Genomic DNA, 144,179 nt, shown 5'->3' with positions numbered 1-144,179 from the left:
TCGCTTCCCTTATCGGAGCGGCAGAGCCGGCTGGTTTGCGGTGCGAGCCGCTCCGCGCCGCTGGAAAAACCGGAACCGGGACAACGCGGAGACCGCAGCCGCCTCCAGCAGTCACTGCAGAGTTCGCCGGCCACCCGCTGTGCACTCGCGGCCGACCGCGCTCACTTCAGAGCCCCACCGAGAATACTGATTGGTTTTAACTGCGCAGCGTCGAGACAGGTCATCCGCTGTCCTCCGTTAGCGCTCACACACCTTACTTTACATGTGCGCCCAAGTACTGTCGTTGAAGTGTTGTTCCTATCAATGGAGTCATACACTCAGGCGACAAAACTCATGAGATAGCGATGTGCACACACACGGATGGCTGTATTATCGCATACACAAGGTGTAGAAGAGTGGTGCATAGGAGGAGCTGTCATTTAATAGGTTCCACAACGAAACATTGTCTCGAAATTTGGTACAAAATCCTAAGAAATTCTGGTCGTATGTAAAGTACACAAGTTTAGGCGATCTCTGTAATAGTGAAGTTAACAAGAGTACAACCACGAGATTTGCAGTAGAAAGCACGAGATAAGAAGATAGAGCTCGCGACTTTCACCACCCCTATCACATTTCTCTCCTTCAAGAGCTGCATGGAAACGATTATGAGAATCGTGCTAACTCCTGTACATGGGCATTAAGACAAGACAGTCTAGATGTAACATGTATCATCTTTAGTCGTGAAGCTACATTTACCAATCATGGCCAGGTAAACCGCCAAAAAATGCACCATTGGTCTGTCGACAGTCTCCCTTGGCTTCGTCAGGCGGAACGTCAGTGTCCATGGAATGTAAACAAGTGGTGCGGGATATGAACCATCTGTTCATAGGCTCGTGTTTCACTTGCGGATCGCTGAGTGTCCACAGGCTTAAATCTATCTCCTAACGGACCATCTTCCTCGGATGCTAGAAGACTTTCCTCTGCAGACTAGGACGAACTTGTGGTACCAACATTATTGGTTCCAGCCCATCGAGCACGAAGCACTGCAGTACGTCTTCACGAATTGTTTCCAAATCGTTGGATTCGACGCAGAGGACCTGTACTTTGGCCGGCCCGTTACACAGGTTTGACGACTGTAGACTTTTTTCTATGGGCAAAGCTGAAAGACGCTGTCTATGAGGGTTGGAACTTAAATAGTGGCAACTATTTATTCACAACCGATACAAAATAGCTACTTGTTTGCACCTGTTACTACCCTTCAAAGTAGTTACGAGGGTTGTGTAGAATCCGTTGCCAGCGATTTAGAAGGCGTAGTATACCGTTAGCAGAGCCTGTTCTGTTGATGCTGCGAATGGAGCGGTCTGCTGCCTGTCGAATCTCTGGAACAGTTCTGAAGCGAATGCCACGAAGTGGTTCCTTCATCTTTGCAATCAAATCAGAGTCACAAGGACTTAAGTGCGGGGAGTATGGTGGATGGTACAGTACTTCCCAATCCCATTGACCGAACAGAGCACCCACAGCTTAGGCTGTATGTGCCCGCGCGTTGTCCTGCAAAATGATGAGTGGGTTGCGCAGAAAGTGTCGCCGCTTCTTTCGCAAAGCAGGTAGCAGGTGATGCTCAAAAAACGAACAGTAATACTGTGCGTTGACTGTCAGCCGTGGAGAAACGTAATGTATTAGGATAACATCATAAGAGTCGTACACGAGAATCACCATACTGGGGCTCTGACTCATTTTCGATTTTCGCGGCGACCCATAATGACGGCATTCGTTGGATTGGTGTTTCTGTTTTGGCTTCGTGGCATTCGCTTCAAAACTGTTTCAGACATTTGATAGGTAGTAGACCGCTCCATAGGTACCATCAACAGAACAGGCTCTGCTGACGGTATACTACGCGTTCACATCGCTGGCAACAGGTTCTACACAGCGCTGGTGACTACTTTGAAGAACAGTTACAGGTGCAAACATGTAACTCTTTTGTATCGGTTGTGAATAAATAGTTGCCAAGTGGCTATTTAACCCTCTAACGGTAAGGTTGGGGTTGGATCCGACCCCAGCGAGTCTGTTTTGTTTATAACGCCCCACTCCCTTTTCTGAGAGCGTTGTGGTTCCACATACCCTACCAGCCAGTCGTCCCGAGAACGCCGAGGAGGCCACGTCAGTCTGGTGAGTGACCTGCAGCTACCCTCTCTATCCGAAACCTACATTACCCGCGCTCGGGTTGGATCCGACCCCACCTTACTGTTTACGTCATAGTTACTAGTTTCTGTTGTGGGGAGGATTCAACCCCATATTGATGTTTATATTACATCTAAGTTTTGTTTTCTCTTCTAGTATCTTACTAAAATGGCGAATCAATTCCTTAGAACTCATGAGGAGATATACAACGAGTTTCTCCGACAGGAGGCTGAGTCAGAGGATGGCGACAATATCGATGCAGAAAGCTGTTCAGAAACCACCTATTACATTATGTGTACAAAGACATTTATTATTGAGAACTTTATATTTCGAAACTGCTGACACTATAATTATTTTCTACAAGTAGTAAGAGATGTTTCTCATTTAGTTCCTATCTTCAGAATTTCTAAGTCATTCAAGTTCGTAGTTAATGACTGAATCTATTGATTTTTACTATGTTTTCAATAATTTTATAGAGAACATTTCTATTAAGGTATTTTTTTGTAATCAAGTTCCTATTTTTTCCAAAGTACTTTATATTATAACTTATTGACTATAAAAATAAAAAACTTGTTATAACAAATATTATATGTGTTTAATTGATAATAAAACTTTTTCCTATTATTCATTTTTTATTTTACCCCGAAAAATCGATATTTGGAGGGTGGGGGTCTAATCCAACCACACCTTACCATTTAAGTCAGGAAAGTTCACCTTACCGTCAGAGGGTTAAGTTCCAACCATCGTCTAAGGACAAAAAAATGCGTGTGAAATCTTATGGGACAAAACTGCTAAGATCATCAGTCCCTAAGCTTACACACTATTTAACTTAAATTATCCTAAGGACAAAGACACACACCCATGCCCGAAGGAGGACTCGAACCTCCGCCGGGACCAGCCACACAGTCCATGACTGCAGCGCCCTGAGACCGCTTTTTTTTCTCATTTTGTTCGCTTTTGTTCGTTGCATCTGCTCGGGGCGGACGTCGTAAGACATCCATTTAAGTTCGTTGATGATCGATTAACTCAGTTTTCTTTTATTACAGAGGACACGTAACCCTCTGACCGAACACGCTGAGTTCCGCGCCGGCTCAAACATTACCAAATTGCTCTCGTTGTTCATATTACATTTAAAAAAGACTCATGTTATCAGGCCGCTAATGAAATGGGAACTAGGGTTCGGCTAATCCCGCGCGGCTTGTAAGGACATACCAACTGCACTTGATATGCAACGACGCATTACTGCAGCCTGCTCGGACATATCCGCGTAAGTGTTAGCACGTGAACACCGGTCGTACAATACCAGACTGGAAGCCTGTGATGGTCAATTGTCTCGTTACTGGTCAGAATCCACATAGCTAAAGTATGTAATTGTGTTGTCGTTTAGCGTGCGCTACCGCAAGTACCGTACAAGTCCCTACGTGTGAACTTTTCAAAATATGATCTCTAACAACTCGCTCTAGAATCCTGCAAGAAACACCACTGACATTCTAATTTGCCCTACTTTTAGTTTATTAATGTCAATGGGCATTGCTCCATTTAAAAAAGTGTACGTTACGACAAAAAATGTATGTTATTCGAGTCTGTTGATTCGCTAAAATACGAGTCCCTGTCAGGAAGTTTAAGTACGAGCGCCTGTCTACCAAGCCATTCTGTGAAAACTGCACGTCAATAGAACTTTCTATTCATCTACATCTACATCTACATGATTACTCTGCAATTCACATTTAAGTGCTTGGCAGAGGGTTCATCGAACCACAATCATGCCGGCCGCGGTAGTCTCGCGGTTCTAGGCGCTCAGTCCGGAACCGCGCGACTGCTACGGTCGCAGGTTCGAATCCTGCCTCGGGCATGGATGTGTGTGATGTCCTTAGGTTAGTTAGGTTTAAGTAGTTCTAAGTTCTAGGGGACTGATGACCACAGATGTTTAGTCCCATAGTGCTCAGAGTCAGTCAACCACAATCATACTATCTCTCTACCATTCCAGCGCGCGGGAAGAACGAACACCTAAACCTTTCTGTTCGAGCTCTGCTTTCTCTTATTTTATTTTGATGATCATTCCTACCTATGTAGGTTGGGCTCAACAAAATATTTTCGCATTCGGAAGAGAAAGTTGGTGACTGAAATTTCGTAAATAGATCTCGCCGAGACGAAAAACGTCTTTGCATTAATGACTACCATCCCAACTCGCGTCTCATACCTGCCACACTCTCTCCCCTATTACGTGATAATAAAAAACGAGCTGCCCTTTTTTCCACCCTTTCGATGTCCTCCGTCAATCCCACCTGGTAAGGATCCCACACCGCGCAGCATATTCTAACAGAGGACGAACGAGTGTAGTGTAAGCTGTCTCTTTAGTGGACTTGTTGCATCTTCTAAGCATCCTGCCAATGAAACGCAAGCTTTGGCTCGCCTTCCCCACAATATTGTCTATGTGGTTCGTAATTTTAACACCCAGGTACTTAGTTGAATTGACAGCCTTGAGAATTGTACTATTTATCGAGTAATCGAATTCCAACGGATTTCTTTTGGAACTCATGTGGATCACCTCACACTTTTCGTTATTTAGCGTCAACTGCCACCTGCCACGCCATACAGGAATCTTTTCTAAATCGCTTTGCAAATGATACTGGTCTTTTCGGATGACCTTACTAGACGGTAAATTACAGCATCATCTGCGAACAACCTAAGAGAACTGCTCAGATTGTCACCCAGGTCATTTATATAGATCAGCAACAGCAGAGGTCCCAGGACGCTTGCCTGGGGAACACCTGATATCACTTCAGTTTTACTCGATATTTGGTGTGCAAGTTCTATGTGATTCACATGTATTGTAGGTCTTGAAGACGGTTATAATAGACCGAAATTAATTACCATGGCTTGAAAACTATGGTCTGTAAATGAAGCAGATTTAAAACAACCGTCCCTGGACCACTATTTTGAGTTTTGGCGCGGCTACGCCGCAGCTCCAGAAATTGTGGTACATACTGCATATACTTTTTGCTAGTATTACAGAACAAATAATTTTATACATACATAGGGCGAGGGAAGCACGACGTCACACCCGTGCTCCTCCCGTCCTCGTCGCCGCAGAACATTCGCCTCCCACGTGCTGATAATCCACTCACCTGCAACACAAAAGCCTCTGGTGAATCGACAGTTGAGATGCGATCACACCCAGACATCATTTTTAATCTCGCCTCTGAAAGCAGCATGTAGCACGGGCACTGGACCGATGCCTGCGAATGGCGACCCCTTAAGCGCGGAGTCACGACGGAACCTGCTGTAGCAATCAGTCACGTCCGCGTACGCGCGTCCTTTACCCCCGTCGATGCGGCACATGTGCGCCTGCGCATCGGAAGACAAAGCCGCGGCGCGTTCGCTGGAAGGAAAAAGACGGCCCGACTGCCGTTCCGAGGAACGGCGCCGAAAAACAGGTTAATGTATCACTCGCGGACGGTGCCAAGAACCCAGCCGATGGCGTCCGCGGTGTTTCTTCACTACGCGCTTCCCGAAATCCACCTGAGACTCGAGACGTGATAAATTTCGACGTGCCTAGGAGGCGGCTCGCAAATCTTAAAGACATAAATTTCGCAGTGGTTTCCTCGCAACTTGACGACAGCAAACGTGGCCGTGAGCGCAGCCGCCCCTCTGCCTTGAAGAAACTCTGAGCATTACTTGCGCTCATAACCAGGTTTATGTCTGCGTTTTTGTTTCCTTTCTGCCACGATATTTATCTCCTAGCCTATTCTCTAATTCAGTGGAATACAGTTTATTAACTTAGCGTTTCCCAGCGATACACGCAATAATGATACTAGTAGGATATTACTGATCAATTAAGTGGTGTTACTTAAATTTTATTACGGTTTGGTGATGTAGTCAAAGATAGTACGGGCTCTGGTAGCTATCTCGTTTTATTGGACTGCATAAAAAAAATCTTGTTCTTCACTTTAGCAATTAGGCTAAAAACACGTCCTGTATTCACTCCAGACAAATTTTTCTGTGTCTGCCAACGCTTTTACGTGCTCAGGATTTTATTACTTGTTTTCACAAATTCATCGTTACTCACTGTTTCATTATGTTTCCACTTCTACAAACTTTATGGTTTTCCCTCTTTTGTTGATCACATTTCCAGTGTCATCCAAACGTCATTATTCCTTCTGCAGGCTCTCGAGGTTGACTTTATTCTCTGCTTTCTTATTCATCCAATGTCCCCCCTAATATCATGTTTCGATACTGAAGTATTTGTTACTTCAAAGACATGAATTTCATCTCTGTAGTTGCTTTTTGTATACGTTTCATGAATCTGAGGCGTACAGTGCCAAATATCTGATTTGACGTAATTCGTTGATTTCGTATTTACAGCTCAACTCACAGCCTAAGGTGCTAATGTAACACCTGTTCCGTAAGTGGTTCATTGACAACCATTTGGGAACGTACTAGATAGTTTCTGCGCACGTCATAAATTTCAATTTATTCTTTGTTATTTTTGATTTGGGAATACTACATATTTATTTTTATCACTGTATAGAATATTGTAGGTCAGCTTGAAGTAACACTTAGCTATATGTAGTCAACTTAGCAATTATATATTTTTTCCTTTGTTCTGCTGTAACCGTATCCCCAGAACTGTCTCTTTCTGCTATTGCTGTGAATATTTGTATGGACGTTTGTATGTATGTACACATATACGTCTGTATATTCCAGCGTACCTCTGGGACGCCTGGGATAATTTCAACCAAATCACGTGCGTATCTGACGCACCATCGGTACGACTGTGAATAGGGTAACGAGAAAAAACGGCATACGGATGACATTACTATAGAATCCACAGTTTTTGAGGTTGTTGTTGTTGTTGTGGTCTTCAGTCCTGAGACTGGTTTGATGCAGCTCTCCACGCTACTCTATCCTGTGCAAGCTTCTTCATCTCCCAGTACGTACTGCAGCCCACATCCCTCTGAATCTGCTTAGTGTATTCATCTCTTGGTCTCCCTCTACGATTTTTACCCTCCACGCTGCCCTCCAATACTAAATTGGTGATCCCTTGATGCCTCAGAACATGTCCTACCAACCGATACCTTCTTCTAGTCAAGTTGTGCCACAAACTCCTCTTCTCCTCAATCGTATTCAGTACCTCCTCATTAGTTACGTGATCTACCCATCTAATCTTCAGCATTCTTCTGTAGCACCACATTTCGAAAGCTTCTATTCTCTTCTTGTGCAAACTAGTTATCGTCCATGTTTCACTTCTATACATGGCTACACTCCATACATATAAAGCTGCATACCCGGGGAAAAATTACGGCCGTAGTTTCCCCTTGCTTTCAGCCGTTCGCAATACCAGCACAGCAAGACCGTTTTGGTTAGTGTTACAAGGCCAGATCAGTCAATCATCCAGACTGTTGCTCCTGCAACTACTGAAAAGGCTGCTGCCCCTATTCAGGAACCATAAGTTTGTCTGGCCTGTCAGCAGATATCCCTCTGTTGTGGTTGCACCTACGGTACGGCTATCTGTATCGCTGAGGCACGCAAGCCACCCCACCAACGGCAAGGTCTATGGTTCAGGGGGGTATTTGTGATTATTAGTGACAGTTCTGAGAACATTTAACAAGAGGGGGTGACATGAAAAGCATAACTCTGGATGGAATACATGGTAACAACTTAAAATGTGAGCCAGACTGCGAAAGCAACCGCTCATCGGCACCAATGACATTAAGCACCGGACCACATCCGTAGGCCTTACTCAACCTTTAATAGTTATTCATGCTATGCACTATTATTTCTGGGCACTACTACCAGAGGTTCTGTTTACAGGGTACGCATATCTGAAATATCTGGACTGACATCACTGCATCGCCACTGATGCCACCCACATTATTCTTTTCATTTCTTTTCAGTACAGCAAAATTAATTTCATAACTCTGTAACGCTGGAAGTAATTTTAACCAAACTTGGTACAAATGTGACTTAATATCTGGAAAATCTGCAAAACGAGGATAATGGAATGTAGTCGAATTAATTCGGGTGATGCTGAGGGAATTAGATTAGGAAATGAGACACTTAAAGTAGTAAAGGAGTTTTGCTACTTGGGGAGCAAAATAGCTGATGGTGGTCGAAGTAGAGAGGATGTAAAATGTAGACTGGCAATGGCAAAGAAAGCGTTTCTGAAGAAGAGAAATTTGTTAACGTCGAGTATAGATTTAAGTGTCAGGAAGTCGTTTCTGAAAGTATTTGTATGGAGTGTACCCATGTATGGAAGTGAAACATGGACGATAAATAGTTTGGACAAGAAGAGAATAGAAGCTTTCGAAATGTGGTGATACAGAAGAATGCTGAACATTAGATGGGTAGACCACATAACTAATGAGGAGGTATTGAATAGAATTGGGGAGAAGAGGAGTTTGTGGCACAACTTGACTAGAAGAAGGGATCGGTTGGTAGGACATGTTCTGAGGCATCAAGGGATCACCAAATTAGTGGTGGTGGTGGTGGTGGTGGTTAGTGTTTAACGTCCCGTCGACAACGAGGTCATTAGAGACGGAGCGCAAGCTCGGGTTAGGGAAGGATTGGGAAGGAAATCGGCCGTGCCCTTTCAAAGGAACCACCCCGGCATTTGCCTGAAACGATTTAGGGAAATCACGGAAAACCTAAATCAGGATGGCCGGAGACGGGATTGAACCGTCGTCCTCCCGAATGCGAGTCCAGTGTGCTAACCACTGCGCCACCTCGCTCAGTCAACTTAGTACTGGAGGGCAGCGTGGAGGGTAAAAATCGTAAAGGGAGACCAAGAGATGAATCCACTAAGCAGATTCAGAAGGATGTAGGCTGCAGTAGGTACTGGGAGATGAAGAAGCTTGCACAGGATAGAGTAGCATGGAGAGCTGCATCAAGCCAGTCTCAGGACTGAAGACCACAACAACAACAACGTCTGGAAAATAAATTAGTATGGGACTATGGCATCCTGTACGTTCCCTGGAAAGGGGATTTGAGGATTAAAGCATAGCACTGGAGACCATGGAGGAATTACAACGAAGTATAGTGCATACATAGCTTACATTCTTAGAAAAAACGTCAATTTGTGTTGGTATATTACGAGTTTCTCCAGAAAGTCAATATTTCTTTCATTGTTTTCTTTATGCAGGAAAGTGCAGGCTTCCAAACGCACTAAAATTTCAGTACAAACGGAAGAATGAAGTTAAAAAATCTATTTATGTCCCACATCTACAGATGGCTATCGTAACACATCCAAAATGCACATTTTTGGAGAGGGTAATAACAAAATTAACTACAATATTGGTGAAAAAGAGCAGACATTACCAATTAATTGCCTAAAACACAATATCAAACTTAAGGTAAACCAACTCAACAGATAAATTCTGCCAGCAGCAGTTCAGGCAGATTACTTCTCACTGCTATTGTAGTAACAATGAGCTATAGCCAAAACTCTTCAATTCTTAACTAAAATTAACTCCACTGAATACATCATTGCCTTGCAGCTGCAAATCCGAACAAGCTACGGAAAATCCTTAGCAAATCCGATTTTATCCTCTAGAACACAATAATATATGTCATTTCTGTTTGATAGAGTTCTGCTGCTTCTCTTACTGACAAAAGACAAAGGCATTCAAAGATTTTATGCGCCGTTATAGTGTAGGAATTCTGTTTAGTGCTCGTCATGTTAAACAGCTATGAGCTAAAGTTACTGTAAAAAGATGCAAATTGCTATTGCCAACACATACTAAATATTCACATCCATCTGCTAGCTCCGTATTGGAAAGTACCTTGTTTAGGATCCACCTGTATATTTTTTGCCATAATTGTTTGGAAATCCCTGCGTAAAAAAAAATGTCAAGGAATTTGAATTTGCAGTGGAAGCCGCCTACTTGGTGGGAAAGTAACCGCCCAATGTGAATTAATTTCATTCACTACTAATTTTTGCTCAGGCCTAGCTATTCTCCCAACAAGATCTCGATGACACGTGCGTTCTTCAACACCTCGTACGCCAATCGAGAGAATATAATAAGACATGTGGTGACAACATCCAAACAAGCTATTCGTTAAGAGATTTATTTCAGATGCCCAATGGATAATGGCTCTAGGATTCAACTTAATATTTGATGTGCATACAGCCAGTACGGAATACGTGAATTCTTTTCATCAAACATGATTGCAAAGAGATAGTCTTTAACTAAGACACACCTGTAGGGCTGATGGCTGAAAATCTATTTTACACAAAGCGAAAGCCACTAAAATTTTAGTAAAATGGATAGATAGAACGCAAAGCGCAGATAATGAGAACACGGGATCTATTTGCAATTAATCTATCTCATCTTTACACTTCAAACATTATCAAACACCTCAAGGTATAATGGTCATTCTCCCAAGACAAAGCACGACTCACTAAACTCCGACAAATCGCGTTAATTGCATTATCAGACCGAGAAACTCCTCTAAGTTAAATGTAAACACAAAATGGCACAATTTAAGACAATGCTTTGTCCATGAAATCAGAGCAAACTAGAAAACTGCATCTGTAACTTACCGACCCAAATTAACTGTGGTGAACTATTGTTCCGAAGCAAGCCTCTAGCTTGCAGTAGAGGAAGGAAAATGGGACCTGCTGTCAAATTCTGTACCTGGGCTCAGTGGAATTGTGCATCCACCCTGTGTGAGTGACCAGCGTCTCTGGTTCCACCTCAAACGGTCGAAAGATTAGGTTGTACTACCAGCCTACGACTGAACGAAATTCTTTGAATATGTTGGTGTGTATTTCGAACCTCACGTATCCTCCAAGCTACACTTGTGCCTCTCTCCTCCACCTCCCCCCCCCCTCTCTCTCTCTCTCTCTCTCTCTCTCTCTCTCTCTCTCTCTCTCTCTCTCTCTCACACACACACACACACACACACACACACACACACACACACCTTTACCTGAATTATGCTGCAACAAAGCGACAAAATTGTGAAAAAAACGGAAATATACTAGTCGCTGTCAACAAGTTAAGACAGAATCTGTTCTCGACTTTTATCAAAGCTGGCCTCATGGGCCCTTTCAGCACGAGCAGCTTCAGATATACGTACATAAATTAAATTTTGATGATCACATGCTCAAAGACTTCCACAACCGCATTTAGTTCGTCGATTTCTTTGAACTGAATGGAACGTTCCGTAAATCGTTAGATAAGAGTCATGGAGGCAGAGTATGTGGGTATTTCGTCCTCTAAAAGATGTCCGCATTATCTAAAGATTTATGTTAAGAAAACACTTTGTGCGCCAGGAGGTAAATTGATAGAGGTGGAGATAAATGCATCGTCGAGATTTTTGGAGGGCTGGGTGAAAGGCTGGCATGCAGTATGTACACCTACGAGAGCAGGTGGTTTAAGTGACCTGACAGTTTCCGTGATACACTGTATAACAGCAGAGAGAGGACGGACCGCTGAGGCACGCCCCAGGGGAAGAGGAGTCGGTAGTTGGTATTGTTTCAGACAAGCCTACTCGGTACTGTGATATAGTGCCAAGAAATTTAGTGGATGCCTATGACTGCTGTCTCACGCCGTTCATTCTACAAGTTACTTCATTCCAGTCATCCATACACTAGATGCTGCCATCGAAAGTAGTGTCTATTGAATTTAGCATGAATTTTCTAGGATTATGCATGGTAAGGTCACATTTATTTAAAAATTTCAGAATTAGCGGACTGAGAGGTACTATAATGGACGGAAATAGTTCTTGTGTTCTGCTTAACTGCTGTATGATATCAGTTTGCTGGTTTACATATCATTAACATTCGAAAAAAACGTGGTTGCCGTTACTTCATCACAATTACTATAATGATTATCTCGAATATTCGGTAAAGATGGCTAGGAAATTACCCACGATTAAATCTCATCCGAATTACGGAATTTATAAACATTTTTTGCCTTAACTGTAGAGAACTAGGTCTTCGATGGAATTTTTGGCTGTATTGCCCTTAACATTTCTCTTTATTGCGTATCGATGGTTGATATTCGTCTTCCCACTGTCCCCCTGTTCTTCTATACAACGTGTCCTTCATATCTAAAGTGGTAATAGGATGTTATTAAACGTGCAGTTTTGAGCGGCGGTCTTCCCTAAGTCATCGAGTATTTCATTACATCTTGTGTTAGCGTACCCCTTGAACCAAATAAAACTTACTTTCTTCCCGAGATCTTCATTTTCCTTGGAGTCATTCATAATGTCCATTACTTGTAGATTCTCTTCTTGAAAAGGGCTTCTGTCTAAATTACTATCTTCGAACAAGCTTCTACAATCTGTTAAAATAAAAATGTTTCTTGAAGTAAGGTTCTGAAAGTAATGTAAAGCTCCAAGTACAGGCATGGCTTTTGCCGAAAAACTACAGCTTTCACCTTTTATCACTATGAACCACAACCGCAATGTAGTTCTATCGCCTCTACGATGTAAAGGTGGCCAGAAACAGCCTTAGAAGCTTGTAGGAGTGTTCAGGGAAGGTTTTATTGAGAAATAATTATTCAGATAAAAATTCGATACATTTCGCCCTTTCCGAGTTCTTTAGGATTGAAGTTAGGCAATCAGATCGTCACGCACAAATTTAAGGTAGCCTGCTGGGGACGGTGTCACCAAAGGTGTTCTTTGTTCGCTTTTCACAAACCGAAGATACGTAGGTTTTGTTCACGTAGCTTAAATCTATCACTTCCAAGAAAGGCACATTTTAACTAATAATGAGCATCTGAACAAATGGTTATTGACTGACGCACAGATGTCTGCTTGAACTTCTGCGCACAATCAACTGATTAGCTAAGCCAAATGCTAAATAACTCGCGAACGGCGCAGCGTATCTGCTTTTCTTCTTAACAATTATTTCTCAGCACCACCTCCCCTGCAATGTCCTTTCAAGCTATACGACGACACAGTATGGTAAGCTTAGATTATAATTAATTATTTGTGCATGTTATTGATTTTTAGTACTATAAATGTAATATAAAAAACTACAAAGTCTTAGCTATGTATTTTTTGGTTGTATGAGCGGAGATCGAGGAAGAGCTGACAGCTGTCCTTCGGTCAGAAAGGAAACTCCACGTCACAAGATAAAATCTTCCCTAGTCGATGGCCGTATATCGTGAGAACAGGACCCAGACTGCGATTTTTATCTGCTATTATTGTGTTAATCATGAAAAAAAAAATATAAATTCTCATTCAACAAACAGTTATGGCTAAGCCACGCTTTCTTTGCGTACATGTCATGATTTTGGCGCATATTGTATTCTGTGCACAACAACAAATCAGCTGGGAGCTATTATTTGCAACTGAAACATGTCCGTATGACGATTTTTCCCGAAAACATCTAAGCGTAATTAACTTTAAATTTGTTTACTGGAGACGTATTTCAATGAAGTGACGCTAAAAGTAGAAACGACACCACACTGGAATTATTTATTTATTCGTAGTTCTACGACATCACGACGTTTCAGATTTATTACAGGTTACTTCATCTTTTCTTAAAGGAAGTAGGGATAAGATAACCATCATTGAAAAAGTACAATACTTAATATTTTGAAAAGTGATCAAATCATCTTAAAAGAAAGTTTGATTTTAATTGAAAATAATTGTATCTATATAAACAGAGAGTAACGCAAAAAGCTGCACGGCCACTGATGTACAGTCGTGGACAAAACGAGCGAGGCCCCTCGCCTTTTCGTTATGCTGATCTGCACAGCTTTAAAGTCTGCTACACAGCATAACAGGCAAGGCGACGAAGTGCTACCAACATACTATGCACAGACGTGAAATTGACGAACTATCCAAACTTTGTCAGACTGCTTTCAATCACGTGTAAGACTATATTAATGCTGATTAGTGTGTTAACCACAACACCTAAATATAAGATATAAATGAAAGAAGAAACACTAATTAGTATGAACTGTACTAATAAAAATGAATTTCAGTTTATAGAGATAACGTGACGGTTTTAGTAAGACAAAGTACCCCAGATCGTTGCGAATTAGCAAAATATTATACGCATTCGGCCGCGAAATGCTCTGTGTCAACTTTCAGACCAGTCATACTGGATTACCGTTGCTGACCCACCATGAAAGTGTGCAAATTTAGCAATGCGTGAAGATTCATAACGAAATTCCGTTAACAATCATTAAGTGCCACACTTAAGTCAATTCAATTATTGACAGAAGCGGAAAAAGTAGGCAGTAATAAGTATGAAATTGTACGAGAGTTTCATATCGACATCCACAGGGCGCCGATACAGAATAAAGGCAGCAACAAAACGTATTGGGGGCGCGAGAATTTGTTAAAATTGCTTTCCTGATAGTCTATCTGCCTCCATCGAGATTAGAACCGAAAACAAACCAGACCTCCCTTGCAATAGCAAACACCTTTCACTACGCTAGCAGACAACCCAGGCAAACAGCCCTCTATTATTACCCCAGACATGAGTAAGCCGACAATTTCGCAATGAAAATGGCAAAATTATCTGCAGTTTCTGTTGCATACAGCTTTCTGGACTCAAAAATTGTCTCCCTTTAGGTCACCGCTTATATGACAATCATTCGGGATGTTTATCGAAATAAGAGAAAACTGTTATTAGCGAGAAAAATTAGGAGGATAATTTTGCACCACCCCAGAAAATAAACGGCGACGTAGCTGCCAAACGTATTCTACAATGTTTCGAATTCTCCATTAGACCTGTCACAGCCAGAAAACGTTCATTAGCCGAAGTGTTCCTTAAGGTGGCTAGCAATGGGAATGCTCGCACATCTAAAACGCGGTGGCATTAATAGTGGGATCTGAATTACCACGTGTATAGGCAAATGGATTTTATTTGCATTCCTGTAAACGTGATTTGGATCGAAAGCGTAGCTACGATTAATTTGCTGATGTATCGACTGCAAATGGCACATTTAGAATAAAGAGTAGGGGGTCTTATTTATGCGGCCCTCGTCTTCAGTAACTGTGATAGCTATTTTCGTTGTTAGGATTTCGTCGCGTAAATCGGTAAAAATGGAACCTTACTAGTCTCACTTTCTTGACCGTCTATCTGTCTACCCAACCCTTAAAACCCGTTTACCTCGAGTACGGGTGGACATAATAAGCAGAAATGTATCACACTTCCTGCGGTATACGGTCCCTTGGTGGTGTAAAAAAGTGAGCTATGTCAACGCAATCTAAAGATACGGCCGTTTATGTAAAGAAAATTTACGCGAAAGGTCAAAAAATTGCTCTAAGAACTATGCGACCAAACTGCTTAGGTCATCAGTCCCCTAGATCTAGAACTACTTAAACCTACCTAACACACATCCATGCCCGGGGAAGGATTCGAACTGACGGCGCAAGGAGCCGCGCAGTCCGCGATATGACGTCGTTGAGCGCACGGCTAACCCGCGCCAGCAAGCTGTTAATATCATCTGATGTTGCTAACAAGTTATTCACTTCTGGTGAATGATTTTCTGCGCAGTTCGTTTAAGAAAGAATAACTAAAATATATTTGATATTACGGAAGAGGAAGGACGCCTAATTCATTTCCCTTGTCTTCATTCGCGGTGTTAGATTCGCAATCTGAGCATACGTGCTATCCATAACCACACTTTAGATCCAAGTCATAGTCACAGATATGCGAATACAACACATTGGCTTATACATGAGGTATTTCGTTTCCCACGAAGTGGTGGCAGACGATGCTGTGGCGTCTTCGAAGCGCGAGTTTCTCCAGTGCTAGCTATCTCAGCACATCAGCTGAGCGAACATGCATAGTATGTTGGCAGCACTTCGTCGCCTTGCCTGTTATGCTGTGTAGCAGACTTTAAAGCTGTGCGGATCAGCATAACGAAAAGGCGAGGGGTCTCGCTCGTATTGTCCACGACTGTACATCATGAGACTGGAATAGGCCTATGTTAATACTGAAGTCTGACAGTGTCAGGAAGTTCATGTATGATAGTACTACGGTTTTCTGGAACGATCGGTGTCGTAAGCTTTGCGAGGTAGGCTAAACAAGTCCTACAGGTGAGCAAACATTTGCATACTAGTTGAGTTTAACCCATTACTGTAGAATCGTGTCATGAAAAGAACATTAAGTTACATAGTGCTTTCCGTAAGAACACTCAAATGAATAAAGACATATCGTGGCAGGGAGTTACTGATATCCGGCAGTTCTCCCGTGTTTTTATGGAACAATAAAGACATACGTTATCAACGACAAACAGCACATTTCACTAACACTGGTAAGCCAAAACATTATGACCATTGACTATCACGACGTTGGATGTCATCTGGTGGCGTTGCCGGCATATGACTCGGAAAGAAAAGTGTGTAAGCGGAGAACACACGGACGGGGCATCACCATAGCGAAGATGTGGACTGCAAATGGGAAAATCCACTGAGATAAGCGACTCTGACAAAGCACAGATTATTATTACGCAGAGGCTGTGAATGAGTATCTCGAAAACTGTGAAGCTGGTCGAATGTTCCCGCGCTACAGTCGTGAGCATCTACGGAAAGAGGTAGAAGGACAGTGAAACTACCACTAGGCTAAAATGGTGGTTCAAATGGCTCTGAGCACTATGGGACTTAACATCTATGGTCATCAGTCCCCTAGAACTTAGAACTACTTAAACCTAACTAACCTAAGGACATCACACAACACCCAGCCATCACGAGGCAGAGAAAATCCCTGACCCCGCCGGGAATCGAACCCGGGAACCCGAGCGTGGGAAGCGAGAACGCTACCGCACGACCACGAGAAGCGGGCTACCACTAGGCGTCAAATGGTTGGACGTCCACGACTCTTCGCAGAACGAGGTGTTCGGAGGCTTGTCTGGTCTGTAAAGTAGGATAGATGGTGATCTGTGGCATTTTTGCCGAAAGAGCACGATGCTGGCGCACGGACAACCTTTTTTGAGCACACTGTTCATCGTACATTGCTGAATACGGACCTCCTCGGCAGAATGTATCGGCTCTTCAGGTGAACCACATTTTTTGCTACACTGCGTCAATGGTCGTCTCCAAGAAACGCCGCCACCGAGGTGAACGGCGGCTCGAAACGTGCAGCGCGTCACAGACGCAGGCCGGTGGGGCAGTATTATGCTATGGGAGACATCCTCCTGCGCTTGCATGCGACCTGTGGTAGTCATTGAAGACACGCTGACACCTGCGAACCACTTGCATCCCTTCATGCTTGATATCTTCCCCGACGGTGATGTCATCTTTCAGCACCATAATTGTCCGTGTCTCGGAACCAGAACCGTGCTACAGCGGTTTGAGGAGCGTTATAGTGGACTCAAATCGATATATCGGTGACCAAATTCGCCTGATGCATGGAACCCATCTGAGCCGTTATCGGGCGGAATCACCGCGTCCGCAGATCAGCGGCCCCCTTATTTACGCGAATTACATGATCTGTGCGCAGACATTTAATTCCAAAACCTATCAACAAGCTGTCGGATTCCCGACACACTGGATCAGTGACGTATTTTGTTCCAAGACGGACAAATAAGGCATTCAGCAGGTGGCCATAATGTTTTGGATCATCAGTGTATAGGATCACTTTCGTATCGAGCATACTACTCGAAGAAAAGCCGAAGTTGATGAAAACTGGTTAAAAACGCACCACTCAGTTACGTTTGTTAACACTAGGTCTATTAAACTCCTTAAAGTATACATCAATTATTTAAACACTGTCGTTACTTCAGGTAAGACAAACTGTAATGTAATTATTTAGGCTTACACACAGTACAAAAGCAAAAATACGTAAGACGTTTCTAGTTACGCTTGCATTGAGACATGTTCCTTTCATGCCTTCATGCCGTCTGCTGTATGAAAACTTACAACCAAACATGAATAGCCAGCCATTGTAGCCGAGCGGTTCTAGGCGCTTCAGTCTGGAATCGCGCTGCTGCTTCGGTCGCAGGTTCTAATCCTGTGTTGGGCTTGGATGTGTGTGATGTCCTTAGGTTTAAGTAGTTCTAAGTTTACGGGACTGATGACCTCAGCTGTTAAGACCCATAGCGCTTCGAGCCATTTGAACCAACCACGAAGCAGGCATTGAGCATTATGTCAAAACTCTAAAGGTAATGTAGTAAGATCAGTGTATCCCCATTTCCTACGACTGTTTTAGCATTAAATAAACAGCTATTTACATGTCCTTTGCGCTCTTCGCCGTATCGCGATGCTAAAGTGACTCCAGTATTGCCAATCTTGTAATGCATATCTCTGGTTACTATGGCTACAGACAATCAACTGTGCCAACATTACAGAGATCTTATTGTAATTTGTTGCTAGATGAAATTGTTTTGTACCCCTGTTCTCAACTAATTTTAAGAAACAATAGACCAACCTGTAAATCAAACGTAGGTGAAAGACGGGAAAGAGTATGCACTTAGTATTTAACTGCGCGTATCTAGTATATGATAAGGTTAAAGCAAATCTTTCTTTCAACAAATTATTCCTGATTTATTTAGAAACAACGTATACCAGTTACAGCTGCCTAACTTTTAACACTAACCTTAAACGTCAACATTTGTAAGATACTGCTCGTTCGTCCCTTTAGCCGCATCTTCTCGTAAAAGTATGCGACATGTAGGCAAAGAGTATGCACTAACATAAATCACAAGAAAATTCACCATGTCCTTCATAACCTGTGCATTCTTCATGCCACCACTGGGGGCAATTATCGCACTTAATGAATTTTTCCGTGACAGGACTCTTGTAGACTTTACCAAACCGCGGGCAGTTCAAAACACCAGCTCCGTCCTTGAATTTGGACCTGGTTGTTTCTAAAGGCGATAGGGCGGATAATTCCATCGTAGCCATAGAGATTCTACGTTGCTCGTTATTGGTATTTTGTGTCTTATTGGGTTTTGTCTGGTTTAGCTTTTTTTTTTTTCTAAGAACGCATTTTTGTACGGACGCCCAGAGACATCATTTGTCACAAAGGTCCAGTATTTGTCCGTGGGCTCATGTTGAACTACTTTGCCTTCTTCAGCTGGAAATTCGGCCCTCTCGGTGATTTCTGATGGAGAAAAGTCTTCTGCTGTGAAGACATCCGAATTGAAGGGGAGTATTCCAGTTGACTCGAAGGATTTCTCAGCTGTCTGGATTGCGGCTATAATAGAATATGCAGGTCGAAACAAAGCACTCACATTGTTTGCCTAGTGGGTCTTACTGGATTAGTAACCGTTACAAACAAAGAGGGAAATGATTGGGTTTAAGAGTACGTACATAGTCTTTCCCACTATCTTATACAACGTACTCTTAACGATACACCACACAGATAAAAAAAGAAAACAAAAAAAAAAACATCACAAATGGCAGTCATTGCTTGGTTCCTCTGTTTGTCGTGGCATGGTTCGTTCGTCACAGAACTGTGATTTTTTTAGGCAAATTTTATTTTCTCGTGCATATCTAGATAGTACTTACTTCTTACGATGTACAACTTTAAATTTCATAATTTGTAACAGAAATTTATATTTACGTGCGATAACCTAAAAAGCTGGCGGAGCTCTTCAAGAGTATGTGTGATAGCGTGGCTATAGAAGCAACAGCTGAATGTAGTTTTCCGTCGTCGGCCAGTACTGCCAATGTAGAGAAAATGCCACTGCGAACTCTTACCCAACCTTACCCTGGTTCGGACAAAAAGTGTTGAGCCGTGCGCGGCTCGTGTTCGTGCAGTTTCTTGCTTGACAGATTCTCTTTACGGAAATGTCGCCTCGTTCCTTATTAGATTTACTGGCGTCCCTAAGTTGCTGGCTTGCCTGCCCGTGAGTGGCAGCAGCAGCGCGTGTCGACAAGAGCACTGTCGTATTATCTTTGAAGCGACCGCTAGTATTTCCGGCTTGTCGTGTGTCGGGAGTTCAGTTGGAACGGAGCGCCAGTGAGTTGCGGACAGCCAGTACTCGCCGACCGCTCGGGACGGAAGGAGGCTGGAGCGGGAACGACCGTTGGTTGGTCGTTCTGTCGCTCCTCTCATCGGCCGACGTGTATTTGGCCCTTTGACCGTTTCTGGGCCTCGTCAGTTCGTCATCTTGCCCGACGTGGGTCCATTCCTTCCTTGTACAGAGATGTCGGGTGGCCAATGGGCAAGTGTTCCCTCTGCATTGTTGGGTCTGAGCGAGTGTGCCCGGGTCGCCGTGTCTCCGAGTTCCGAACGGACCATCAAGGGAGTCGAGATGGAGATGCAGTAAGCTCCGGACTGCCATGACTCGCCTGAGCGTTCCTGACACACATAACTTTGGACGACCTTGGTTGGTCGTTCGGTCGCTCCTCTCATGGGACGACGTGTACTGTGTCGCCGACCGCTTATGGAAACACTGTGTGTGTCCAATTGTGAGTTCTCCTTGTTGTTCCACAGTGATTGGTTTTAGGTTTGGCGGAGTTCTTGGTGCAAGTGTTTACGTGGAACTGTGTGTAGCTTCCGTAATTTGCTCTGAGCAGTTACGAATGCTGTCTGCGTACTGGAGTAGGCAGTCGGTCGGTTGGGACAGAGCAGCGAGCGCGTGTTTCCTCGCCATGTTGATGCTGTCCGGCACGGCGTGTAGTTCGACACCCTTTGGTGATTGTTTATATTTTTGAGTGGTTATTGTGCCTTGGCTGATTAGATTAGATTAATACTTGTTCCATAGATCATCAATACGACACTTCGTAATGATGTGGAACGTGTCAGGTTAATAAAAGATGTCTGTACAAGATATTACATTACACAAAATATTGCATGATACTAATGTTTAAGTTGTTTTTTTCTTCCCTTAATTTACATCTAAAAATTCAGCCAATGAGTAGGAGTTGTTATCTAGAAACTCTTTTAATTTATTTTTAAATGTTAGTTGCCTATCTGTCAGGCTTTTGATGCTGTTTGGTAGGTGACCAAAGACTTTTGTGGCAGCATAATTTACCCCTTTCTGTGCCAAACTCAGATTTAACCCTGCATAGTGAAGATCATGCTTTCTCCTGGTGTTATACTTATGCACACTGCTATTACTTTTGAACTGGGTTGGATTATTAACAACAAATTTCATAAGTGAATATATATACTGTGAGGTTACTGTGAGGATCCCTAGATCTTTAAATAGATGCCTGCAGGACGACCGCGGGTGGCCTCCAGCAATTATTCTGATTACACGTTTTTCAGCAATGAATACTTTTCTACTCAACGATGAATTACCCCAGAATATGACGCCATACGAAAGCAGCGAATGAAAGTAGGCACGGTTCAAATGGCTCTGAGCACTATGGGACTTAACGTCTGAGGTCATCAGTCCCCTAGAACTTAGAACTACTTAAACCTAACTAACCTAAGGACATCACGCACATCCATGCCCGAGGCAGGATTCGAACCTGCGACCGTAGCGGTATGAAAGTAGGCATAGTAAGCTAATTTACTGAGATTCTTATCACCAAAATTTGCAATAACCCTAATAGCATACGTAGCTGAACTCAGACGTCTCAGCAGACCATCAATGTGTTGCTTCCAGTTTAACCTCTCATCAATGGACACACCTAAAAGTTTTGAAAATTCTACCTTAGCTACAGACTTCTGTTCAAAGTCTATATTTATTGCTGGAGTTGTGCCATTTACTGTACGGAACTGTATATACTGTGTTTTATCAAAATTTAACGAGAGTCCGTTTGCTGAGAACCATTTAATAATTTTGTGAAAAACATCATTTACAATTACATCCCTTAGTTCTTGGTTTTTGGATGTTATTACTATAATTGTATCATCAGCAAAAAGAACTAACTTTGCATCTTCATCAATGTGGAATGGGGTGTATATCAAGAACAGTTAAGGACCTAAGACCGAACCCTGTGGGACCCTGTACTTGATAGCCCCCAGTTTTAGGAATCAGCTGTTGTTTTAACATTACATGAACCACTCATTTCAACTAAACGCCAAGCTTGAAGACGTAGTGCAGCTGGTATCTTCGTCCTCACGGATTTTTCCGTTGTCGTTCTGTTTGTCAGGCAGAAGGGAATTGATTAGGTTGTTGGTCGGTCCCCTAGCCGGCCCTGGGTCTTGTTTCCATCCGATTACTTAGTATTACGCTTGGCTGCCTGCCTCACCTAAACTTATGATAGAGTTACCTCCTCCAGTCGACCCTTGGAGCACTTCTCAGCACCACTGTTCTGTAGTTTTAGAATGTGATTTTCTTTTAGTCTCAAGTACTGTGCGAGGACTTCAGCTGTCTATTAATTTAAAAAAATGGTTCAAATGGCTCTGAGCACTATGCGACTTAACATCTGAGGTCATCAGTCCCCTAGAACTTAGAACTACTTAAACCTAACTAACCTAAGGACATCACACACACCCATGCCCGAGGCAGGATTCGAACCTGCGATCGTAGCGGTCGCGCGGTTCCAGACTGAAGCACCTAGAACCGCTCGGCCACACCGGCCGGCTCTATTAATGTACTTTGTTTCAAAGTTAAGATAAGGCCTTCAGCCGTCTTAAATTAAAACTTTGAAGATTCTTGCTTAAACTATTATTTTAAATAAAGGGGGATTTTGCTCATTGGAAATCCTTAAGCCTTGAGTTGTTCTATGTTCAGCATGTGGCTTTCAGCAGAGCTTTATGTTAAATATTTTTAGGATAAGGCCTTCAGCCGTCTTAAATTAAAATTTGATAATTCACTTGTTTAAAACATTTTAAAATTTTCTTCTCTATCTGAAATTCTTGTTATCCAGGCCTTAAGCCGTCAGTTCTTCTATGTCCAGTGTGTGGCCTTCAGCCGAGTATTTGTGTAAATTTTTTTTATGTAACTAATGCCTTCAGCCGTGTGTATTCCTTAAGGAAATTTTAATAGCTTGTGTTCGGGCCTTCAGGTGTATTGTTTTTGAATCCTTTTAAGGTGGGTAGGACGTCAAACGGGCCGACTTGGAGCAGGAGAGGCACCACAGGACACTTTAATTTCCACTGTCTATATTTTTACAAATAAATTCATAAAACTTTGTCAACATGACCAGGCAGGATTCAGAATTCACATTCATAGCAGTGGAAGTTCGAAAACATAACGAAATGATTTTTTTTACATGTGAAATTTCATCATTTTTTTCGCTTACTAATGGCAGCATTTGTTGCTATAGGTACACTTTTCTTCATAAGTAAGAGAGATTCTTCTATGAATTTTGCACAGCATACAAACCATACTTAAAGGTGTATGAACCTCTAGAGTTTTCCAAATCTATTAAAAACTGTGGTAAAAATTGAGGTAATTAAGTATAAAATTTGTGTTTTTTTCTGAACGTGAAGTTTAAAATATAACAGTTCATTCGTTTTTTCATAAATTAAATATAGAGTTTCATACACTTGTGAGTATGGTATGTACTCTGCGCAAAATTCATTGAAGAATCTCTGTAACTTATGAAGAAAAGTGTACCTATAGCAACAAATTCAGCCATTAGTAAGTGAAAAAATGATGAAATTTCACACGTAAAAAAAATTATTTTGTTATGTTTTCGAACTTCCACTGCAATGAGTGTGAATCCCGAATCTTTCCTGCTCATGCTGTCAAAGTTTTATGAATTTATTTGTAAAAGTATAGACACTGGAAATTAAAATGTCCTGTGATGCCTCTCCTGCTACAAGTCGGCGTGTTTGACGTCCTACCCCCCTTAAGGTCATTTGTGATTAAGTGTTTTTTAGCAAAATAAAGTTTGTGTGTTTTGTGCAACTAACAGTAACTGATCTTGGCCCCCTTTCCACAACCATATCCTGATCGGCTCTGTCCTGCTAACCCAGATTTCAAGTGACGTACGCTCCATTAACAGTGAAGCTATTATAAATTTGTACCTTGGAAGCTAATTCAGCAAGAGACACAGTTAAGCTTGCACTAAATACAGGGATCGTAACACTTTAACCTGGAAGTGAAATCAGTTCCTTGTAACCTGCGCTTGGACGCTTGATCGCGCTATCTATTCTGCCAACACCAGTGATTTTGGCGCCCTGATGGGAGTTGGACTACTTGTCTCAGGCTGGTGCTTCCAAGAGCTATACCCTCTCCCGCCAACCAGACGACGCCAGATACCGGTATTGAAGGCGGCGCCTACGCGCCATCAGACTGCTGAAGTTGTCTGGTTAGGAGTTAGGACGGTGGGGCAGGGAGCAGTTGAGGCAGAGTTTCAGGGCCCACGGCACGGCGTCTCCACCTTGTGGGAATCACGGCCGCGGTTCATTCTGGGGGCGACCGGCCGTTAATTGCAGCGGGAGCGGACAGCCGCGTCGCCGGCGGAATTAATTAAAACGGAGCTACGCCTCGGCGAGGGGTTGTGGGGGCGGCGGGGGTGGTCGGTGTGGCCGGCCCTCGGAGCTTAATGAGGCGGCGCAGGCACCGCCAGCGCCGCACGCACGCACGTCGCGTGCTTACCACGCACGGCCGCGGTACGGCCCGAGGCTGTCCATCAGCCAGCACAACACCGCCAACGACCCGGAATAGAGATGAGCAGTTCTCTTAGGTTGTTCGCAGATGATGCTGTAATTTACCGTCTAGTAAGGTCATCCGAAGACCAGTATCAGTTGCAAAGCTATTTAGAAAAGATTGCTGTATGGTTTGGCAGGTGGCAGTTGACGCTAAATAACAAAAAGTGTGAGGTGATCCACATGAGTTCCAAAAGAAATCCGTTGGAATTCGATTACTCGATAAATAGTACAATTCTCAAGGCTGTCAATTCAACTAAGTACCTGGTTGTTAAAATTACGAACAACTCCAGTTGGAAAGACCACATAGATAATATTGTGGGGAAGGCGAGCCAAAGGTTGCGTTTCATTGGCAGGACACTTAGAAGATGCAACAAGTCCACTAAAGAGACAGCTTCTTACACTACACTCGTTCGTCCTGCGCGGTGTGGGATCCTTACCAGGTGGGATTGACGGAGGACATCGAAAGGGTGCAAAAAAGGGCAGCTCGTTTTGTATTATCACGTAATAGGGGAGAGAGTGTGGCAGATACGATGCGCGAGTTGGGATGGAAGTCATTAAAGCGAAGACGTTTTTCGTCGCGGCGAGATCTACTTACGAAATTTCAGACACCAACTTTCTCTTCCGAATGCGAAAATATTTTGTTGAGCCCAACCTACATAGGTAGGAATGATCATCAAAATAAAATAAGAGAAATCAGAGCTCGAACAGAAAGGTTTAGGTGTTCGTTTTTCCCGCGCGCTGTTCGGGAGTGGAATGGTAGGGAGATAGTATGATTGTGGTTAAATGCATTAAATGTGAATTGCAGAGTAATCATGTAGATGTAGATGTAGACTTACCATAAACGCGCTGGAAGGATTCCTCGGATGGATATATCTAAAACTAATTGTCTCTTAGAGACCTCTCTTTCATTGTCTACTAAATACTGAAAATTGAGTATGTGTTAGATGACCATCAGTTTGGTTTCAGGAAATGTAAAGACACCAGAGAGGCAGTCCTAAACTTGCGCTTGGCAATGGAAGCGACACAAGAAAAATCGAAACACATAGACAGAATTTTTCAGGTTAGGCAACGTAAAATGGTACTAGATGTTCGAAATTCCCAGGAAAACAGGTGTAAGCTATGGAAAACGGCGGGCAATTTACAATATCTACAAGGACAAAGGTACAGTGTATGACGGGTAATATACAATACTCATAAGAACCAAGAGCGAACAGTAAGAATGGAAGACCAAGACCTAAATGGTCGGATTTAAAATGGTGAAGGATTTTTGTCTTCGTTCCCTACTGTTTACTCTGGATATTGAATAAGTAATTCTGAGAATAAAAAGTAGGCCCTGGACTGAGATTAAACTCTAGGGCGAAAGAACATCAACAATAATATTCGCTGATGACATTCTTATCTTCAATGAGATTGATGACGAATTACAGAATATATTGTACTAAATACACTATTGCCATTAAAACTGCTACACCAAGAAGAAATACAGATGTTAAACGGGTATTCGTTGGACAAATATACACTCCTGGAATTGTAAAAAAGAACACATTGACACCGGTGTGACAGACCCACCATACTTGCTCCGGACACTGCGAGAGGGCTGTACAAGCAATGATCACACGCACGGCACAGCGGACACACCAGGAACCGCGGTGTTGGCCGTCGAATGGCGCTAGCTGCGCAGCATTTGTGCACCTCCGCCGTCAGTGTCAGCCAGTTTGCCGTGGCATACGGAGCTCCATCGCAGTCTTTAACACTGGTAGCATGCCGCGACAGCGTGGACGTGAACCGTATGTGCAGTTGACGGACTTTGAGCGAGGGCGTATAGTGGGCATGCGGGAGGCCGGGTGGACGTACCGCCGAATTGCTCAACACGTGGGGCGTGAGGTCTCCACAGTACATCGATGTAGTCGCCAGTGGTCGGCGGAAGGTGCACGTGCCCGTCGACCTGGGACCGGACCGCAGCGACGCACGGATGCACGCCAAGACCGTAGGATCCTACGCAGTGCCGTAGGGGACCGCACCGCCACTTCTCAGCAAATTAGGGGCACTGTTGCTCCTGGGGTATCGGCGAGGACCATTCGCAACCGTCTCCATGAAGCTGGGCTACGGTCCCGCACACCGTTAGGCCGTCTTCCGTCTTCCGCTCACGCCCCAACATCGTGCAGCCCGCCTCCAGTGGTGTCGCGACAGGCGTGAATGGAGGGACGAATGGAGACGTGTCGTCTTCAGCGATGAGAGTCGCTTCTGCCTTGGTGCCAATGATGGTCGTATGCGTGTTTGGCGCCGTGCAGGTGAGCGCCACAATCAGGACTGCATACGACCGAGGCACACAGGGCCAACACCCGGCATCATGGTGTGGGGAGCGATCTCCTACACTGGCCGTACACCACTGGTGGTCGTCGAGGGGACACTGAATAGTGCACGGTACATCCAAACCGTCATCGAACCCATCGTTCTACCATTCCTAGACCGGCAAGGGAACTTGCTGTTCCAACAGGACAGTGCACGTCCGCATGTATCCCGTGCCACCCAACGTGCTCTAGAAGGTGTAAGTCAACTACCCTGGCCAGCAAGATCTCCGGATCTGTCCCCCATTGAGCATGTTTGGGACTGGATGAAGCGTCGTCTCACGCAGTCTGCACGTCCAGCACGAACGCTGGTCCAACTGAGGCGCCAGGTGGAAATGGCATGGCAAGCCGTTCCACAGGACTACATCCAGCATCTCTACGATCGTCTCCATGGGAGAATAGCAGCCTGCATTGTTGCGAAAGGTGGATATACACTGTACTAGTGCCGACATTGTGCATGCTCTGTTGCCTGTGTCTATGTGCCTGTGGTTCTGTCAGTGTGATCATGTGATGTATCTGACCCCAGGAATGTGTCAATAAAGTTTCCCCTTCCTGGGACAATGAATTCACGGTGTTCTTATTTCAATTTCCAGGAGTGTATTATACTAGAACTAACATGTGATTACAATTTCACGCAATGTGCGTGCATAGATCCTGAGATATCAGTGCCCAGAACTACCACCTCTGGCCGTAATAACGGCCTTGATAGGCCTAGGCATTGAGTCAAACAGAGCTTGGATGGCGTGTACTGGTACAGTTGCCCATGCAGCTTCAACTCGATACCACAGTTCATCAAGAGTAGTGACTGGCGTATTGTGACGAGCCAGTTGCTCGGCCACCATTGACCAGACGTATTCAATTGGTGAGAGATCTGGAGAATGTGCTGGCCAGGGCAGCAGTCGAACATTTTCTGTATCCAGAAAGGCCCGTGAAGGACCTGCAACATGCGGTCGTGCATTATCCTGCTGAAATGTAGGGTTTCGCAGGGATCGAATGAAGGGTAGAAAAATGGCTCAGAGCGCTATAGACTTAACTTCTGAGGTCATAAGTCCCCTAGAACTTAGAACTACTTAAACCTAACCAACCTAAGGACATCACATACATCCAAGCCCGAGGCAAGATTCGAACCTGCGACCGTAGCGGTCGCTCGGTTTCAGACTGTAGCGCCTAGAACCGCTCGGCCACAACGGCCGGCTAATGAAGGGTAGAACCACGGGTCGTAACACATCTGAAATGTAACGTCCACTGTTCAAAGTGTCGTCATTGCGAACAAGAGCTGACCGAGACGTGTAATCAATGGCACCCCATACCGTCACGCCGGATGATACGCCAGTATGGCGATGACGAATACAGCTTCCAATGTGCGTTCACCAAGATGTCGCCAAACACGGATGCGACCACCATGATACTGTAAACAGAACCTGGATTCATCCGAAAAATGAAGTTTTGCCATTCGTGCACCCAGGTTGTCCCCATCTGTTGACTCAGGGATCGAGAATTGGCTGCACGATCCGTTACAGCCATGCGGATAAGATGCCTGTCATCTCGACTGCTAGTGATACGAGGCCGTTGGGATCCAGCACGGCGTTCCGTATTACCCTCCTGAACCTATCGATTCCATATTCTGCTAACAGTCATTGGATCTCGACCAACGCAAGCAGCAATGTCGCGATACGATAAACCGCAATCGCGATAGGCTACAATCCGACCTTTATCATAGTCAGAAACGTGATGGTACGCACTTCTCCTCCTTACACGAGGCATCACAACAACGTTTCACCAGGCAACGCCGGTCAACTGCTGTTTGTGTATGAGAAATCGGTTGGAAACTTTCCTCATTTCAGCACGTTGAAAATGTCGCCACCGGCTTCAACCTTGCGTGAATGCTCTGAAAAGCTAATCATTTGCATATCTTAGCATCTTCTTCCTGTCGGTTAAATTTCATGTCTGTAGCACGTCATCTTCGTAGTGTAGCAATTTTAATGGCCAGTAGTGTACAATAAACAATCTGCTGACTACAGAATATGGACTGAGATAAATGAGCAGAAAGACAAAAGTAATAAGCAGTAGGTGGTCAGGGGGACGTCATGTTGTCACGACGATGTTAAGCCGAAAATTTCCTGTGTCGAGATGATGATCCTTACGTTCTACTCTATTTTACTTTGGACTACCGACTTCTTGACCTTTAAATATTTTATCACCATTAGACAAGGAATATTGGGTCATTTATTGATTATAGTTTGGATAAATTTTGAAATAAACATGTAACCCTGAAGATGACGCTCTAACGCCGAGAAACTAGTTGAATCATAAATATTTATCATACAGCTGAACCGATCTTATTAACCATGGTACGATTCTACACCTGTGCATGTTCACAATACAAAATTTGCTCCAATGGTATTAGCGACAAACTTAACGTCAAGATTAGGGACCACAAAGTAGACGAAGTGAAAGAATTCTGCTACCTCGAATGCAAAACAGCGTTACGTCGGACGAAGCAAGTAGGACACGAAAGCAGACTTGCACAGCAAAAGAGAGGATTCCTGACCAAAAGAAGTCCACACGTATCAAACATTGGCCTCAATTTGGAGAAAAAATTCTTGAAAACTTATATGTGGAGAACAGCACTGTTTGCAGTACTGGACTGCGGGAATATCGGGAGAGAAGGGGATCGAGGCGTTTGAGTTGTAGTGATATAAAGCAGAAGGATGTTGAAAATTATGCAAGATAAGGAGGTTCTACAATGAATCGTTGAGGAGAGGAACATGAGGCAAACATTGACAAGAAGAAGACACAGGTGTATTAAGACATCAGGGGATAACTTCCACGACATTCAGCGGAGCTGCGGAGACTAAAAACTGAAGGGGAACACAGATTGGAATACTTCAAACAAATACCTGAAGACGTTGGGTGAAGGTGGTACGCTGAGGGGAAGAGATTCCCGAAGAAGAGGAATTTGTGGTGCGCCGCATCAAACCAGTCTAAAGGTAGATTAAAAGTATCCACATCAACAGCTATCACGTGTATCCTAAGCTCACACTGATCAAAAGCAGCACTTTATTCGGCCTATGGGTGTAAATCGCTTTTACAATTAATCCTGATTTCATGTTGTATGGGTGTAAAGGGCTTTTGCAGTTATTCTTGATTTAATTTTCTTACGTAAACCAAACACACATCGCACAGTTTTTCCGTGGACGATCTTGCGATTACCAACAATAATATTTTACGGCAGGTTGAGCCGACTTTTGGTGAGATATGCAGCTTAAATTTACAGTTGCAACATGAAGACTGATATTTTTGCTACTGTTAAAGGCAAGTGCTTATCTACGAGATTCTCGAATGGTTTACAAAACACTGAAATTGGACAGCTAACAGGCTACTTTTAGTACTGTCCATCGAAAAGTAAATAGAAGCAATAGCAATAAAAGATAAGGACACATCCATTAGCCTTCAGTTATTGAATTTGAACCTTGTAATTGTAGCAACAGTGCGTGGAATGTGAATACATTTTCCAATGCGATAACAGAAGATACGGCATTTGAACAAAAATAATAAGACAGTCGCCGTAACTGTGAAGGGGTTACTAAACACGTGATTAGCTGAGTAGCAATACAAAATATCTTACCTTTGATAAGTCTAAGCAATAAAGTCAAAACATCTTTAATCACTCCCTATTTTTATAATAAAACTAAATATGTATGAAACACTTACGGGCATAAGCACAATGGCAAGTTCCTTCTATATTTTTGCTGATGAAATGCAAACGCGATAAAACAGTTCTTAATACTCACTGAATTTTTTAAATAAAAATGAAACCAGTGGATTTTGTGCGCCGACTTGTAACTGCGAATGAGACGTGAACCGTAGCGTCTTGGTTGGATACTGATAATCCTACATCACAGAAAGTGAAATCGGTTTTTTCACCCGTCAAGTTTAGTCATAGTTTACTGAGTGTAGAGGTGACTGTTCTTATTGACTGCCTCGAAAAGGATTAAAGATGTACCACTCAAATCTGCAACAGAAAAAGCTCAGGTGGGAAACATTTTAAGCAAGACGTGTCATATCTTCTAGAAACTTGCTTCAGAAATTCCAAAAACCCGTTGTCAGTGCAGATTACGTTGCACCTCCCTGGGTAATGCTCCATTGCACACCGCGAAGATTAAACTACAGTAAGAAGAGCTAACACAGAGACTTTACTGTAGAGCTGAACACTCACATAGAATGAAATGAAATATTACACAGAGAGTGATTGTTGTGGCAATTCATTAAGTACTGTCAGTCTACAATCTTTGAGATGAAATAGTATGACAATATGAGCGCTGTCAATTCCGGTCCAACAAGGAGCGAAAGTCGCTTCGCTTCGAGGATATTAAAACTGCAGAACATTGAAGACCCAAGCAACAGACATCAAATTCGCATGATTAGCGTTCGACGGAACTGGTCAAAGAAGGTAGTAGTAAAGACACGTACATTCTGTACAAACTGGATGGTTACAATTAAAGAGCAGCTACTCACAGAGGGTCAGTAAGGACTGCAAATATCGTATGGGAGCAAAACTTGGTGTGCGATGCAGAATCATTAACACTGGAAAAAAATTAGTTCCAGTTTTGGCCACCAGGTGGAAATCTGGCACTACGATTGCAAGAAAGTCGTACAGAAATGTTTCTACACTAAACTGATTAGGGACTGGACGTGGGCAGAAAAGGCCAAACAGGTGAGTCCCGATCTGACACAAATTTTCATTGTCGTCCTTTCATTATAAATCTGGCGGTTGTCAAAATTCTCAACTGCTAATACATTTAATATATAAGATATTTTGTGTTATTCGAGCGCTGTTCAAGTTTATTAGGACCTCTTTCGTTTATAATAGTGAGTAAGTGAGTAGCCTTTACTTGTGTGTGTGTGTTATCGTAAATAAGAACCTGGGAATTGTTAAGTGACAACCTAAATGTGTCACTAAGCTCAAAGCCACATCACTTACATGGAACTGAAAAGAATCCAGTATGTGTGAAAACCGATCTTATTCGTAAGCAAGTAAATAAGCAAACCAATAATTTCAGATCCAGTAGACTTAGTCAGTCCGAACTGTTTGAAAAAAATGTAACTGCTAAAAAAAATGAAGCAACTGTACTGTCGTCCTGTACTAGAATGTAACCTGAAACACACAAATTTCTGAACTGACACATGACCCTGGTAAAATAAAGAAACTGTGTAAGTAGGCTGTTTATGTTTTCTTATTGGCAACGTTACGTAGCGCTCTGTATGAAAATCACTGGCTGTGCTGTGTGCAGTCTGTGGCTAGTTTGCATTGTTGTCTGCCATTGTAGTGTTGGGCAGCGGCAGCTGGATGTTAACAGCGCGTAGCGTTGCGCAGTTGGAGGTGAGCCGCCAGCAGTGGTGGATGTGGGGAGAGAAATGGCGGAGTTTTGAAATTTGTAAGACTGGATGTCATGAACTGCTATATATATTATGACTTTTGAACACTATTAAGGTAAATATATTGTTTGTTCTCTATCAAAATCTTTCATTTGCTAACTATGCCTACCAGTAGTTAGTACCTTTAGTAGTTTGAATCTTTTATTTAGCTGGCAGTAGTGGCGCTCGCTGTATTGCTGCAGCTTGAGTAACGAAGATTTTTGGTGAGGTAAGTGATTTGTGAAAGGTATAGGTTAATGTTAGTCAGGGCCATTCTTTTGTAGGGATTTTTGAAAGTCAGATTGCGTTGCGCTAAAAATATTGTGTGTCAGTTAAAGCATAGTCTTGTATAATTCTTCAAAAAGGGGACGTTTCAACTGGCAGAACGTACATTGCGCAAAGAAAACGAAACAGTCACGTATTATGAATCTCGTGTGCAAAATTAAGTACTGGCAGAAACTGCAAAACAGAAAGAGTGCGCAACAGCTAAAAATATACTGCTAAAACCTTACTACGGTTGGTCGAGGGAAACTGGGTTCATAATCTTGACACAGAGTGCCAATGCAACACATGACTCAATCTGTAAGTTCTGAAATTGCAGATAGAAAGGAGCTAAAATAATTGTAGAGTCTAATATGAAAATTCGTTTAATCTAATAACTTCCATGGTACAGTAAATTAACACAGAAGATCCGTCAATAGAATAAGTATCAAAAACTCTACTGTGACGAGGGTAGAGTGAACCAACAATACAAGTCTGTAAAAATAAAAATAAACTTCTTACCTCATCAAATAATAACTTGTTCTTCATTTCAAAACCTTTTTTATGATCGTATGCTGTGAAATATTGTTCCATCATTCCTCGTAGTGATTCTGCAACTCGCATGGTTCCACAAGTCCATCCATGCATTACACTGTTGTTGTTGTTGTTGTGGTCTTCAGTCCTGAGACTGGTTTGATGCAGCTCTCCATGCTACTCTATCCTGTGCAAGCTTATTCATCTCCGAATAACTACTGCAACCTACATCCTTCTGAATCTGCTTAGTGTATTCATCTCTTGGCCTGCCTCTACGATTTTTACCCTCCACGCTGTCCTCCAGTACTAAATTGGTGATCCCTTGATGCCTCAGAACATGTCCTACCAACCGATCCCTTCTTATAGTCAAGTTGTGCCACAAACTCCTCTTCTCCCCAATTTTATTCAATACCTCCTCATTAGTTATGTGATCTACCCATCTAATCTTCAGCATTCTTCTGTAGCACCACATTTCGAAAGCTTCTATTCTCTTCTTGTCCATACTAGTTATCGTCCATGTTTCACTCCCATACATGGCTACACTCCATACAAATACTTTCAGAAACGACCTCCTGACAGTTAAATCAATACTCGATGTTAACAACTTTCTCTTCTTCCGAAACGCTTTCCTTGCCATTGCCAGTCTACATTTTATATCCTCTCTACTCCGACCATCATCAGTTATTTTGCTCCCCAATTAGCATAACTCCTTTACTACTTTAAGTGTCTCCTTTCCTAATCCAACTCCCTCAGCATCACCCGACTTAATTCGACTAAATTCCATTATCCTCGTTTTGCTTTTGTTCAAATGGCTCTGAGCACTATGGGACTTAACTTCTGAGGTCATCAGTCCCCTAGAACTTAGAACTACTTAAACCTAACTAACCTAAGGACATCACACACGCCCATGCCCGAGGCCGGATTCAAACCTGCGACCATAGCGGTCGCGCGGCTCCAGACTGTAGTGCCTAGAACCGCTCAGCCACCCAGGTCGGCTTTGCTTTTGTTGAACATACAATACATTACACTGTATACTCAACGAATCCCGCCTGCTGCACACCGCAGCTATCCACTACCGACTGTCAAAGATTGTACCACTCCACAGTGCTGCCATCGCAGACACAACTGTTTCTCTGACCACAGTTCTTCAAATATATCATTTTCCTTTACAACTATTACCACATCCAATAACATCAACAAAAATTAGCCATATTACAAATGTTTTCTAACTTGTTAGACTGGTAATTTTGTGGTAAATAATGTGGTGACGAAAATATTTAGCCCCACTTCCGTACAACCCCCAGACCCGAACTCCACTCCACCCAAACACCACTTTACGATCGTATGCACACGATAAGTAAATTTTCTTATTTGATATCCCTTCTGTTGTGTAGTTTGACCACGGAACGGTGCTGTCCCACGTTACTTGCCTTAACCTGCCTTCACTCGTACACAGGAATTACGTACGCACAGGGTAATTACGGCGGCGACATGGCAGCGGACATGGCGGGTCCCGGAGAGCGATGTGGTCCGCCCCCCCCTGGAGGTGGGGCGCGCGCGGGCTGCGAACCGCGGCCCTCTCCTCATGCATACCCATGGCGGCGCCGCCGTCGCTTCTTGCCGGCCGGCCCGCCTTCCTGGAAGCGCGGCGTCGCGCTCCTTCCAGAACGAGACAGCAATTTACGACTCGTCGGAGGAACAAAGCCTCCCAATACGGCAGGTGGCCGCCGTTCTTACCGACCCGTGTCACTCCGGAGAGCCTCTTTAGGGTACCCACCGCGTCACCGGATGAAGAGCGCCTTGCAGTTAATTGGCGACTGTCGGACTAGGAGGCGCCGCTCAGTAATAAAGGCCAGAGGGTTAGAAACGGTCGCAAGAAGGCACAGATAATAATATCTCCATATTGACACAGGTACAAATTCCGCTTCTCAGACCTTCAGAAATAATTTTGCCTTTTGTGTTTTGAGGCAACCCTTGACTGTAGTTGTAATTCTTCACCGTCATTAAAACGTTAAAAATCAACTGATTTCATTAGGTTTAAGAGATGTGGATGTTCACTGGGTGCATGAAACCGGAAAGATGGAGAAATTTTAGGAAAGTTCGACATAGATCTTCTAAATGCTGAAGACCAATTTCTGTTGTGTGATTAAACATCAAAATTAAGTAACTTTTTACACCTGGGATTCACAGTCATGTAGAACTTTATAAAAGACATCATATTTACGGCAGTGACTGTAAAACTTTTTTTTTTCATGATTGCAATTTCGGTTCAAAAATGGTTCAAATGGCTCTGAGCACTATGGGACTTATCTTCTGAGGCCATCAGTCCCGTAGAACTTAGAACTACTTAAACCTAACTAATCTAAGGACATCACACATATCCATGCCCGAGGCAGGACTCGAACCTGCGACCGTAGCAATCGCGCACTTCCAGACTATAGCGCCTAGAACCGCTCGGCCATCCTGGCCGGCTGCAATTTCGGCCTTAGGCCATTATCAAGTGCAGATTTATGTGGCTTTAAGCCATGACATATAGATACGTGTGCTCGCGATATGTAACAGCGTCACGAATGTATTAATTAGTAATGACAACGACGTATAAACGTGTCAGCTCATTTTATGTTGACATGGCTTAAAGCCACAAAAATCTGCACTTGATAATGGCCTAAGCCCGAAATAGCAATCGTGAAATAAAGAAAGTGTTACAGTCAATGCCGTAAATATGATGTCTTGTATAAAAATTAAAGTTATTTTCTCTATTATCAGTCCTCAGAATGATACGGTTTAATGTAAAGAAAGCTTCTGATATTAAGTTTTTTTATTGCCTTGGCTGCATGTATGCAAGCTGGATTACTAGTTTTGACACGAATAAGCTGCCACCTGAAGATGGCAGATTAGTCCTGTCGAAACTAGTAATGCAGTCAAGTCAATAAAAACAAAAAGCTTTTCACCAGAAGCTTTCTTTACTCTGAATTAATCGATTACTGTTCAGCCGACAATGTCAGGTTTTTAAGTTTTACGTATTAATATTTTCGGCCAATTTGCTATTCCTACTGCTTGTTGCGATGTGGACAGAGCATCACATGAGGAATTTCAGGACACAGCGATCCACTTACCATTTCGAAGGCACATGGCTGACGACACAGCTACATGAAAACCGCTCCATACGTTACGTCTACGTGTGCCATGACTCCGGTAAAGACTTGTCGACACAGCATTTCGATAATCTTCGGTACATGCCATCACCGCCACCACCAAGCAGACAAGTTGTCATACGCACCCATCCAGCCACGAGATATGTCCGAGTCGTCCCTTCACCGCCCCTTTATCCTCCACCCACGCAGCATCCGCTGGGACCGCGCGGGATTAGCCGAACGGTCTTGGGTGCTGCAGTCATGGACAGTGCGGCTAGTCCCGTCGGAGGTTCGAGTCCTCCCTCGGGCATGACTGTGTGTGTTTGTCCTTAGGATAATTTAGGTTAAGTAGTGTGTAAGCTTTGGGACTGATGACCTTAGCAGTTAAGTCCCATAAGATTTCACACACATTTTTTATCATCTACATCCGATAAATTGAATCTTCTTATCGCCTATGGTGTGTATCCTCCCAAGCTTGCAAGAAAGCCGTGCTAGCTTTAGCTCGCTGCGGTCGCTACCACCACAGCCACCACTCAGCACCTCGTTGACCCACTCTCCCCCGGCAGCGTGTGTCTTCTTGAGGGTAGAGGGCCCCTGCGCCCACCAGACGATGCCGCATACTGCTCTACCTTGATGGAAAACAAAGACTTTTCATGAGCTACAACGATCTCACTGTGACCATCTTCATAGTTGGTCCGCCGCGCTGCTTCCCGGGCGGGAATGCGTGCTCGTCCCCGGCACGAATCCGCCCGGCGGATTAATGGCGAGGTCCGGTGTGCCGATCAAACTGTGGATGGTTACTAAAGCGGTTTTCCATGTACGTCGGCGAATGCGGGCTGGTTCCCCTTATTCCGCCTCAGTTACACTGCGTCGGCAATTGCTGCCCAAACACCGTTTCCACGTACGCGTAGACCATAATTATTACACTCGTCTTGTACGAGACGTTCCTGGGGGGGGGGGGGGGGGGGGTCCATTGGGGGCAGAACCGCAGAATAACCCTGGGTTCGATGTGGGGAGGCGGTTGGGTGAGTAAACTGCTGTGGCCTGTTGTGGGGCTGTGGATCACTGAGGGCTACAGCAAGACGAAACTTCTCCGTCGTTTCTAGATCCCCGGTTTAATACATACATACATACATACGTACATACATACATCCTCATACTTAATGTTTGCCCTGTTAGCCCTGGGTGAGAAAGCAACGCCGCCATTCTCACAGACCAGAAGAACGGCTTTCCAGTCCTCCGTAGCGCCCGTATCTTGGTTGTGCAATTTTGCAGCCCAGCAGTGATTTTTTTTAATTTTTTATTTCAGTTTATTGGCCTTCAGGTCGTGTCCATTCAGTCACCTCAGCGATACGAACGTAAGGAATGCACAACACCCAGCCCCGAAGGCAGCAGTAAATCTCCGACGCCGCCGACAATCGAACCAGGATCCCTTCAGTTAGCAATCTGCCGCACTGATCGCGCAGCTACCGAGGTGGACAAACAGTGTAGTTTGACTACGGCATATTAGAGACGCTATTGTCTCGTGTTAAAAGGTTCGTCGTCACTCGTTTAGCCCTGTCCTCACTCACTGTTACTGGAAGCAAACACTGGGGTCGTCACATGTCCAACGGAACAGATGCGAGGAGAGTCTAGATTACAGGAAATTGTTACCACGCGAAAATTGCGTTGTTATGTACGAAGGATGCCGAAGGAAATTTGCCGAAAATGGCTGTCGTATGCAATCAGACGGAAGAAGAAACATTACGTGGAGCGCAACTGAGCGGCGGCACTCTACTCGGGGACAGCCGCTACGAATTGTTGTGCGTTTCACCGCAGTATTTCGCCTGCTAGGGGGAAGATGAAGTGGTGACGAAAGGTTCCGGACCGACAAACTTTGTGCCCGTGTCCTCGATAAATTTCAAATTTTTCTAAGTGTCTAAAGCAATGAGGGCTTGTGAAACTGTTGATGCAAATCTCATTATTAAGCTCAGCGCTGACCTTGACTTTTACGCTACGTGCCGATATCGGGTTTCAAATGGTTCAAATGGCTCTGAGCACTATGGGACGTAACATCTATGGTCATCAGTCCCCTAGAACTCAGAACTACTTAAACCTAACTAACCTAAGGACATCACACAACACTCAGTCATCACGAGGCAGAGAAAATCCCTGACCCCGCTGGGAATCGAACCCGGCAACCCGGGCGTGGGAAGCGCGAACGCACGACCACGAGCTGCGGAGTATCGGGTTTCACCATCACTCATCTATCAGACGGCATAAATGTTACACCACAGTATAGACGCACCATCACAATCAACTAGACTCAAACAAATACGACCAAGAGAGAACTATCACGCAAGGCTGGCAAATGGGCCGTTGTGAGCGAAAGAAAAAATGTTTTCCGACTACGCAGTTGAACCTAGCCCTCGGGCACTCCCCGCCAACAATGCGGCTCTTCCCTCCTTTCAAAATGTTCCCATCTGAAGTTATGAATAGTACAGACAGTTCCAGCCCCTCTTTCGGTGATTATAGTGGATTAAAATTATTTTATTTCTTACTTTTTCGAGATAAAAGGCGCTGATCTGTCTCGAAAGTGCTTCACTGTACATTTCAGACGTTACTGACATTGCCAGTAATTCAGCAAAGAAACGCGTTTCTTTTTTTTTTTTTTTTTTGCCTCAGACACACTATAGCGTCTCTATATAAGTCGTTTCATTGACTTTCATCGTTCATCTCCACTTATGCAATTCTTAACAGCATTTCTTATGTGCTGGCGCTCATATAAATTCAAACGGAGAGAAGAATGATCAGCTGGGAGATATACCTGGCAGCCATAGTGATATTTATTACTAAACTACAACATACGAAATCTACACTCCTGGAAATTGAAATAAGAACACCGTGAATTCATTGTCCCAGGAAGGGGAAACTTTATTGACACATTCCTGGGGTCAGATACATCACATGATCACACTGACAGAACCACAGGCACATAGACACAGGCAACAGAGCATGCACAATGTCGGCACTAGTACAGTGTATATCCACCTTTCGCAGCAATGCAGGCTGCTATTCTCCCATGGAGACGATCGTAGAGATGCTGGATGTAGTCCTGTGGAACGGCTTGCCATGCCATTTCCACCTGGCGCCTCAGTTGGACCAGCGTTCGTGCTGGACGTGCAGACCGCGTGAGACGACACTTCATCCAGTCCCAAACATGCTCAATGGGGGACAGGTCCGGAGATCTTGCTGGCCAGGGTAGTTGACTTACACCTTCTAGAGCACGTTGGGTGGCACGGGATACATGCGGACGTGCATTGTCCTGTTGGAACAGCAAGTTCCCTTGCCGGTCTAGGAATGGTAGAACGATGGGTTCGATGACGGTTTGGATGTACCGTGCACTATTCAGTGTCCCCTCGACGATCACCAGCGGTGTACGGCCAGTGAAGGAGATCGCTCCCCACAGCATGATGCCGGGTGTTGGCCCTGTGTGCCTCGGTCGTATGCAGTCCTGATTGTGGCGCTCACCTGCACGGCGCCAAACACGCATACGACCATCATTGGCACCAAGGCAGAAGCGACTGTCATCGCTGAAGACGACACGTCTCCATTCGTCCCTCCATTCACGCCTGTCGCGACACCACTGGAGGCGGGCTGCACGATGTTGGGGCGTGAGCGGAAGACGGCCTAACGGTGTGCGGGACCGTAGCCCAGCTTCATGGAGACGGTTGCGAATGGTCCTCGCCGATACCCCAGGAGCAACAGTGTCCCTAATTTGCTGGGAAGTGGCGGTGCGGTCCCCTACGGCACTGCGTAGGATCCTACGGTCTTGGCGTGCATCCGTGCGTCGCTGCGGTCCAGTCCCAGGTCGATGGGCACGTGCACCTTCCGCCGACCACTGGCGACAACATCGATGTACTGTGGAGATCTCACGCCCCACGTGTTGAGCAATTCGGCGGTACGTCCACCCGGCCTCCCGCATGCCCACTATACGCCCTCGCTCAAAGTCCGTCAGCTGCACATACGGTTCACGTCCACGCTGTCGCGGCATGCTACCAGTGTTAAAGACTGCGATGGAGCTCCGTATGCCACGGCAAACTGGCTGACACTGACGGCGGCGGTGCACAAACGCTGCGCAGCTAGCGCCATTCGACGGCCAACACCGCGGTTCCTGGTGTGTCCGCTGTGCCGTGCGTGTGATCATTGCTTGTACAGCCCTCTCGCAGTGTCCGGAGCAAGTATGGTGGGTCTGACACACCGGTGTCAATGTGTTCTTTTTTCCATTTCCAGGAGTGTATTTCGTATCTAAATTAATTCAGAGCCAACGCACTAAACAAGCACTTCGTCCAACAGGTTTAATACGGAACACACACGATGCTCAACTGAACTACGGTGCAGGCAGGTTGTCAACTCCGGGCGCTAGGCAGGTGCAGCGTTGTGAGTCGCCAGTGTTGCCCAATCGACCGCTCTGACTTTATTCACCGAACTTTATTGTCAGAGGTTGTAGATTCGTATTGGTATCCCGTCAGGTCAAGGGGCCTTTCCTCTGAAACTTTACAGAAGCTCTCCTGCGAACCTGCAGAACTGTAAAGTTTGGAAGGTAGGAGACGAGGTACTGGCAGAAGTAAAGCTGTGAGGACGGGGCGTGAGTCGTGCTTGGGTAGCTCAGACGGTAGCGCACTTGCCCGCGGAAGGCAAAGGTCCCGAGTTCGAGTCTCGGTCCGGCACACAGTTTTAATCTGTCAGGAAGTTTCATATCAGCGCACACTCCGCTGCAGAGTGAAAATCTCATTCTGGCCTTTCCTCTGCTGAGCGACTTGAGCTGTCTTTCTGTCCCGTGGTCATGTTTGTTTCTGGACATGTACATCTCAGGGAGTCTGCGAGGTTCGAGCACCAGCTGAACATCATGAGGAGGTCAGTAATGCTAGAGAGTTTTGTCTCGGAGCCGCTGCATGAAGTCGCGGCGGTGCTTCGCTGCTCGGCTACTGTGGGCAGCCACGGCGGCGGCGCTCCCCGGCGGTATTGAGACGTTTTTGGTGGCGGCGAGGCGAGCAGAAAGAAGGGCAGCCCAGCCGCGTCCGTCACGCAGCCGCTCAACCGAGGAGGCCGGACGCAGCGGTCGCTCCGAAAAACAGTGGCGGTGGCGGACACAGCGCTTCGTGAAGCGGCATTCGCAGGCCACCAGTACTGTCCAGCACTTCAGAATGCCTGAAGCTACTCGGTTGGCGTTGCCTTGCCAAACACGTCGTTATGGTAGACTCGGCAGCTGAGTGTCTTTAGGGCACACTGCAGTTGTCCTACGGATGGTCCTACATCTGCACAGGCAAATATCGATTTGGCTCCCTTATCCGGATCAAAAATTTGAAACACAATACGGTTAATACGAAACATGCAGAAACATTTTCTTATTATTCCTACTACGTCCTTACAATACCGGCTGATTCAATTGCCCCTTCCTACGGGTTTTATGCAACCCACAACGCCTTCAAATACCATGCCCCTATTTTCATATTCTCTCGCTCGATACGCGCAGACAGTCTTACAGGTAAAATGAACAGGATCTCTTAGTAGGAAATATAATGTAGCTAGAGGTCGTAATTTTCGAATTATTCAAGAAAAACAGACAAAACGGACCTTCAAATGCGTCTTTCTTGAATTATTCGGGCCGCGCGGGATTAGCCGAGCGGTCTAGGGCGCTGCAGTCATGGACTGTGCGGCTGGTCCCGCCGGAGCTTCGAGTCCTCCCTCGGGCATGGGTGTGTGTGTTTGTCCTTAGGATAATTTAGATCAATTAGTGTGTAAGCTTAGGGACTGATGACAGCAGTTCAGTCCCATAAGATTTCACACACATTTGAACATTTGAATTTTGAATTATTCGGAAATCGTGTCACCCAGCGAAAACGTATCCAAGTTAAAATTGAACTACATTACATTTCCTAGAAAAATTTCCTATTTTTTTCTGTTTATGTGCAGTGAGCGAAAGGATAACCAAATCTGGCGCAAGAATTTTGAAAGCGTTTCGGGTTGCATAAAACCTAGAGGTAGGGGCAGCTGAATCACCTTATATACCATGTGGTGTTAGGAATTGTTCCTGGCCAAGGTACAATAAGGACAAATCCACATGTCGAAGTGATAATGATGTACGGAACAATGAAGCGAGCCAAACGTCCCAGACTCGAACCCCAGCCCATCACAAATTTTAATCTGGCAGAAAGTTTCAAATGAATGCACACTCCGCTGCACAGTGAAATATCATTCTCGAAACAATCCCATACCCCGCTGTCATGCAATTTCTCTGCAGTATCCTTTATCCAAGGAGTGCTGGTCCCGTAATGTACGCATGACATCTCCGATGTCTGGAGGGCAGAATAGTTGTACTGGCGGAAGTAAAGCTGTGAGAGCGGTTCCTTGGTCGTCCTTGGATAGCTCAACTGGTATAGCACTTCCATACTAAAGGCAAAGGTCCCAGGTTCGAGTCCCCGTCCAGCGCACAGTTTCAATCTGCAGGAGTGAAAATTCATTCTGAAGATTTTGGTTTAACTTCATACCGAAAAGAAACACAACACAGGCTCAAATACTTGTTCGAGGGAGAATATCGGCAGTGTTCCTTTCAAAGGGAACCTGAACAAAATCAGCTTTAAGTGTTTCAGGACAAAAATAGTCCCGGTTGCGAAATTATTTAATGTCACCCTTTTGAGGCATCATCAGATTGTGTAGCTGGATGCGTGATTCACTATAATTGATTCAGAGATACCACAATATATCTGAACCTTAAAGTCCGAAGAGAGATTTGAATCCCGCTCCTCCAAAACGCCAATTCACTGCCTTACTCACTCTACCACCTCGTTCTGTTGTAGTGTCCAGACTTCGGATCGTGATAATAAAGCGAATAAAAGAAGAAATTATCCTTCAAACGTTCTCGGCCGCCAACACTTCTCAGCAGACAATCATAAACATTGAATCTTTCTTGAGACTGGAACACGGAATGTTGCCTTTTACGGACAATGTTTTTACCAGCTGAGCTATCCAGGCACACTCAGTACCCGCCCTCACAGGTCCTCCTTCTCCAGTACCTCATATCCTGCCTTACAGAATCCAGAGATGTGTTCCCGCATATCACGCGCCACTAGCACTCCTGGAAGAGAAGATTCTGCAGAGTGGAAGATTCAACAGTCTATGACCATGCCATTACTCCGCAGAATCTTTCTTGAATATGTGGTAACCCGGCACAGTAAGCATGAGAACTTCTCAGAAGTTTGATATATAGGAAACATCTAATGGCGGAGGCACGGGTGTGAGCGTAGATCATTGTCCGCCAGAGGCAAAGTTCCTGCTTCGACACTCGGTCTGGCTCACAGTACCAGTCTTCCAAGAAGTTTCAAAACAGCGTAAACTCCACTGTAGGGCGAAAAGCTAATTCTGAAAACCATTAACGTAGTTCAAGAGTTACACTGCTCAACAGAAATTATGTTAACCCTTGCATCACTTCGCTGATTTAGTACGAACAATTACTGCCCACGTTAGGCGGGTAATTAGAACACTTTTATGACGAAACAGCCTGGTACCGTGCGCGTCTGGTACGAGAACTGTCACGATACGAAATTACCCGTCCATCTCACTTACGAAATGATGCTGTCTCAGCGACTTAGAGGGCTACAGCCGCTCCTATCGTGTTAACAACGGTAGCTGCTCCATCCCTATGGGTCGAAGTGGCACAATGACTGTGACACTGGGATTCTGTTTAGTATGAATGATATTCAGATCCCTTTCAAAATCTTGGATTAGATACTGATGATGTCTGTAAATAAATGATGATACATGCACAGGTCGTTGTGATCTTCAACGCTTCCCCGACACATTAACAGTTTTCCGGTAGTGTGTCGTACTGGTGGACCCAGGGTTTGGTTCTCGGGGGTTCACAGCTTATGTCTCCTCTCTCCAACCCGCAGCCGCAAAAGTCATTAACGTGCCACAAATGCCTATGATTTTAATAATAAGTACAATAAAATATATAAGATATTTTATTATAATAATATCAAAAATTTGTTCACATCAGTTCTTAATATATCGCTTTAACATAACATCCAAGACACGGCATTTAGCCGAAAATTGGGGTGTAAACTAGCTCGCGTCCGTAGTGGAATGCTACACGTGCACTCCGGGTATCGCTAAATGAGCTAGAACAAATCAGCAGCCAGTCCAAATACTAGATTTCCTGGCAACAAACAAGCAGACAAATCAAAATCAAAAAGTCTTAGAAATAAACCTTTTCAGGACTAATTGATTAAAAGGCTTGGCCCTATCAGTCCGAGTGCGCCATTTAAATATGGAAGACATTAGTCGAGCTAAAAGCGAGTACCTACCTATACTCCTTGCAGATAATGATATTGCCGTAGTTCTAACCAGGAAAAACAAGCTCCAACTATGGATGATCTGCGTTAAAAACGTAGGATCCATGGCTACGATCTTGTGGGTGCTTCATATCACCGTGTTTACGATGTTGCCACCTATGTAAGGAGCAATATCGAGTATGCTAGCTTATTTCAAAAATACAGAAAATGAGATGCATTACGTCTCGGTAAAAACGGAGCAGATCATTATAAATAATATTTACAAGCCACCAAAATAAAATGTTCGAATGTGTGTGAAATCTTACGGGACTTAACTGCTAAGGTCGTCAGTCCCTAAGCTTACATACTATTTAACCTAAATTATCCTATGGACAAACACACACACCCATGCCCGAGGGAGGACTCGGACCTCCGCCGGGACCAGCCACACAGTCCATGACTGCAGCTCCCTAGACCGCTCGGCTAATCCCGCACTACAATCCACCAAATGTGCCGTGACCACTGGACGTTCTGCCGATTACTGCCCACCTATGGATTTATGCTGTAGATTTTAATAGTCATCACGGTCACTGCAACTGCCCACGTGACAATGAGTGTGGTAATGCGCTCAACTACTGGGCCGAAAATGAAAATCGATATTTAGTTTATGACTCCAAGGATGTGTGAACTTTCAGATCCGCCGCTCGGCGAAGAGATTACGACCTGGATCTCTGCTTTGTGTCCCGGGACTGCAGAGAGCACCCAGCGCCTGTATCCAGTGGAGTCATACCTAACTTCCCACACAGCCAACACAAGCCAGTAATCCTCCATACGGGGCTCTCTGTAGCAATAGAGGGGCCTGTACCGCGGCCCAGATGGAATTTCCGTAGGGTTGATTGGCGGAGTTTGCCGACCATCTAGATGAATACTTCTGTTTTATTCCACCAGAACCTTCAAAACTACCCTCGAGTTGTTGGGGGTTGTTCTCACTGCTGCTAATAAGTTTATCCCTCTTGGATACAGAAAGGAATATATGCCAGTGTAGAATGAATATTGCAAATAACTTTATGAATAATGTAGCGGAACTGGCGACAGCGAAATCGCAGACGACCAAAGCCTTGACGCTGCTAGAAGAATACGACGGTGAGAGATGGTAGGAAATGTAAACTTCAGGCATTTAAGTAGAAATGCATTGACCCTTTTGCGTAGGCTCTACGGAGTCTCCAGTAAACCAGGTCAGCAGCCTCGTATTTCAGGTAACCAAATAGCTGGTCGTATAGCTCAAACATCTAAATCACCCCCTGACACACTCCCAAAATAAAACGAATCCAATTTCCTTTCATCATTCGCAATGACCATTTACTCTGACTGAATTGGATGAGGCCTTGTAACAAACTAAACATGGTAAAGTACCTGGGCTGGATAATATATACCCGGAATTTCTGATAAACATGGGTAATGGTGGAAAACAATTGCTGGTCGGCTTGTTTCTCAACATCCTAGATAATGACTCATTGCCCAAAGAGCTATAAAGAACGAAAACAGTTGAAATTTTGAAACCAGGCAAACCAGCTGACTACCGTCAAAGTTTCAGACCAAACTCTTGGAGAGGCTCATTTATAAAAAAATTTGCGGCTTCGTTATGCAACATATCCCTGGAGAGCAAGCACATTTCAGGCCACAGAGAAGATTCTGTGGCCAAGTACTGGCCCTAACGACTTTCATAGAGGCTGGTTTACAAGAAAATGGGAAGACATCTGTTGCGTTCGTGGACCTAATCGCGGCATATGACACAGTCTGGAGAGAAGGGATGATACACAAATTGCTCAAAACAATTTGTTGCCGAAAAACTTTAACTCTCATCAAGACCATGGTAAACAATTGATATTCCCGGGTTTACTTGGGAGAAAATGTGAGCAAGGAGAGGAAATCAAGTAATGGTCTACCACAAGGCTCCGTTTTAGCCCCTCTGTTAGCCAACCTATTTATCTCCGATCTCCCCAACATCAGATCAACAAAATTCTGCTACACGGACGATAACGCTCTTGCTTGTCGAACCAAAGATCTCTGACAAGCGGTGACAATTCTCATAGAAGATCTAGCAGCTATGAGCTCCTATTTTAGAAAGTGGCAACTTAAACTAAGTACAAGTAAAACAGAAACATGAATATTCCACCTGAACAACAAACAAGCTAACGCAGTACTGAGAGTAATACTTAACTGAGACACTCTTTGCCATTACAAGTGCCGGACAGTGTGGCCGTGCGGTTCTAGGCGCTTCAGTCTGGAACCGCGTGACCGTTACGGTCGCAGGTTCGAATCCTGCCTCGGGCATGGATGTGTGTGATGTCCTTAGGCTAGTTAGGTTTAAGTAGTTCTAAGTTCTAGGGGACTGATGACCACAGAAGTTAAGTCTCATAGTGCTCAGAGCCATTTGAACCATTTTTTTGCCATTACAAGTACCCAAAGTACCTTGGTGTCACGCTTGACGTCACCCTTTAGAATAGAACACATCTTGAAAATTGCGCTGCCAAGATAAAAACTCTTAAAAATATTATTCAAAAATTGTGTGGCATGACATGGGGATGTTCAGCAGATTCCTTGCGCACATCATCCATTTTTTTAGTCTTCTCAGTCGAGTATTGCCCCCGTGTGTAGCTAAACAGTTGCCACACGAACTTGATCGACATCCCGTCGAACCACGCTATGCGGTTTGTAACTTGGACAATCCGACCAACGCCCATTTATTGGCTTCCTCTGCTGAGCAACGTCTATCCACCCGCAATTCGTCGAAGCGAGGCCTTACTTAGGGAATACCGCAAGCTACAGGAGAGCCTGGAATTACTCATCCAGAAAAACATACCAAGTCTGCGACGTAATAAGATACCGTTCAAGAAACCCACCATTATGGCAAACAGACAGCTAGATGCCAATAATATCGGGGCGAGAGACCTGTGGGATCAGAACTGTCAGCTTATTGAAAATCTTTAACAGCGTGAGTGGTTGCGAAAGCATAACTGTGATACCGCTGACACAGAACTCGACAGGAAACTATGGGTCAAATTGAACAGAGCTCGCACTGGTCATGGACGATGATCGGGCTCTCTTTACAAATGGGGTGCTACAGAGTCTCTGGTTTGTGACTGTGGGGCTCCGAATCAGACAACCAAGCACAGTAGAGATGTATGTCCCTTGCGTTCCTACCAGGAGAGTTGGAGCGATCTCATGAAAGCTGATGATACAGCTTTTATGTGGATTACGAACTTGGATACAGACATTTAGTTAGTTTTATATCTAGTTTTGTCTTTCTGTATTCTTGTTGTTTACGTATAGTAACTTTGTAAACTTTGTTTTTAAACTGCATGTGAGCCATACGAGCAAATAAAAAATAATCCGAAAATTTGAGAAGAATATGTGTCACGAGTTCAAAATGGTGGTTCAAATGGCTCTGAGCACTATGGGACTTAACATCTGAGGTCATCAGTCCCCTATGTCACGAGTTAATTTAAGAACTATAATAGTAACAAACTTTCACGATTTTAATACAAAAATGAAGTGTGCAGTCACTATTACTAGTACTGACTTTGCAGTAAGATTGGCGAACACAGATCTGGAAAGTATGGATACTTAAGCTTGTAGAAGGTGGGAATTCTGTTTCTTTCATTCGTTTCTGTCAACTTTCGAGAAGTGTTTTCGTTATTTTATTTTCTTAGTAGAGAGTCTTTTCATTTCGTCTTCCTTTAACTGATTTTCTGTTGTTTGGCGGTTCAGCCAGTGAACTTACGAACCGTGTCGGATTTGTCGTTGATAACAGGTAATGTCTGCTTGAGAATGTGCGCCTTTACCTTGGTAGAATGTTGCTGGTCGCATCGTAATTCCATCCACTTATCGAGGCCCTCACCTAAGCAACTGAAAAGCATCATGTGTCAAGTATACCTTGTAATTTACATAATACCTTGACATTATCGATACTCTTAGCTCCTACGCAACTTTACTCTCTGAAAGTTAGCTGTGAAATTTGGAAATTGTCTTACATGGTGATTGAGGTAATTTGCTAAAATATTTCCTGAACCGCGTAAGATATGGTAATTCTGTTTTCAAACAGATGAACTGTGAAAAAATCACAACTAAATGACTTGCAATCTCTTTTCAAAGGTGTATAAATTACAAAGTGATTGGTACGAAATTCAGTTTTTCAAACAGTACTACAGAACTTACCGTTACTGGTGTGGGAGTTCTAAACGAGACGAATTCAACGGCCTTTCACTCTTCAAAATCAGATTATAGTTTCGAAGAAGCTATAGTATTTATGACTTTGGCTAAGATTTGTCTGATTTCGACATGTAACCGACTGCTGTCTTACGTGGAAGTTGGTGTTGCACGGAGCTGGCGTGTCAGGTTGGTAAAGCGCTCCAAACTTTTAAATAATTAAGTATCGCTAGTTCGTGTTGCCACACGGTGACATTTTCAAGGCGTTTGAGTGCGTAGACAACGCTATTCTCTAAGAAAAACTCAAGTGTTATGGAAGCGCCTGGTGCGTCGTTTGCTATCGAAGACTGCTTAAACATTTTCCGGCCACTGCGTCATGCATTGCCGTAGAAATTACACAAAATTTTCACAAGGCAGCTGTTCGACATCTTCAGGTACCACTTCAGTCTTTAATGTCGTCAAATACAAGGTGTTAAACTTTCTACTTCTGTCTTCGGTAGTTAATACCACGAAGATTGAGACGCAACACTTACATGGTGGGATGATGGTTACATCACCCTCGCTGCCAGTATCTTACGCACAAGCCGCATTTCCCGTGCATGTGGTCATAATGTGAACTTGAGAAAAAAAATCTTCGATTTGGTTGAGATATTTACAGGTCCTTCCCCTGTGAAGATACTATACTGTATTCTAAGCTGTCGGAAAAACCTCTAATGAACGACACAATACTTGCAACTTTGTTTAACTGTGATGTGCTCGGGATCATAAATTCAAATGTGCTGACCCGATCTATTTACTAGGATTCTTGCACATACTGTCTCCGCCGGTTGCGTTTGTACTGTTCGTATTTTTCTCTACTGTTTATTGTTGTGCGTTGTTAATTCAGTGGCTGATTTTATTTCCTACGACTACATTGTTTTTTTCTGTAAACGAAGCTAATTTATTTAATAGTCATTTTTGATCATTATCAGGCACCGATCATCTTGACACACAGATTGCTCTTTTCACTGACAGGGTACGAGATGGTTGTTAGTAGTAAAATATGAGATGATGACATGTCTTTGGCTTCCGAAAACTTTCAAGGCGCATCCACATTGTCGCCTTGGAGGTAAAATTGTTACTTATGGAACACACTAAGTTATTCGATGGGGTAGATGCATTCCTAGGAAACAGAACTCAGGGCGTCTTCTTCATCGTTTATAGCTGGGTAAATGCAATATCCACTAAGAAACTTGCTTGCAAAACATCCACAAGATCCTGAAAAGGGGATACATTAGTGCTTCATAAATCGGAAAGGTAGGTCAGGAGTCAGGACCCTCAACAATATACAGAGGGGCCAAAAAAAAAAATGTATCCACTGTTTAAAAGTGCATAACTTGCAAACTAATTGACGGAGTTGTCTCCTTTTTGGTGAAAGTGTAGCTTAAAGTCCAACTTAAAGATATCACTGTAGGTGTTCGAAATGGTCACCATTAACATCCACACACAAGCGATGCCGCCGAACTGCAGCACGAACTACCGATTGCAACGTGTTCAGTTGGATATTTGCACGTGAATGTACGATGGATTCTCGAAGTTCATCTAATGTGCGTGGCTTTTGTCGATAAATGACGTCATTTAGTGTTCCGCACATGTAAAAGTCAAGAGTAGTTAGGTCTGGGGAACGTGGTGGATACTCCACCGCACCTCTGCGGCCTGTCCATCTTCCTGGTAGATTTTCGTCGAGATACGCCCTAACACGATTTTGGTAATGGGCTGGGGCACCATCTTGTTGAAAGTAAACTCTTCCGTCTCCATACAAGACTCGGATGGCAGGTAAAATGGATGTCTGAAACTTCTGAAGGTACACCTCACCGGTAACTGTGCCGTCACAGAAGAATGGCCCAATCAAGCCCCGGTAAGACAACCCACACCACACATTTACTCCTGGCAAATTCACGGCTTTGTCTACATGGACGTTCGGATTTTCGGTTCCCCAGTAGATGCAGTTGTGGCGATTTACTGCACTATTGAGTTTGAACTGTGCCTCGTCAGACCACAAAATCGTCTCTGCAAACTCTTCATCGTTGCGCACCATGTTAGTAAACCACTCGCAATACTCCATTCTACGATCTGGGTCGTCCTCGTTCATTGCGTGTAACAATCGTGGGATGTAGCACTTCCACTTTGCTGTCTTCAAAATTCGCCGAACGCTTGAGGGACTCACTCCAGTTTCACGGGCACACTGTCTCACACACTTCTGTGGTGAGGGAGTGAATTGTTACTGTTACTCTCGAGGAGAATCGATAGGACGAAAGCCGGCATGGCTCAGATCCATCTAAGAATGTACGTAGCTCAAGTGTTTGGGATCCGCATCAAACAGGACCAAAAGAGACTTGGGCTTAAGAAAAGACGGACAGCACGAATAGTTATAAGTTTGTTTGGCCCATGAGAGAGTTGCAGAGAAACCTTAACAGACATACACTAACGAAATTTTTTATGTTATAAAACAGTCCCATCCGCATAACGATGTTTTGTTTATTTACTAGTTAGCAGTTTCGATCACTGTTCTGGTCTTCTACATCTACATTTACATCTGCATTTACACTGCGCAAGCCACCCAACGGTGCGTGGCGGAGGGCACTTTACGTGCCACTGTCATTACCTCCCTTTCCTGTTCCAGTCGCGTACGGTTCGCGGGAAGAACGACTGCCAGAAAGCCTCCGTGCGCGCTCGAATCTCTCTAATTTTACATTCGTGATCTCCTCGAGAGGTATAAGTAGGGAGAAGCAATATATTCGATACCTCATCCAGAAACGCACCCTCTCGAAACCTGGACAGCAAGCTACACCGCGATCCAGAGCGCCTCTCTTGAAGAGTCTGCCACTTGAGTTTGCTAAACATCTCCGTAACGCTATCACGCTAACCAAATAACCCTGTGACGAAACGCGCCGCTCTTCTTTGAATCTTCTCTATCTTCTCTGTCAACCCGACCTGGTACGGATCCCACACTGATGAGCAATACTCAAGTATAGGTCGAACGAGTGTTCTGTAAGCCACTCCCTTTGTTGATGGACTACATTTTCTAAGGACTCTCCCAACGATTATCAACCTGGCACCCGCCTTACCAACAATTAATTTTATGTGATCATTGCACATCAAATCGTTCCGCACGCATACTCCCAGATATTTTACAGAAGTAATTGCTACCAGTGTTTGTTCCGCTATCATATAATCATACAATAAAGGATCCTTCTTTCTATGTATTCGCAGACCGCTTACTCTGTGAAGAGAGTAACATGAATGTGCTTAGAGGAATGTAAACTACAAACACAAAAATATGCATAGCACATCAACAGACACGTAAAAGAAAGACAGCTCCACCCATGGGAGTCTGCTGAAGGTGGGTAGGAGTAGGCGCCTCTCTAGGAGACACATAATCACTGCTGCATGACATGCAATTTACATCCCTTAGATAGCTACAACCACCATTTCCATCATTAGATCATTATTAGCCAAAGAAAGTAAAACACGTTAAATAAAGTCTAAATACAGTTATTTTTGTACAATATTTACGTGCAGACCATAGGTATATCGAAAATACAAGCCGGCCGCTGTGACAGAGCGGTTCTAGATGCTTCAGTCAGGAACCGCGCTGCTGCTACGGTCGCAGGTTCGAATCCTGCCTCGGGCATGGGTGTGTGTGATGTCCTTACGTTAGTTAGGTTTAAGTAGTTCTAAGTCTAGGGGACTGATGACCTCAGATGTCTCATAGTGCTTAGAGCCATTTGAACCATTTTTTTGAAAATACAATCATAAACTTCATCGAAGCATAATATAAAACTTAAAACTGATTAAAATGAAAGAAAACAAGCTATTAACATATAAGGATATACTTGGTACGTAACAACCATGAGGTAAAAAATTTTAGTGAGGACGAAACCAGTAACCATGGCAACGTTCTGAAGATGGATGTGTTACGACTGAACATCAACGATACTTCAGTGTTGGCTTGCTCTTTGTCTCGCCAGTAATGAAGGTACCATCGTCAAGATCGACATGTTACTACTACCGATCAGAAAACAAAGTAGTTGTTGTACACTGAAAATTATTTTTGTCACAATTATATCCAATATTTGGCCTTTAACTACTGAAAGGAGTTACAAGCAAACAATACTAAGGTATAAAGCATTTGTATTCTTCCATAGCGACTAATGCACAACGCATGTCAGGTAAAAATAGCGAGAAAATATTATCTACGAGGGGCGTTCAGAAAGTAAGCTCCGATCGGTCGCAAAATGGAAACGACTATGAAAATCCGATAAAGCTTTGCACAGATGTGTTGGGTAGTGTCTCTAGTATAACCCCAGTTAGCATCACGTCGCTCTTCTCATTTCTGAGCTCGCAGTGAGTGCGTAAAGATGTCTAGAAAATAGTGTCTGCCGCCAAGTACGAGGGACTGGTGAGAAATTTCGCCTGAAGCTATGCAGCTAACATTACATAACTGTCGTGCTGTTTCGTCTTCACGACAATTCTCAGCCGCATTCTGCAGGGGCAATGAAGATGCTCCTGCATCGTTTTCAAATGGAAATGTTAGATTACCCACAATACAGTCCGCAATTGTCTCCCCCTGAGTTTCATCTCTGGTCACATGAACCGCTGTCTTTGAAGACAACATTTTGACACAGACAACGAGGTGTAGGCCAGCGTGGAGAATTGGCGGAAAGCACTGGCGGCTGCCTTCTATGATGAGGCTATTGAAAAGTTGGTACAACGCTATGACAAAAGTCTAAGTCAGAACGGCGACTACGTAGAGAAGTAGCTGAAAGGTGTAGCTAATTGTTACAAGTAAAGCATTTCTGATGTTCACTGTGGTTTCAATTTGGCAATCAATCGGAGCTTACTTTCTGAACAGGCCTCGTATAATCATGGTAATCGTATGAAGATCGGTATGTTATTATATTACGTACAATATTAGATGTGAGGCATTAATTATCCGCATAATTTACAATTGTATGTAAAACATTAAAGAACCTCAATGGAATAATACAAAAATAAATTGAAATATACGTTTGACATTAACATCAAACGTCCACAACGGGAACTTAAACATATGACCAGAAAGATGCATCACCGACACTATAGTAATGTTTTAAACATAACTGTAAACTCTGGAGATAATTAATGTCTCACATACAATGTTGTACATAATATTAACGATAGGAACTTGTCGACCTTCATACGATTTCCATGATAACAAGTAATATTTTCTCGTTATCCACCCATACCTGACATATGCTATGCATTTGTTCCTACAGAGGGGCACTGCTGTTTTATATCTTAATGTTGTTCGCTTGTAACTGTTTTCAGTGGTTAAAGGCCACATCGGTTTCAGGTGTGGTAGAAATAATTTCCAACATATAAAAACCATTTGTTTTCTGATCGGTGGAAGTAAGATATCGATCTCAGTGATAGTACCTTGATTACTGGTGAGCCAAAGACTGTAAGTCAGTACTGGCGTATCTCTGATGTGTAGTCATAATACATCGATCTTCAGAACATTACCTTGATTACTAGTGGCGCCCCTGCTAAACATCTTTGCCTCGAGGTTGTTACACACAGGACCCTTATGGGCACCAAGCGTATTCTTACACGTTAATAGCTTATTTTCTTTCTTTTTACTCAATTTCAAGTTTTATACTATGGTCTGATCAAGCTTATTTCTATTTTCGATACACCTATGGTCCGGACGTAAATTTTATACACAAATAATTGTATCTAGCCTTTATTTAACGTGTTTTACGGCCATTGACTGACAATGATGTAACGTAGGAGACGGTGGGTGGAGCTTCCGCTATTTAAGCGATGCAAACTGCATGTCATGCAGCATTGGTTATATGCCTCCTAGAGTGGCACCTGTTCCTCGTCGGCTTCAGCAACTCCCATAGGTATCGCCGTCATTCTTTTACGTATTTATTTATGCGCTATGTTTATTTTTGTGCTTGCAGTTTACATTCCCCTAAGTACACTCATGTTACTCTCTTCACAGAGTAAGAGGTTCAATGAAGTCCAGAACAGTGGTCGAAATCGGTGATCAACAAATAAACAAACACTTTAAGAGTTTTGGAATGTCTTATTACATAAAAATTTTATCATAAAGTCCGACTTTCGAGTAGATCCAAGAAATAATGTTTCAAAAAACTTTATCTCACGAAAAGCTACTTGCAAACTTTAAAGAACTAGGTTCAAGTGAGGAATCCTGGATTACACTACGCTCCAGCAGAGATCGCAAACACACGACTGGACTAAATGCAACGCGCAAAGAGGCGTTTTAGTAGTCATTCATAGCGTGCTCAGTTCATGAATGGAACGGGAAGTGGTACGACACGATGTACCCTCTATTATGCACTTCACAGTAGCTTTCGGAGTGTAGATGTTGTTGGAGATGTAGATAAAATTATACTGGAGGTTCAAAATGGTTCAAGTGGCTCTGAGCACTATGGGACTCAACTTCTGAGGTCATCAGTCCCCTAGACTTAGAACTACTTAAACCTAACTAACCTAAGGACATCACACACATCCATGCCCGAGGCAGGATTCGAACCTGCGACCGTAGCGGTCGCATGGTATACTGGAGGTATTCCACTTGTGTGTGGTATGAGGGTTCTCCACATGACTGTGTGTGTAATTGCAAGTGTGTGTGTGTGTGTGGGGGGGGGGGCGTGTCTGACCGAATCTTGATGTTATTCATTCGCCTGGGGCCCTCTTCGGTAGTAGGATTAACAAAAGAAGTGGAGTGGTACTGAAAATAGTTAAGCTAGAAAGCACGAGAGCGTCTCAGAAAAGCTCAACATAAACTCGCAGGAGAAGCTGCTTGAAAAAAATTTCTGCATCACAGAGTAATTTGCTCTTCTAAGGTGAAGAGAGACGTTTCAAGATAAGCCAGGAAACACGTACTGGGTCTTTCATTTCACCATAATTTTGTCTTATATGGAGGCGAACCGACACTCGTTCTTCTCGCGTACTATCTCCAATGAAGTACGAAAGAGAGAGTTAAAGTTCCATCAGACTTACGCGTTGGCTTATCCAATATAAATTTGAATATAGGCGTAGAAGTGTATTAGTCGACGAGGGTGAGAGAGGACTGAACACAGCACTCGAGCGATATTCCAGTACAGTCGCCTTCTGGTTACCAATCGTTGTTTCTGGAAGATGAATAGAGCTTACTGTACGATGTACTCTGGCAGTCAGTGTGATTTTTTTCTGGCACTTGCGCCTTTTGAAGGCAATAACCTCTTCAATTGTTCTTTACTGCCACTGCCTATCGCCTTACTTTTGAGTTTGGAGGAGTGTTTCCACGTTCACTTCAGCTGCAGGCTGGTGAGTTGGCAAACAGATGGCGAACGCAGCTGCTCCAGCGGTGGAGGATATACGCGCCTAAGGAGGTGGGGGCGTCACGAACGGCCGTCTCCTCGGCGACAGGAGGCGGTTTATGAGAAGCGAATGACAGCCGAGTATCCGGCCATCAGCATTCCGCCTACCGCACTGCCAATATCCCTGCCGGAACATCTTGAGCGCCGCGCAACGCCTGCGACGCAACTTTGGACGGCCCATTAATTTGGCATGCCGTCAACGGCGAGGCCGTTTGCATACTAAGTCGGCGACGTAATTAGCGTCGCTCATAACTGCCGGACGCAACTGTTTTAAACGAGGCATTCTCCGACACAAGTTGGAGTAAATATGCAAGATTACCAGAAAATATGAACGCCTCGCTTCGAAGCAGGTTCAAATGTCGTTAAAGAGATTCTGATACTCTAGAGGCGAGGGAAATTGGAAATCAAGAAAATCTTCGTGTACGAAAATGTAGGCTCAGAAATGATTCTGCTTTAATGCTCGATTAGAGGCGAAGCAAATTTTTTAGGAAAGAAGAAAGGTAATTTACAATTATACGACCTTATCGGAATCGTAATCGCTATTGAAGGCGCATAGCTTAATAAAAATGGATGTAAATGGGAATCTGTAGTCTAACGGAACCATATCACCATTCGAATGGCCGGCCAATGTGGCCGAGCGGTTCTAGGCGCTTCAGTCTGGAACCGCGCGACCGCTACGGTCGCAGGTTCGAATCCTGCCTCGGTCATGAATGTCTGTGATGTCCTTAGGTTTAAATAGTTCTAAGTTCTAGGGGACTGATGACCTCAGATGTTAAGTTCCACAGTGCTCAGAGCCATTTGAACCATTCGAATATTTGTAGGGGAAAAATGGACCAAAACACTTGTATCATTGCCTTTTCAAGACTATTTTCCTCAGTAAAAGTTTTCTTTGTATCCCTATGCTTAACACCTCATAACTGTTCCTTATCCTGCTAGATGACACTAGATGGTGTGCCTAATGAAGCTCTCTACACATTCCCTTAGATTCTTATACTTTATTGCTGCTCTAAGAAGTAAACTATACTATAATTTCATTGAGCCGTATCTTCTTAATCTTAAAGGGAAGCCAAAGCTCTGGCGTTAAGAACTCCAATGCAGAATATTATCGATGTTGATGGTTGTGGTACCACTGAGAGGGGTCAGGAGATCACCTTAGACTTTACTGTATTTGTGCCCTTGTTTTTTATCTCGTAGCAAGCCTCGGAGCCGGCCGCGGTGGCCGAGCGGTTCTAGGCGCTTCAGTCCGGAACCACGCGACTACTACGGTCGCAGATTCGAATCCTGCCTCGGGCATGGATGTGTGTGATGTCCTTAGGTTAGTTAGGTTTAGGTAGTTCTAAGTTCTAGGGGACTGATGACCTCAGATGTTAAGTCCCATAGTGCTCAGAGCCATTTGAACCATTTTTCAACCAAGCCTCGGAATTTTATTTTTTCTTTGAGGTATAGTGTGGATGTGACATACATCAATAATCAAATTGCTTTGAAAGGAACATCTAAGGAGTGAGCCTCAGTTTCTCTAGGCGGGTTGCACTTACCAGATCGTTATGATGCTAGTGACAGTGAAAAAGCGTGCTACCACTGTCAGGGCGAGACGTAGAGGGGCGCAACTGCTGAAGATTAAACTATGTATCAACATATCTCCTCTTTGAAATAAAATCGACAGGTAACGGAATGTGTATTACCATCCTTTTATGGTATTTAAAAGATTAATAAGTAACTGAACTATTACACCATTAGGACGGAAAAATCAGACACTTTTTGGCCACGTAACATTCCACATGTAGTGAGAAACTTCTGTTGCTGTCTTTCTCATTTTAATGTTTGGGTAGGTAATCATTTTATTGGAATGGAGATTTTTTAGGAAATAGAACAGGGTGAACAGGGGGCAATACAACACTGCATTTCCATTCGTTAAACTATCATCAGTAACAGGGACAAGAACGAGCTGTATGATGGATTGTCTATCACGAGTTACTCCCTCATCGAGGGCAGGCCGTGCCTGAAACTTGTTCAATGTAGCTTCGCCAAGTGTACGATAGTACAAACAATCCTTTGAGTGGAAAAAATCTAAAAAAGACGGTTGTGTTATAAACCCGTCGGAATAGCGCAGGTGCCGATAATGGAAGGTATTACGACTGAAGTCTCAAGTATTAAAATAGAGGTAGTCTGTATATTTACAGAATTTTATTATAGCATTATCCGGTGAGAAAATGTGAGATCACATAATAAACAACTTAGAAATAAATATGTAATTTTAAAAACTATGGTAAATCGGTAGCAAAACAGTGGAATGACGAAGATGTTCAGATATGAGGCAAGTGTGTGACAGTATTGCGAGCATACCGACAAATGAGAGAAGAGAATTGCTTTTGAGATTCTTACATATCACCTAATTTCATTGCATTTTGACATTTGTATTATTCAAGAATACTACAATGGCTACACGCCAAGACGTATTCCGTCATCATGTTAAAAAAAAAATAGAGACACCTTAAATCGTTTCGTGCTATCAACTTATTCTCATTAGTAACTTCTTCTAGACTAATCCTGAAATCTCCACTACTGGCCACAAAAATTCCAAGACCATAACGGTGGCATGCAACAAATGTCATAATGGTATAAAATGTACTGCATTACTGGATATGCAAATGACTAGTAGTGCAGAGCAACGAAACGAAGTAGATAGGGATACCGCCATCTACATTTATATACATGGACAGATTACACAACGGCTTTCTTATTCAGAAAATGCCTTTCAGTTTCTCGGATAAGAAGGAACTCGACAGCAGCAGAATCGTGGTCTGTCAGGATTTTGGTACTCGTGTTGGTTGGATTCCATGGCTTCCATCTGGCCGGCCGCGATGGACGAGCGGTTCCAGCCGCTTCAGTCCGCAGCCACGCGGCTGCTACGATCGCAGGTTCGAATCCTGCCTCGGGCATGGATGTGTGTGATGTCCTTAGGTTAGTTAGGTTTAAGTAGCTCTAAGTCTAGGAGACTGATGACTTCAGATGTTAAGTACCATAGTGCTCAGAGCCATTTGAACCATTTTGACTTCCATGCGAATCCGGAATCGATGAGTTCAGGACGGCAGTACTCAACGCCAAGCAGATCTCAACGGTCCCACGTGCTTCTTGACGAAGGAAAGGGGGCTGTTTTGCAGCAAGACAAGTATCCCCAGTGACCGTGAAACGACGTCTGGAGCACCACTGTCAGCACAGTGACCACTGTCGTGACGTCCCCTGACAGACAGTGGTGCGTCCAAGGACAACACTGGGCACAGGAGTGCAACCCTGTTCGTCACCACCCCTCCCAGAGGAGTCCTGGTTCTGCCTACAACATCATGATCGATGCGTCCACGTTTGAAGGTTCCGAAGAAAACCAAATGGCCTGATTGTCTTCGTTCTACAGGACTAGCACTTCATGTCATGATATGAGGTACAAGTTACACATCTGGTGTGTTAAGGCTGGTGGCAGTGCGTTATATTCCGTTGACATTATCTTTCAGCAAGATAACGAAAGGTCACATGTTTCCCGAGCTCTCTTGCCCTACCTGGTGCAGAGGGTGTTCGACTATTGCCCTGGTCAGCACGTTCTGCTGATCCCCCATTCACTTAAAACACGTGGCCACGGGTCGCCAAGAGACTGGCGCATCACCAGTCGGCAGCCACTGTGACTGATGAACTCTCACGCAGGGCTGAAGCTGCATTGAAGGACGTAACCATACCTGTCACCCAAGTTCAGATCGACTCCATCCCCAGCCGGTCAGAGCTACTGTTGCTCTTAGAGCTGGTAACTCTGTACGCTAAATCTGGCGTTACACCACCAAATCACTTAGAAATTTAGTCATGTTTATTTACTGGATCCCATCTATATATCCGAATAGTTATCATCACTGACTTCCTGTACCTCCTCAGATTTTTCCGTGGTAGGCAGGTCTACAACGGGGTCCACTCAGCCTCGAAAGGCCATATGGAGCGCTGCTTGAATAAAGAACCAGTAGCACCAGTAGGATTAATCTGCTGGCAATAAAAGCTGGAGAGTTGAGCCAGGTGACTAAGGTCACATGTTCTAAGGTCACAGATCGGTCCATTTACTGCCTTGTCTGGAGAAGTCGCCCAGTCGGAATAGGCCTAAGACCCAGTCTGTGAGTGGTGTTTATATTTATTCTTCTTACAGCGCTGCGCTCGCTCAAGAAGTAAAGTTTAGTCGTTTGATATCCTTCCTGGTCTGGCACTTTGATTGGTCAGCAGTGTGACTTTATGATTGTACACATTAGGCTAAAATAGACGTTTTGATGGCCAGGAACAAATAATTCCGGTGTAATTTGGCTTTCGGAAAGGTAAAGGCACCAGAGAGGCAATTGTGACGTTGTGCTTGGTAACGGACGCAAGACTGAAGAGAGATCAACATACGTTCCTAGGATTTGTCTCCCTAGAAAAAGTGTTTGACACGTAAAAGATGTCGGTATTTCGAGAAAAATAGGTGTAAGTTGTAGGGGAAGACGACTAACATACAGTATGTATAAGAACCGAGAGCGAACAATAGTAGTGGAACACCAAGATCAAAATGCTTCGATTAAAAAGGGTGTAAGACGAGAATTTAGTCTTTGCGCCTCCTGTTACATCCGCACGTCTACGAAGCAAGGACGAAAATATAATAAAGGTTCACGAGTGGGATTAAAATTCAGGGTGAAAGAATATCGACGATGAGATTCATTGATGACATTGCTATCCTTAGTGAAAGTGAAGAAAAATTACAGGATTTATTGAATGGAATGAACAGTATTATGAGTATGGAATATGGACTGAGAGTAAATCGAAGAAAGACGAAAGTATAGCTGAGAAGAGGACAGTGACAAACTTAACATCAGGATTGGGAATCGCGAAGTACATGAAGTTAAGGAATTCTGCTGCCAAGTCTGCACAATAACCCATGTTGGACGGAGCAAGGAGGCCATAAAAGGTAGACTAGAACTGGAAAAAAGGGCATTCCTGGCCAAGAGAAGTATACTAGTATGAAACACAGGTCTTAATCTGTGGAAGAAATTTCTGAGAATGTACGTTTGGACCACAGAATTGGATGGTAGTGAAACACGGACCATGGGGAAACCGCAACACAAAAGAATCAAAACCTTTGAGATATAGTGATAGAGACGAATGCTGAAAATTAGGTGGACTGTTAAGGTAAGGAGTGAGGTGGTTCTGCACAGAATCGGGGATGAAAGGAACATGTGGAAAACACTGATAACAAGAAGAGACAGGACATAGGACATCTGTTAAAACATGACGAAATAACGTCCATGGTACTAGAGGGAGCTGTAGACTGCAAAAACTGTAGAGAGTAAAATGTGGTTCCAGAATGAGATTTTCACTCTGCAGCGGAGTGTGCGTTGATATGAAACTTCCTGGCAGATTGAAACTGTGTGCTGGATCGAGACTCAAACTCGGGCCCTTTACCTTTCGCGGGCAAGTGCTCTACCAACTGAGCTACCCAAGCACGACCCACGCCCCGTCCTCAAAGATTTACTTCTGCCAGTATCTCGTCACCTACCTTCCAAACTTTACAGAAGCTCTCCTGCGAACCTTGCAGAAATAGCACTCCTGAAAGAAAGGATATTGCGGAGATATGGCTTAGCCACAGTCTGGGGGATGTTTGAAGAATTTTTTTAATGCTGTTTTTTGGTATCTTTCCTGGCCGTGTCCTTTAATTAGCTACCTGTGTGGCCTTATACACATACGTATTAGACAGAAACAGACGTTATGAAGGCCAGGGGCAAATAACTATGGTAATATTAATCGAATGTGCACGTGTAGTTTGCAGGTGAATATACGTTAAATTTAGTGTTTTGTTTATGTATTTTGTAATATTTGTAATGTTTGTGAATTATCTAAAGTTTTGTATTTATTTTTATGTTTCATGCACGGAGAGGGCGGCGCAACGAACGGAGACAGCATCTTCACTGCCGGGATCAGAGAGAAAATTGCTGGCTACTATACATCGCGGGTCGACAGCCAAAGAGCAACAGAAGATCCTGGAACCGAGTTGTTGCGTCGTGCTTCTAAAAACTGACAAAATAAGAATTTGTAATGTTTCTACAACAATGACGTCATAGAAAGTTTAATCATGTTGTAAATGTTCAGTCCTATCTTGTCAAGGCTCAGGTTCACGTCTATATGTAGCATATATGAAGATAATAAACTAGTGTATGCTACAAAAGTTTAAATACGTGTTCCGAGAATTTATTTATGAAGAATTATGTTTAGGACGAAGTATTACTGATTTATTTGACAAGATTATTAATTTTGACAACGTTCATCGCGAGTTTGAGTCTTAAAAGTTTATTCAATGTGGTTCTAATATTTGTTAAATCAAATAACTTGCATTAATATAATTTCTGAGAAGAAACAAACGACATCTAAATTAAAAAAAGTTTGCGCAAACCAATTGGACTGAGTGACGTAATACTGAAACGGTACAGTAGTTTCCGCTCTATAAGCAGCAGGTTTCGCTGCTCGCTCGCACCGGGAAATAGAAACAGAGGCGGCTCCGCAGCCAATTTTATTGCACGACGCGGCCGGCCGCGGGTGCAACAGAACCCATGTGGACGGGTGGAAAGAAATGAGTCAGGCTTCATAATACGTATTTATATGTGTCGTGTATTACGCATTTCTTGTACGTGGATGTGAATCTGCACATGAACTTTCCTAATCCTCCTCACACCTTTCCGTAAAGCGTGGCCAAATATTTGTTGGGAAGTAGTTCTGTAGTATCGTAGTGCCAACCTTACTCCTGGCTAGGGGATCAGAGAGACAGCACAGGCAGGTAAAAGTCAAAGACTTTCCAGTGTCACAAGATTTGGGGTGGAGAGGTTGGTCACGGCCAAGTGGTTCGACCACCCCCTCTACCGGGGCGCAGGAAGACCTCTGGGTGCCCGCCATATTTTAGGAAGGTTACAGAAGACGGGTAAGTGAGCAGACGTGCCCTCAGTGCGTCTGTCTCAATGTTCACGCATGGAAGGGAGGTATTTTAATATTTGTACTAATTCTTTTATTTCCAGCTTCGGATTGTGTAAGGAAATGAATGATCTCGTTAATTTAGGAAATTTGACCCCCTGTGTTAATGTATCTGGTCCCCAGTTGGCCTGTTATCCTCCTCACGTAGTGGATGTCCTATGTAAGATATTGGGAGGCTTCCGTGGTATACATTTGGCCAACGCAATTCCGTCTTGCCCGTAGAAATGTGCGTGCATACCCGAGCTATAAGATGTAAAATTGTAATATCTGTAAACTGAAACAATTGCTGCTATCACTGTAATGTCGAGTGATAATGTTCAAAATAAATAGGTAATCAACTGTCACCAATCTTTAACATTCCTTAAAAATCACAAAGAAGTCAATTTAAAGGAATTTATTTAAAACAACAGCTATAGAATGCAGGGACCCACACACCAGCGTGTGAGCCCTCCAGCCCCTTGCCTAGTATCGTACAGAAAGGACACGCTCTCTAGGTAGCGCTCTCAAGCTCCTCCCCCCATTTATCCGTTGCGCAGTTTTCATTCACGGCTTGATCGCAACAACTTTCATCTGGCGTCACTAGCAGGTATGACGGTAAACTTTTAATACAACTCAAATAATGATGTTTTAATTACAGTTTCGTTCGAGAACCATTCACAGACAACTTTAAAAAGAATTTAAATAATTTTGAAGTGTTTTGTAACTGACGTAGGTGACGAAGTCTGCACATGGTCATATGTCAAAAGAAAACTTACGTCGTTACACTACACACGGTGTCTGAGTGAATGCAAAACGCCAGTAACAGCCAGTAGCGCCGGTTGCCGCCAGCGGTCTGCAGAGGGGGGAGCGCGCGACACCGGCGGGGGAGCAGGTGGGTGGAGTTCGGCAGCCACGAGGGGCCGCCATGAGGCTCGATCTAATATGCGGCGCTGCCGCCTGAGTCAACAGCTGAAGAGCGCTCGCCGCTGTGCTGACTGGGCGGCACCGGGCTGCCACTCTGACCCCGACAGCCGGTGTCCTCGTCCCCTCCCTGCCGTCTGTCTACTGCCGGGGCGCATAGCCTTCACGCACTTCCTCTGAAGAGCTGAAAAAAAACCTATGGGCAGACGCATGTCGGTTCTCAGTAACCAGGCAAATGAGTTTCACGACTTTCTCGTCGGGCCTAGCGGTCTAGCACTATAGCGTGTAGAATGAGATTTTCACTCTGCAGTGGAGTGTGCGCTGATATGAAACTTCCTGGTAGATCGAAACTGCGTGCCGGACCGAGACTCGAACTCGGGACCTTTGCCCTTCGCCGGTAAGTGCTGTACTAACTCAGCTACCCAAGCACGACTCACGCCCCGTCCTCACAGCTTTACTTCTGCCAGTAGCTCGTCTCCTACCTTCTACTACCGTCTCCTACCTTCATACCTGCGCACGCTCCGCTGCAGAGTGAAAATCTCATTCTGGAAACATCCCCCAAGGGTGTGGCTAAGCCATGTCTCCGCAATATCCTTTCTTCCAGGAGTGCTCGTTCTGCGAGGTTCGCAGGAGAGCTTCTGTGATGTTTGGAAGGTAGGAGACGAGATACTGGCAGAAGTACAGCTGTGAAGACGGGGCGTGAGTCGTGCTTGGGTAGCTCAGTTGGTAGAGCACTTGCCCGCGAAGGGCAAAGGTCCCGAGTTCTAGTATCGGTCCGGCACACACTTTTAATCTGCCAGGAAATTTCATTATAGTGTGTACCTAGAAACCGAAAAGTCGCGGGATCGAATCCCAGTTGGACCAAGGAAACTAGCCTTTACGGAGTCACTAGGAACGACATGTGGTCAGTCTTCCACGCTACACTGTAGATCCGCTTTCCCTGGTTTGATAACTGAGGTAGATAAGGGACACACAGATCGTCGAAGAGGCGTCCAGTCGAATGAATTGCACTGATCCATTGAGCAACACAAAATATTAGCTTCTCTACATCAAAGGGGTTTACATAATTCTTGAAACGGTTCATTTTTTCCTTACAGTATTTAAAAAATTAGATTTTTTGTCCTCCATTTTTTGTCCTCCTTAGTCTGCAGGTAGGTAGTGTCCTTCGTCCAGTGCAACGAACTGCTCCTGCGTCGATTCAGTAGGACAACATTAGGAGGAAGGAAACAAAAAAAGGCCGTGCGGTTAAAGGCGCTGCAGTCTGGAACCACAAGACCGCTACGGTCGCAGGTTCGAATCCTGCCTCGGGCATGGATGTTTGTGATGTCCTTAGGTTAGTTAGGTTTAACTAGTTCTAAGTTCTAGGGGACTAATGACCTCAGCAGTTGAGTCCCATAGTGCTCAGAACCATTTGAACCATTTTTGAAACAAAAAAAAAATGTCTCAAATGGCTCTGAGCACTATGGGACTCAACTTCTGAGGTCATCAGCCCCTAGAACTTAGAACTACTTAAACCTAACTGACCTAAGGACATCACACACATCCATGCCCGAGGCAGGATTCGAACCTGCAACCGTAGCAGTTGCGCGGTTCGGGACTGAAGCGCCTAGAACCGCTCGGCCACCGTGGCAGGCCGGAGGAAGCACATGTCAACTTGATGGCTAGGTGCCATGGCACAAGAGGACGTATTCTGTACGTAAGAACAATTATTCACTACGCTGAAAATGCAGGAGGAGCCAGCTGTTGTCTCTGAAAGTGTAAGCTGTGATACAGCTTCGCCAGATATTCTGGAGGAACTTACCAGACAGGAAAACCAGGGAAAACGAAATCACAGTTTCAAAATGATTACGTCTGGTTACCCCAGCGTGTTGTGCCTAGCAGGTCTGCATTGCCACTGTCTGAGAAACGCTAGCCAGCCTGGGTCATAAATAACACCTAGTTTAGACGCTCGGCCTCGGTGTGTTCAGATGTGCCCTGTATGACGAGTTATTCAGTAGACACCAGCCTCTAGTCATGAGAAGTCAGACTGCAGTCTGAGATGAAGCAACCAACTGCGCTGTCAGACTTTACCGCCAGCAGCTGCAGGTCTCTACCGGAGTTGAATCTTAATGCAGTGTACTTGGGCACTTTAACACCATCAAGTCAGCTGCCAGGTGGCTATCATCTGCTGACGGATGGCTTCCCGGAGGGTGGTGGGTTCCAATCTATGCCTCGTAGTTGCCCAAGCACCTATAACCTGTGAATACGTCGTTACTTTTCATTGTTCAGAGCGAGTGTACGCCTCGGCATCAGCCGTAACAGAGGCCGCAGTTTAACACTGCTTACTCTGGTGTGTTTTCGGCCGAGTTACAAAGGCATCTCAGCAGCAGAGGCTGCTTCCCGCTGCCCGTCGCCAGTGGCCGCTGCTACCTTGCACCACCGCTCTGCTGATCGCAATGCGACCCTGCCGGCCGCCGTAGTACCACGCACTGCCCCCCTGTGGATTCTGGCACGCTTCTGCACACGTGCTCGCTTATGTCTCGCAGGTCAACGACTACCTCTCCATCACTGTACTGTTATGAATAAAACACTTTCTCAAACAGAATGCTTATCTGACAGGCCACCATTCGACCACCATCACCACTGCACACACATGCTGAGGGGGAAACTGCACTACATCCTGTCATGCAAGCAACCCATTCTAACCGCTATCGTATGCATCATGTACCTGACCCCTACACTAGTGCCACTGCCTCGTAATTTAGAGAGAGAGGATTCATCTCCCTCCCTCCTCCCCTCAACTCCACCCTTCAGAGTGATAGTGGAAAGGACTTTAAACAAGCCGTTACAGTTTTCCAAACTGTGTTTTAAATGCCCTACGCATGGAACAACCTCTGATTATTTTGGCACGATCTGCACTTCAAGGCTATCTGTTGGCTACGAAGAATAAGCAGTGTGTCCAGCAGTGACAAGTGTGGTTGCCGCACAGCTTCGCACTGAAACTTCCTGGTAGATTAAAACTGTGTGCTGGTCCGAGACTCGAACTCGGGACCTTTGCCTTTCGCGGGCAAGTGCTGAACCAACAGAGCTACCCAAGCACGACTTACGACCCGCCCTCACAACTTCAATCCTGCCAGTACCTCGTCTCCAACCTTCCAAACTTCACAGAAGCTCTTGTGCGAACCTTGCAGAACTGGCACTCCTGGAAGAAAGGATATTGTGGAAGAGCTTCTGTGAAGTTTGGAGGGTAGGAGACGAGGTACTGGCAGGATTGAAGCTGTGAGGGCGGGTCATGAGTCGTGATTGGGTAGCTCAGTTGCTAGAGCACTTGCCCGCAAAAGGCAAAGGTCCTGAGTTCGAGTCTCGGTTCGGCACTCAGTTTTAATCTGCCAGGGAGTTTATATCAGCACACACTCCGCTGCAGAGTGAAAATCTCGTTCTAGCATCGCACTGTCTTCACAGCCAAATCACACAGCAGTCTGATGTGAATGTGAGAACAACGTAGCTTCAAACATTTGTGTTCAGTTTCCCTCTTCAGATGCTATGAATACTGACTTAGGTTCTCCGAGGTTTTTCTGAACCACTCCAAGTCAGTTCTTGAATGATTCCTTCAGTATCAGAACGGTCGATTTACTGCCTGTGATTTGTCCGTACGATCTAGCCCTCCTTCTCTAAAGACCTTCATGTCGATAAAACATATAAGACAGGTTCTTCTTTCTTCATTTTTGCACATGTTTTGATAGAGCTTCTCCATGACGGGGTGATCCTAGAGAAAACTGGCGAAGTAACAAAAATGTAGCGCCTATGACATAAGGTGAGGACGTCGAATTTCTTATGTAATCTCACCATGGAATCTATGAAAATTATGGTCTCGGAAAAATTTTAATTCCAGAGGGTTTCTTTATTTCAAGCAAAACGTGGAGTGTGCCGCTAAATTTATTTAGAAACCTCTGCTCGAGTGGTTACACACAGAGGAAACCGAGGAGCATACCTGTCGGCGCCGCAATCGAGATTTCATACGAAAAAGCCCTGCGTGGCCGTAGTTGCCTCACACAATCTATGTTGAAGCTCACGGAGTATAGATCGCAGGGTCATCCAACAAAGGTAGGGCATTTATCGAAATACTGAGTATCAGGGATATTTCTCTCGTTTATCGTGCTGTGATCACAGTTAATTCTATGACTGGATGAAGGTTCATATTATTTGACTTGTCATTATGCTTAAGTGCCTGACTCAAACAACTGCATATGGAATTTCAAGAGCCATTTTCTGCCAATGAAAAGAAGTAAATGATCAGGAAATTTGACTGTACTCTTCCAGATCTTCCGAAAAGGGTTCTGAAAAATGTGACATTTCAGAAATCATTGTTATATTGACATAATTGCAGAAATTAGGTGCCACACATTTCTTTGAAAAGTTCAGGTTACATTTTGTAACGGACAGAGTGTCACAGCAGCCTCTTGCAAAAAAATGGAGGTATGCGACAGGGAGAATTGCTGGCTTCCGGACTCGCGCGGGCTACGTTGCTTCCTGCCTAGTACACCTAAATCTGGGACCTGCCTGGAATCGAACTGTGTACGTCCTGTTTACTACAAATAACAAATAAAATATTAAAGGCATATGGTCAAAGAGAATGTGTCCCCCACCGAGTCATTTGGTTAAATTAATTACTCTTCAATGCGGGCGAATAATATAAAGATTATATTTAAAGCTATAGTCGCCAGGAGGTAAGTACTGGTTTGCATACTGATTGATACATGCGCTCGTTGTGCGAGGCAGTCTGCAGACGATACGGCAGGTAAAACTTGTTCGCTGGTCTTCGTCACTAGTATACACTCCAGACTTTTGTCATCAGCAGGTATGAGTAGCGAGTAGTGAGATGTGTATCGATTACCTGTCCCTTAGAGGATCAGTTTATGACGCAGCAATTTTAGCGTAAATGACTACTGTAGGATTTAACTTGTTCTTCCGTAAAGCAAATGTGAGTGGGGCTTGCTTATCGTAATAAAATCCAGTCTTATCTCGACTTTATTTGTACCAGGTTGGGACCTAGTGGCGACCTTGGCATTTTGTTAACGGTTGTTGATGTTGCTGTGGCTGCTGCCTGCAAAATGTTGGGTACACAATGTGTGAAGGGCCCAGAGGTGAAAGTGCGAGTTGCGAACAGCTGTGGTGGAGCTCCACACGGCAGATCTCGGTCCGCTGGATTCCGCAGGCGACGGCATCTGCACACACTAGCAGTACTCTGTAACACCGTTTCACACCCCACAATGCTGTTCATAGTTTATACCACCAAAATCTTCCTTATGGCTGATAACTTCCAAACGTACAAAAACATATTAATTACAGAAATGATCGCGCTTGCGGTGGAACAGAGTGAAGGCTGACGGCAGATAGGCTGAAGCACACGACGAACTCATATCGCATCTAAAAATATTTAGATATGACTATATATGAAAGAAGTAACTGTTCCCGAAAGAACAGATAAAACTGATGATCGTGCAGCTTCTCTGGAATGAATTGATAGTTAAATCGTCACCCTAGCTGCAAACAGGAGTTGATGTACATCATTGGGGAGCAACCGAGGGCAGATGGATGGAGTGTCTGCGATGTAAGCAGGAGATCCAGAGTTCGAGTCCCGGTCGGGGCACACATTTTCAACATGTCCCCAATGATGTATATCAACGCCTGTTAGCAGTTGGAGTGACGATTTAACTATCATTTAATTTAGATATGAAAGTAAATTTGAAGACTTTTGTATAAAAAGTGCCAAAGCCACTGACACTGAAGTTAGCCTCACAGTCCTTTCCGCAGCCTGTCATAAGGGGTAGATTACCTAATTGAAAATTTAATGTAAATGATTACCTGAACTTTGTTCTTTCGAGTCTGTGATGTAGTTTAGCATGTTTTACACCCACTGAAACTACGAAGATATGACAAAAAGTTATTCTTCTCAGCTTACGCTAAGACACCGATAGTTTGGTTGCAGTCTTTTAGTTAATGCTACACAGATCATTTGAACGATTGTTTTATTGAAATGATGTGGAACGAGTCAGTTTACAAGATATGTATAAATGATCAGTGTTAACTTTCGGTTCTAGGCGCTTCAGTCCGGAACCGCACTGCTGCTACGGTCGCAGGTTCGAATCCTGTCTCGGGCATGGATGTGTGTGCTGTCCTTAGGTTAGTTAGGTTTAAGTAGTTCTAAGTTCTAGGGGACTGATGACCTCAGATGTTAAGTCCCATAGTGCTCAGAGTCATTTGAACCATTTTTAGTGTTAACTTTAGTAAACACATTATTAGTTTTAGTCCTACTCACGCAGTTTTAGTGGCTACATGTTTTTAAGCAGAAAACGTCAGTGCAATACAAGGAGTTGTCCCGGTGAAATAATTTTAAATTAGATTCCAAACTTGCTACGCTACGTGTCAGACACTTTACATTATTGGGAAAACGAATAAAAAAATGTTGTTGATGCATAGCTAACATCTCTCTCAGTCACTGAAAGCTCTTTAACAATGGGCAACAAAGGTCATTTTTTCCCTCTAGTGTTGTAGGTATTGACACCAATGTTGTTCTCAAATTGTATGGGATTATTCATGTGGGATTATGTATTGTCGCGGTGCAATTAAAGTGCCCAGTTCCTTCAAAAGGTCCCTACACGACATCCGTGGGCGCACTCCACGTGTTATTCTTACTGCTTGCTTTGCTAAATCAGTATTTTCTTCCTAAGTGATAAGTTACCCCTGAAAAATTATTCCGTAAGACATAATTGAGCGGAAGTAGGCAGAGTGTGTCAGCAGTTACACGAAGAGCAAATGTAACTAATTATGTTTGGAAAGCTAAGTATTATGCTTCTTCCAGTTCATGTTTTCATCAGTACGAGCATTCAACAAGTTGGAGCATTCTATCCTCATTACTGACTCATACTCAAGTGATATGTCAATTGCTGGAATGACTGTGTGTTGCAGATAGCTGTATGTACTATATTCTTTCCAAAATTTAGGGACAGACCATTTTCAGAGAAACAATAGTAGTTTGAAAAACATCATTTACCAACTCTTATGTTGCTTTCTCTCTGACAGGATTTCTTATAACTCTAGTATTGTCTGCAAGAAGTATCAATTTTGCTTGTTGAATGTTCAATAGAAGGTCATTCACATATATAAGGAAGGTACAGTGAAGCGACTCTAACAGCCTCTCCTGTACAAATGTCAACCTCACCTACCCGAGTTGCAGCTAAGGATTGCTGCACGGTACACCCTGTTATTGCTAACGAGGCTCTGACGACCGAGTGTTTCCCGGGATAAGGAAACGCCCCCTATCAAGTGCCAACGGTCTCAAAGAGAGCGGATGAGCGGATAGAGGCAGGGCACTCTCTTGTCCTTGGAGTGAGAAATTGCTCCTAAAGGCGGAAGAACTTCACAGTCAACGGCATAGGATGGAGAAGGCAACGGGAAACCACTCCATTAAAGATCACTCAAGATATCCCAAGAATCAGTAGCGCACCATGCCAGAATCTTCTGTTAAACATAAATCCGGAGTAATAGTCCCCCAATCGGATCTCCGGGTGGGGACAATGGAAGGTCAGGCAAAGTTGAAGAATACACTAAAAATAGCAACATGGAATGTAAGAACACTCCTCCAATGCGGGAAATTAGAGAACCTCAAACTAGAGATGGACAGAATGAGAACAGACATAATAGGAATATCTGAGATGCGATGGCCTGAACCAGGAGACTTCAGATCAGGAAATTATCGTATCATTCATACAGGTACTAACCAAGGAACAACTGGAATCGGTGGAGTTGGAATAATTCTAAAAGGAAAACTCGGGAATCTAGTCACAGGATATGTGCAATTTAACTCTAGGATAATACTAGTCAAAATTGGAACCAAACCAAAGAACACGGTAATAGTACAAGTCTATATGCCGACATCGGCAGAAGAAGACGATGTAATAGAAACAGTGTATGAAGACATCAACAAAGTTATAAATTATGTTAAAGGTGAAGAGAACTTAATTATAATGGGAGATTGGAATGCTAGTGTTGGAGAAGAGAAAGTTGACGGAATTGTAGGGAAATATGGTCTAGGAGATAGAAACGAAAGAGGAAGCCGGCTAATTGAATTTTGTGCCAAAAACAAGTTGGTCATAGCGAACTCCCTTTTCAACCACCATAAAAGAAGAAGGTACACGTGGAAAGCCCCAGGAGATACTAGAAGACACCAAATCGACTATATATTAGTAAAATCGCGTTTTAAAAACCAAATCAAGGATTGCAGAAGCTACCCGTCTGCGGATATTAATAGTGATCACAACCTTGTAATGATGAAATGCTTACTCAAACTCAAGCGATTAGAGAGAAAAACGAACAAAGTATGGAACAGAGATAACCTAAAGTCTGAAGAACTAGTGATCCCTTATGCACGGAAAACTGATGAGATGGCATCAAACATTATTCCCGGGAGTACTAACGAGGAGTGGAAACAAATCAAAGAAGGCATACATAAAGCAGCAGAAGAATTTATTGGGAAAGCCAAACCTGTAAACAGGAAAGAGTGGATAACACCTGAAATAATTTGTCTAATGGAAGAAAGAAGACTATACAAAAATGCCTCTGACGAGCAAAGCGAAAACAAATATAGAAAGCTTAGAAACCAAATAAACAGAGAATCTAGGAAAGCAAAAGAAAATTACCTCAACAGCATTTGTAAAGAGGTGGAGGAAAACATGGTTAAAGGAAAAACTGACTTGGCCTACAGAACAATAAAACAAAACTTTGCTAAACGGAAAGTAAAATCTTCAGGAACTATAAAGAACAAAGAGGGCAAGGTACTATTTGGATATGACACGCTGAAGAGATGGCAAGAATACATTGAAGAGCTATATCAAGGAGACCCTCTAACAGATAATATGATAGAATTAAGCGAAGAAGTAGAGAAAGAAGAACTAGGGGACACAATTCTGAAAGATGAATTTGAAAAAGCACTAAAAGAACTACCAGATAAGAAAGCGGCAGGTGTTGATGATATACCTTCTGAACTAATTAAGAAATCAGGAGACAAAATGAAAGCTACATTACTGCAACTCATACAGAAAATATACAAAACAGGTGAAGTTCCTGAAGACTATCAGAAATGCATCATATTCCCCATACCTAAGAAAGCATCTACTATGGACTGTGAAAACCATCGAACACTCAGTCTTCTTTCACACGCATCAAAAATTCTAATAAGAATAATTTTGAAAAGAGTTGAAAACCAATTGAATAGCACTCTAAGTGAAGACCAATTCGGTTTTAGAAGCGGTGTAGGGACGAGGGAAGCAATCTTATCTTTAAGACTAATAATTGAGAAACAAATTTCCAAAAACAAACAAGTATTTATAGCCTTCGTAGACCTCGAAAAGGCATTTGACAATGTTGTATGGCCAGAAATGTTTAGAATTCTGAAGAAGGCTGGTCTGAAATATAATGATAGAAGGATAATCTTTAAAATATACCAAAATGAAACAGCCTTAGTTAAGAAGGAAAACAAAGAAGAAACAGCAAGAATAAGGAAAGGAGTGAGACAGGGATGCCCACTATCTCCAGTAATTTTCAACGCATATATCCAAGAAGCAATAGACAAAATAAGAGAGAATATTGAAGTAGGAATAAAACTTAACGGAATGAAAATAGATATGTTGCGATATGCAGATGATATCGCCATAATTACAGAAAGGAAAGAAGATTTAGAAGCCGCACTCAATGAAATGGAAAACACCTTAAAAGAACAGTATGGAATGAAAATAAATAAGAAAAAGACTAAAGTGATGGTGAGTGGCGCCCTGAACTACAATGAACCCATACGAATAACAATAAAGGGAGAGAAACTAGGGCAGGTTACAGAATTTAACTACTTAGGTAGCAAAATAACAGCAGATGGAAGGAGCAAAAGTGACATTAAAAACAGAATACAACTTGCCAAAATAGCATTCAATGGAAAAAGAAACTTACTGACGAGTAGAAATGTTAGTTTAGACGTAAGAAAGAGAGTCATGAAAACCTATGTGTGGAGTACAGCCCTTTACGGATGTGAAACTTGGACTTGTGGAAAAGAAGAAAAGAGAAGATTAGAGGCATTCGAAATGTGGTGCTACCGGAGAATGGAAAAAATCAGCTGGCGAGACAAGGCTACAAACGAAGATGTCCTCAGAAGAGTGAAAGAAAACAGATCTCTTTGGCGAAATATACAGAAAAGAAGAATAACCTTCATAGGTCACATTTTACGGCATAACAATTTCATTAAGAGAATATTAGAAGGAATCATTGAAGGAAGAACTCGCCGAGGACGACCTAGATTAAGCTACATTCAACAAGTAATAAATGACATCGGGTGCCAGACCTATGCAGATATGAAGAAGAAAGTTGACAAAAGAACGGAATGGCGTGCTGCTGCCAACCAACCTGTGGGTTGATAACCGAAGAAGAAGAGAAGGAATAGGAATGGATACAAAATTGGACCCTGTAGGATTCTCTTTGTGGTTTTCCCCAGTCACATGGTATTATTCGGCACAGTCTTTTGTATACTACCTGAAGATATCTAAAAAAAATAAAATTTTATTCGTTTTGTAGGTATTTCAGACAACAGACGCATTCATCGTGCGCTAGGAGTGAAGCAGGGAAGCCGCATTTTGAAGTCCGCAAGCGCCACAGCGGCCGTCGCACGGGCCCGCTCTCTGCGTGTGTCGCCCTCTTAATCCACTTTGCGGCTGCTATCTCTGTTTGTACAGCGGCGCCTCCCATTGTAAACTAAGCCGATCCCTATCTCCGACAATGGTCGTGTTTACATTTATTACGCGGGGGCGCAGAATTTTCCTTTCATACTGCTGGGCTTTGTGGGATGGTCCACGGGAATGCGAATGCATGCGGAACGGGCTGAGGGGCCCCGCTGGGATGGGCCGAGTGCCGTGTCATCTCGCCACGCGAAAACAGGCAGTGCCGCAGTGCGAAAAGCTGCATGGATGCGGCGAGTCTTTTGAAGTACAATGGACTGTCACAGACACGGCACACTGCCTGCGGGAAACACAGTGACCACCTTGTAAGTGTCTTTATTACAAAATCCACTGTAAGAAAAAAAAAGGAAAGAAGAATGAGAAGACGACGACGCACCACGAAGAAATTAACCCAACGGGACGAAAATCGGTAGATGCATATTTCAGAAAAATTGGTTGATTTATTTAAGAAAAAGAGCTTCATAAACTGAGCACGTAAATAACGCTTTGATCCATTCAGAAATGGTTCAAATGGCTCTGAGCACTATGGGACTTAACATCTGAGGTCATCAGTCCCCTAGAACTTAGAACTACTTAAAGCTAACTAAGCTAAGTACATCACACACATCCATGCCCGAGGCAGGATTCGAATCTGCGACCGTAGCAGCAGCGCGGTTCCGGACTGGAGCGCCTACGACCGATCGGCCACAGCGGCCGGCCATTGGTCCATCTCTCCATTGATATAGTTGTTGCATGTCCTCCTCAGGGATATAGTGCCATATTCACGGACTGGGGAGAGTTTGGGCCATGTTACTGTACACAGCTTGCCATCAAGGACAACAAAACGGGGCGCAGGATATCCTAGATGTACCACTGTGCAGTAAGGGTGCCGCGGATGAAAACCAAAGGATCCTATTGTTGTCGTTGTTGTTGTTGTTGTTGTTGTGGTTGTGGTCTTCAGGCCAGAGACTGGTCTGATGCAGCTCTCCATGCTACTCTATCTTGTGCAAGCTTCTTCATCTCCCAGTACCTACTGCAACCTACATCCTTCTGAATCTTCTTAGTGTATACATCTCTCGGTCTTCCTCTACGATTTTTATCCTCCACGCTGCCCTCCAGTCCTAAATTTGTGATCGCTTGATGCCTCAGAACATGTCCTGCCAACCGATCCCTCCTTCTAGTCAGGTTGTGCAGCAAATTTCTCTTCTCCCCAGTTCTATTCAATACCTCCTTATCAGTTATGTGATCTACCCATCTAATCTTCAGCGTTCTTCGATTACCTCCTTTACTCCGACGTGGTAGAGACGCCGAACACTCCAGCAGTACTCAGTAATGGGCCTTACTAGTGTTCTATATGGGGTCTTCCCAAGATTCTCCCAACAAACCGAATTGTACCTTTCGCCTTCCCAGCTACTGTTCATCTTGTATCTGATTGTATTCTCCCTTCTTTTCTTTAGTACCTTCTCTCTCTCTCTAACACTGATTCACACACAAACACACACGCGCGCGCAATACAAAACTGACTGTCAAATGAGTGCTTCTGTATTGTGATAAAGTAACTCATCCGGAACATAACTTACAACTATTTCTAAGAATACGCGGAATACGCAAACAACACTCCCGCTGTATACATCTTCTGCAACGGAGACAGCGACCGATTCGGAGGACGCGGCGAAAACACTAACAGTTCCATGAATTTAATGCATCTAACGCGAAAAAAGAAAATGGTTTAAATGGCTCTGAGCACTATGGGACTCAACTTCTGAGGTCATCAGTCCCCTAGAACTTAGAACTTCTTAAACCTAACTAACCTAAGGACATCACACACATCCATGCCCGAGGCAGGATTCGAACCTGCGACCGTAACGGTCTCGCGTTTCCAGACTGTAGCGCCTAGAACCGCACGGCTACTCCGGCTGGCCATCTAATGCAGCAGGCCGCTGTGGCAAAGCGGTTCTAGGCGCTACAGTCCGGAACCGCGACGCTGCTACGGTCGCAGGTTCGAATCCTGCCTGGGGAATGGATGTGTGTGATGTCCTTAGGTTAGTTAGGTTTAAGTAGTTCTAAGTCTAGGGGACTGATGACCTCAGACGTTAGGTCCCATAGTGCTTACAGCCATTTGCATGTAATGCATTTACTGGAGAACCGAATATGAAATACGTGTTAATGGAACATAGGAGGACTTTCTTTTTTCGCGGTGATAACTTAAATTTTACGATTACCCTTCGTACAGGATGTACATTTGTTTCGGTGTGACATTGTATCCTTTCAATCTAACGTCTCACACATAGGCTGCCGCTAACACCACATCACAAAGGTCTGCGCTTCTAGCGGTGCTATGAACGGCAAACATTGACTGCTGATAAATGGCGTCGCATTCTGTTCAGCGATGAGTTGCGGTTCTGCTCGGCCACGGCCGACCGGCCGACCACCGTCGCGTCGGGGAGCTGAGGAGAGGTTCCATTCTTGCAACGTTTTGGAGAGACACAGCGGTGTTAGTCCTTCCGTCAAGGCGTGAGGAGCCATCGGGTATGATTTCAGGCCACTATTGTACAACGGCACGACAGCACAACGGTCCTCATGTATTACCTGTCGTACGACAATACTAAGGCGTCAGTTTTCAACAGGACAATGCTCGTCTCCACATGGCAAGTGTCTCTATGAGCCGTCTACGTGATTACGAGGTACTCTGGTGGCCAGCAAGATCCCCAGCTCTATTCGTGGTAGTCCGCCCTGATAGTTTAGTGATCAGCGCAGCGGTCTGTCATGCCAAGGGGCCCAGGTTCGATTCCCGGCTGGGTCCGAGATTTTCTCCGCTCAGGGACTGGGTGTTGTGTTGTCCTCATTATCGTGTCATCATCATCAGTGGAGAAAAAACGGGAAACCATCCATGGAATCACTTCCCTAGACGCTCATGCGGTGGACCTTTCTGACGAGGCTTCCCCCATGACAAGAGCTGCTGTAAGGCAGAAAACAAAGTTTTTTATTCCTGACAGATCATGTATGGGACGTCCATTCCACCCCAAATCAATTAAAATACTATACGGGCCAGCTTGCCTCGGAAGAGGATATAATGACTGTACGACATTCCTCCCAACCGAATCACTGCATGCATCCAGGCCAGAGGGGGTATAACGTCATAATGATAAATGACTCCGTACCGCCAAGTCCTTCGCAAATTCGACTCAGCACTATAATCACCGAAAGAACATACCAGACTCTCTGAGCTCTTGAAGTTTCTTTTCGTCCTCCTTTATGGGTGCTTCACTCTTTTGATAGACAATGCAGATGGAGATGTTTGGAAAAATCTAGACGATGCTACTATCTCTAACAGTGTGTTGGATGGATTATGATGACTAACGAACCTTCGAGAATTAGGAATTGTCATCTCCCTCTTTTCGCTTTTACAAATTTTCGATACATGTTGATTGTTTTCGGACACACGGCGTTGGAGAAAACGCCTGCTGCAAGTGACGGTAATTTCTCCTGGTCGTGTAGTGTATAAAGTTTACTGTGTGTATGTTTAGTTTTCGGCAGACTGGCCGGCTTGAAAATCTCGTGAAAGGAGACCGAGGACTGAGAACAGCTTTCGCGATGCACAAAAGAAATTACATCCTTCCACTTTACGCATCCTTTCCTCCCTCGGCTTTCACCTTTGTACGAAGAATGAGGACATATATCTTTAAAACTACTGCTGCTTAATTATTGCAGATATGGACACTGCAAACGTTTAAACTTGCTTTGCAATTTCAGAGGAGGTTCGTCACGTCCTCTCATTTTTCCTTCCTGGGACACGACAGAACACGGTAATTTCCTCCTCTCCCTCATCCTACGCCACCATCAAAAGAAATTTCAAAAATGGTTCAAATGGCTCTGAGCACTATGGGACTTAACATCTGAGGTCATCAGTCCCCTAGAACTTAGAACTACTTAAATCTAACTAACCTAATGACATCACACACATCCATGCACGAGGCAGGATTCGAACCTGCGACCGTAGCGGTCGCGCGGTTCCAGACTGAAGCGCCTAGAACCGCTCGGCCTCACCGGCCGGCAAAAGAAATTTCTCCGACACTTTAACAACCCACTGGTTGAGTTAACAGTGTTTCTCCATCTCAGTGCACGCATTCATAAGCTACACATTACTGCCGTTGCTGTCTTAGGAATTTCCCTTAAATGAGAATATGTCTGGCTCGGACAAACAACGTCACATAAATGAAAGAACCACAAGACGTCGTGTGAGTTGTTTACTTCTTGTTAGCCTGCGTTTGATGCAAAGTTTTCGGAAGAAGACAGATGTAAAATGTTGAGAATAGAAGTATTGGAAAACAGCTATTAGGTACCTTTGAAGAGTGATCTTCAGAACTATCTCAAAAATTAAGCAGAAAAAGGGTGCCAGTTTAATGAGAAATCTGAGAGAAACCTTTGCCAGAAGAAGAAACAAGTTGGTACACCAACGCCGAGGTTTCAGTAATTAGCTAACCGGCAGGTGGAGCGACCAATAGATGGGAAACATTGTGGGGGATGAGGAAGATTAGCGCACTGTAGAAGATGCCAGGGATGATAAACTGCAACTGAGCAGACACTGCAGGAAACCAGTCGAAAGTTTTACATTGTTAATGGTAGTAACAGTTTCATTTCACTTAGGGAATATACTATTATAATGCATATACACTGCAGGAAGGAAACTAGTCTTCAGCAATACTATGAACCTCTCGACCTCAGAAGGCGTGAACCTACATCTAAATTAGGTATTTTTTATGTTTACTAGCGTCAAATAATGTTTGTTGAGGTGTGTATTCTATTATTTCTGTATTTCTATTGTCTATTAACTATTACTACTTGTTATAAGTTTTGAGTGCTTTATGTAGCACGCAGCCATAGTGCTGTTCGTGGTGCTGCGACTAGACTTAGCTCTATATGTAATGTGTGTTGTTTGTGCTGTATGTTTAACAAAACTAATTGCAGCTTTCTTTCTTATACACTATACAAGTGTTATACAAGTGGTTGTTACACCGATACAACAATGATTATTTTAAATCTGTAATTCTTAATATTATCATACGTCTAGATCTTAATGGGTATATCATTGTCTGTGTGTAATTTGGCATCTGAATCTGTGTCCGTGTTTGTCCCTGTGTCATTCCATGTGTTTTATTGTCGTGTTTCTTGAGTGTCCACTCTGGTTCTTGTGGATGGTCGGTACTGTCTGTATGCCTCGTATAAAGTTAGTGTCGTCAGACATATTGTTCAGTACGCTCCAAGTATCCTGTTGTAATGTTATTTGTCCAATGACGTCCTACTCTATCCTTGGTCTTCTGTGTGTACATATGTTGCGACATAATGCCACATGCCTTCAGGGAATCAATGTTCTCCACATGAGCATGTGTCTGCCTGTTTAGACCAACACGGTATAGGTGTGCTGGGTATGAACAAAACTAATTGCAGCTTTCTTTCTTATACATTATACAAGTGTTATACAAGTGGTTGTTACACCGATACAACAATGATTATTTTAAATCTGTAACTCTTAATATTATCATACGTCTAGATCTTAATGGGTATATCATTGTCTGTGTGTAATTTGGCATCTGAATCTGTGTCCGTGTTTGTGCCTGTGTCATTCCTTTGTTTCCATGAGGAAAATAACCATTCCGCGCGATGGATCGACATCTTTCCTTCCCCGCCGGCCGGGGTGGCCGAGCGGTTCTAGGCGCTACAGTCTGGAACCGCGCGACCGCTATGGTCGCAGGTTCGAATCCTGCCTCGGGCATGGACGTGTGTGATGTCCTTAGGTTTAAGTAGTTCTAAGTTCTAGGGGACTGATGACCTCAGAAGTTAAGTCCCATAGTGCTCAGAGCCATTTGAACCATTCCTTCCCGGCTACTGGGGAATAAACAGTGGACGCGCAACATGCCTTATCAATTGTATCCCATTCTTTTGGCAATGTGTCATTCCGCCAACTGCGTAATTGGTGCTTTTCTGTGATACCTTCCCCTGTTACTTCCAGTACCTTGCTGCGTCAGTCTCTCCTGAGCCAGTACGCTGGCGGTCCTTGACAGTTCAGTTAGTGATGTCAGTGGGGCACACACCCAGCGCCTCCACCGACATCGTGCCAAAGACCCCGACATCCTGGGCAGCATGCTTCTTTACCCATTCCTCACTATAGGTCCCAAGGAACTGTAGATGCGACCACGCACTCACCGTGAAACATACGGTAGACTTAGGGTACTGTAACGTGTGCGTATAGTCTTCAGAGGTAGTCCGTATTCCATAGAATTCAGTCTTGCCAATTTATGCTTTAATTTCGTTGCCCTGTCGATTGTAATTCCTGTGTGCTCGTTAAATATTAATTATTCCTCAAGGTGTGTACCCAGGCATCTTGTCAATGCTTTTCTTCGTATGTTGATGTCATGTTTAATGACATGTTGACATGTATGTGAATTCCTAGGGGACCAAACTGCTGAGGTCATCGGCGAAACAACTCAAATCACTTCAGAAAGGCAAGTCTTCCGGTCCACATGGTATACCAATCAGTTTCCTTTCAGAGTATGCAGACCCAATAGCGTGTTTCTTAGCAGTCGTATACAACCGCTCACTTGAGGAAAGGTCTGTTCCTAAAGACTGAAAAGTAGCACAGGTCACACCAATATTCAAGATAGGAAATAGGTGTAACCAATTGAATTACAGACCCATATCATTGACTTCAATTTGCAGTGGCATTTTGGAGCATATACTGTAGTAGAACATTATGAATCACCTTGAAGAAAATGACTTATTGATACATAAGCAACACGGGTTCAGAAAATATCGTTCTTGTGCAACACAGCTGGCTCTTTATTCCCATGAAGTAAGGGATCTCAGATCGATTCCATATTCCTAGATTTCCACACGGCTTTTGATACCGCCCCTCACAAGTGACTATTGATCGCATTGCGTGCATATGGAGTATCGTCTCAGTTGTGAGACTGGATTCGTGATTTCCTCTCAGTTCGTAGTGACAGACGGTAAATAATGGAGTAGAACAGAAGTGATATATGGCGTTCCGCAAGGTAGTGTCGTAGGCCCTCTGCTGTTCTTTCTTGATTTACGTAAATGATCTAGGTGATAATCTGGGCAGCCCCCTTAGATTGTTTGCAGATGAAGCTGTAATTTACCGTCTAGTAAAATCATCATACGATCAATTCCGATTACAAAATGATCTAGAGAGAATTTCTGTATGGTGCGAAAAGTGGCAATTGGCACTAAACAAAGAAAAGTGCGAGGTCATCCATACGGGTACTAAAAGAAATCCGATAAATTTTGGGTATACGATAAATCGCACAAATCTAATGGCTGTCAGTTCGACTAAATATCTAGAATTACAATCGTGAGCAACGTAAATTGGAAAGACCACATAGATAATATAGTGGGGAAGGCGAAACAAAGACTGCGCTTTATTGGTGGAACACTTGGAAGATGCGACAAACCCACTAAAGAGACAGCCTTCATTACTGCTGGAATAGTGCTGCGCGGTGTGGGATCCTTACCAGGTAGGATTGACGGAGGACATCGAAAATGTGCAAAGAAGGGCAACTGGTTTCGTGTCATCGCGCAATAGGGGTGAGAGTGTAACTGATATGATACGTGAGTTGGCGTGGCAGTCATTGAAACAAAGGCGGTTTTCTTTGCGGCGAGATCTATTTACTACACTTCAATCACCAACATTCTCTTCCGAATGCAAAAATATTTTGTTGACACCCGCCTACGTAGGGAGAAATGATCATCATAATACAATAAGAGAAATAAGAGCTCGAACGGAAAGATTTAGGTGTTCCTTTCTCACACACGCCATTCGAGAGTGGAATGGTAGAGAAGAGTAAGAAAATGGTTCGATGAATCTTCTGCCAGGCACTCTCCGGCGAGAGGGGCCGCGCAATTCGTGACATGGCGCCTCTAACCGCGCGGCCACTCCGCGCGGCCATGTTTAATGATGGGACTCCTCTTGAGTACACATTTTAGTAATAAGTACACAGTTTTATTTACTGCGATCGTGAGTTTGTTCTTTTTGCACCAGACATTCACACTCATGAGAAACTGCGTAATCTTATTCTCCAATTGTGGTCTGGAGTTCTCCACCACTAGCAGGCCGCCAGCAAACGCTACTACACCATTTAATTTGTCACATGTCTCTATATTAATGAAGTCTTCTTCGGTTATCAACTGAGTCCAAGAGTCGTTCTACGGTAACGTTTCGACAACTTTTCCACCCGCCATCTTCAGGTGTAGTGTCGGATTCACGTCCACTGCGTGTCTTTATAGCAGCAGGACCACAGGCTCTTCTGTCTCGCCTGCAACCGCTCTCGGAAGAGGTGTCGCGGTCGGTGAGGGAGGGGGGGGGGGGGAACTCGGCGGCGTGCTGGAGGTTCCAGACGTCGCGTCGTGGGGCTGCCTGTCTGCTCTATCTGCTGCCTCCGTCGCCTTAACATCACAACCGTCTTGACCTATTCCTGCAACCGCCACATGCCTTGCAAAACTCAACTGGAAACTGTAATCCCGGCCGCCAAGATCAGCACTGACCCGCATCTCCACTGCTTCTTTGATGATCGAGTCCCAAAACCTGTTCGCTCGGCACAGCACCATGGTCTGTTCAAAGTTAAACATGTGACCTTCGTTGAGGCAGTGCTCTGATACTGCAGATTTGTCCGTTTGGCCGAGACGAACGCTTCTCACATGTTCTGAACGGTTCTGCATCTCAACGATGCACTGCTTGCCACACTCGCAACTGACGCTGTAGACTCCAAATGGCCGCGTGTGTTGTGCTCTGCAGCAACAGAGAACAGCCTCAAAATAGCTCTGAGCACTATGGGACTTAACTGCTGTGGTCATCAGTCCCCTAGAACTTAGAACTACTTAAAGCTAACTAACCTAAGGACATCACACACATCCATGCCCGAGGGAGGATTCGAACCTGCGACCGTAGTGGTCGCGCGGTTCCAGACTGAAGCGCCTAGAACCGCTCGGTCACCCCGGCCGGCGCTTCTCACATGCTCTGAACGGTTCTGCGTCTGGACGATGCACTGCTTGCCACACTCGCAACTGACTCAGTAGACTCCAGATCGCCGTGTGAGTTGTGCTCTGCAGCAGCAGAGAACAGCCTCAACTAAGATCATATGCTTAACTTCGTACAGACCAAGGCGCTGTGCCGGGCGAACGGCTTCCGTCAATATTGCTGCGGCATAATGTTTGTCTTATGTAGTCAAGTATAGTTTGTTCCTTTCACACGATACTACTGACGAAATAAGGCCCAGAAGAGAAAGGCTATTCTGCAGGCTAAGCGGTATTCCAAGCTGCAGGCCCTTTTCCACTCTGCACCAAAGCCTACGAGGGGGAGAAAGGAAGCTGGCACAGAAATTACCGAGCGCGCCCGGCAGTGAAACATAATTCGCCTCCGCGTCTCAGGGTGCTGAAACCGAGGCACTCTGCCGGATTGGGCTGCGCACCTTCCGCTATACCGTTCGCTGCTGCTGCCGCCGCAGCCGCCTAGGCCGCGCGTAAAGTGTGCGCCCCGCCGGCCGATTGCCTACAAATGCGTCATTTGGCTGAGCCCGCCACAACCTATAGAGACGTTCTGGAGCCGCGTTCTGCAAACACGCCACCCTCCAGCGAGGAGCTCCTCCTAATCATCGAACGGCGAGAAGTGTTCCGCGTGCGCACGACGAAGAAAAGTTGCACTGTACAACTGTTAGTCCCAGGGAGCAGAGAAATTGCGAACACAAACGATTCACAGACACACGAAAGAGTTTGCTTGACTCTCAACAATACAATATTTAAACGTTGCCGTTGTTGTGGTCTTCAGTCCTGAGACTGGTTTGATGAAACTCTAAAAAAAAAAAAAAAAAAAAAAAAAAATAAAATAAAATAAAATGGTACAAATGGCACTGAGCACTGTGGGACTTAACATCTGTGGTCATTAGTCCCCTAGAGCTTAGAACTACTTAAACCTAACTAACCTAAGGACATCACACACATCCATGCCCGAGGCAGGATTCGAACCTGCGACCGTAGCAGTCACGCGGTTCCGGACTGAGCGCCTAGAACCGCTAGACCACCGCGGCCGGCGATGCAGCTCTCCATGCTACTCTATCCTCTGCAAGCTTCTTCATCTCCCAGTACCTACTGCAACCTACATCCTTCCGTATCTGTTTAGTGTGTTCATCTCTTGGTCTCCCTCTACGATTTTTACCCTCCACGCTGCCCTCCAATACTAAACTGGTGATTCCTTGATGCCTCAGAACATGTCCTACCAACCGATCCCTTCTTCTAGTCTAGTTGTGCCACAAGCTCCTCTTCTCCCCTATTCTATTCAATACCTCCTCATTAGTTATGTGATCTACCCATCTAATCTTCAGCATTCTTCTGTAGCACCACATTTCGAAAGCTTCTATTCTCTTCTTGTCTAAACTATTTATCGTCCACGTTTCACTTCCATACATGGCTACACTCCATACAAATACTTTCAGAAACCACTTCCTGACACTTATCTACACTCGATATTAACAAATTTTTCTTCTTCACAAACGCTTTCCTTTCCATTGCCAGTCTACATTTTATATCCTCTCTACTTCGACCATCATCAGTTATTTTGCTCCCCAAATAGCAAAACTCCTTTACTACTTTAAGTGTCTCATTTCCTAATGTAATTCCCTCAGCATCACCCATTTTAATTCGACTACATTTCATTATCCTCGACTTGATTTTGTTGATGTTCATCTTATATCCTCCTTTCAAGACACTATCCATTCCGTTCAACTGCTCTTCCAAGTCCTTTGCTGTCTCTGACAGAATTACAATGTCATCGGCGAACCTCAAAGTTTTTATTTCTTCTCCATGGATTTTAATACTTACTCCGAATTTTTCTTTTGTTTCCTTCACTGCTTGCTCAATATGGAGATTGAATAACATCGGGGAGAGGCTACAACCCTGTCTCACTCCCTTCCCAACCACTGTTTCCCTTTCACGTCCCTCGACTCTTATAACTGCCATCTGGTTTCTGTACCAATTGTAAATGGCCTTTCGCTCCCTGCATTTTACCCCTGCCACCTTCAGAATTTGAAAGAGAGTATTCCAGTCAAAATTGTTAAAAGCTTTCTCGAAGTCTACAAATGCTAGGAACGTAGGTTTGCCTTTCTTTAATCTAGCCTCTAAGATAAGTCGCAGGGTCAGTATTGCCTCACGTGTTCCGATATTTCTACGGAATCCAAACTGATCTTCCCTGAGGTCGGCTTCTTCTAGTTTCTCCATTCGTCTGTAAAGAATTCGCGTTAGTATTTTGCAGCCGTGACTTAATAAACTGATAGTTCGGTAATTTTCACATCTGTCAACACCTGCTTTCTTTGGGATTGGAATTATTATATTCTTCTTGAAGTCTGAGGGTATTTCGCCTGTCTCATACATCTTGCTCACCAGATGGTAGAGTTTTGTCAGGACTGGCTCTCCCAAGGCTGTCAGTAGTTCTAATGGAATGTTGTCTACTCCGGGGGCCTTGTTTCGACTCAGGTCTTTCAGTGCTCTGTCATACTCTTCACGCAGTATCATATCTCCGATTTCATCTTCATCTAAATCCTCTTCCATTTCCATAATATTGTCCTCAAGTACATCGCCCTTGTATAGACCCTCTATATACTCCTTCCACTTTTCTGCTTTCCCTTCTTTGCTTAGAACTGGGTTTCCATCTGAGCAGTGTCATTACGTGTATGTAAATATGAAGTGATTGTTCTTTACTAGTTAAGATCTTTGAATTGTCAGAGGGAAAGTGGACGTTTATACTGTTTAAAAATAATGAAACTTTATAAAATATGTATGCCCGTAAAAGAGAAATTGTACCTTGAAAACTAGTTCATACTTAGGGCAGTTGGATTAAACAATGGAAAAGATGTAGGGACCCCCTTCCGCTAAGGAAGAGGCGATAAAAGGTGGATTTGGCGGTCAATCTGGACGGCAAGAGAGAGAGCACATTATGCAGTCAGTGGCCAGCGGTTGTACAGTCAACACCGTGGGTGCCAAGTGAGACATTCGGAAGCCGTTTTATGTTGAAATTGCCTCGGATGTGGCTTCGGCAGTAATATGGAATGGCTCTAAAATGATTAATACGTCGCCAAGAAGATATCTGAAAAGAGCCTTAAATAGCAAGAAGAGAGACCAGGTAGCCACCAGTGCTTGCCACTACTACTGCGCCACTGCTCCGACAACTTCAGGAAATCAGATATTTATCTTCGTATGGATCAGTATCTTTGTGTGTGTGCTTTTTCAATAATAATTCAAGTGATAAAAATATGTGTGATAAAAATATGTGTGTGAATTTGAAATTGTCCTGATCAATAAACCGTTTTAGGGCCATATCCTAAACATACAAAAGACCGAGTATCCTGTTTCTGGATAATCATTGAATTGTTTCTACTTTGAATGTCCCAAAGTTTCAGTACTAAAGTGTATAAATGTTGCTAGTTATACCACCTGCTTCACAGGTACTGGAAAAGGCACATAATTTGACTTACAGAAAATTTGAATTTTGCTTTGTCTATTCCTATGCGCTAATTTCTGAAGTTTTCATTGAGAATAGCAGTTGAATAAATTACTAAGTAGTGTTGACATATAAGGAAATTCAAGTGGGGTTACATATCCACATAAGTGTATTGTACTTTGTTTCTGAAACAGTTACAGAATTTGCCTGTAGACTAAATAACAGTTTATGGGCCCCACTATACTCTCTTCTATTATGAGAAAGTTAAACTAAATCTGAACTATTTCCATAAATGAGAGAGGGTAAAAAAGTGTTTGTACAGTGTTGTTTATCTGCATCTGTCGTGCGTTTGTGTTAGTTAAACCAGGACTCTTTCCATGCCCAATTTTAGTCTCGTCATGTCTCTGAAAAAAATTTTGTGCTGAATTAATTAATCATTGAGATACTAATTATTATTAATAGGAGTCAAATGCCATTTATCTTTCTGTGATTGTCATTTTATGAAAATGATCACTACTGCTATATACTATTCAGTTCGTCCGATAGTCGTGTGCGTTCATTGTACTTTACAAAGAGAAAAAGAATGAAAGTCCCTTTTGCAAAATTAAATTCCTTGAACGTCATGTTTCAAGTTATTATGCCTAATTAGGCTGGCCACCGTTTAGTATTTCATTTACGTGAATTTTACTACTTTCATTACTTATAAAATTAAAGTCTTTCAGTTTTCTACTAATTGCCACTTATACGAAATTCATGTTCGATACCCTCTATCCATTAGGTAAACACACGGTCAAATACAAAATTCCTCTCATAGGGTAACGTTAGTTGTGACGGCGTTATACTTGGCGCTAACGTGCAGCAAAACAGTTATAACCTCACTGTAGAACTAAGTCGTGGAATGATTATATAGATCTAAGTCTGTGTGATATACATGTGTGCAGAAACGAGACACAGTAACTGTCGCTAAAGGTGGATGAAATTCTTTTCCCTGTATAAGTACGTAACAAAGCAACTAATCTAAACGCTCTGAATGAACTAAGTTTGGCGACTGCTGATTACTTCTCATTGATCAAGAGAAGACGCACTTACTCTTCAAATACGACACGTATGAAAATGAACAGTTTTTGGTAATATTTATATCGAGTTTTTCTGCCACCGTTTTCATGCTCAGAGGCTTAGATGCGTCTTAATGATTTGTAGTAATTCAAGTACTAGCTGAGAAATAAGGTCTGTATGTAGACCAAAAATACCTGATGGGTGCGAGTAAGTCCCCCCTCCCCCTCCGAGGGATCCGTACACATCTAATTATGTACACAGATCGTTCATCGATCGCAGGAATAGAGAATCTCGACCACTTTTGCCTGTTATCAATATGGGTACAAGCAAGGTAGTCTACCATTTCTCACAGACAGGAGTCGAACAGGATAGACAATCGAATATCAAACAGCAAAAAAATATTTTTTCGCGTGATATAATCATAAATTTAAAATTTTCGGATTTCTTCCTTAGCTTGTACTGTAAAACCTTGATTCCTGCCAAATTTCACGATTCTGGGTCATCAGGAAGTACCCTACAGGTTTTGATACGTGAGTTTACGAATATCAAAACATATGACATCAACGGCTGTATCTGTGACTGCATCGACTTAGAAGGTTAATTTTCTGACACCGCCAAGGAACTGTAAGCTTTAGTATGTTACATAATTTTGAACCTGATATGTCGCAATTTATTTTCACTGTTCGTGTGTCAGTACCACCGAAAAAATGTAGGTGATCGTAGACAGTTAGTTTAATTTTACACTCATTTACTAATGTCTTCAAATGAGTGATCACTGCGCCTATGACCACTTGAAACATGGATAACAACAAATCACTAAGCCTCGTCCAATGATTTTCTAATACACTACATCGAGTTAATACGTTAAACACATTGCAAGCTGTGCCATCGAGTAATGTGATGCAGAGACATGAATTCCCTGTTTAAATCTCCGCCCGTCCAGTCTGATTATTGTTCCGCTTGGTTTGGACCTCTTCAGGTGAATACAGGGACGATTACTTCTAGAGCATGGTGAGCAATTTTCTACGCGACATTCAGCGAAACGAACGGAGCCTCCGTCTGTAATTAGAAGCCGGCCTTGGTGGCCGAGCGGTTCTAGGTGCTTCAGTCTGGAACCGCGGGACCGCTACGGTCGCAGGTTCGAATCCTGCCTCGGGCATGGATGTGTGTGATGTCCTTAGGTTAGTTATGTTTAAGTAGTTCTAAGTTCTAGGGGAGTGATGACCTCAGATGTTAAGCCCCATAGTGCTCAGAGCCATTCGAAACATTTTGTAATTGGAAATAGTTCTTGACGCTTTACTCTTCTTTATCATTTGTAGAAACCATGTCCTGATATCCCGAAAATGAATATCTGGCAATGGCACAAAAGTACTTCACACCTTCACACACACACACACACACACACACACACACACACACACACACACACACACAACTAAAGTTTTTAAAAGTAGCTAAACACTGTTTGAACGCACTTCACTCTTAGCGGAAACTTAGTCTGTTCTGTATAAGTGCGTTTCTGATCTGACTTAGTTAACCTTGAGGCGGGGCGTTTGCTGTTGCGTTGTGTGGATCGGTGGACTGAAGCGACGTAAGTTAGTCGGAAAGGAATAGGTAATGGGGGCGAAAATTCGATAAATTTTCATTATGTAGCATTGCTGACTTATTTATTACAGAAACACTATCGCGATAGTCACAAAAACTTTCGGACACACTTTAGGAGAAAATACACACTTCCAGAATTAATGAGCTGTAGTTGTTACAGAGAGAATAGTAATGTTTAATACCGACCTCTAAGAACTAGAATCTCTAACATCGAATGACTTACCGCCGAGTGGATCCTAGAGTTGCGATTAAGTGAGTGTGACTAACGAAGGAGCTGGAAACACACCAAGACTGGCCACATTCAGACTTTGCGCTTCTTCTGCAGTGTATATATGGTCTTTTCTCTTTATTTTATTAATAAGTGAGTAGGAACAGTAATTTACTGTAGTGTGCGTAACATAAATTTCGGAACTTCAATTCAAAATAGTTTTCTACCATTCGTGTTAGCTGTTAACTCTTTGTAAGACAATATCTGTAATTATTGTGTTATGTAAACTCTGTGGTTGCGATGGTAAGTAGTTAATTTTTTTCTGATGTTCTGAAAATTAATTCACTAAAAGCCATTGCATTAAAACTCATTTACTTTCACTGTATCCTGAATAAGATTAACCACTCTCAAGAAGTTAAGATATGGCTTCTCTGACAACAATACTTTTTTTTTAATTACGAGGTTTATCTGGAATTAAAATCGTTTTCTTTCGGTAAAGCGTATCCTCATATGCGAACGTATCTGTTAGTGCCAAAACTGATGACTACTAATAAATGGTCATTCATCCATTATCATTTAATTTGATAATTATGTTCTCATGGCAACAAATTAAATGTACGATATGTAGTGGAATCTAATGTTACTTTTCAGATTTGTAACACAAACAAATGGATAACTGTAACTCAGTCTTTCAATGCCAAAATGAACCACTTATATAGTACACACATTGCAGATCTTTGCAAATACCGAAACTGAGGTCGGGACTAGTGGTCTAGTGGCGAAGCGCTTGCCTGGAAACCGAGAGGTCGCGATATCGAATCCTCACCGGAACATAAAATATTTCCATCTCTCTTTAATCTAGCTTTCTTCTCCCGAAGACGGTAAAATTTCCCAGGGACGTCAGGTGGTACCTCTTTCCCTGGCAGGATTACTGGGGTATGCTAGGGACGCGCAAGTCGCCGAAGTGGTGTCCAGACCCTTAAGAGACACTGAACTGTGATCATAATTGAAACTGAACACTAAAAGAATTCGAATTGTTGGGTCGTCATTGTCATCTTCTTCTACAGACTGATTCTGCTGCCCCTACAAGTAGGTTTTATGCAACTCACAACACCACACGTGAGATTTTCATATTTTCTCGCTCGCTATGCCCGAACTATTAGTCCTACGGAAAAAATTAGCAAGAGTTTTTTTGCAGGAAATTTAACTATATTAAAATTCCTGAAAAAAGGTCCTGTTCATTTTTTCTATAGGCCAGGTAGTTTGCAAGTAGCAAGTGAGAGAGTATGAAAATCCTGTATGTGGTATTCGAAGGCATTGCAGGTTGCATAAAACCCTTGGTAGTGGCAGCTGAATCACGCTCTGTTGAGGGATTTATGTCGCTATTTCTTTCAGGTTACAGTTCAGGATTTTTTTGGATTTTATTTCATCTCGTTCTATTCACATGTTGTTTTCACATACCTCTACATTCGGTTATTTCCACATAAGTGGCGTGTTCATTGAACTCATTCCAAATGTTTTCACTTTTTATTAAATGTCTTCTTACAGATTTTAATTCTCCTCAAGAATCTGATCTCTCGTGTTTAGATTTTAGTGTTATCTTTCTTTTTATTCATCCAACACTTGCTTTCATCCAGCAGTAATGACTGGCTGAAACAGAACACACCTGTCTCATTCCTTGATTGTCTCTTGTCACATTTCTCTTTTTCTCTCCAGTAACTATTACCATTTTTGTTTCATGATATAAGCTTTTGATTGCCCTTATAGGGCATAGTGGGTAGCCCCTATCACTCATTATTTCTCATAATGCATTCGGATTAACTCAATTGTGTGTGCATATTTTAATATCTACCACTATCCCCTGCTAATTTTACCATAGCCAACGTCTCCGTAATGTTATTGCAGTAAACAGCAATGCTCTGAAAGTAAGATAAGAATCCCTCTTGATAGTGTAGAAGCAAGGCCTTGCTTATGATGCATATTTTACACAGTGTGACTTCGCTGCTCCTACTGATCCATTTTATGCAACCTGCACTACGTCTGTTTTAGGAACGGTATCCAGACATGCGACAGCCATGTCATCGATGCAAGTTCTCTCTCAGAGCTTGAGGTGACTGCAAGCAAATGAATAGTACTGTAAAAAATACAGTAGGATTGGCCATGAGTCACTGACCATGAGTCACACATAATTTTTTGGACTAAGATATACTTTACTTCTGCCATACTTATCCTCGTGTCTCCTACCTTTCTTTGTGTAATTAGCGCTGTAGTCATACTGGTTTTGGATGTCTGTTTTATCCTTTTATACTAATTAATCTTTCGTAAATAATTCAAAACTATTGCCTTTTAACGTGTGTTTCACCATTGGAAACAACGAAATTAACAGGAGATTTTACCATAGGAAGCGTTGAAGTATTAAGTTGCTGGCTTAAAACCCACTGAAAAAATTAATATACTGTGTGATACAGCTGCCACTAAGAACGTCCTCTGATGCAACGTCACATGACACTATTTTGTTGACCAGTTCGCTCTGAAAAGATGAAGCACATTGTCAAAATGTAGTAGAATAACTGGTAAAGGATACAAAGACATCTTAGATCTATTGTACAAATCTTGCTTATGAAACCACTTTAGCACATTAACGGTACGAGTCATAGAATATTTTTTCCTTAAGGTTACATGCCGGAAAGTTGTTACTTGCACGCTTTCCATTTTGATGTCGCCTGTTAATTTCATTGTTTCCGTTGGTGAAGCACACGTTGTTATAAGGTAATAGTTTTGAAACATTTACGAAAGGTTAAGTGATTCAAATGGAATAAGCTTACTGAGGCAACCAAAACCTGTATGACCACATCACTAGTAACATGAAAAAAGAGAATAGACACTTTGACAAATACAACAGAAGTAAGGTATATCTTAGTCCAAACATAACATGTTACTCATAACCTGTCCTCACTTGTATTTTTTAATATTTTGAGAGGGAACTCATAAAGATTACGCCTGTCTCGATACCGTCCCTAAAACAGACGTAGCACTTATTGCATAAGACGAATCGGTAGGAGCACCTGAATTTACCCTGTGTACAGTCAAACTACTATCTTTCTGAAGATCAAATTAAAAAAAAGATAGAGATTTACACCATAGAGAGTTGAGAGCTAAGCCTATGTACCAATTCGACGCTGTTGTATCAACAGTGTCTCGGGAAGCCTGGAGATACCGACTAAGTTTCACCCCAGTACCTCTGAGGAGTAGAAGCAGTGAGTCGCCGAGGGGTTGGAGCCGGAAACAGCACTTGGCTGCCCCAGCTGTGATTGGTCGCCGTTTAATAGTCCCCGGTGCTGACACGCAGCTCGCTGATTGAGCACGAGCGGAGAGACAGAGAAATCTGCCCGGGCCAAGGGTGCGACTGTCTAACTTAACTCGATACCCGTTAGGGCCGCGTCTGCCAGTAATTATCCGTAATGAGATCTGAAGGCGGCTGCCTCTTTCGCCCGGTGGGGGGGGGGGGGGGGACGGGGGGGAGGAGGGCACAGTGAGGCCACGCTCGACTGTGCAACTCAGGTAACTGGAGAAGACAACAAGTGCACATTTTAAACCTTACCACATCGGTGAGGTGTGGACTATTGAAGAGAAAACCATAAAAAAAACTGAGTCCTGCTCAGCGATCAATGGAATCATGCATGATAGGAATCGCTACGTGAAGCAAAAAAATGAAAAAGCGACTCAGGAGACAAGAACGGAAGATGCAGTTATGACTGTAGATAAAAGCCAGGAAAGTGAATGGGCGATGGACGAAGGAAATACTTTTGTTGGATTTCAAAATAAGGAACCCATACAATAACCAAACGGAGGGTGGTTATATGACACACAAAAACGGTGGACGTGAAATCATTACTGATGCTGCAGCAGCTGCTCTTGATGGTGATGCAATGTACGTACAAGAAACGGACTCATATTTAACAATGTTCTTATATTAGAAAGTCATTAGATTGGCAGCTACAGATAAAGCAAGAGAAATAAAAATTGAAAAAAAACACTACTCAAATAAAAACGAACGTGAAATTTTGAAGTAACCTCAACCTGTCACCGGGCGAGGTGGTGCCGTGGTTACACACTGGGCTCGCATTCGGAAGGCCGACGGTTTAAACCCGCATCCGGCCATCCATATTTAGCTTTTCCGTGATTTCCATAAATAGCTCCAGGCAAAGTTTATTAAAATATCGGTTTCGGGGACCGATGATAGAAAGCTTTTCCACCCTTGAAGTTTTAAAAGTGGGGGATGGTTCTTTTGAAACTGCACGGCTGATTCACTCCCCCAACCTTGACACAATCTCAACTTGTGCTTCGTCTCTAATGACCTCAACGTCGACGAGACGTTAAACCCAATCTTCCTTCCTTCCTTCCCTCCTTCCTCAATCTATCTACGTGTCCTCAACAGTATCCTTATTACAGAGGCTTTTCCGTTCGAAAGTAACAGCGAAAAAAGTGCTACAAGTTTCTGTCCAGAAATATAATCATTATTTTAACTGGACATTTGGAGACCTGAAGATTGTATATCACAATTCCATGATTTTTCAGGAAGTAAAAATTAATGTCTTCCTTTGGTTCTACGTATTTATACTTTTTATATTGTACGATTAACTGATACAGTATCTATTATAGAACAGGAACAGCATTTAGAACGATACTCAATTTTTATGCACCTTTCTGCGTTAGAACGTTGCATATCCTCTAAAAGTACACAGTGGGATAGCGTTGTACATCAGAAATATATAATTTTCTCTTTCAGTGGCAAAAATAATGGAAAGTATCAACAGATTACATTATCTGACATACTGAAATAATACAATGTATTTATTTAATTAACTTCGGAAGTAAAAAAGCCTAGTTCTATACAGAACAAAAAACATGTACAAAGATTAAATTAAACAGAGGAAAAATAAATTAAACTGCTCACTCAGAAGGTAAGTTGACGATTATTTTCGGTATTGTACATCAATTTACACACATCCAGCAAATCTTCATTTTCTCTGCCGATAGAGGAATAAGCTCTTTATAGAATGAAGGAACTTAGGACTGACGGAGGACAACGCAAAAGTTGAAAGGAGTGCAGCTCGTTTTGTGTTATCGCTAAACGGAAGAAGAGTGTCACGGATGTGATGCGCGCGTCGGGGAGGCAATCAATAAAACAAATGCTTTTTCATAGAGACGAGAACTTTTCACGAAATTTCAGTCTCCAACGTTCTCATTCGATTGTGAAAAGATTTTAGTAATTTTTGAGAACATTTCATTTCTCTTGGAGATCAGCCACAATCTACCATAATAGTGGTAGGTCTGAAGATGATCTAAAACAGACTGAAATCGGTAACGGCCAATTAAAAATAAAATAAGTTTCTTGCGGTTGTGACTGTGCATTTTTAAGTAACGAATATATTTTGTTGGTACCCCTCTACATAGGGGAAATGATCATTATAATAAAAATAAGAGAAATCAGAGTTCCCACGAAAAGATTTAAGAGTACGTTTTTCCCGTGTGCTGTTAGAGAGCAGGACGATAAAGAACTAGTGTGAAGGTGTTTCGATGAACCCTTTGCCAGGCACTTCAGTGTGAATTGCAGGGTAGTCACGTGGATATAGATGTAGGAAATATCGTAATGGGTATATCGATGCTAAATTGAGAGTGACGTGGGGTTCGAATTGCGTGTCGTCTGGTAACTCCTCACTTAATTGAGAGGCGAAGGAGAGGTTAAAACGCAGGCTGAAAATACGACCGGGACTGCAGCCCGCGCCGTTTGGTTTCCAGGGACGCGCTTTACCGCTATATCAACAGTATTAGGTTCAAAAATGGCTCTGAGCACTATGGGACTCAACTGCTGAGGTCATTAGTCCCCTAGAACTTAGAACTAGTTAAACCTAACTAACCTAAGGACATCACAAACATCCATGCCCGAGGCAGGATTCGAACCTGCGACCGGAGCGGCCTTGCGGTTCCAGACTGCAGCGCCTTTAACCGCACGGCCACTTCGGCCGGCCAACAGTATTAGGGAATGGAAAACGAGAGTTTAAGATCCCATTGATGGCTATGACGAGAAAGAAGGTGCAAAACGTCGAATAGATTTGGGAAGGAACGCTGCATTTTTTTATTTACGGAACCATCCTGGCATTTGCGTTAACTAATTTGGGGAAAACACAGCACATTAAATTTGAAAAACTATGTAGTGCATCGTTGGTTATTTACAGACATTACTGTTTTCTTTGGGAAACGGACTGTAGTAGCGGTAACGTTGTGTGCTGCGTAGCAAACAACAACAGTTGAACGAAATTGTAGGTACCATGCGTCAAGGTGTCGTCGTAACGAACTCCAGCAAGTATGGTCGAATCGTTGAAATGTTTTACCACAAGACACGTCCACACCGCATTGGTTTCCGCCAGAGCCGTAAATACACTGTGGTATCCCGAAACGACGTCTCGCATTCGAGAGAACGCCTTTTCAGATCCGCCCCCGACTATCCTGGCATAGCTTTTCCGTGATTTCCCTAAACCGCTCCAACCAAATGCCGGGATGCTTCCTCTGAGGAGATACGGACGATTCAATTCCCCACCCATGATATATTCCGAGCATGTGCCCCGTCTCTAATGACCTCGATGTCAACGGCACATTAAACTCTAATCTTCCTAACGTTTTGCAAAATCTATCGTCATAAAAGTGAAATGGGCTATAATAATATATGTAACGTAGCTTATGTTCGAAAAAACAACGATTACGCGTGACCTGGTCCGACTGCAGACAAGTTTCAGAACTCAAGAACCGGCGAATAAACCTAGACGTGGTAGCGTTGCTTGGCGGGTGGCGAAAGTTTCTGGCACTTGCGTTCTCCTCTGGGGTTACGCGAGAGCAACGCTTTTATACAATTAGCGTAAAGCAAGTAAGGCTCTTCCTACTTAATGAAGTTTCCTCAGCAACTAATGTGGCTTTCACAGCTATGAGACTGTATTCATCTCACTTAACTTGAGTTGCACAAAGAGACTAAACGTGATGCTAATATAAACTTTTATAAACACGCAGAACAGTGCTTGCTACCTCTTACAGACGAGTTAGAAGACGATGAGGGGAGGAGGATGTTTTAGTCTTGCATTATTAATTTTGTGAAAGTTATTAGCCATCCACTTACAAAAAAGTAGCAACAGTACAGAGAGGTGAGCAGGGTATCGTAATATCTGGTGTGAGAAACTAGTTGGTGATTCACAGTTTAAGTTACAACTAATGTTTAACTGAATTAGTTTGTTACTATTAGCCTGCGCTAGCGCTCAAGTGATTATTTTACATGTAAAACCCAAGGGAGTACGTACCACGTGGGAGGTTGAAGCTCAAATGTGTGTGAAATCTTATGGGAATTAACTGCTAAAGTCATCAGTCCCTAAGCTTACGCACTATTTAACCTAAATTACCCTAAGGACAAACACACACAACCATGCCCGAGGGAGGACTCGAACCTCCGCCGGGACCAGCCGCACAGTCCCGACTGCAGCGCCTGAGACCGCTCGGCTAATCACGCGCGGCTACGTGGGAGGTTGAGACTATGAGGACTAAGACGTTAGTACGGAGACCTGGAAGTTCTTCAGTGTCTACTTCTTACCATCCCTGTATCAACTGTCTTTCAGTCAGGGACTTGCGCACAGAAGGAAACAATCTCGTAAATCTACAGTCACCCAAAAGAAGTTAACATTTGAAAATTCAGTACTTCACGAGGAAAAAGGTAAGTGGAGAGATAAAACACGACACACGTATTTCAAATGACATTGGCTTTCATTGAAACCAAAGAAAATGCACAAAACGACCAACAGATGGCGCTTCATGTAATACAAAAGCAACAGTTAGCGTAAGAATTGATTTTTTAACAAAGGCGATGATCTTTATAACAATTGTTCAACATGTCGGCCGTCATTAACCAACAATACCAGTAGTCGACGGACGACCTTGTGAACAGTACTGTACAGCGTATCAGTAGATATGGTGAGAAATTGCCGTCGGATGTTGACTTCAGAATCCCTAACGGGTTCTGACGATCGCGGTAGACTTGCGACTTCAGGCAGTCACCCAACCAACAATCACAGGGATTGAGGTCCGGGGACCTGGGAGGCCGAGCATTGACGGAAGTGGTTCAGCAGGCGAGATTTACGAAATTATGTGTTCAAGAAATTTTTCACACGTGTAGCAATAAGGCGTGGAGTGCCATCCTGCAGAAAAGTCGTGCCTTCCAGCAGGTGTTTATCGCACCAGCTAGAGATGACGTGACTCTCTCTCTTTTTTCCCTTTACTAGGTTCTGGGTTTCGGTTCCCCCCAGAGGGGGACGGGTTAGCAGCAGCTTAATACGCCGCTCTTCAGCCGACAGAATTTTTAAAAACAGAATAAGAAGATAATAAACAATAAAAACACGCGATAAAGACGGCGACTTTTAAACTATAAGATGGCGGAAAGTTGTGGAAGTTAAAATGAAAAAACGAAGGGTTGATGATGCTAATTAAGACACACAGTAAGCAGACAGATAATTAAAAACATACGGAGACAGCCTGGTTTCTGTTCGTAAGAGATAAAAATTTCACCTGGTTTCTGTTCGCAACACTTAAAAAAGATGCACGACACTTAACACACACTAAACACTGCACTAAATAGTAGACATGAAGATGACACACCACAGCCTAAGGCAGATGGGGGAGGAAGGGGGGATAGCACCCAGATAGATGAGGGGAACAAAGGGGGGGAGAGGAAAAAAATGGGGTGGGGGAAGCCGATGGCCAGAGAGGACACATAAAAGGGGTGGGGACAAGGCGGTCGCGAGAGGGAGTGGGGAAGGCAGAGGAGGGGAATGAAAAGGACTCTGTGGAGAGCAGGGAGTCAAAGAGAGGGTACGCAGGGAAAATTAGAATAGAAGGGGGGCAAGAGGGAAGCTGGTAAAAGGACAGAGGTAGAGACGGGGATTGTGTAGGAGAGTTGATAGGAGGGATAAATGGAAGGAGAGAGCATTTGGGAGGGGGAGTTGATGGAAGCCACCTTGGGAAAGAGGATGAAGGGTGTAGAGGTGGAGAGTAGATGGGACACAACGATAAAGGTGTAGCAGTGAGTGGGGCCTGCAGAGGAGAGGAGAAACGAAGGGATATGGGGGTGGAGGTGGGGGATCAAGTCAGTGGGAGGAATAGAGGACTTGGATATGTCGAAGAAAAGGAGCAGATGGGGAAGAGGTATCAGGTGATAGAGGATCCGCATGGGGGACAGGAGGCATATTCAAAAGGTGATGTGGAGTACATGGCACTCGAGGATTTGGAGGCACATACAGAATTTGGGGGGGGTGGGGGGTGGAGGTCCAGGTGGGACTGGCATAACAGAGGAGGGGACAGATCAAGGAATTGTAAGTGTGGAGGATTGTAGATGTGTTAGACCCCGATGTCTGGCCAGAGAGGAGTTTAAGGAGATGGAGGCAGTTGTGGGCTTTGGATTGGATAGAGCGGAGGGGTGTAGGTAAGATGACATTCCCTCTCCAATTACAGCTCATTTTATGCAATATTCTCATGTGGCAGCACTGATGTGTTTCTGTCCAGTGTCATCTGTTGGCCAGTTTGTTCACTCGATTTTGCTTTCAATGAAAACCCATGTCATTTCAGGCATTCTGTTACTTTTTCGCTCTCTGCCTACATTATTCGGTGAATTACTGTCAAATGTTTGCAGACTTTTAGATCAACCAGTACGTCCACATTTAATCATTTGGAAATAGTGGACACGAACAGTGACTTTCAATAAGCCTCTGTATAAGCTCGAATTCCCCAGATTTTTCCGTCTGATCCGAGATGTATCTGAGAGTTTATATCTGATCTAACGTATCTTGAGATGCGTAAAGGCGAAACCGACAACCACAACACAGTACAAATGCGACTGGAAACAACTGTAGTAACAATTTGATTCTTTCTCTCCCCAAATAATATAACAGTGTGTTAACATACACTCCTGGAAATGGAAAAAAGAACACATTGACACCGGTGTGTCAGACCCACCATACTTGCTCCGGACAATGCGAGAGGGCTGTACAAGCAATGATCACACGCACGGCACAGCGGACACACCAGGAACCGCGGTGTTGGCCGTCGAATGGCGCTAGCTGCGCAACATTTGTGCACCGCCGCCGTCAGTGTCAGCCAGTTTGCCGTGGCATACGGAGCTCCATAGCAGTCTTTAACACTGGTAGCATGCCGCGACAGAGTGGACGTGAACCGTATGTGCAGTTGACGGACTTTGAGCGAGGGCGTATAGTGGGCATGCGGGAGGCCGGGTGGACGTACCGCCGAATTGCTCAACACGTGGGGCGTGAGGTCTCCACAGTACATCGATGTTGTCGCCAGTGGTCGGCGGAAGGTGCACGTGCCTGTCGACCTGGGACCGGACCGCAGCGACGCACGGATGCACGCCAAGACCGTAGGATCCTACGCAGTGCCGTAGGGGACCGTACCGCCACTTCCCAGCAAATTAGGGACACTGTTGCTCCTGGGGTATCGGCGAGGACCACTCGCAACCGTCTCCATGAAGCTGGGCTACGGTCCCGCACACCGTTAGGCCGTCTTCACCTCACGCCCCAACATCGTGCAGCCCGCCTCCAGTGGTGTCGCGACAGGCGTGAATGGAGGGACGAATGGAGACGTGTCGTCTTCAGCGATGAGAGTCGCTTCTGCCTTGGTGCCAATGATGGTCGTATGCGTGTTTGGCGCCGTGCAGGTGAGCGCCACAATCAGGACTGCATATGACCGAGGCACACAGGGCCAACACCCGGCATCATGGTGTGGGGAGCGATCTCCTACACTGGCCGTACACCACTGGTGATCGTCGAGGGGACACTGAATAGTGCACGGTACATCCAAACCGTCATCAAACCCATCGTTCTACCATTCCTAGACCGGCAAGGGAACTTGCTGTTCCAACAGGACAATGCACGTCCGCATGTATTCCGTGCCACCCAACGTGCTCTAGAAGGTGTAAGTCAACTACCCTGGCCAGCAAGATCTCCGGATCTGTCCCCCATTGAGCATGTTTGGGACTGGATGAAGCGTCGTCTCACGCGGTCTGCACGTCCAGCACGAACGCTGGTCCAACTGAGGCGCCAGGTGGAAATGGCATGGCAAGCCGTTTCACAGGACTACATCCAGCATCTCTACGATCGTCTCCATGGGAGAATAGCAGCCTGCATCGCTGCGAAAGGTGGATATACACTGTACTAGTGCCGACATTGTGCATGCTCTGTTGCCTGTGTCTATGTGCCTGTGGTTCTGTCAGTGTGATCATGTGATGTATCTGACCCCAGGAATGTGTCAATAAAGTTTCCCCTTCCTGGGACAATGAATTCACGGTGTTCTTATTTCAATTTCCAGGAGTGTATTAATATGTTTGTTACTGCAGGTTGACTCGTATAAGTGGGTCACCAGTAACGGTGCACAATACTAGTGCAATTACTTAAATGCATAAGGAATATTAGAGTTAAACGTGCTGTCGACAACGGCGTCATTACAGGCAGAGTACAAGCCCGAAATAATCATTCCTGCATTTCCTTTAAGCGGTTTAGGGAAATCATGGAAAACCTAATTCTGAGTGGTCAGGAGCGGGTCTGAGCCGTCATACTCGCGAATGCGAGTCCACTTTGCTGACCACTGCTTCACTTCGCTCGGTGCTTTAATGGTGAGTTGCGACGCACTGTATTTGTATTGAAATCTCAGCACCGTAATGATGTCGGTACACCTACTTAGCAAATGACAGTTAGGACGTGCTTTTTCTTTGTCCTGGGTGTCTGTCACACTTCACGAAAAGAGACGTGATACGTATGTACAACGTAACTTCTCTCGCAACTAACTCCTGGCGCTGGCAGGTGATGACACGCATGTGTGTTCTGTGTGCGTGCGTGCGTGCAGTGCTGAAGAGGCAGAGTGAGCTTCTCCAACGCTTCTTCCTCAGGGCGGCGGTTAACGTAAACGCGATGCCGGCAGCAAAGGCACGCACGGCCCGTGGTTGGGTGGGAATTACTGGCTGGACGCGACGCGCGAGGTGAGGTGATCCACGGGCTGCGACTGCCTGCAATTAGTCAGCGCTCGGCCGGCCGGCGGGTGATTAACGCCTACAAAGGATAATTTCGCGCCGAATTATGGGCTCGCGCGTCGGACGTTTCCGGCTCATTATTGCGGCCTACGAATGCCATCAGCTCGGTGTGCGTACGGGCGCGACGAGTTGCCACGTTACGACTGCCTCACGTGTTTGTTTTCGGCTGTTCCTGCCCCTAACGACTCGCACAAAAGCTCCCAACTCCACTCGACTACTCTGCACCGCTCCCGGAACTACTACTCGTCGACGGACAAATTTACATGCCGATGAGGGAGTAAAGTTTTGTACTGAGAGGGCAAACTGTCCAGTTATCCAACATCCCCTAACTGAACTAAAAGAGAAGCATAAATTTTTAGACAACATAGTTGTGTGGAGATAACAGCGAGTGGTTTACTTCTAATCAATTATTCAAACTGACAGTCACAATCGCATTATTTATTTTGCCGCCAACCGGTTTCAACCCGCGATGGGGTCATCTTCAGGGCAAATTAAACCATTTGGTTCGCTCACTGGAGTCGTCACCCTGCCTGTGCACGGTTGTTAACTAGACACTTACCTACGAGCGTGCACCTACCGTCGGCCGCGGTGGTCTCGCGGTTCTAGGTGCGCACTCCGGAACCGTGCGACTGCTACGGTCGCAGGTTCGAATCCTGCCTCGAGCATGGATGTTTGTGATGTCCTTAGGTTAGTTAGGTTTAAGTAGTTCTAAGTTCTAGGGGACTAATGATCACAGCAGTTGAGTCCCATAGTGCTCAGAGCCATTTTTGAGCACCTACCCTATGGCACCAACAGCCCAACGGAAACGAGTAAAAACTGTGCGCACGATACTAATGCAGGAATATCTTCGTACATTGATGGGTTTCTATACAACTTATCCGTCATTTGCATCCGTATTCTATGACTAAATACTTTCTTTACCAGATGGAGAATCTCCTCAAAGCGATGACCCAGTCATGGGCCAGTCATTCACTCTTTTCAACGATGACCCAGTCATGGGCCAGACATTCACTCTTTTCATGACTAATTTACATTACTATTAATTGATATCAAATTCATCGTCCCATTCAGTATCATTTACCAAATATATTGTAAATATAAACTGTTAATGTTTTTTTCAAACATGTTTTCCCATCAGTTCAGTCAAAACACCCTCTTGTAAGCGTAACGTAGCGAAAGTATAGCGCCGATCAGAGACAGACAGATGGAAGGGGTCGTTTGGTTCTACGGCGCAGAAGGTATTTTTCGTCATTTCCGTTTTGCTATCTCTTCCTTAAGCGAAAATTCAATTTTATAGATGTCCCTTGTAGGAAATTTAATGTCCTTTCACATCGTATAGGGTTTTTGTAGATAACATGTATATTTTTCGAGTTGGCAGCTGTGGTAATGGACGTTTTTGATGTTTTCGCAGAAGGGCCAAAAAGTCACCGCTTGGCCGCGCGCTCTATCGCTGGCACCGCTCGTCAAAAAATCAAACCTGGCTAGCAATGTTCGTGGGAAATTTTGTCTACTTTTATTTTGTATCGAATCGTTACCTTATAAAAAGCATAGTTTTCGAGATATAAACAAGAAACTGAAAGAAGTGCGGAAATTTGTAGGCTTTTTGCGTTCTCAGTTGTGAAGCTGACCTTCTGCAAGGAAGGAAAATTTAAATTCGGATTCAGCACCCCAGAAAGATGTAGAAAAAAATTGCGAAATTTTGTTACGTTAATAGCTGTTTTGAACATCAACGGACTGGATAGGTATCTGAGAAAGAAATTTAAAAACTACAATGTTCAAACAGTTTTTTTCTTTTGTTTTATTTTGGAGAAACATCCTTAATCTTTGATCTACATAGCACCCCGCTCAACGAAGAGACTGTAAATCAAGCACTTTCTACTTCATCACTATACAAACGGTTATTGCTACCTGTCTGACGTAATTTAAAACCTAGGCACTTTAAGTCATACTTTCAGTAACTTACAAATGGTAAACTAAAATTAATTCCTTTGTTAAATACTTTTTCATAGCAAAATATGTACTTGCGAATACTCTCTATTTTGACGTTGCTTTCATTCTTGTAGTATTTGCTTGTGCTATACATTCATGTGCAGTGGTGCAGAATTTATCATTTTATCTTTCCTTCATCTTTTACTATTTGTACATGTGTTTATGCGGTGCTTGTGAGTGTTACTCCTTTCTTGGCACATTTATCAAAACTGCATGTCGAATAACGTATTGTTTTATGCAATTTGCTAACAAAATACGCTCGTCGTGTCGTGTCCGCCTTAGGCCAGTTGGCTACAACTAATCAGTAAAGAAGGTGTGAAGTTTGATGGGAGAAGCGTTTAGACCGCTTGAAAACTTTAAACGTTTCAGGTGTATGTCGACTAGCCACTGTTTGCGTTTCAGAACTCGTCATACTATAATATTCCAGAGTCACTGTAGAACCAAAATACCTCCTTTTGGAAATATAAGTAATTGATTCAGTCCTGTTGAGTGCATTACTCAATGAATTCTGGGAACAGTCTAAATTTTATGTTTTTAATTCTTCTATGTTTACAATCTGGATGACTTACACTCATTTCATTAGAAACACATCAGACTTCGACAACTTCTAATATCCTTTTTGTGTCATATTCTACTTCACTTTAAGAGACGAATTATTTTTATAAATACCTTTTTATATGAATAAAGTCATTTGTAGTAAAAGTATTATTAGGGTGGTTCCTTTTCGTTACTTAGTTAGTTATGTGTATCATTAATCATTTGAACGATGATATGGAACGAGTCAGATTACAGAATATACGTACATGATAAGTGTTAACATTAATGAACACACTATTATTTTTAGTCATTTTTTTAGAAATTAATCAGTAGAATAGAATGAGTGGTCCACGTTATTGGGCAAATGATAAAAAAAATTTTGTTGCTGTATGTTGAACTCCTTTCAGGCCACTGACAGCTTCAAAATGGGTAGTAAAGGTTATTGTTCCATGAAGTGTTGTAGGTATGGGCAACTGTTCTTCTCAAATCCTGATGACGAATTTCATTAGCAAATATATGTGCTGTGACGGCGCAGGTAAAATGCCTAGCTCCTTGACAAGGTACTTACATGACGCCCACGAGTAAACACCAAATACTTTCTTACTGTTCGCTTTTGTACAATCAACAGTTCCTGTCTAAATTATGAGTTACCCGGGAAAATTGTTCCGTAAGACATAATTATGTCAGGAGGTTGATAAGTTAGTTTTCAAGATTAGCAATTATACGAATAGCAAAAGCACCTGAACTTAACTGTTTGGGAAGATCAGTAATATGCTTTTTCTACTTCAAGTTTTCATCAGTATATAACCCAAAAAGTTGGTACATTCTGCCCTATTTACTAATTCCTGGTCATGTACTACATCCATTGTTGGTGGAGTGGACCCAAAATTGAACCATTTGGGAGTCCCTTTGGGATTTTTTTCCCACTCACTAAAATTTTCTGCCTTTCCGACATTGTCTGCTTTATTCAGCACAATCTTTTGTATTGTTTGTTAAGTGCGATTTAGGTCTCCATTGTGTAAAGCCATCAGTTCCATAAAAGTTTAGTTTTTCTAAGAGAGTAACATGATCTGCCCAACCAAACGCTTTGGGAAGATCACAAAAGTTACCAGTTGGCGATAAACTTTGTTATTATCTAAGGCTTGTACTATTTGATAAGTGAATGCATCAATAGCATTCTAAGTCGAGCAACCCATCTGAAATCCAAAATGTGATTGCTAAGTGAATCGTTTCCACTTGAGTGTGTGACTATTCATGAGTACATTACTTTCTCTAATATTCTGTAAAAAGTAACGAAACTGAACGATAATTATTTGTTCTGTCCTGCCATCTTCCTTATGAACTGGTTTAACAATTGTTTGTTTTGACCAGTCTGGAATAAGTCCCAGTGCCAGTGATATATTGGATACATTGTTAAGGACATTACTTATTAAGTTGGAACATCTTTCCTGTATTCTGTCTGAAATGCCATCAACGTCACACGAACTCCTGCTTTTAAGAATTTTTATAATTGTATTAATTTCCGTGCAAGATGTTGGTGCCACATCTAGTTGCATAAAGTTTTATAAAATGACGTTTTTAATACATTCTACTGCTTCTTCATCTGAACTATTTACTCCTATATGTAGTGTTACGTTTGGAATGTGGTTGTTTAAAGTATTTGCAAATTGTGAATTATCCGTCACAACTTTTCCATTTGCTTTAATTGTTACGAAGAAGAGTAAGTTCATGGAGAATATGCTTTGAAATTTGCCGATGACATTGTAATTCCTTCAGAGTCAGTAAAGGACTTGAAAGATCAGTTGCAAGGAATGGGCAGCGTCCTGAAAAAGAGATTATAAGCTGATTACCAATAAAAGAAAAACAAGGGTAATTGAATTAAGTCGAATTAAGACAGGCGATGGTGACGGAATTAGATTAGGCAATGAAACACTAAAAGTAGTAAAAGAGATATTTCTTATCGTCAAATTTAAATTTAAGCGTTAGAAAGTCTTTTTTGAGGAGTTTTGTCTGTCTTGCACAGAAGTGGAACGTGAGCGATAAACAGTTCAGACAAGCAGCGAATAAAAGGTTTTAAAATGTGGTGCTATAGGAGAATGCTGAAGGCTATATGGGTTGTTTGGGTAACTAAGAAATTGGAACTGAATCGAACTGATACAAAAAAAAATTATGCCACAACTTAACTAAAAAAATGGCATCATGCAAATATCAATTTCGCAAAGGACGATAGTGTGAACAATAAAAATTGCTGAGAGGGGTTAAGTCTTGACAACAGCAAGTGGGTGCAAGTGGATGGAGTATACAATAGGTACTCAGAGATGATGAAGCTTGCTAAGGACAGATTAGCGTGCAAAGCTAAGGTATGAGTCGTGTGTCATCCGACAGACACCACTCGCGATGAAGTAGCTGCCACATGTACACGAATACTTGGAGTTAAAGGAATGGAAAGGAAATGGAATTCGAAAGAGATAGGAAGTAAATAATGACTTTCAGACGCACAAGGAATTGCAGGAACGCAAGAGCGGGAGTTGAAAATTTGTGCCAGACTGAGACTGGAACCCAGATGATCCACTTCTCCAGAAGGGTTGTCCCGACAGCCTTTTCCTTTTTTTCTCTCTCTCTCTCTTTTTTTTTTTTTTTTTTTTTTTTTTTTGTTAATGTTCGTTTCATTTGGTCGTGGTAGACGTCACATGACAGCCACTGAAATTCATCGTTAATCCTTTCATTCAGTTCCTTTTTTTACAGCGAGCAGTCAGCTCTATGACCGAACACGCTAAGCAACGCCGGCCGTTGTGGCCGAGCGGTTCCAGGCGCGAAGTCTGGAACCGCGCGACCGCTGCGGTCGCAGGTTCGAATCCTGCCTCGGGCATGGATGTGTGTGATGTCCTTAGGTTGGTTAGGTTCAAGTAGTTCTAAGTTCTAGGGGACTGATGACCTCAGATGTTAAGTCCCATAGGGCTCAGAGCCATATGAACAGTTTGCTAAGCAACCATGCCGTCACCGCCTCGGCCATTCGGATACGCTTTCCACCAGACCAAAATTCCCAACTCCCCGCAAGCAGCACCGCCCCGTCCCCACCCAGTAACCCCCTACCCACAGATTTGTGATTCCCGTAAGAGTTCGGACGTTGGTTATGCTTCTACACTGAAACTTTTTCATCAAGCAGTCGTCGCACTCGTAGAGCTAGAGATGTGAGCTGTGCCTGTTCTGTTGGACACGTATGTCAGAACAGACACCACTCGCGATGAAGCAGCTGGAATATATACGCGAATATTTGGGGTTACAAGAATGGAAATTAAACGGGATGGGAAAGAGAAAGGAAAGAAATAATGACTGGCCGTTGCGGCTATGTAACGGCGAGAGCTGAAAATTTGTGCCGGCGCGGGAGTCGAATCCGTATGCTCCACTTCTCTAGAATGGTTGCCTTAACCAACGTCAGAGCTCTGCGAGTAAAGGATTAATGGGCAGGGTCGATGCAGTGTGGCGAGAGGGAAGTGGGAATTTGTTGGAACGCGTGTGCGGTTGGCCGATGCGGCTGTCCAGCCAGTTGGTTGCGGAGTGGAAGAGACCGGCTGTTAAGTTGTGGAGCTCAGCGGAGATTACATTCAATGAAGCTAGACAGCTTTCCAACACCACAGTCTATCAAGCAGTCAGAACATTTATCTCTCGATGTCTCAGATCCGTGGTCTATTTAGTAACGTGAGACTTTTCTACTGTGTCTTTGTTGGGCTTCGTTTCTTCTGCATGAACCCACGAAGTGCGGTCCTAACATTTCGTTAAATGAAGGAACAATCTGATACTGAATTTTTACAGCTAATGTGGTGTTCAGAACTTCGACTTTTTGTAGGTTTAATGTGGCCTACAGACTTATAGTGTGCGTCATATTCATGTGCCACCCACAGGAATCAGCGTAGCAAGTGAAATATTCTTCTGGCCGAATAAGACAATACTAAACGAATGATTTTCATCGATATTTTAAGAGGAGTGAGTAATTTTAACGACATAAACTTTATATTCGGTGAGTAGTAAACGTAACTTCATGCGAAGTAGTTACCAAGAACAGCTGTTTAATTTGTGAGTTAAGAACAAGTCCTGAAAGACTACTTCTAACAGCAGAAGGAGATGTGGAACACACACACACACAAATGGTTCAAATGGCTCTGAGCACTACGGGACTTAACTTCTGAGGTCATCAGTGCCCTAGAACTTAGAACTACTTAAACCTAACTAACCTAAAGACATCACACACATCCACGCCCGAGGCAGGATTCGAACCTGCAACCGTAGCGGTCACGCGGTTCCAGACTTTAGCGCCTAGAACCGCTCTGCCACAATGGCCGCCGTGAGATTATTATTAAAATTTTTCAACGTGCTACAAAGTCAGGTTTAGCACTGTTGTACCGTCAACTGCGAACCAATCGAAGTGATATTTCTCTTAGTGAGATGGATATGACAGGAAAGAACAATAAATTGTTGAAGATACGCATCTAGCTCGCACTCTTCTACATCGTCTCATTTTCTGAGAAATTAGCCACTGCACTCGGTGGAAACACAGCTGCTGCATATTTCCACAAAAAAAAGTCTATTTAATCAGCGCCTTCTCCGGCAACGAAAATGAAAACATTAGAGTATTCTGCATTCTCAGATATCTCCAAGAGTTGCGCTATTAGCACAATTAAAAAATCCCTGTTTAATTTAAGTAATGCATACATTAGCCTCGGTTTCATCAGCATTTGCAGCAGATTTCATTTCTCACGATAGCGCTTCATTATGCACCGTCGCCGAGGGGGAAAAAGAAGAAGGCGTACTCGCTAATGAAGAACGAGTTTGCAACGGCCAGCCTTAAAGCCGCCGTGGGCGATAAAATGAAACAGGAGGCAGCACCGGGGACTCGCAAACGATTGGAACTATTTTTTTATTTCCTTCCTCCAAAAGACCTTGTAGGCACGGGACACCTCTGTGGATGCTCATGAGGCCCCTGAAGAAGCAAGCAAGACAGATAGGTAGGAATTAAATTTTCCGTCGGAAACGAAATCATTCGAGACGGAGCACTAATTCAGTTATCGAGCTTGGAGATAATCAGATATGACTGCGTCAACATTGCGTCCGCCTGGCGTAATTTACGGAAATCTACCCTGAAGAGAAGTAATATCAATCGTTCTTTAGAGGGAAAGGAAATAACAGAGTATCGATGCCATTGTTCCTGAAGTTCTGGTTCACGTTCACAATGGGTCTGGGAGATCTTGAGAGGAAATTTTTCCAGGTTTATTTTTTCTTTAATTAATGTTATCTGTCTTGGAAATATGCAGATTTTATACGTTTGTAAATGGTGTACATGTTTATATTTAGTAACTGGAATTCTGTGTCTAGAAGAACAAGGAGATGAAGACAATTGAAGGATCAAGATTTTAAACATGGCCGAAACAGCAACTGTTGAAATTCTTCACGGTAAATGATGACAGCCAAAACAGTTGCAGGATAAAGATTTATTAAAATTCTTGACCACGGTTTCGGTATATATAAATATACCTTCATCAGAAGTAAAATACCTAAAATTACATCCTGCAATGGAGGTTAATAAAACAATTGTGCCAAAGGCTAAGTTGTGTTCGCATCGACCCTCTGTCCATAATCATGTTGTATAAATGGAGATGATGTTTTAACTACTGACGACGCCTTTGGCACAATTGTTTTATTAATCTCCATTGCAGGATGTAATTTTAGGTATTTTACTTCTGATGAAGGTATATTTATACATACCGAAACAGTGGTAAAGAACTTTAATAAATCTTTATCCTGCGACTGTTTTGGTTGTCATCATTTACCGTGAACAATTGATGGAGTTGAGAGACGAGTAACGGCGTTTGTATGATTAGTTGGTGACACGTTTCGCAAGACACATATGTAAAGTTACAGTCATCATCATCAGTTATCTGCTATATTAGCAGGTCCTTTGCCTCTCCATTTTCTGCGATCCATTGCTTCCTTCTTAAGGCTGCTGTTGTTGTACCGTCCATCATGTCATCCAGTATCTGGAATCTCTCCCTTCCCCGCTTCCTTTTCCCTTCTACATAACCTTCTAAAACTGTTTTTATCAGTCGGTTATTCTTTCTTAATATACGCTCAATCCAATTTCTTTTTCTTCTCTTTATTACATCTAGTAACTGTCTTTTTTGTCCCAATCTTCTCAGTACCTCTTCATTTTTTACTCTGTCCATCCAACTTATTCTTTCCATCTTCCGTCATGTGCAGATCTCAAAAGCCTCCAGCCTTTCTCTGTCTTTTTTCATCATAGTCCATGTTTCAGCGCCATATAGAAGAACACTCCATACAAGACATTTTATGAGTCTCTTTCTGAGTTCTCTGTCCAGACCGCTGCAGAAGATTCTCCTTTTCTTATCAAACGCCTCTTTTGCCATTGCTATCCTTGTTTTAATTTCTGTGGTGCACTTCCAGTCGGTGTCTATCCTGCTTCCAAGATACTTAAAATTTTGTACCTGTTCTAGTGTTTCTCCATTCACCATAATTTTTATTTCCTTATTTCCTCCTAGTGCCAATACTTCTGTTTTATTTGTGTTAATTTTCATTCCATATTTGTTTCCGTTAGTTGCAATGGTGTCCACCAAATCCTGTAATTTTTTCCCCTGTGGCTAGAAGGACCATGTCTTCAGCAAATCTCAAACACTCTAATCTTCTTCCTCCAATTTTTACTCCTTTGTCATCTAATGAGCATTGGTCAAAGTTACAGTAGAAGAAGATAAAATTTATCCATCAGGATGGAAGGTGGTTTACAGTGAGTTTAGACTGCAAGAGTTCGAGGGCTACGTACTAAAATGAACTGATACCGAGCCTGTGTATGGAGCGCTACACTTAAACGAAAGAAGAACGTAAAGATTTGAAAGATCATTTACACAAGTAGTGCTGTGGAGAGATGAATACATACAAGCAATCATGTGAGGGGATAGTACATCTAATTTCCTGTGACCGACAATCAATAAACAATCTCCAGTTTGTTCAAGTAAAAAGTTTGCGATCTTGTTTGAATGAAACCGGTGTCTATGTGCCTTTAATAACTATGCAAACTGAACAAACCCCTAGAAACTGCACTACATAAATTCGATTCACAAAACCTGATATGCCCTGTAAGACAAAAAACATAAGGATAAAGACACTGACGCACCACGAAGGAATTATCCGAATGGGATGTAAATCGGTAGATGTAATGTGCATGTACTATCAAACAAATGATTACAATTTCAGAAAAGCTGGATAATTTATTCAAGAGAAAGAGCTTCACAGATTGAACAAGTCTGCTGGCCGGAGTGGTCGAGCGGTTCTAGGCGCTTCAATCTGGAACCGTTCGACCGCTACGGTCGCAGGTTCGAATCCTGCCTCAGGCATGGATGTGTGTGATGTCCTTAGGTTAGTTAGGTTTAAGTAGTTCTACGTTCTAGTGGACTGATGACCTCATATGTTAAGTCCCATAGTGCTCAGAGCCATTTGAACCATTTTTTGAGCAAGTCAGTAACGCGCTGGATCAACTTTGGCTCATATACAAACAGTTATTAAGCTTGAATTGACTGACAGAGTTGTTCGATGTGCTCCTGAGGGATATTGTGCCAAACGGCGAGTTAGATCATCAAAATCACGAGATGGATGGATGACCCTGCCCGTAATGCTCCAAAAGTTCGCAGTTGTGGAGAGATACGACGCAGCTGCTGGGTTTGGCAAGCATGAAGATAAGCAGTAGAATCCCTCGTCGTGTGCGGGCGGGCATTATCTGGCTGAATGTATGCCCAGGATGAATTACTACGAAGGGCAGCAAAACTGGGCGTAGGATATCGTCGACGTACGGCTGTGCTGTAAGGGCAAAGAGGCCCTGCTATGAAAGGGAATGGAACCTCACACCAGAACTCCTGGTTGTCGGGCCATGTGGACAGGCTGGAATCCCACCACTGTCTGGGGCCCTTCCAGATACGTCTTCGTTGATCACTGGGGCTCAGCTGGAAGCGGGACTCATCACTGAAGACTTTTCTAGCCCAGTCAATGAAATTCCAGCCCTAGGACGTGTCTAGAGACGCCCTGGATTGTGTTGGGATAACGACCTGACTGTAGCCAGCCGTACGTCCCGACAACCAGAAGCGATGGCCTGGGTTGCAACTTCCTTTCATATCAGAGCCCCTTTGGATGTCACCCGCTGCACCCTTAAACAGCACAGTGGTACTTCGAAAATATTCTACGCTCTGTTTTGTTACTCTTCATTACAAGTCACTCTGGGCTGACATTTCAGCTAGAGAACCCGCCTCCTGGGCTTACATTTCAGCTAGAGAAGCCCGCCCACAAACGGTGAGAGTTTCTACTGTTTGTGCTTGCCAAACCCCAATTGACCAGCAAATTTGTTGGATCTCTACCCAATTCTGAACATTTGGAGCATTATGGTAAGGGTTCTCCAACCATCTCAGAATTTTGACGATTTAACGCGCCAATTGGACATAATTTGGCACGATATCTCTCAAGAAAACAGCTAACAATGCCAAGTGGAATAACTGCTTGCGTAAGGCACATAGATTGACTTGCAATTTGTGAAGGTCTTTGTTCTGAATAAATCACCCATTTTTTTTCTGCAATTGTAATCATTTGTTTATCCATATATCTACATCACATCTACAAGTTTCCGTCAGATTCGGATAGTTTCGTTGTGGTACAGTGTTTTTCTTGACTTAGAATGTGTTTCAGTGATCCATCACTCACTGTCATCTACAATTTTAACGGCGAATTTGTGACATTAAAATCGAAAAGTCTCCATACTGAACACAACAGAAGCATAAACAGCGAAACCATAACTCGCTACATCTGCCACCACCTACATGAATCATTAGATAGGACAAGCTTCCTCTCATATGTCTTTGATCACCGAAAATACTGAAAGTAAGCAGAGGCGAACAGAATAAACTGTGTGTGTGTGTGTGTGTGTGTGCGTGTGTGTGTGTGTGTGTGTGTGTGTGTGTGTGTGAGGGAGAATTCCTAAGGGACCAAACTGCTTAGGTCAACGGTCCCTGGACTTACACACTACTTCTTAAACTAATTGAAACTAACTTATGCCGGCCGCGGTGGTCTAGCGGTTCTAGGCGCTCAGTCCGGAACCGCGCGACCGCTACGATCGCAGGTTCGAATCCTGCCTCGGGCATGGATGTGTGTGATTTCCTTAGGTTAGTTAGGTTTAAGTAGTTCCAAGTTCTAGGGGACTGATGATCACAGATGTTAGGTCCCATAGTGTTCCGAGCCATTTGAACCATTTTTTGAAACTAACTTATGCTAAGAATAACACACACACCCATGACCGAGGGAGGACTCGAACCTCCCGCGGGATGGGCCGCGCAGTCCGTGACATGACGCCTCAAACCGAGCGGCGACTCCGCCCGGATAAACTGTGTCATGTTTCGAGTCACAGTGCAGTATGCAATGATATTTAGAAAACTTTAAAAGACTCCCTCTGTTATCTGGCGAAGCAAATAATTTGTTTAGAATGATTCTCGCAAGCAACATTATATGAACCCCTGTTCTACAGTATTTCCTGCGTTGTTCCAGGCTATGTATAAGTGGAAATATTTTTACAAAATAGAAATTGCTCCCTTTTATCTCATAATAACATTTGTAAATTTCTTAACTGTTTACGATGTAATAAGAAAGTTAGTATATTTTGTAACTGGTTGTAATCTAGTAATAAAATTGTAGATTTTGCAACTACTTGTAAGCTAACGGGAAACCTGTACTATTGAATGGCTAACCTATTTCATGGTGCACAACTCCAGTTGCAGGTTACCTATCTAACAGTTTTCAGGGGTAATGAGAGTCTGATTTTCAATATTTCATGTATTTATTGCCCAAATTTAAAATTTTTTAAATCCTGTTATAATCCACTTATTAAGAGGTGTAATCCTATGCTAAATGTTTAACATAATAACACAAGCATTACGATTAGCCACTGTACATATGTCGTGAGGCAGTGCTGCTCACAGCGCACAAACTACCCAGACTATATTCAAAAATGATTCAAATGGCTCTGAGCACTATGGGACTTAACATCTATGGTCAATAGTCCCCTAGAACTTAGAACTACTTAAACCTAACTAACCTAAGGACAGCACACAACACCCAGTCATCACGAGGCAGAGAAAATCCCTGACCCCGCCGGGAATCGAACCCGGGAACCCGGGCGTGGGAAGCGAGAACGCTACCGCACGACCACGAGCTGCGGACAGACTATATTCATCCAGTACCTGAGAAAGAGAGGACTTGGCGACTTCCAATAAACTTTATACATAATTACACACATTTACGAAACATCTTCTCACTGACACCCCGCTCCCCCCTCCACAAAATAATGAAAGGAAAAAGTTTGTCGTTTGTGACATTTTCGCCGTTCATTCAGTAAAACTTCAGTATCGCATGACGTTTGACTTTCTTAATTCTTTACTACGAACTCTATTAGCAACACGATTTGCAGATAGCATCCACATAATTATACCATTGAATGTATCTGCAAAATTATATCATCGTATGACACGTAGTTCACATGGAGATGCGCGAGCTTCAGTCCGGAAGCAAGCGACTGCTACGGTCGCAGGTTCGAATCCTGCCTCGGGCATGGATGTGTGTGATGTCCATAGGTTAGTTAGGTTTAAGTAGTTCTAAGTTCTACGGGACTGATGACCTCGGATGTTAAGTCCCATAGTGCTCAGAGGCATTTGAACCATTTTTGGAGATGCGCTAAAAACTAGCTTCTTTTTAAAACGGAGCGCAAATTGCCCGTATTATATATATATACCCAGTATTTGATAATGAGAGCAATTAGTGACTTCCTACAAATTTGTAATTCCAAAACTTTTCTAAGCTTTTCAGATACTTAACGTTAAATATTAAACACATTAACTCATTGGTGGAGTTTCAGACGTTTGTAACAGGTTTATACATGGGATTTCGATTCGTTATGAATAGGGAGTGGGAAATTTATTCTGCTTAATAATCAACAGTAAACTAATTAGCAACACGTAGCATTAAAACTTTACTGTAGCAAGTAACAGAGAAAACTCAATCAATAAACGTCAATGCTGTGCAACTAAATACTAAAATAACATCAACATACAATACAAATATACTGATATCATTGTAATAGAAATGACTGACATATTTGCTGTTTGGTATTGTGTAAATTTCACACGTCTCAGTATTATATATTTGGATGAGTGTACGCGTGTTGTGAATTCAGTTTTCCCACCGAATTCCAGGTTAACGGTCGGAGGATGACAATAATAGAAAATCTGATCTATCAGTTGTAGCCTGGGTCCAGTCTTAAGATTCCAGTAACAAGGAAGCCAAGAAGAAGACAGTTAACATGTAGATTCAGAATACTGTTTACACAACGTAACGTAAGTTTCACTAGTCCACACGTGTTAAAAGGTTAAGATATGTGTCAGTTTCCTGAGCGTTATGCCTTTGAACAAACAAATATTTCTTTAATGGCATAATTTTCACACACACTACGTACCTGCATCATTATTTTATTTGCCAATAGCTAGGACGTACTCGAGTAGTCTGAAATCATGTTTGCGAAAATAACGAGTGTGAGCACACACTGAGTGAACAAATTGATGTGCATAATTTAACCGTGTTTTAAGAAATATTGATGACCGAACGTATCATGTGCGGGGAAGATAAGTAGAATAGCACAAGCGAAAAACGCTTTCTTTAGCAAAAGAGTGCTACTCACACCACATACCGATAAATAAATAATGAAGAAGTCTGAAGCAGAGCAATATATGGAGATGAACCGTGGTCTATCGTAAATCTGGAGAAGAAAGAAACTGGGAGCATTTCAAATGTGGAGCTGTCGAAGAAAGTTAAAAATTAAATGACCAAATTAAGTACGAAATTAAGAAGTACTAAAAATTAAAGAAGTCCATGGACAGCCGTTATCAGAAAAAGGGACAGGTTAGTGGGGCATCTGCTACACGGCACCCAGGAACGATTAACCTACCAATGCACTAGTTGAAGGGAACAAGTAGTAGGGGCAAACCAAGATAAAGTTACAGAAGATGTTGCTTGCGACGGTTACGTAAGGATGAAAATATTAGCACAATACAAGAAAAGGCGGAGGACATAATAAAACCACCCGAAAGACTGATGACTTTAAAGAAGAGTAGCTTAACGTAGATTCGCTGTTTGTAACTAAGATGCTCACGTTTGTCGTACTGGTTGACGTTGCAACAAAAATTTTTGTTTGAGAACGACTTTTTTGTTATAGGTTTAAGTAATGTGTCAAATGAATGGAAATCGGGCAACGAGGTACCTTTCATGGATTTATATTTATTCTTGTAATATCGAAGGGTACATTCAATTGTATTAAAGAGTGAGAGAAAGAAATTACAGTTTAATTCTTTCTGTTCGATAATATACTCTTGCGATAGAAGTCTTGGACTCAAGCAATCCTACATACCCCCAGATTACATTCAATATATGACACGTAAATATGAAAATATGTCACTTGTAAGTATTTATTACGCTAATTATGTCTTATTTTGAAATGTTAGAAATAGAAAAGTTTCTTTAGCTCTTGTTCGTCGCCACGTGTGTGTTAAATAATAGGATGTGTTTTTGTAAGTTCACAGTTTCTGACTGCTAAACTGTGGACAAGACCACATTTTGCAATTTGCTTGAAGTTATCAACTTATAAAATCTGCTTGGATTAGTTTTTTTCTGATATTTACGTTTCGCTGTCAATTTGTTCCGAAGTGTACCGATTGGCACATGATCTTAGGTGCCATTTCACTTCATTTGGTGTTATTATTCTCCTAAGGTACGAATTACAGCACATACTTACGCTATTGAATATATGACAAATTTTATGGCATATTTGACGTGAAATACTGTTAGTCATAGGTAAATATTGGATAGACGAATATTACATATATTTGACATGCGTTTCCTTTAGTTTTCACAGTACGGCAGTTAAGAAGTACTTTTATCATGACGTTCGAATGTAAACGCTGTTAATTCTTACTCAAGTTGTTGTTAACATTAGCTGTAACATATTAAAAGAGGTTTCGCAAACTTATTGTATCCTGGATAAATTTTAGTAACTGGAGTAACTTGATTAATAGTATCATTAATAGTAATGAGTGACATTTTATGTCGGGGCTATGAAAATGATGTAAACGTGCAAATACATTTCGGCAGAATTCACTTTGAACAGCGTTGTAAGAGGACTTACACAAGATGATTTTGAATAGCACTAAAAATATAAACACAGAGCAGAATGACGGTCAATAATTCGAGTAATTTGTATTCCCGGCTTCGTTCTCTTTAAGTTGATGCATTATAAGTACTTCTGGTTCCATTAATTGAAGTAATCTACATAACGAGCTAGCGTTAACAATTAGGTCAGTGTAGAAGGACAGTGCTTGTGAAGACAAAAGCTCAAATTGATGACACTGTGCCTCTTTCCCGAGCCACCGCTACAGTCACGCGAGATCGAGAAAGAGAGAGATGATCACGAAATGCAAATATGATCTTGTCGATAAAAATTACTCTAAGGCTCAACAGATAAAGTGACTGGCACCTTAAAAGAAACATTATCTCAGAGTAAGTATCTTTAAAGTTCAGTCTAACTAGGTAGTTGTTACTAAATAGTTACACTTGGACATATTCATTACAACCTTCGCAGCTAAATTGTTTTCAGAGATAACGAAGACTTAAAATAATTCGGAATGTTGCTTTATTCAGTGTATAACTCACACTGGAAAGGCAAGGATGATTCATCACAGATGTACAGGAAACAAAAAGATCCCACAGTTTTTCCTATCTATTCCTCTTCCTAGTCGTTATTATCTCTCTCTCTCTCATTTACACTACAGGCACATCCCTCGAAATAGATTCATAATGAAAAACCAGCAAACTTGCCGGAAACGTTAATCGTCTTTGAAAATTAATGTAAAGAAATTCTATATCACTTCAGAGCTAACTGCATAAAAACTGTAACTGCACGTTCCTTAGGTCAGCTCACTAAATTTCGTTTCATCACTCGTTTCTCTATAATGTCTGTGTTGTTACGTACATGCAACAAGATTTCATCGTAATGGAGTGGATAATGCGCTAATGAAGATGGCAGTTGACTGTGAGAAGCAAATAACTGGGAACAGGTGCCACTGGAACTATTTTCACTGCCACCACAATTTTCAAACTGGCACTAACCCAGTTCTTGACTCTGATATTTCTAAATAAATGTGTTAATAAGGTGTAGGGGACATTTGTAGCGAGCGACATGCAAATCAAGTATTGTCATAGCGAAACGACAAAACTGTGATAGTCTTGCACTGTGTTGCCTTAAAAAACAAAGAAAAAAAAGAAAAAAACTTAATTTGCGCTAGTATTATCACATACGAAAATTTTCTCCACGTATTTATATTATCTTGCAGAAGATGCAGTAAATTAAAAGCAACTGGTGTGAAACGACCTCATGGGTATGATTGTGTTCGTGCAGAAGCACTTCTCTCAAGGCCACGAACGTAAGTGAGGAATAAATCAAACAGACACGCGGTTCTCTTTAATTGAATAAACAGGTTTGCACTCAGTAATAGTGACTTCTGCGGTTAACGCAACGTTACGAGCAAGCTCGGAGCCGTCTGCCTCACGATTCACGTGTCTCTGCTCGCTACTTAGCACTAAATCACACTGTCCATTAAGTACACGTGACAAACAGATTGACTCGAACGCTGCTAGGCCTCCAGCTGTGACACAAATCTCCCCGCCTAGGACTTTAGACATTATTGTGCAGCGGAGCACGTCATAACTAATGTTAGTATCCAGAAGACATACTTCTGCTGCTCGTTATCCATGAATCTCATTTCGCACAAAAAATCACTCTGGCGACCAGGAACAAAGGAAGGGGAGGAGCGAACGTAAGACTGCAGAACACAAGGCGTATTCCAGCTGCTGCTGTTCGCTCCCGCATCTCGTCCTCTGGACGTCAACGAAATCGCCGGGACAAAGGAGTGGATATAACGCCGCGTCTCACGTTTGGCCCACTGCTGCCTTAGAAATGGCATCCATCAATAAAACATGACTCCAGTTTTTATGTCCGCCAGCTCCTTTACTGTCTGGCTGACCATACGTTTAGGGGGTGTTCGCCCGTGAATCACTGGAAACAGACCTCTGAGTTTAGCACGATTCAGTCAACATCATTCATTGTCGTTTGAATCATAGAAACTATATGTTTAGGAAATACGACAGCTTGCACCAGTTGTCGAATAAATACTATCGCCGGTGGCCATTTGCGATAAAATGTTCTCGCAGCAGACTTTCCGTGCGGGAAACAACGTTTAGCAAGTGTTAAACCGTGTGTTAGCTTCATGCCGAGTACAAAGCATTGCTGGTGAATTAAATAAAAATTTAGTTTCTACAGGAAATCATAAAAATTTCTTAGCAAATGCCTTTCCGAGATTGACGTCTGAAATACTCCTCTGTGATACAGACAAGAGGGAGATTGAGTCAATAATTAAATCACTGAAGACTAAGGACTCTCATGGTTATGATGGAGTGTCTAGCAGAATATTAAAGTACTGTGCTGCACATGTTAGCCCTGTATTTAGCCATATTTGTAATTTTTCCTTTAGGTATGGTCAGTTTCCTGAGCGATTAAAGCACTCAGTAGTAAAGCCGCTTTATAAAAAGGGAGAAAGGGTAATGTAGATAATTTTAGACCTATTTCTATGCCATCAGTGTTTGCAAAAGTCATCGAAAAGGCTGTGTATGTAAGGTTAATTGATCATTTTATTTCACACGATTTGCTATCAAATGTACAGTTCGGCTTTAGAAGTCGTTTATCAACTGAAAATGCTATATTATCTTTTTTCTGTGAGGTACTGCATGGGCTAAACAAAAAGTTTCGAACGCTTGGTGTATTTTTTCATTTAATTAAGGCATTTGACTGTGTTGATCACAAAATATTGCTCCGGAAGTTGGACAATTAGGGAATGAGGGGAGTAGCTCGCAATTGGTTCACCTCTTACTTTAGCAACAGGCAGCAGAAGGTCATTATTCACAATGTTGATAACGGCTGTGATGTGGGATTTGTGTGGGGTACTGTCAAGTGGGGGGTGCCCCAGGGATCAGTGTTGGGGCCGCTCCTGTTCCTTATTTATATAATTGATATGCCCTCTAGTATTATGGGTAACTCTAAAATATTTCTGTTTGCTGATGACACTAGCTTGGTAGTAAAGGATGTTGTGTGCAACATTGACTCGGTTTCAAATTGTGCAGTATATGACCTCAGTTCATGGCTTGTAGGAAATAAACTAACGTTAAATCACAGTAAGACTCAGTTTATTCATTTTCTGACACACAATTCAACGAGGCCTGACGTTCTAATCTCACACAATGGGCATATGATTAGTGCAACTGAACAGTTCAAATTTCTAGGTGTTCAGATAGATTGTAAGCTGTCGTGGAAAGCCCATGTTCAGGATCTTGTTCAAAGACTTAATACTGTCATTTTTACTATTCGAACGGTATCAAAAGTGAGTGATACTTCGACACGTAAATTAGTCTACTTTGCTTATTTTCATTTACTTACGTCGTATGATATTATATTTTGGGGTAACTCTTCCCATTCTAGAAGGATATTTTTGGCTCAGAAACGGGCGGTTCGGGTAATAAGTGGTGTGAGTTCACGATCCTCTTGTCGACCTCTGTTCACGAGTCTGGGTATTTTGACATTGGCCTCTCAATATGTATGTTCCTTATTGTCGTTTATTGTTACCAATATTAGTTTATTCCCAAGAATAAGCAGCATTCACTCGGTTAATACTCGGCAGAAATCAAACCTCCATTTGGATCGGACTTCCTTAACTCTTGTGCAAAAGGTATGCAGTATACTGCTGCATCCATTTTCAATAAGTTGCCACTCGAATTCAAAAATCTTATCAGTAATCCACGCAGTTTCAAATCGAAACTGAAGAGTTTCCTCATGGGTCACTCATTCTATCCTGTCGAGGAGTTCCTTGAAAAATTAAGCTGATTCTTATTGTATTGCTGATACCGTTTACTTAAACTTATGGACTGACTTTTGTTTCAGGTTCATGAACATTTATTTTTACCTGTTATTACTTTTATGTTGTAAGTTAATGTACTGACACGTTCCATGACCTTGGAGATTTGCTCCTCAATTTGGTCCTACGGAACTTGACGTGTAAATAAATAAATAAATAAACATAAACTACGTCCGTAATAAATACAAAATGCGTTACCTCCGAGGTCTTCTCATTATTACCTAAACGCGTCGGCACAACGTATCGTTCCCCAGATGACTACAGAGGAGCTAAACCGGTAACCCACCGCAAGTTTACAACCAAGAACACTGCAATAAAGTAGACAAATAAGATCGCTGTTGCTCCATGGACGGCGCCAAATTATTGTGCTGCTGCGACTTCTTTCTTGTTGTTAGGCTCTCAACGAAACACGAGGACACTGTTAACCCTCTATCTTTTCTTGACTGTCTTTTGTATCCTAGGACAGCATCCTTTTGTCATTGCACTGTACAGTGTTCTCTTCACCTCAGTTACAAATCGAGGGAGGAAGTATGAAAGAGACAGCACAGCATTTATCTACATTTGTACTGGTGTGTTCTAGTTAGACTACCACAATCCCATTATCGGCAGGACACCAAATATTACATTATAGAACCGAAGACCTTCGTTCAGCCAACGTCATAGTCGTAGGGTTTGAAACTCTGAATTGTACTATCGCTTTATTTATGAGTTAAAAAGAGTTACAATGGGAAAAGATGCTGGCTTATAACGGAATCAATCTTTTATATTCATTTTGTCATCAGCTCTGAGAAAGAGACTACCTTTCATAGCCACAATTTTTTTTTCCACTCAGATTACGACATATACCGTGTACTGTTACGGTCTGCATCGCAATGGTATCAATATTTCACAATCCGTATTTATTATATCATTTCATATCATTCCATCTTTATTGATTTCATCCTCATTCAATTCATTTTAGTCTTTTTTTGCCTCATTTAGCCACGGAGGACTACGACCCTTATGTCGTCTTTACCACCGCCTTTTGGCCACTATTAACAACAGACCACGTGTTGTTATAACCTTATCTATTTACGAGCAGGGTAACTGGCAAAGCATCATAACTGCCACAAACCTACAAGCACAACTTGCACATGACCCTTGAATAGGAAGCATACTTAAACTCATTAACACATAAAAGTACACTCCAGACAAGTGAACTTAATACAGAGTTTCGTGTCAGATGATTTCAATCTTAACAAAGGTGCCTAACTGACTGCGTACTGTCGTTACAGCTACTGGCTATAAGTACGTACCACTTGATAGCACTATGTATCGTGGTTGTAGTGGCGTTGGGGCCTCGCATTAAAAGTCGACAGACAATTATCAACAATACACCATCAGAAATAACTGTAAAAACATAAAATAGCAATAAGACCTTTTAAGGGTAACTAAAAATTACAGATAACGCGTACAATAAAAGTACATAATTGAAGTGTGTGACATGAGCAAGACACGATGAGAGGGTAGGGAGCTATAACGACAGTTCATTATATTGTCTTGTTTTCCTTGTGCTACTTTTACCAACTGTAATGAATTAATTATGCACTGAGCCATTAATGACGAAGAAAGGAGTTTTATTTATAAAAAAATGAATCCACAGCGTTTCAAAATTTGAAGGAAGGGGTATAAATTACAATACCTTTGTGATATGATCTCTGTCTTTTGAATGTCTTCCTTGTTTCGCCACTACGTGCGTTACCTTTCCTCCTCCTGGTCTTGCCATTGTTGAGAGGATCATATCAATCTAAATTCCTGTAAGTGAATCTAATAACTCATTTTTTGCCGAGACATTGCCATATGGTCTTTATTTGATATTAACATGTTTTTTTTAACGAAATGAGGATGAGTCTTGTTGAATGAATGGTAATAACGGACTTGGACGAAGTCTGAAAATTCGCCATTACGGTCATCTCATCAAGATTCCTTCAACTGTAATAATTGCTGAGACCCTGCATAATATTTCATTAAAAAAAGAGCGACTGCCTACTGCGAATCAAATTGGCACAGCTGAGACATTCAAAATCTTCAAGGTTGCGAAAATTCGAAAGTAAGCCAGTTATTCTGAGAGATTAATATTTTGTGTTTTACAGATTTTAGAGCGATAGACCTTCCTTCAATCAACTCGCCCAAGTTTTGTTACGGTGAGTTAAAGAGTGAGGATAGAGGTGCCGCTTCTAGTTGGGTACAAACCAATGCTATCTCACACTAATGAGAGCCAGCGGTGTACAGCATTGGCATATCAGTAACTAAAGTACAGAGGAATGATCCACTGTAAGGTATTGCATAAATACGTGTGCAGAATGAAAGTAAAACTTTTTAATTGAATCAACTGTGAGTTCTTGGTGAAACTAAAGAACACTTATTTGCCTTGTTTCACAAATTTTATTATGGTTATGGCACACCCTAGGTTTCGAGTTATAACCCTATTTTGAAGTACATTACTGATTCGAAAGACGATAAAGCAAAGATAAACATTATGTTAAGGCAAAGATAAACAACTTCTTAATATGTCGATCCTTGGCTTAATGTAAAATTATTTCAGTCACTATTTTTTGACAAATTAGACTTACAAAATTCAGCAATTACACTGCCGTGATTAAACATAGCTACGGACAAGGTTATGCATCAGGCTAGTATATAAAAAGTTCTATGCTGTTTCATAACTTTATTCATAGGTATGCTTAATCATGATAGTGTAACTGCTGAATTGTGCAAGTCCATAAATAATTTCTCAAAAAATGGTTTGAAGTAATTTAACATTAAGCCAAGGATCTATACATTAAGAAGTTGAGATGTTTATCTTGGCCTTATCATCATGTTTATCTTATATTATCATCTTTGGAATCAACAATGTACTTGAAAATGGACTTATAACCCGAAACCTAGCTTGTGCAATAACCATAATAAAATTTGAGAAACAAGACAAAAAAGTGTTTGTTTAGTTAAACTTCTTTGTCAGAATGTTAAATCAAACACCTTTCAGCGGTCTAAATTTCCAAATTGTTATTTTAGTGGGCTCCCAGTTTCGGCGACGTATTACGCCATCTTCAGGCCCCCTGGCCGCTGTGTAGGGAGATTCTCATCTTTGCTCCAGTCGAAATAGGGGCTAGCATTCAGAGACTGGTACCAGTAGATTTTTGAGACAGCGATCACGTCAAACATCATCTGCCGACCAAGATAACAATTTGGAAATTTAGATGGCTGAAAGCTGTTTGATTTGATTTTCGGTACTGAACAGTCGAGGCCCTACAACCATCTGTGGAAAGATAGACATACAGAGTCTTTAATTTCAGTATAGGCAGGGGCACGGCGAATATGCACCAGAACGGGGACAGAAAGGGAAGAGGCATAAGGCATAGGGAGAGACATCACTATTATCTTACACTGCTACATCACTGAAAAAAAAGAGTACAATTTTAAATAGTACAATTACTTCTCTTGATTTATTTAATGCAGAAGCAATGAAGATAACAAATAATGTTTATTTGGCCTTATGAGATTATACAGGGTGATTCAAAAAGAATACCACAACTTTAGGAATTTAAAACTCTGTAACGACAAAAGTCAGAGCTAAGCACTATCTGTCGGCGAATTAAGGGAGCTATAAAGTTTCATTTAGTTGTACATTTGTTCGCCGTTTCAGCCAATAAAGTTTTTGGTCCCTTTTTCCTCGAAGGTGCTACTGTAACTGGGCTACAGTATCTGGAGATGTTAGAGAATTGGCTGTTCCCTCAGCTCGAACGAGAAGCACAACAATTCATATTTCAGCAGGATGGAGCGCCACCACATTGGCACTTATCTGTCCGTACCTACCTGAACGTCAACTACCCGAGGCGATGGATCGGCCGCCAGGCAGCCCGTGACAGAGCACTTCACCACTGGCCTCCAAGAAGCCCTGATCTTACCCCCTGCGATTTTTTCTTGTGGGGGTATGTTAAGGATATGGTGTTTCGGCCACCTCTCCCAGCCACCATTGATGATTTGAAACGAGAAATAACAGCAGTTATCCAAACTGTTGCGCCTGATATGCTACAGAGAGTGTGGGACGAGTTGGAGTATCGGGTTGATATTGCTCGTGTGTCTGGAGGAGGCCATATTGAACATCTCTGAAACTGTTTTTGAGTGAAAAAAAAACCTTTTTAAATACTCTTTGTAATGATGTATAACAGAAGGTTATATTATGTTTCTTTCATTAAATACACATTTTTAAAGTTGTGGTATTCTTTTTGAATCACCCTGTATTTACTCCACATTAGAGAAATACAGATAGTTGTCATGCAGTTGCAAATACTATGACAAAAGGCTAACAATTTAAACCAATAACTAAAGTACAGAGGGAAGACCTTCTGTAAACCTCTGATGGTGCAATGCCTGACGTATTTGTTAAACACCGTATGCTTACTCTTCATATGTCGTTTTTAACTTGTGTTCTGTAAGTTGTGTTTTTGCTTTCACGACATTTTGTTTTGATAGATATTCTGATGACGCATATATATGAAAATCTCAATGAAGTGTGGACCCTTGTTATTAGTGGTGAAAAGCGGCGGTAAGTACGTGCTCAGGATTCATTCTAGTGAACTTAATTTAATCCGTACACATCTGTGTGGTAGCTTAAGCCACAGTGGTCCACGAAATGCGTTCCCCCAGCAGTGCTGCGCCATCCTACACATTAGAACGGTTGCAGCGTTCGGGGAGTGCAGTAGAAGGAATCATCAGAGACAATGAAAGTTTGAGAGGCCTGATCTGCTAGCACAGTGGTTACGGCGGCTGCTCGCGGTAAGAGCTTCCCGGTCTAGCGCAAATTTTTAGTTGGCAGGGTATGTTCACATGCTGTTGTAATGGGGCACATGAGCTTGGTCAAAATCCAGAGCGGGGGTAGAAGTAGCAAAGCTTCACTGTAGGCACTAAAAGTCTAACGATTAACGATGGTAAGAAACCAGTTTTAAAGTAAAACTAACGTGTATCTGAATTAATGACTGTGCCGAAGAGTGTGTCTTCTAAAAAGGAGAGAATTTTATTAAACGAAAGAACCTTATCGTTTATTTAAAAAGTTTCATACTACTACCGGAATTTTTATATTCGCGACCCCATAATCGAGCAGTCGTCAATATTGAGTTAATGTTTTGGTTAGGTAACATTAGCAGCCGTTAAGCAACTGAAGAAAAAGAGCATTTTGACCATTTGCTGTTTTCCTTTGAACTTTGATGTCTACCGGCTTCGGTTGCGGATAATCTTCATACTACATAAGGCAAAACAGATCAGGTCAATAAACAAATCATTTTCTTTTCTAACTGATAGAAAATCCCAAACGTCATAACAGGCATAAGAGAGGAGCTCGACCTGTTGCACAAAAGTCTAATAATGATGTGCTCAACGTGACAACAGTTAACCAAACGATGTAACCATGTATATACATACATGGAACATGTGTTCTCTTCTTATGATGACGCTTTGGATTTTCTATCAGCCAGAAGTGAAATCTATTCATGTCTTCACCTTACCTGTTTCCGCCTTATATCCTATGAAGATGATATACTGTCGATACTGGTAGAACTAAGGTTCAAAGCAAAATAGCTGATGGTTAAAATGCGTTTTCTTTCCAAGATTGAGTTACGCTTACTACAGCTGCAAAGTGTGATTGTGTTTAAGAAAGACAACGAACAAAAACTAAAACTGCGTCGGCACAGGTCTTGGAAGGCCCAACGGCACCAACCGACCGCCGTGTCATCCTCTTCCCACAGGCGTCACTAGATGGGGATATGGAGGGGCATGTGGTCAGCACAACACTCTCCCGACGGGTGCTGTGTGTTCGATATAATTTTGCTTGCTGCAGACGACTGCAGGAAAGCGTTCGTTGTCTGTTATTAACGATGGGAAGATGAAGAGTTGTCGGTGAAACATTACACGGTCACACAACCCACGACTCTTGAAACAACGGGTCTGTCGAGCTCGGAATTCCAGTAAGAAGGACGGATCATGGTCTACACTACAGTGACTACCTTCCTCTGTCCATCGGACAGTACCGGTGCGTTAGCCAATTAATGTAGGACAACTGGTCACAGTCCGGTCATAATGAACTGCACTGCAGGACCTTCCATCACGTTGTCTGCAAATACTGACGTTTAAAATTTGTACCGAACCAGCTACCTCCGACTCTAGGGGCACCCTTAAAGTTACTTTAATAACATGGGCTACAACATGTGAATGTGTGTTGGTTACACCAGAGGAGAGAGGGGGCCGAGGCAGACGACATGTAAGCATTTCCCGCAGTTCTAAGTGGCAGTCAAATGAAAATGAGATAGGTGGATAAAAGTAAACAAACTGTTTACTATTTCAAACGCAATCGCCATAACTGTTAATACATTTATCCCACTGTGAAAATGTTAGTCAGTCAGTACCCCGACGAGAAAATGACTGCAGTTGGCTAGGGAACCATGATTTTACGAAAGCATCCACCTCTTCGTCCGAAGCAAATCGACGTCCACGAATTTCTTTCTTCAGGGCTCCAAACATATGTAGATCACATGGGGAGTGATCAAGGCTGTGTGGAGAATGTGAAATGCATTCCCAGCGAAACTTCTGCAGCGTAATCGAAGTACGTGGGCCCGCCCATACAGACCCGATCTCTTCCCATGCGATTTCCACATCTTTAAAGCCCTGAAGAAAGATATTTGTGGCCGTCGACTTGCTTCTGACGAAGAGGTTCCCTGGCAATCGCAAACATTTTTCCATGAAGATAGTGACCAACTCGCAGCTCAGCGGGGTTAATGTATTAACAGTTATGGCGATACTCTCGAAGTAATAAACACTTTACTTACTTCTTTCCATGCGCCTCGTTTTCATCTGACTGCCTCTTACAAGAGTCCTTCTCAAGGGTGTGTTATCTTAATGTACATGAAGGAATAATTGTGAATCATCTCTCAGGTATTTTATTCTTACAGTCGCCTAACCCGTGGTGGCAAACAACGGCGTAAAATTCCAAACCAGGTTTGTCTGCGATCCAATGCAGAAGAGATGCTTAGTTTCTTGTATGGAAGCCCACGCTTACAGTTTTACCGTAACTGAAGAGGTCAAAATGTAAAGAGGACAGATTACATGTTTACGAATGACGTGATAATAGAGCACCCATTGCTTCGTAAAGAAAAGGTAAAATAAAATGCCTGTTTTTCATCTGAAAGAATCAACAAAATTTCAGACTTCCAGAGTCACAAGTTAATTCGCCGAGAAGAGAGATAAATAAAGGCAGAGGAGAGTGGAAATGACAGAGACCAGTGTAAACTAATTACAGAGCTGGACGTGAAAGTCGTTCAGCAGCTCGCAGAAAGATATGAGGACGCTGAAATTGAGAACGGCATTCTGTTCTAGTTTCGTTTCGGTTCTCAGATGCTATCACAGCAGTCCGCAGTTAATTTTTACTTTATCCTTTTTTTGTGGTGTTAGTCTTTTCTGATAACTCTCTTTATGAGCAGTTAGCTTTTCTACCTCTCGCTGCACTGACAAACGAGCTCTCATTTTCAGTAGCTTTAGTTTTATCAGTCTTTTATCTTTCTCCGTGAAACTGCTGTCTGGTTCATACAGGTGTTAGACGTCATATTTATTTATATTTTCGTAGAACAGATAAATATGAAACAAAAGTTGGATGAGAGAACTCAAGTATTAATCAAACAAAATAATTCTTGAAAACAAGTCAGGTGGCACAGTGGTTCGTGCTCACGAGGAGTATGGTTGAAATCGCCGCTCGACTATAGTGACCTGAGTTTTCAGTAGCTGCACTCACTAAATCAGGGATAATCTGCAGGGATAATCTCTTGAACGGGGTGCACCTGCTTCCTTGCCGTCATTCTCCAGATGAACAATTGCACTGTTAAACTTCAACTTGCTTTTCTTTTACTGTTTTACACGACAACAAGTTGTACATGAAAATCTGTAAGAAACCGATTGTATACAACGGACCAGTCATAGTTTATGAAATAATTTCGTACAAAAATTAAACCTTCTCAAAAATTACAACTACGGTTTTTTCCAACTGACACAGAACAAGCATATACTCTTAACTTCAAGTGAAAGTGTTGGTATGTGTCACCTTCAACCGACTGGTTATTTTCGTTTCGTAATTTTATCGTTTATTAGCAGCAATTACAATAGCGTCGCTCAGGTACTAAATAAGAAAATGAGTTAAAGGCGTATCTGTCTTCAAGAAGGATCATGGGAAGATCTGCCTAATTATAGACCACGTCACTGACGTTAACTTATTGCAAAACTATTGGAAACGTTTTCTGCCGAAAACCTCTGCGAGAATCAACATGGATTCCGCAAAAAGCGATAAAGGGAAACTCGGCTGCTCTCCTCGTACTTGAAATTCGCAAGGCAACAGATACCAACACCCAGATCTGTAACGAGTAACTACCGAGCAAGGTGGTGCTGTGGTTAGCACACTGGACTCGCATCCGGGAGGACGACGGTTCAAACCCACATCTGGCCATCCAGATTTAGGTTTTCCGTAATTTCCATAAATCGCTCCAGGCGAATGCCGGAATGGTTTCTTTGAAAGGGCACGGCCGATTTCCTTCCCAATCCTTGATACAATCCGAGTTTGTGCTCCGTCTCTAATGACCTCGTTGTCAACGGGACGTTAAACACTGATCTCCTCGTGCTGTAGCTGGTAACTGTACTTCAAAAATGCATTCAGTACAGTTCTGCACTACATCTTTGTGTATAAAATACTACCTCTCATAATTTTAGATCAGTTGTCTTATTGGATTGATATTTCCTAGCACATGAAACTCAGAACGTCATTCTTAACAGAGAAAAATCGTAGACTGCAGAAGTAGCCTCGCAGAGAGAGAGCGAAAAAAAACGCAATAAATCGCAGTATTGAAATGTGATTAATGTGGAGTAACGAAATTTCAGGAATAAATTTGCCTAGGTAACATATTCAAGTGATTAACGTTGCAAGATCAAAGCGTAATGTAAGCGAGAGATTGGCCGTTGCAAATGTGAAATGCTGGTACACTAATAAGCGGTGTAAATACCGGAATGCTGAATGCAAGCATGAAAACATGCCTGTATTGCGTTTTACAGATACCGGATGTCATGCCTATTCCACTTTGTGGTGACGCTAAATGCTGTTTATGGATGACGCTGGAGTTACCGCCCGACCATGTCCCATATGTGTTCTGTTGGAGGCAGAACTGCTGACCGAGCAGGCCAAGGCAACATATTGACACTCTGTAAAGCATGTTGGGTTACATCAGCGGTATTTGGATGAACGTTATCCCGCTGGAAAATACCCCTTGCAATGCTGTTAATAAATGGCAGCACAACAGGTCGAATCACCAGACTGAGGTACAAATTTCTATATTTTGTTTCAGTAGTCTGCACCCTGCCTTGAACTGCATTCACACACATCAAGCAGCAACCTTAAAATGAACGTCAACCTCTCAGCGTACACTTTAAAGACAACGGCAGCTACGGTACAGCAATGAAAAAAGTGGAAACCCAGAAACATACAGAGAACTGCACCGAGAACTGCAGAGATCGTGTATCTGAAGGATTTGCATGACAGTAAATTCAGAAAAATACTAGCTAGAGCAAACGCTTCTCTAGCACCGGCAATTCCGCGCACTGTTCGCGCATGGGACAGGAAACTAAAATAGTGCTCCGCCTCTAATGACATCACAATTGACGAGACGCTAACCGTTAGCATAACTTGACCAGTTTCAGCTCCGAGCGGAACTATGTTTTAAGCCCTTCTCAGTTCTCCCAATTTTATCTCCGACTTCAATAATCTGCTTCACTGTATATACTGAGCGGTTCTCGTGTATCAACAGTACCCTGCTAAATTAAACTTTCTTGGATAACTAATTCAGTTTCCTACTTAAATATCTTAAAGAAATATGAATTCGTATGAGTATGATGCTTATATTTTATTATTGACCGTAAACATCATTTTCTGTGATCATTTGTAGCAGTTGCAAAATGTAATATTTCCGTAATTTCACACAAGCGTAGATATTCCACTGCAGCCAGACGTTGTTTTAAAACTTATAATTCCTCTCCAATGTTTTCGAGCCTTAAAAACCTTAGCGCAACATCGTTTGACAACAGGTGGTTAGGATATGTTCTTAAATGTTCAAAATTATGTTACTAGATCCCATTTTAATGAAGCAGGATGAAATTCGTAATTTGTTGTGTACCTGATTCAAATCTTATTGCAGCATTAACATAAGATGCACTAAAACTAATAATATAAAGACAGAGATGACTATCATGTATAGAAGATATATCTGCTGTGGCTTGTTATTTATTTATTTATTGGACGTTTACAGACCGGTTACCTGATACTTTAAAAGAGCTCGTACACATTACAGTTTTCGTTTCGAGCTTTTGATCGCCAGTAACGACAAAATAGTATATAATTAGTAAAAGAGAAATGGTGTTGCTTATCCTAAGCATTAACATTTGCTACTAATCTGTGTACGGCACTGGATGCTTTCTTCGCTAGACTGTCAGCAATTTGCACTCCGTTTACTCTAGTCTTCGGAGTTTTTAGCTGTTATTTGACTAATATGTCCAATCTGTTAGTGCATTTAGGCATCCTGTGTCTGATTCATAATTTTAGGTGTCTTATTTACGGCTACATCTCATCTTCCCCCTCCTCCTCCTCCTCATCCTCATCAGTGTCACTATTGTCGCTGCCACTGTGGGTGATCCTCAGCATCCGATGGAGATTTTTCTTACGCTGCACTGCGCCACGCACTGGTCAGCGCTCTGGACGGACAATCGAGAGGACAACAGTTCAAATCCCCGTTCGGTCAACCACATTTAGGTTTTCCGTTGTGTTGTTGTTGTGGTCTTCAGTCCTGAGACTGGTTTGATCCACCTCTCCATGTTACTCTATCCTGTGCAAGCTTCTTCATCTCCCAGTACGTACTGCAGCCTACATCCTTCTGAATCTGCTTAGTGTGTTCATCTCTTGGTCTCCCTCTACGATTTTTATCCTCCACGCTGCCCTCCAATACTAAATTGGTGATCCCTCGATGTCTCAGAATATGTCCTACCAACCGATCCCTTCTTCCAGTCACGCTGTGCCACAAATTTCTCTTCTCTCCAATTGCATTCAGTACCTCCTCATTAGTTACGTGATCTACCCATCTAATCTTCAGAATTCTTCTGTAGCACCACATTTCGAAAGCTTCTATTCTCTTCTTGTCTAAACTATTTGTCATCCACGTTTCACTTCCATACATGACTACACTCCATACAAATACTTCCAGAAACGACTTCCTGACATTTAAATCTACACTGGATGTTAACAATTTTTTCTCCTTAAAAAACGCTTTCCTTGCCATTGCCAGTCTACATTTTATATCCTCTCTACTTCGATCATCATCAGTTATTTTGCTCCCCAAATAGCAAAACTCCTTTACTAATTTAAGTGTCTTATTTCCTAATCTAATTCGCTCAGCATCACCCGACTTAATTCAGGTTTTCCGTAATCGCTGAAAATACTGGAATAGTTCCTTTGATGGGCCTGGCCGATTTCCCTTTCCATCCTTCCCTAATCCGAACTTATTCTCCGTCTCTAATGACCTCGCTGTCTACACATAGTTAAACTCTTTACACTCCTCCTTTCTTTCCAGGCTGGATAGACATCCTTAGTGGGAGTATCTTCGTTGGCCCGGTGCGAACTAATCTGCGTGTCCTTCTAGTCGATGTTCCACGCGCATTCAGGCGAACGATTTGCAGGTTTTTCTATTTCATACCTGAAGTCAAATATATAAAATAATAAAAAGTAAAGATTCCTCACCTCGGATTCGAACCTGCGACCGTAGCTGTCGTGCGGTTCCAGACTGTAGCGCCTAGAACCGCTCGGCCACACCAGCCGGCTCGAATTCTAAAATTACGTGGTCAACGTTCGAATGCCGGCAGCACAACACGTCATCGTAGGTCGTACATCCACACTTTAATCCACGCTTCCAAATGATATCCGAACGCAGAAAGAGATTTTGGATTTCACGAAGAACCAGTCTTCATCGTTTTGCATTGCACATTGAGTGGGCTTAACTCTAGGAGAACCATGTCCTTACTTGGATTAAAACAACTGTCGAAATCGCAATAACATTTCTTTATTATTATTACTGGTTTCAGCTTCTGTTAAAGCCGTCCTCAGATTTTTTAGGGTCCCCGTAGCTAATGCAGTACGGTCGCGGTACCACGTGAAGAACGGAGGAGCCGCTAGAAGCAGCCACAGAGACCCTAAAAATTTGAGGATGGTTTTAACATAAGTCCAAACCGGTAATAATAAACAAATGTTATTGCTATCTCGACTGTAGTTTTAATCAAAGTTAGCACCAGATTGCTGCGCTCCATAGAAAATGCTGCGCAAATTTATGAACATGTCCTTGCTTGTCTAATAATGAGTACAAGAAAAAATGGAAGGATATTTATTGTGTAATGCTCCTCTACTGAGCTTGCTGTAAACGCGCTAATCGCATACGTTGTTTTAGAATGGTGTGGACAAAGAAACGCCGTCGCAACCTTGTCGTTCATGTGAAATGTTTTACGGAAACAGCAGAAAAGAGTACCCTGAAATGGTTTCGAACCCGCTACTAGCGAATACGAGTCTAGTGCATCCCACAGTGAACAGGACTGGACGAAGAGTTTCCACGTTATTCAGACAGTAGGAGAGGCGCGCTGTGAGGTTCTAACTTTGAAGTAAGCCGAGATACGTGCATTGACAGCGCAGTCGACACCAACACAGACCGCAAAAGGCTGCGGTCTGAGTCCCGATTATATGCAGTTTTAATCATCATCATCATCATCATCATTTAAGACTGATTATGCCTTTCAGCATTCAGTCTGGAGCATAGTCCCCTTATAAAATTCTTTCATGATCCCCTATTCAGTGCTAACATTGGTGCCTCTTCTGATGTTAAGCCTATTACTTCAAAAACATTCTTAACCTAATCCAGGTACGTTCTCCTTGGTCTACCCCGACTCCTCCTACCCTGTACTGCTGAACCCACGAGTCTCTTGGGTAACCTTGCTTCTCCCATGCGTGTAACATGACCCCACCATCTAAGCCTGTTCGCCCTGACTGCTACATCTACAGAGTTCATTCCCAGTTTTTCTTTGATTTCCTCATTGTGGACACCCTCCTGCCATTGTACCCATCTACTAGTACCTGCAATCATTCTAGCTACTTTCATATCCGTAACCTCAACCTTGTTGATAAGGTAACCTGAATCCACCCAGCTTTCGCTCCCATACAACAAAGTTGGTCGAAAGATTGAACGGTGCACAGATAACTTAGTGTTGGTACTGACTTCCTTCTTGCAGAAGAGAGTAGATCGTAGATGAGCGCCCACTGCATTAGCTTTGCTACACCTCGCTTCCACTTCCTTCACTATGTTGCCATCCTGTGAGAATATGCATCCTAAGTACTTGAAACCGTCCACCTGTTCTAACTTTGTTCCTCCTATTTGGCACTCAATCCCTTTATATTTCCTTCCCACTGACATTACTTTCGTTTTGGAGATGCTAATCTTCATACCATAGTCCTTACATTTCTGATCTAGCTCTGAAATATTACTTTGCAAACTTTCAATCGAATCTGCCATCACAACTAAGTCATCCGCACAAGCGAGACTGCTTATTTTGTGTTCACATATCTTAATCTCACCCAGCCAGTCTATTGTTTTCAACATACGATCCATAAATAATATGAACAACAGTGGAGACGAGTTGCAGCCATGTCTTAACCCTGAAACTACTCTGAACCATGAACTCAATTTACCGTCAACTCTAACTGCTGCCTGACTATCTATGTAAAGACCTTTAATTGCTTGCAATAGTTTGTCTCCTATTCCATAATCTCGTAGAACAGACAATAACTTGCTGCTAGGAACCCAGTCATATGCCTTTTCTAGATCTATAGAGCATAGATACTAATCCCTGTTCCACTCGTAACACTTCTCCATTATTTGCCGTAAACTAAAGATCTGGTCCTGACAACCTGTAAGAGGCCTGAACGCACACTGATTTTCATCCAATTTGTCCTCAACTAATACTCGCACTTTCCTTTCGACAATACCTGAGAAGATTTTACCCACAACGCTGATTAAAGAGATACCTCTGTAGTTGTTACAATCTTTTCTGTTTCCATGTTTAAAGATTGATGTGATTACAGCTTGCGGCGCGGCACGTTTCTTTTCACCGCCCTGCCAATGTCCAGCAGTGTTCATTTGTCTAGCTAAAAGCTGTAGTAGAAAATACTAGACCACTACTGTCTATTGCAGGTCGCAACATACATAGATTTGTCTGGTAAACGGGATGTGGTTAGTACTGAAAGTTTTAACTTGGCAATGTAAATTTTCAGGTGTATTTTTACGATAAAGATCACAGTTAATACTGCCAAGTCCGTACTAAGTGTCTACACAATGTAAAGTTCCCACGCACACCACAATCACACACGTAACAAGTTTATGGTATTTACACCCGTTACCGAAGTTAATGGAGTTCATCGGATCGTTTAGTTATGAAAATGCTCGCTCAAATGATGTGCACTCTGCTCTACACGTAATACCTGTTCCAGTCTTAGATCACACAACACGCCACGCGGTTTTAACTAACAGTCAAAAGCAATAATTTTGATATTCCGTCCGAAATTCCACACGACTTCCACTATACCGTTCACTTAAATACGCTTCGTACTACTTCGCGAACTCGTAAGTAGCATTTTTCCGCGATTTTATAGTACTTTCGTCGGAGCTGCTTTCAATGAGATGTTACTACTTCGAACCCTCAGCTCAGCCGGCCGAAGTGGCCGTGCGGTTAAAGGCGCGGCAGTCTGGAACCGCAAGACCGCTACGGTCGCCGGTTCGAATCCTGCCTCAGGCATGGATGTTTGTGATGTCCTTAGGTTAGTTAGGTTTAACTAGTTCTAAGTTCTAGGGGACTAATGACCTCAGCAGTTGAGTCCTATAGTGCTCAGAGCCATTTTAACCATTATTGAACCCTCAGCCCTGACTGACTTAGACCACACCAAAGGCTTTGTTCCCAGCATAGATCGGCGCGAGCCTACATTTTTATGATTGGCTGATATCACAAACAGGAAATAAGGTTGCAGTATTATCCCGCGCTAACGCGCGCTTTACTTCAATGACCAATCATAGTAAAACATTTCGTTCTATGGCAATTGCAAAATAATTAAATTTAGAAAAGTATCAAATATAAAATTACTCCTTCCGAAATTACCGATTAATTTGTGTTCTACTCACGATTTATTAGTACCATAAACTGACTGCACATTTAATTATAGTAAATCCCCAGTATAGATTAACTGGTACTTCGCGAATAAACAAAACAATTTTCAAGAATGAAATTTTCACTCTACAGCGGAGTGTGCGCTGATATGAAACTTCCTGGCAGATTAAAACTGTGTGCTGGACCGAGACTCGAACTCGGGACCTTTGCCTTTCGCGGGCAAGTGCTCTACCAACTGAGCTACCCAAGCATGACTCACGCCCCGTCCTCAGACCTTTACTTCTGCCAGTACCTCGTCTCCTACCTTCCAAACTTTACAGAAGCTCTCCTGCGAACCTTGCAGAACTAGCACTCCTGAATGAAAGGATATTGCGGAGACATGGCTTAAGTTCTGGTCCTGACAACCTCTAAGAGGCCTAAACACACACTGATTTTCATCCAATTTGTCCTCAACTAATACTCTTACTTTCCTTTCAACAATACCTGAGATTTTACCCACAACGCTGATTAAAGAGATACCTCTGTAGTTGTTACAATCTTTTCTGTTTCCATGTTTAAAGATTGGTGTGATTACTGCTTTTGTCCAGTCTGATGGAACCTGTCTCGACTCCCAAGCCATTTAAATTATCCTGTGTAGCCATTTAAGACCTGACATTCCACTGTATTTGATGAGTCCCGACTTTTACTTTGCCTGAGATTTCGTACAAATTTCAGAATTATTGTGTGATGTGTTCCCCTTCACGGTTATGAGACGAAATTATTTGTAAATTCGCGAAAGACGTCGCAGCCCGCAAATTTACAAACCCGTCAGACGCAGAGCTGTTTCTCCTTCTCAAGAGGACAGGTAAGCGGTAGAGCGCCACCCGCATGTACCGCCAGACTGACGCGGAGTCCTCAGTTTCGTCGACGTCTAAGTAGCGCTGACTCAGCTACGCGGCTGAAAATTACCGGCAACGCAGTTACGTCACGCTGCTGGAACGCTTCTCCAGTCGTCGAAAGCGAAAAGAGCGTTGCGCAAGCCGAGTGCCCCGGGCTGCCTCCGTCCCGCTTTCCGACTGCCAAGACGGAGAGGCTGCGCCGGCATACCAACAGCCTCCAGACGTACCGCCGCGGTCTAAATCACTGGTCGGCGCGAACTGTGAACGCATCGCGACTCGCATTAATTTATGAAATGGAGATGCAACACTCTATTCAGGAGATGACGGCGACATCCGCATCATATAAAGGCATATGAAGACATGTTAAGCAAGTCCATGAACTTTTATGAATAAAACCGTCTAGCTCCATGAACCATGGACCTTGCCGTTGGTGGGGAGGCTTGCGTGCCTCAGCGATACAGATAGCCGTACCGTAGGTGCAACCACAACGGAGGGGTATCTGTTGAGAGGCCAGACAAACGTGTGGTTCCTGAAGAGGGGCAGCAGCCTTTTCAGTAGTTGCAGAGGCAAAAGTCTGGATGATTGACTGATCTGGATTTGTAACACTAACCAAAACGGCCTTGCTGTGCTGGCACTGCGAACGGTTGAAAGCAAGGGGAAACTACACCCGTAATTTTTCCCGAGGGCATGCAGCTCTACTGTATGGTTAAATGATGATGGCGTCCTCTTGGGTAAAATATTCCGGAGGTAAAATAGTCCCCCATTCGGATCTCCGGGCGGGGACTACGCAGGAGGACGTTGTTATCAGGAGAAAGAAAACTGGCGTTCTACGGATCGGAGCGTGGAATGTCAGATCACTTAATGGGGCAGGTAGATTAGAAAAATTAGGGAAATGGATAGGTTGAAGCTAGATATAATTGGAATTAGTGAAGTTCGGTGGCAGCAGGAACAAGACTTCTGTTCAGTTGACTACAGGGTTATAAATACAAAATCAAATAGCGGTAATGCAGGAGTAGGTTTAATAATGAATAAAAAAATAGGAATGCGGGTAAGTTACTACAAACAGCATAGTGAACGCATTATTGTGGCCAAGATAGACACGAAGCCCACGCCTACTACAGTAGTACAAGTTTATATGCCAACTAGTTCTGCAGATGACGAACAAATTGAAGAAATGTATGATGAAATAAAAGAAATTATTCAGATAGTGAAGGGAGACGAAAATTTAATAGTCATGGGTGACTGGAATTCGGTAGTAGGAAAAGGAAGAGAAGGAAACGTAGTAGGTGAATATGGCTTGGGGGTAAGAAATGAAATAGGAAGCTGCCTGATAGAATTTTGTGCAGAGCATAACTTAATCATAGCTAACACTTGGTTCAAGAATCATAAAAGAAGGTTGTATACATGGAGGAACCCTGGAGATACTAAAAGGTATCAGATAGATTATATAATGGTAAGACAGAGATTTAGGAAAAAGGTTTTAAATTGTAAGACATTTCCAGGGGCAGATGTGGACACTGGCCACAATCTATTGGTTATGAACTGTAGATTAAAACTGAAGAAACTGCAAAAAGGTGGGAATTTAAGGAGATGGGACCTGGATAAACTGAAGGAACCACAGGTTGTACAGGGTTTCAGGGAGAGCATAACGGAACAATTGACAGGAATGGGGGAAAGAAATACAGTAGAAGAAGAATGGGTAGCTTTCAGGAATGAAGTAGTGAAGGCAGCAGAGGATTAAGTAGGTAAAAAGACGAGGGCTAGTAGAAATCCTTGGGTAACAGAAGAAATATTGAATTAAATTGATGAAAGGAGAGAATATAAAAATGCAGTAAATGAAGCAGCCAAAAAGGAATACAAACGTCTCAAAAATGAGATCGACAGGAAGTGCAAAATGGCTAAGTAGGGATGGCTAGAGGATAAATGTAAGGATGTAGAGGCTTATCTCATTAGTGGTAAGATAGATACTGCGTACAGGAAAATTAAAGAGACATTTGGAGAAAAGAGAACCACTTGTATGAATGCAAGAGCTCAGATGGAAACCCAGTTCTAAGCAAAGAAGGGAAAGCAGAAAGGTGGAAGGAGTACATAGAGGGTCTATACAAGGGGGATGTACTTGAGGACAATATTATGGAAATGGAAGAGAATGTAGGTGAAGATGAAATGGGAGATACGATACTGCGTGAAGAGTTTGACAGAGCACTGAAAGACCTAAGTCGAAGCAAAGCCCCGGGAGTAGACAACATTCCATTAGAACTACTGACAGCCTTGGGAGAGCCAGTCTTGACAAAACTCTACCATTTGGTGAGCAAGATGTATGAGACAGGCGAAATACCTTCAGACTTCAAGAAGAATATAATAATTCCAACCCCAAAGAAAGCAGGTGTTGACAGATGTGAAAATTACCGAACTATCAGTTTAATAAGTCACAGCTGCAAAATACTAACGCGAGTTCTTTACAGACGAATGGAAAAACTGGAAGAAGCCGACCTCGGGGAAGATCAGTTTGGATTCCGTAGAAATATTGGAACACATGAGGCAATACTGACCCTACGACTTATCATAGAAGAAACATTAAGGAAAGGCAAACTTACGTTTCTAGCATTTGTTGACTTAGAGAAAGCTTTTGACAATGTTGACTGGAATACTCTCTTTCAAATTCTAAAATTGGCAGGGGTAAAATACAGGGAGCGAAAGGCTATTTACAATTTGTACAGAAACCAGATGGCAGTTATAAGAGTCGAGGGACATGAAAGGGAAGCAGTGGTTGGGAAGGGAGTAAGACAGGGTTGTAGCCTCTCCCCGATGTTGTTCAATCTGTATATTGAGCAAGCAGTAAAGGAAACAAAAGAAAAATTCGGAGTAGGTATTAAAATCCACGGAGAAGAAATAAAAACTTTGAGGTTCGCCGATGACATTGTAATTCTGTCAGAGACAGCAAAGGACTTGGAAGAGCAGTTGAACGGAATGGGCAGTGTCATGAAAGGAGGATATAAGATGAACATCAACAAAAGCAAAACGAGGATAATGGAATGTAGTCGAATTAAGTCGGGCGATGCTGAGGGAATTAGATTAGGAAATGAAACACTTAAAGAAGTAAAGGAGTTTTGTTATTTGGGAAGCAAAATAACTGATGATGGTCGAAGTAGAGAGGATATAAAATGCAGACTGGTAATAGCAAGAAAAGCGTTTCTGAAGAAGAGATATTTCTTAACATCGAGTACGGATTGAAGTGTGAGGAAGTCGTTTCTGAAAGTATTTGTATGGAGTGTAGCCATGTATGGAAGTGAAACATGGACGATAAATAGTTTGCACAAGAAGAGAATAGAAGCTTTCGAAATGTGGTGTTACAGAAGAATGCTGAAGATTAGATGGGTAGATCACATAACTAATGAGGAGGTATTGAATAGAATTGGGGAGAAGAGAACTTTGTGGCACAAGTTGACAAGAAGAAGAGACCGGTTGGTAGGACATGTTCTGAGGCATCAAGGGATCACAAATTTAGCATTGGAGGGCAGCGTGGAGTGTAAAAATCGTGGAGGGAGACCAAGAGATGAATGCACTAAGCAGATTCAGAAGGATGTAGGTTGCAGTAAGTACTGGGAGATGAAGAAGCTTGCACAGGATAGAGTAGCATGGAGAGCTGCATCAAACCAGTCTCAGGACTGAAGACCGCAACAACAACAACAGGTAGCTAAACAAAATGTCTTCATTCATTACGACGTTTCGGCATCTGCTGTCATCAGATACGAAAAAAACACGAACATGCGGATCAAAGTTCAGCGTCAATGTTGAAATCTAGATTTTAATTTTTTAAATTTTACTGAAGACAGAGTGCTCTTAAGTAGCTGCATATTGCGAGAACTTGCTTCACTGGAGATTGCATTCTCCTCTGCCTTCCTAATTCCAGCTATTGTCAGCAATAAGCAAAGTCTTTTATGAAAAATTTGAGAGGAGCGAAGGTTGCAACGAACTTTCTTTAGCTTTTCATGTAGAGTTGGATCCAGTTGTTCTTCTCCATCGGTCTGATTCTTAAAGCTGAAGTTCTCACGCTTTAGGTCCTCACGGATGGAGCGATCTAAATAAGTTTGAAGATCATTGTCGCAGAATTTTTTTGGTTATTAATATTTTTGTCACATTTTAGCGTATCATATTGTCTTTTCAATTCCCACGTTAACAAAGCCGAAATTAAATTGTTCGCCCAAAATACAAAAATACGTCCGATCACATCAGAGGCATGCTTACTAACATCACACTCTGCGGTAATAAGCATATTCCAAAGGGCCTGCAATTTTTCTTGACAAATTAATTTATATTAATTTCGATTATTATTTCATAAATAAATCCAGAAATAAACATAGTAAACAGTACTAGATTGCGTAATTAATAATAGAAATGATTGCCGGCCGAAGTGGCCGTGCGGTTAAAGGCGCTGCAGTCTGGAACCGCAAGGCCGCTACGGTCGCAGGTTCGAATCCTGCCTCGGGCATGGATGTTTGTGATGTCCTTAGGTTAGTTAGGTTTAACTAGTTCTAAGTTCTAGGGGACTAATGACCTCAGCAGTTGAGTCCCATAGTGCTCAGAACCATTTGAACCATTCATCAGTCCCCTAGAACTCAGAACTACTTAAACCTAACTAACCTACTAACCTAACTAACCTAAACCTAACTAACCGTAGCGGTCCCGCGGTTCCAGACTGAACCGCCTAGAACCGCTTGGCCACACCGTCCGGCCTACTCTCTAGCAGTTTCGATTATTACGATCATCTTCAGAGGAGAAAAACAGTTTACATCAGTGGGTCAAATGAACATTTTCGTCATACATGAGCCAACCAAATGTAGAACGTATATAACTGTCATAATAGTCTGCCTTAACACAGTCCGTATAAAAGTGCTGTGGCTTGGCTCAATCACAGTAGAGCACACTTGTTGATAACTCCACACTTCGTAATTGACGCACTATACGAGGTGCATTCAAGTTCTAAGGCCTCAGATTTTTTTTCTTCGGACTGGAAAGAGATAGAAACACGCACATTGTTTTAAAATGAGGCCGTGTTCATTGTCAATACGTCCCAGAGATTGCAGCACCGTACGGCAGGTGGAATTTTATCGCCAGCGGCAAGAATGAGAACTGTTTTAAATACTTAAAATGGCGATGTTTTCCTTACTTGAACAGCGTGCAATCATTCGTTTTCTGAATTTGCGTGGTGTGAAACCAATTGAAATTCATCGGCAGTTGAAGGAGTTATGGATGTGTCGAAAGTGCGTTCGTGTGTGCGACAGTTTGATGAAGGCAGAACATCGTGTGACAACAAACCGAAACAACCTCGGGCTCGCACAAGCCGGTCTGACGACATGATCGAGAAAGTGGAGAGAATTGTTTTGGGGATCGCCGAATGACTGTCGAACAGATCGCCTCCAGAGTTGGCATTTCTGTGAGTTCTGTGTACACAATCCTGCATGACGACCTGAAAATGCGAAAAGTGTCATCCAGGTGGGTGCCACGAATGTTGACGGACGACCACACGGCTGCCCGTGTGGCATGTTGCCAAGCAATGTTGATGCACAACGACAGCACGAATGGGACTTTCTTTTCGTCGGTTGTGACAATGGATGAGACGTGGATGCCATTTTTCAATCCAGAAACAAAGCGCCAGTCAGCTCAATGGAAGCACACAGATTCACCGCCACCAAAAAAATTTCGGGTAACAGCCAGTGCTGAAAAAATGATGGTGTCCATGTTCTGGGACAGCGAGGGCGTAATCCTTACCCATTGCGTTCCAAAGGGCACTACGGTAACAGGTATATCCTACGAAAATGTTTTGAAGAACAAATTCCTTCCTGCACTGCAACAAAAACGTCCGGGAAGGGCTGCGCGTGTGCTGTTTCACCAAGACAACACACCCGCACATCAAGCTAACGTTACGCAACAGTTTCTTCGTGATAACAACTTTGAAGTGATTCCTCATGCTCCCTACTCACCTGACCTGGCTCCTAGTGACTTTTGGCTTT

The sequence above is a fragment of the Schistocerca piceifrons genome, chromosome 5 (assembly GCF_021461385.2).
Source record: "Schistocerca piceifrons isolate TAMUIC-IGC-003096 chromosome 5, iqSchPice1.1, whole genome shotgun sequence".
In the NCBI taxonomy this organism is placed as follows: domain Eukaryota; kingdom Metazoa; phylum Arthropoda; class Insecta; order Orthoptera; family Acrididae; genus Schistocerca; species Schistocerca piceifrons.
Note: the sequence above shows the minus strand (reverse complement) of the source record.